Source organism: Capra hircus, chromosome 7 (assembly GCF_001704415.2).
Source record: "Capra hircus breed San Clemente chromosome 7, ASM170441v1, whole genome shotgun sequence".
Taxonomy (NCBI): Eukaryota; Metazoa; Chordata; class Mammalia; order Artiodactyla; family Bovidae; genus Capra; species Capra hircus.
Genome location: NC_030814.1, coordinates 102,440,314 through 102,556,453, shown reverse-complemented (window position 1 = coordinate 102,556,453; position 116,140 = coordinate 102,440,314). Strand labels below are relative to the sequence as shown.

Here is a 116,140-nt window from a genome sequence, read left to right as displayed (position 1 = left end):
TTCTATGAAATTCAAGTTTCAGTGTCTGTAAAATTAAGGCTTACTGGAACGCTGGAACGCCCACTCGTTTACTGGGCACCTCTGGCTATTTTTGCGCTTTGACAGCGGAGTAAATAGCTTCTACAGATGCTAAGATCTACACAGCCTGATATATTTACTGAAATAGGGTTCTGGACCCCTGCTTTCTAGGGTTGATGTAACAACTGGGGGTATGGACACACAGCACCCCAATACAAGGCCCTGCATTGAAGTGTTGCCAAAATGCTTTTTTAAAGATGTTTATTAATTTATTTGGCTGCACTAAGTCTTGATTGCAGCATGCGGGATCTTAGTTGTGGCATGCAAACTCTTAGCTGTGGCATGTGGGATCTAACTCCCTGACCAGGGTTTGAACTCATGCCCACTGTGTTGCGAATGCAGAGTGTTAGCCATTGAAACACCAGGGAAGTCCCTGCTAGATTGCTCTTGACTTAGTCCTGATCCTCCTCTCCTCACTTCTCTAGTCCTGTTCCCATCGCTTCCCCACTGGACCAGTTTGGGAGCCTCTTAACCAGTTTTTCCAGTCACAGTGCTATCAGGAACTGAGATCATTCCACAACTGCTTCCAAATCTCCAAGGTCTTCCTATTTCTTATGAGTTAAATCTAAGCACCTGTATGCAGCATTGAAGGCAATAAATTGTGAACCTAAATTGTGAACCTTTTCTTGCAGATTTTTCCGCCCAAGTAAGCTGCCTTTTATCTGTGCAGAAACTCCTGTCAATGCCTGCTTAGCCTGGCTGCTCCCTGACCCCATGCATCAGCCGGAAGCCCTATTAATCTCTTCATTACAAAAAGCACCCTATATATCCTGCAAAATACAACCCAAATATCCTCTCTCAAGAAACTACCCAACTTCTCCTCTGCCATCCCACAGTCTCTTGTACATCATCTTCATTTGGTATCTCTATTTGTGAAGAGGTGCAGGAAAGCTGAGAATATATTGGCAACGGGTGCATCATTTGCCAGGGGTCAGGAGTAAAATTGGGACTTGCCTGGCGGCTCAGACAGTAAAGCGTCTGCCTACAAAGGAGACCCGGGTTCGATCCCAGGGTGAGGAAGATCCCCTGGAGGAGGGCATGGCCACCCACTCCAGTATTCTTGCCTGGAGAATCCCATGGGCAGAGCAGACTGGCAGGCTATAGTCCATAGGGTCACAAAGAGTCGGACACGACCATAGGGACTTCCAGCAGCAGGAGCAGAATGGTGAGCAAAACTAACAAGGCTTGTACCCCCACAGAGTCATCAGTCTTTCAAGAAGGATAAAAATCAATCACATACAGAGACGTAAAGTTTCAACTGTGACAGATACTTCAAAGGGAAGTTACAAGTGTAACAGTTACTCTGTTCCAGTTACTCTACCATCTCCAGATTTAGAGGTTTACAATGATAAGAACATTCATTTTGTTCTCCAACCTCCAGGCTTGGAAGGCTGGCCCCTCTGTGTCAGCTGGGTGTTTGAAGGCTGAGGCTGGAATCCTCTGAAGCTTTGCTCACTCACATGTCTCTCAGCTGCTTCTGGCTGTAGGTTGAGGCCAGTGGCTATTGCCAGGATGACCCACATGTGGCTGCCTCATGTAGCCTGAGCTTCCTCACAGTATGGCAGCTAGGTTCCAAGCCCAATCACACAGAGAGGAACAACTGAGCCGGGTGGAAGCCTTGTAGCCTTTTCTGATCTACCTTTGCAAGTCACACAGAATCAAAAGTCCCTCCCAAATTCAAGTGGAGAGCCAACAGACTCCCCCAGGTTCTGAGATAGCATGCGTGATGCTTCTGTGCTCAGTCGTGTCCGACTCTTTGCGACCCCACGGGCTGTAGCCCGCCAGGCTCCTCCGTCCGTGGACGTCTCCAGGCAAGAATACCAGAGTGTGTTGTCATTTCCTTCTCTAGAGGATCCTTCCGACTCAGGAAGCGAACCCGGATCTCCTGCATTGGCAGGGAGATTCTTTACCACTGAGCCACCTGGGAACCCCCAGGAATAGAACGAAGAGATAGGAATTATTGCCATGACCATTTTTTGGAAAATATCGTCTGCCACCAGACAGACTTAACCCAGTCAGGGGATGAGAAAGGCCTCCCAGAGGTAGTGATATTCTAGCTGTGTTGTAGGTGTTCACTGTGAAAATCAGAAGAAATGGCTATGCAAAGGCCCTGTGGTGGGAATGAGTGTGGCATATTTAAAGAACTTAAAGAAACCAGTGTTCTTGGATTTCAGAGGAATGGGAGGGAGAGAGAAAGAGAGAGAGCAGGATACGAGTAGGGGGAACAGAGAAGGCAGGCCACTCTTTCTTATGAAATGAGTTAAGGCTTTTGGACTTGACATTTGGTGCTGGTAGAAATTGCGTATGGGTTCTATGCAAGGAACTGTTTCAGAAGCTTGGAAGTTGGAAGCAAATACTCTGACTGTTCTGCAGGGAAGTGATTGGAGGGGAGCCAGGGAGGGAGCAGGGAGGCTGTTTCATCGTTTAGACAGGCAAAGGATGATGGTGGTTTTGACCAGGGTAGGAGAAGGGGAGGTGGAGAGAAGGTGGTGAAAGGGAGTGATATTTAGAAGGTAAAGCAGAGAGGACGAGGCACAGGATGGACGTGGGGGTGAGGAGAAAGGAAGTGTGAGGACTCATAGCTCCTAGCCCACAAAGGTATTCTGCTCAGTTTCATTACATTTCTGCCTGAACAGAAGCTAAGGCCGACTGAACCGCATTCTGAGGCTACCAGTCCTAGCCACAGTAGCACCTCCCGGGGGCAGTCCCTCCCCTGAGAATCAATGGCACACTTGGGCTTCTCATAAGCCCCAGAGACCTTCTACATTGCTCCCCCTCCCACAAGGATCACTTTAAGTTTTCTATTCTTTCAGTAGGTCTCGTAGGGTCAGAGGAAGCCCTCACTCAACTGGAGAACACGCAACCACAAGTCAGTGCCACCTTGGGCATGTGTGTGGGTTCTGAAGGATGCATGAATATATGCATGTGTGTGTGTGTTTGTGTGTGTGTTCAATATGTAGGCAACAGGACATGTACATCTTTTCATTCTTATTTTTATAAAGCATACAAGGTTGCTAAGCTAATTTTTTTCTTTACTATTCTCATCTACACAGATTAAGTTGAAAACCTTATAGATAAACAACAAGGGCCTACTGTATAGCCCCTACTGTATTTCCCTACAGGGAAATATATTCAATACATTATACAAACCTATAATGGAAAAGAATCTGAAGAAGAATATTATATATATATATATATATACACACACACGTATATATATATATATACGAATCAATTTGCTGTATTCACCTAAAACTAGCACAACATTTTAAATTGACTGTACATCACTATAAAAAGTTAAAATGATTTCATATGAAAATAAAAAGTAGTTTTTAAAAAATTAGAAAAAATGGAAAACCTCAGAGATGACAGTTTGGATAGACAGCTTAGATAAATTCGGGACACAAATTTCCTTATCATTTGTCTAATTTAATGACATTAAAGTAAGGTTCTTAGGTAGGTCTTTTGTTGGACAGTATTTTGGCAAAATTAAGAAGATCAAAAATCCGGTGTATTTTGAGCTAGCTAAGTCTTCCCAGGTGGCAAACATTAGGATCAAACTCGCTGAAGTTGGGAATCACAGTTTGTAGCAGAGTTTTGCAAGCTGCCAGAGGTCCTCATGTCCTGGTGTGCACGCCCTTCCTTGTTTTCCTTCCTGGAGTATTTGCGGTCCTGGGAACATCATGGATGTCACACCTACAGCATGCCTATGTCTACACAGGAAGGTGAAGGGAATTCTCAGGAGTATTTAAGATTCCAAATGAAGTTGATTTTGACTTCATCAGAAAGAAGATTGTATAGGTAGACCTGACCTAATCAAGGGTACCCTTTATTTTTTAATAAAAAATTTTTTTTAAGATTTTTAAAAAATATTTGGGCCATTTTAAAAGTCTTGATTGAATTTTTTACAATATTGCTTCTATTGTTTTATGATGTGATTTTTTTTTTTTTTTTTGGGTTACAAGGCACGTAGGATCTTAGTTTCCTGAACCCAGGGATCACCCCCTTGCAATGGAAAGAGAAATCTTTTTCTTGTTGTTTTTAGTTTATCTATTTATTTTAATTGGAGGATAATTACTTTACAATATTGTGATGGTTTTTGCCATACGTTAGTAAGCATCAGCCATAGGCATATATGTGTCCCCTCCGTCTTGAAGCCCCCTCCCACCTCCCTCCCCACCCCTTCTCTCCAGGTTATCACAGAGCGCCGCCTTTGGGTGCCCTGTGTTGTGCGTGAAACTCACACTGCTTATCTGTTTTACATATGGTAATGTGTATGTTTCAGTGCTATTCTCTCAAATCATCTCACCCTCTTCTTCTCCCACTGAGTCCAAAAGTCTGTTCTTTACATCTGAGTCTTGGAAGGAGAAGTCTTAACCGCTGAACCACCAGGGAAGTCCCAGGGACACTCTTTAGAAGAGTCTGGAAGTCAGTCTTGAAGCAGCAGAGATGTGTTATGCTGTTGGCCTTGAAGGAGGAACCAGCCACGTCATGATCTGCCTATGGAAAGAGGCGGCCTCTGGGAGCAAGAGCCACAGGCCTACAGCTGCAAGGAGCTCAGCTCGAAAGGAGCATGGATCAGGGCTCCGAGCCTGTCCGTGAGATCCCAGCCCCAGTGACGACTTGTAGGACCCTGCACAGAGAACCCAGCCACATTATGCCTAGATTCCTGACCCATAGACACTGTGAGAGAATAAAAGGCTGTTCTTTTCAGCAGCTAAGTTTGTGGTGATTTGTTACTCAGCGATAGCTCACTTCTGACACGCTAGTAAAGTAATGCTCAAAATTCTCCAAGCCAGGCTTCAGCAATACGTGAACCGTGAACTTCCTGATGTTCAAGCTGGTTTTAGAAAAGGCAGAGGAACCAGAGATCAAATTGCCAACATCTGCTGGATCATGGAAAAAGCAAGAGAGTTCCAGAAAAACATCTATTTCTGCTTTATTGACTATGACAAAGCCTTTGACTGTGTGGATCACAATAAACTGTGGAAAATTCTGAAAGAGATGGGAATACCAGACCACCTGACCTGCCTCTTGAGAAACCTATATGCGTCAGGAAGCAACAGTTAGAACTGGACATGGAACAACAGACTGTTTCCAAATAGGGAAAGGTATACGTCAAGGCTGTATATTGTCACCCTGCTTATTTAACTTCTCTGCAGAGTACATCATGAGAAACGCTGGGCTGGAAGAAGCACAAGCTGGAATCAAGATTGCCAGGAGAAATATCAATAACCTCAGATATGCAGATGACACCACCCTTATGGGAGAAAGTGAAGAGGAACCAAAAAGCCTCTTGATGAAAGTGAAAGAGGAGAGTGAAAAAGTTGGCTTAAAGCTCAACATTCAGAAAACAAAGATCATGGCATCTGGTCCCATCACTTCATGGAAAATAGATGGGGAAACAGTGGAAACAGTGTCAGACTTTATTTTTGGGGGCTCCAAAATCACTGCAGATGGTGATTGCAGCCATGAAATTAAAAGACGCTTACTCCTTGGAAGAAAAGTTACGACCAACCTAGATAGCATATTGAAAAGCAGAGACACTACTTTGCCAACAAAGGTCCATCTAGTCAAGGCTATGGTTTTTCCAGTGGTCATGTATAGATGTGAGAGTTGGACTGTGAAGAAAGCTGAGTGCTAAAGAACTGATGCTTTTGAACTATGGTGTTGGAGAAGACTCCTGAAAGTCCCTTGGACTGCAAGGAGATCCAACCAGTGCATCTTAAAGGCCATCAGCCCTGAATATTCTTTGGAAGGACTGATGCTGAAGCTGAAACTCCAGTACTTTGGCCACCTGAAGTGAAGAACTGACTCACTGGAAAAGACCCTGATGCTGGGAGGGATTGAGGGCAGGAGGAGAAGGGGGCGACAGAGGATGAGATGGCTGGATGGCATCACTGACTCGATGGACGCGAGTCTGAATGAACTCCGGGAGTTGGTGATAGACAAGGAGGCCTGGCGTGCTGCAATTCTTGGGGTTGCAAAGAGTCGGACATGACTGAGCGACTGAACTGAACTGAACTGAACTGATAGCTCACCAATACCCTATGAAGTAGTCTTCTCGAAACCGTTTACCGCGTGATGATGAGGTGTCAATGTAGGTTCTTCAAGTGTGACAAACGGACTGCTTTGGTGGGGATGTTGATAATGGAGGAAATGACACGTGTGGATGGAGGGGGGATATGAGAAATCGCTGTGCCTTCCACTCAATTTTGCTGTGAACCTAAACGTCCGTTTAGGAAAATGTCTGCTCTAAATCTAATCAAGTCATTTAAGGCCAGGGTTGGCGGACTGTAAATATTTTATATATATATATATTTGAAATGTGTTTGTTTGGCTGTGCCAGGTCTTGGTTGCAGCATGTGGGATCTTTGAGCTTTGTTGCAGCATGCAATCTGTTTAGTTGCTGTATGTGGGATCTAGTTCCTTGACCAGGGATCAAACCCAGGGCCTCTGCATTGGGAACATGGAGCCTTAGCCACTGATTCACCATGGAAGTCCCAATATTTTATACTTTAAACAAATAACTATATAATAAAAGTATTATAAATGTTATATACAATATAAATATGTATGTTTATTGTATGTCTGTATAATACACACAGTATTAAAGTATGCAGTATAAGTAAGTACAAAGAGCCAGATTGTAAGGATTTTTCACTCTGGGTTCATACATCCTCTGTCACTGTAGCATGAAAACAGCCATAGATAATATGCAAATAAACAGGCATGGCTGTGTTTCAATAAAACTTTATTTACAAAAACAAACGTAGACTGTGGCTTGCTGACTCCTGCTCTAGAATATGAGACTAGAGACAAAGCAGACGGAGGCAGTGCAACGGGTGAACAAATCTTGATTGCATCCTAGTTTGAAGAAACAGCTAATTAGGAATGCTTTAGGACTAATTAGAAAACTTAGGAATGGCTATTGTACATCATGAGAAACGCTGGGCTGGAAGAAGCACAAGCTGGAATCAAGATTGCCGGGAGAAATATCAATAACCTCAGATATGCAGATGACACCACCCTTATGGCAGAAAGTGAAGAGGAGCTAAAAAGTCTCTTGATGAAAGTGAAAGAGGAGCGTGAAAAAGTTGGCTTAAAGCTCAACATTCAGAAAACAAAGATCATGGCGTCTGGTCCCATCACTTCATGGGAAATAGATGGGGAAACAGTGGAAACAGTGTCAGACTTTATTTTGGGGGCTCCAAAATCACTGCAGATGGTGACTGCAGCCATGAAATTAAAAGACGCTTACTCCTTGAAAGAAAGTTATGACCAACCTAGACAGCATATCGGAGAAGGCAGTGGCACCCCACTCCAGTACTCTTGCCTGGAAAATCCCATGGATGGAGGAGCCTGGTAGGCTGCAGTCCAAGGAGTCGCTAAGAGTTGGACATGACTGGGCGACTTCACTTTCACTTTTCACTTTCATGCATTGGAGAAGGAAATGGCAACCCACTCCAGTGTTCTTGCCTGGAGAATCCCAGGGACGGGGGAGCCTGGTGGGCTGCCGTCTATGGGGTCGCACAGAGTCGGGCACGACTGAAGTGACTTAGCAGCAGATAGCATATTGAAAAGCAGAGACATTACATTGCCAACAAAGGTCCATCTAGTCAAGGCTATGGTTTTTCCAGTGGTCATGTATGGATGTGAGAGTTGGACTGTGAAGAAGGCTGAGCGCCGAAGAATTGATGCTTTTGAACTGTGGTGTTGGAGAAGACTCTTAAAGTCCCTTGGACTGCAAGGAGATCCAACCAGTGCATTCTGAAGGAGATCAGCCCTGGGATTTCTTTGGAAGGAATGATGCTAAAGCTGAAACCCCAGTACTTTGGCCACCTCATGCGAAGAGTTGACTCATTGGAAAAGACTCTGATGCTGGGAGGGATTGGGGGCAGGAGGAGAAGGGGCAGACAGAGGATGAGATGGCTGGATGGCATCACGGACTCGATGGACGTGAGTCTGAGTGAACTGTGGGAGTTGGTGATGGACAGGGAGGCCTGGCATGCTGTGATTCATGGGGTCGCAAAGAGTCGGACACGACTGAGTGACTGAAATGAACTGAACTGAACTGATTGTTAGTTTGGGCAGGTGTGTGCAGTTATGTAGGAGAATGACCTTCTTCCTTAAAGATGCCTCTTTACATAAGCACTGAAGCGTCTTGACATCACCAGCAGCAGAATTAGGGTGAGCAGTCTGTGCAAATACAGGATCAGAATCCAGTTTTATTGAAAATGTTGGCATTTTGTTCAATATGTATTTTCATTCATTTTTATTGAAACGTTGTGGTAACCCAACGTCTGTTTTGATGGTTGACTATTTTCGGTGCCTCTTTAACTTTGTGTCTGGGTGCTCCCTCCACTCTTCTCACCCTGGCCCCAGTGTCACTTTGAATTGGTTTAGCAGGAGATTCACAGCAGTAGGGCAATCGGGGAATCTCATAAATACATGTTCATTGTCCTCAATATTGCAACTTTGCTGCGGGTTTGAATGTTTTCATAGAGTTTAGCAAGAAAAAAAAAAAAAAAAAAAAAAAAACTCTAGATTTTAAAGTTAAAAATTTTAAATTAACTAAACCCTGCCAGGGACTTCCCTGGAAGTCCAGTGGCTAAGATTTGGCACTCCCAATGAAGAGGGCCCAGGTTCAATCCATGGTCAGGGAATTAGATCCCACATGCTGCAACTAAGAGTTCTCATGCCGTAACGAAAGATCCTGCATGTCGCAAGTAAGACCTGGCATAGCCCAATAAATAAATATTTTAAAAATAAATTTAAAAAATACCGCCCCTCAAACTTATAGATACAGAAAGCAGATTGGGGACTGCCAAAGGAAGGAGTTAGGGTTCGGTGAAATGGGTGAAGTTGGTCAAAAGGTATGGCTCTAGGGGGCAGGAATTGGGGGATTAAGAGCTGTTTCAGTTCAGTTCAGTTCAGTTCAGTTGCTCGTTGCGACCCCATGAATCGCAGCTCACCAGGCCTTCCTGTCCATCACCAACTCCCGGAGTTCACTCAGACTCACGTCCATCGAGTCGGTGATTCAATCCAGCCATTGCATCCTCAGTCATCCCCTTCTCCTCCTGCCCCCAATCCCTCCCAGCATCAGAGTCTTTTCCAATGAGTCAACTCTTCGCATGAGGAGGCCAAAGTACTGGTGTTTCAGCTTCAGCATCATTCCTTCCAAAGACATCCCAGGGCTGATCTCCTTCAGAATGCACTGGTTGGATCTCCTTGCAGTCCAAGGGACTCTCAGGAGTCTTCTCCAACACCACAGTTCAAAAGCATCAATTCATCTGTGCTCAGCTTTCTTCACAGTCCAACTCTCACATCCATACATGACCACAGGAAAAACCATAGCCTTGACTAGACGGACTGTTGTTGGCAAAGTAATGTCTCTGCTTTTGAATATGCTATGTAGGTTGGTCATAACTTTTCTTCCAAGGAGTAAGCATCTTTTAATTTCATGGCTACAGTCACCATCTGCAGTGATTTTGGACCCCCCCCCCCAAATAAAGTCTGACACTGTTTCCACTGTTTCCCCATCTATTTCCCATGAAGTGATGGGACCAGATGCCATGATCTTTGTTTTCTGAATGTTGAGCTTTAAGCCAACTTTTTCACTCTCCTCTTTCACTTTCATCAAGAGGCTTTTTAGTCCCTCTTCACTTTCTACCATAAGGGTGGTGTCATCTGCGTATCTGAGGTTATTGATATTTCTCCTGGCAATCTTGATTCTAGCTTGTGCTTCTTCCAGTCCAGCATTTCTCATGATGTACTCTGCATAGAAGTTAAATAAGCAGGGTGACAATATACAGCCTTGACGTACTCCTTTTCCTATTTGGAACCAGTCTGTTGTTCCATGTCCAGTTCTAACTGTTGCTTCCTGACCTGCATATAGGTTTCTCAAGAGGCAGGTCAGGTGGTCTGGTACTCCCATCTCTTTCAGAATTTTCCACAGTTTATTGTGATCCACACAGTCATGTGGTCCACTGGAGAAGGGAATGGCAAACCACTTCAGTATTCTTGCCTTGAGAACCCCATGAACAGTATGAAAAGGCAAAATGATAGGATACTGAAAGAGGAACTCCCCAGGTCAGTAGGTGCCCAATACGCTACTGGAGATCAGTGGAGAAATAACTCCAGAAAGAATGAAGGGATGGAGCCAAAGCAAAAACAATACCCAGTTGTGGATGTGACTGGTAATAGAAGCAAGGTCTGATGCTGTAAAGAGCAATATTGCATATGTTAGGTCCATGAAACAAGGCAAGTTGGAAGTGGTCAAACGAGATGGCAAGAGTGAACGTCGACATTCTAGGAATCAGCGAACTAAAATGGACTGGAATGGGTGAATTTAACTCAGATGACCATTATATCTATTACTGCAGGCAGGAATCCCTTAGAAGAAATGGAGTAGCCATCATGGTCAACAAAAGAGTCAGAAATGCAGTACTTGGATGCAATCTCAAAACTGACAGAATGATTTCTGTTTGTTTCCATGGCAAACCATTCAATATCACAGTAATCCAAGTCTATGCCCCAACCAGTAACGCTGAAGAAGCTGAAATTGAACGGTTCTATGAAGACCTACAAGACCTTTTAGAACTAACACCCAAAAAAGATGTCCTTTTCATTATAGGGGACTGGAATGCAAAAGTAGGAAGTCAAGAAACACCTGGAGTAACAGGCAAATTTGGCCTTGGAATCCGGAATGAAGCAGGGCAAAGGCTAATAAAGTTTTGCCAAGAGAACACACTGGTCATAGCAAACACCCTCTTCCAACAACACAAGAGAAGACTCTACGCATGGACATCACCAGATGGTCAACACCAAAATCAGATTGATTATATTCTTTGCAGCCAAAGATGGAGAAGCTCTATACAGTCAGCAAAAACAAGACTGGGAGCTGACTGTGGCTCTGATCATGAGCTCCTTATTGCCAAATTCAGACTTAAATTGAAGAAAGTAGGGGAAACCACTAAACCATTCAGTTATGACCTAAATCAAATCCCTTATGATTATACAATGGAAGTGAGAGAGATTTAAGGGACTAGATCTGATAGATAGAGTGCCTGATGAACTATGGACTGAGGTTCATAACATTGTACAGGAGACAGGGATCAAGACCATCCCCATGGAAAAGAAATGCAAAAAAGCAAAATGGCTGTCTGGGGAGGCCTTACATATAGCTGTGAAAAGAAGAGAAGCAAAAAGCAAAGGAGGAAAGGAAAGATATAAGCATCTGAATGCAGAGTTCCAAAGAGCTGTTTAGGTGACCAGATATCCTGATTTGCCAGTGACTGAAGAGTTGTCATAACGTGGAGCTTTCGCTTTTAAGTGGCATCAGTTCAGTTCAGTTGCTCAGTCATGTCTGACTCTTTGTGACCCCATGGACTGCAGCATGCCTGGCCTCCCAGCCAGCCCATGGCCAGCTCCTGGAGTTTACTCAAACTCATGTCCATTGAGTCGGTGATCCCATCCAGCCATCTCATCCTCTGTCATCCCGTTCTCCTCTTGCTTTCAATCTTTCCCAGCATCAGGGTCTTTTCCAAGGAGTCAGTTCTTCGCATCAGGTGGCCAAAGTATTAGAGTTTCAGCTTCAACATCAGTCCCTCGATTGAACACCCAGCACTGATCTCCTTTAGGATGGACTGGTTGGATCTCCTTGCAGTCCAAGGGACCCTCAAGAGTCTTCTCCAACACCACAGTTCAAAAGTATCAATTCTTCGGCACTCAGCTTTCTTTATAGTTCAACTCTCACATCCACACATGACTACTGGAAAGTCTGTGTACCAAGTCACCCTGATCACCCTACTTCTGATTATTACCTTATAGCCTCTGTTCTATTTGATTGCTTGCTGTGATAATGCATTATTATTTGTGTAACCATCTAATAAGGAAGCTGACTTCTCACCAAAAATAACTTATGATAAATAAGTCCTGGAAGTGTCATGTACAATCTGGTGACTATAGTTAATAATACTGTCTTATATATTTGCTGGAATCAGAATTGCCAAGAGAAATATCAATAACTTCAGATATGCAGATGACACCACACTTATGGCAGAAAGCAAAGAAGAACAAAAAAGCCTCTTGATGAAAGTGAAAGTGGAGAGTGAAAAAGTTGGCTTAAAGCTCAACATTCAGAAAACAAAGATCATGGCATCCGGTCCCATCACTTCATGGGAAATAGATGGGGAAACAGTGGAAACAGTGTCAGACTTTATTTTTGGGGGCTCCAAAATCACTGCAGATGGTGACTGCAGCCATGAAATTAAAACGTTTGCTCCTTGGAAGAAAAGTTATGACCACCCTAGACAGCATAGTAAAAAGCAGAGACATTACTTTGCCAACAAAGGTCTGTCTAGTCAAAGCTATGGTTTTTCCAGTGGTCATGTATGGATGTGAGAGTTGAACTATAAAGAAAGCTGAGTGCCGAAGAATTGATGCTTTTGAACTGTGATGTTGGAGAAGACTCTTGAGAGTCCCTTGGACAGCAAGGAGATCCAACCAGTCCATCCTCAAGAAAATCAATCTGAATTTCACTGGAAGGACTGAGGCTGAAGCTGAAACTCCAATACTTTGGCCACCTGATGTGAAGAACTGACTCATTTGAAAAGACCCTGATGATGGGAAAGATTGAAGGCAGGAGGAGAAGGGGATGACAGAGAATGAGATGGTTGGATGGCATCACCAACTCAACAGACATGAGTGTGAGTAAACTCCCATAGTTGGTGTTGGACAGGGAATCCTGGCATGCTGCAGTCCACGGGGTTGCAGAGAGTTGGACACAACCGAGCGACTGGACTGAACTGAACTGAATTGTATATTTGAAAGTTGCTAGGACAATAAGTCTTAAAAGTTCTTACCAAGAAAAGAATGAAAATAATGTCATTTGCAGCAACGTAGATGAACCTAGAGATTATCATACTAAGTGAAGTAAGCCAGACAGAAAAAAGACAAATATATGATATTGCTTACATGGGAACCCTAAAAAAAAGATACCAATGAACTTATATACAAAACAGAAATTCGCCTACAGTTTGGCATTAACATATACATGCTACTGTTAATATATATAAAATAGATAACCAAGAAGGACCCACTGTATAGCGCAGGGAACTAAACTCAATATTTTATAATATTCTGAAAGGGAAACAAATCTGAAAAAGAATACACGCACACACATATATATAGTGGGTTGGCCAAAAGGTTCATTCGGATTTTCCCATAACATCCCAAATGAACCTTTTGGCCAACCCACTATATATAACTGAGTCACTTTGCTGTACACCTGAAATAAAGACACTGTTGTAAATCAACTGTGTGTGTGTGTGTGTGTCACTCAGTCGTGTCTGACTCTCTGCAGTTCCATGGACTGTAGCCCACCAGGTTCCTCTGTCCTTGGCATTTTCCCAGGCAAGAATACTGGAATGGGTTGCCATTTCCTCCCCTGGGGATCTTCCCGACCCAGAGATCACACCTCCTGCGTCTCCTGCCTTGACGGGTGGATTCTTTACCACTGATCCACCTGGGAAGCCCAGTGTTGAATATTAACTACACTTCTTGTGATCATTTCATAATGTATACAAATATCAAATCATTATATTGTACACCTGAAACTAATACAATGTTATATGTCACGTTTCATTTTAAAAAGGACTCTCTAGAATTTAATATAAATTAATCCCTGCTATAGCTAGAGGAGCTGTATATTCCAATTGTCCTGGGATAGCCAGCTTGTTGTAGTTGTCCTGGAGTAATTGTTTGGATCACTCCCTTTCACTGTCGAAAAGCGTTTCAGTTTGGATAGCATGTTAATACAGAACTGTTGGCACAATGACCATGCTCTCACCCTGGCTCCACCACAGCTGGGGAACCTCAAGCAAGTCACTCCGCTACAAAGCACTGTGCTTGTCAAACATTCATAGCAACCGAACACGTTCTTAAATGAAGACTCTCTACAGAAATACCACGGTAAGCAACAATTCAAAGTACCATTTTATTAGTAAAAACAAAATTCTTTCCTATAGTCGAGTTAGTGTTTACATATGAAGCAACTGATTCTCACTGAGGCTGCTGAGATGGACACTCATATTTTAAACCGGAAGTTGTAGCTAAATCTTATTCATGCATTGGGTAAACCCCTGATTCACAGAGACATGGTGCAAAGAGTAGCTTTTATTTTTTTCAAGGGCTCCCCTCCCCTCTAAGTTAAATGGAGATGGCAGGAGAATCCTATGTTAGTTATTTCCAACACCTTAAAAACTGCTACCCAAAGTATATTTTTAAATTACGGTTATAAAACATTTTTAAATGGAATTTGATGCTAAGTAACATTTGCAGAACTGTCAAAGCCCTCCTTGGAACACTAGTTTTAAAAATGGCTGAATGAGACCATTGGGCAAGTCACATCCAGCTCAAAGGCCTCTATTTCTAAGGCTGTTTTTTTCTGTCTGGAATTCAGTTGGAGGTGGCGGGGGAGGAGAGGATGGAATAGCACCTTGAAGGTTTGGACTCTGCTATCCTTACAGCAAAAGCCCCAGAAGCAAGTGGGGGCTTTTAGAAGGCTGCAGGCAAAAGAGGAAAAGCCATTTAAGTGGAGCAGAAACTCAGACTTTTCAACTTGCACAAGGCAGAGATGGTCCAAAAGCATGGTAGGAAGATGTTGGCAGCTTTATCCATCTGCTTCCAAGAGTCTCCAGTTTTTAAGATAAAAAGCGTCTCTGGCCTCTTAGTTTGAGAGCCAAGGAGCATAGCTGGAAGAATGATAAGAAGTTTACTGTTTTAATGCCAAATTGGGTCACAATGAACTAGAGACATGAGCCAAGTGTGCCTATAAGTGCAAATTTGAACCAACTGCCAACTTGGTTAAAATGAGGACATTTCTCATAAAAATCCAGATTTCTGGCTTTACTTGTGACAACAGGAAGCTCTGGCACCAGTGGGCTGCTCTCCCCAGGGCCATTCTGGGGTAGAGTCAAGCTTCTCGTGTCTCGTGCCCAGACAGAGCAAAGCCCTCCATGTTGGCATTGTCGCCATCGTAATCTGCTGGTCACCCCAGTGCACAGCAACCATCTTGATTACTTGTTGGTCCCTGTGGGCATTTGAATGTGCCATCCATGGAACTGATGGTTGTGCTTCTGGGCCTAAAATTCGAGTGAGGTGTTCCCAACAAAAATTGGAACAGGAAGGCTCTGGATTCTAATTTCTCAGAGTTCTCTCGCACCTCAGGCTCATGATCTTGAGCAAATCACAGCTAACTCTGCACGGCTGTTTCCTTATCTGTAAAATGGAAGCAGAAACTCCTGCCCTCTCTGAAGTATGGGCTGTGATAAGGATCAGACCGTAGCACCTGGTGCTTTATAAACTGTAAGGTTCTGTGGTCCTTTGTGGTTTGTGGTTTAGTTGGTCTCACATCCATCCATCCATCCCCAGCTTGACTAGCACCCCAGTTACCCTGGGGAGTAGCCTCTCCCATTCTCAGTCTGCAGAGTTGGGTGGTGTTGACCCAAACCTCAGTCTGGATGGACGTGGGGTCAGGACCACCAAGCAGAGTGCTGCATTTTCCTCAAAGATATCTTTGTGTCCTGGGATGGGTGTATGAACTAACTGGGGCTAACAGATTTAGAACCAGGACTTTGGATCAAACTGTTGGAAAGAGACCTTCTTTTCTGCTGAACTTGGCTGTCATGATGCTAATCTGGGGATAGACCTGAGAATACAGCTGAGGAGAGAAAAAAATGGAAAGATGGTAGGAAACAAGGTCTGAGTCACATAATTGGAGGCTTCGAGTCCAGATATTTATCAACACATACTTCCCTTTTGCTTCAGTTGGACTGAATGGGACTAACTCACTTGGCGCCATAGGGGGATCTTACACCAGCAGGCAGACTTGTGAGCGTTTGTTTGATTTGGATTCATTTCCCTGGGCACTCTCTGACCTCAAGTCCTGGGGTGCTCCTGCAGCAGCTGCCAGCTCTTCTCTCTGCCTGGATTTGACCATCCACACTGCTTTCTTGAAGTTCTTGAGAGGGTCCTGTTGTGAGAGTCTTGACGAAGGGCACTGGAAACGCTCGCGGATGAGATAGCCGTGTCTGGAGGGGGCAATGAAGCCATTGGAGGTTGGGATGATTCTGTTCACCACGGCATGGACAGACTGGACAGCCAACAGTGCCCCTGTAGGGGGAAGTGGGGGGATGGGCACAAGTGATAAAAGTGCAGCCACAGAGATCCAGCCTCACACATTTGAGAGTTAGCTGCAGGGGGTTAAATTTCCTCTATCCCCCTTACTCGCTTAGGCATGAGAGCAAAATTCTCAGCCCCTCTTGCTTCGTCCACAATATGGGAATGGTAACTGAGCCACCTGCTGAGGGGAATTCTGAAGATTTGAAGATGGTATGCATGCCAAGTGCTAAGTGTCAGTTTCATCCCAGGGTGAACTCAGTCAATATTATAATTGAAGAAGAAGTGGGAAGAGGGGTTGCGAACCTGTGCAGGATGGGCTTTTAAGGCCACAGTCCACAGACCTTAGCTTCTGAGCCATCTGTGACATTGCGCCAGGCATCTTTATTGCACTGTATTAGAATACAATGTATTCAGTTGCAGTGTATTAGAGTATAACTATTCAATTATACTGATTCAATCACAGTGTTTTCAGTTATAATGTATTTGATTACAATACCTTCAACTCTATCTGCTATTCATTCAACCACCTACTTGCTTTATGACCCTGAGAAAATTCCTTAATCAACTCTGAACTTCCGCTGCTTCATTTGTCAAATGGGGATAGCAATAACTCCTACCCCTCCCTGCCAGTGTCATAAGGGCTGCTCTCTCTATAGGAGAATCTGACAAAGGTACCCATGGGGAGCAGGTAGACCAGCTTCAAACCACAGCCCAACCCATCTCTCAGAGCCTCACATTTTATAAAAGGCAGGTGTGTACTGAGATAATGAAATGACTTGGTGACAGTAACCAGTACACAAGAAATGTTAACTTCTGTTAATATGTCCTTGCTGCTGCTGCTGCTAAGTCATTTCAGTCGTGTCTGACTCTATGTGACCCCATAAACGGCAGCCCACCAGGCTCCCCCGTCCCTGGGATTCTCCAGGCAAGAACATTGGAGTGGGTTGCCATTTCCTTCTCCAACGCATGAAGGTGAAAGGAGAAAGTGAAGTTGCTCAGTCGTGTCTGACTCTTAGTGACCCCATGGACTGCAGCCTACCAGGCTCCTCTGTCCATGGGATTTTCCAGGCAAGAGTACTGGAGTGAGTTGCCATTGCCTTCTCTGTAATACATCCTTAGTATGATGTTTAACAGAATGAGAAATGTGGAGTTTTCAAAGTGGTTGATGTTAAACAAGGTTCCCCAAACATTTACAGGGCCTCAGGAAAGAGAATGAATGAAGGTCAACATCCTATAAGATACAGTATGAAAGCACTGTAAATCCAGCTAATAAACTATTGTATTAAGTGAAATATATTCTATCCTTCTACATTGGTTGATATACCTTCAGAACACCTGGAAGGTCAGGTTTGGGTTGAGGATTCTCAGGCTCTTCAGTTCCATGTCCGAATATAACCGTGTGGGAGACCTCAGCTGTCTGTGATTTTCCCCTTCTCTGCCCACATCCAACTCCATCCTACATCCCTAGAGGGCCTCAGATACATACATGTGAATCCCCACCCAGTTCACACATCCAGACTCCATGCACACCGTTCCACAGTCACTCTCACAGCCTGAGGGTGTGCACGCTCAAGGCATAGCCCACTTTCAGAAGGATAGACCTGGGAAAGAGGCCCACAGAGGCCCTAAAGAGGGCTTCCGGGGCAGGTGGGGAGGGTGTTCTGGAGTTCCAGGTTTTCAGAGCATGGGTTCTAGAAAAAGAGGTATAGCTCCAGTTGGGCCTGTTCCCTGAGGCTGCAGATACCTGCCCCCCAAGCAGATGGACCAAATGAAGGGAGGTCAGAGCAGAGCCCTCTAATGGCAAGGATCCAGAACAGGGTCTTTTGTCTCCAGATCTAAGCTCAGTCCTACCCTCAAAGCAAAATGACTCACCATCCAGCACACTCCAGACAATTATGGAGCGATCTTTCAAGCCTGCGTAGACATACTTGTCATCCTTGGAGAAGCAAGCACATTGGACTCCTACACAGTAAGAATTCTGTAGAAAAAGGCAATGTGATCTTGGTTTCAGACTGAAAGACACCTAGGAATCCAGCCCCAAGGAACTTGTATAGGAAACCAGACTTGTAAACACCTCTTGGGTGATGCATATATGCTAAGCCGCTTCAGTCATCTCCAACTGTTTGCGACCCTATGGACTGTAGCCCACCAGTAGCTCCTCTGTCCATGAGATTCTCCAGGCAAGAATCCTGGAGTGGGTTGCCATGCCCTCCTCCAGGGGATCTTCCTGAACCAGTGACTGAATCTGGACCTCTTATGTCTCCTGAATTGGCAGCCAGGTTCTTTAGCACTAGCACCACCTGGGAAGCTCCTTCTTGCGAGATGGATTAAGTTAAAACCTGGAGAGATGCTACGCATTGATATTCCTTGGCCCAAAACACATCTTCAAAGAGATTGGTTTGAGAGGATTAGTGACATTTTGCATTGGAGAACAGGAATTTTAGGATTTAATTTCTTAAATGATCTTGGCTATACAAGTATTAGCTCCAATTGTATTTAATTAAAAACTATATGCTAAATTAAATTGGGAATCCTAGAACAGAAAAAAGGAACTCACTGAAAAACATATGATCCTGGACTTCCATGGTGACACAGTAGGTGGGAATCCACCTGCCAATGCAGGGGACGAAGGTTCAATCCCTGGTCCAGGAAGATTCCACATGCCGTGGAGCCCCTAAACCTGTGCGCCACAACTACTGAGCCTGCGTGCTGCAAGTACTGAGCCTGCGTGCTGCAAGTACTGAGCCTGCATGCTGCAACTACTGAGCCTGCGTGCTGCAAGTACTGAGCCTGCATGCTGTAAGTACTGAGCCTGCGTGCTGCAAGTACGGAGCCTGCGTGCTGCAACTACTGAGCCTGCATGCTGCAAGTACTGAGCCTGAGTGCTGCAAGTACTGAGCCTGCATGCTGCAAGTACTGAGCCTGCATGCTGCAACTACTGAGCCTGCGTGCTGCAAGTACTGAGCCTGCATGCTGTAAGTACTGAGCCTGCGTGCTGCAAGTACGGAGCCTGCGTGCTGCAACTACTGAGCCTGCATGCTGCAAGTACTGAGCCTGAGTGCTGCAAGTACTGAGCCTGCATGCTGCAACTACTGAGCCTGCCTGCTGCAACTACTGAGCCTGTGTGCTGCAAGTACTGAGCCTGCATGCTGCAAGTACTGAGCCTGCATGCTGCAACTACTGAGCCTGTGTGCTGCAAGTACTGAGCCTGCATGCTGCAAGTACTGAGCCTGCATGCTGCAACTACTGAGCCTGCGTGCTGCAACTACTGAGCCTGCATGCTGCAACTACTGAGCCTGCATGCTGCAAGTACTGAAGCCTGTGTGTTTAGAGCCTGTGCTCTGCAACAAGAGAAGCCACAGCAATGAGAGGCCTGGGCATCTAAACGGAGAGTAGCGCCATACATTGCAACTAGAGAAAGCCCACGCAAAGCAATGAAGACCCAGTGCAGCCAAAAATAAATTAGAAATTTAAAAAGATACAAATTAAAAATAAAACCCAACAACATATGATCCCAATAAAGTTGATAGCTAATAATATTGTCCCCATGTTACTTTCTTAGTTTTGACAAACATACTTTAGTTATGTAAGTTGTTAACATCAGGGAAAGCTGGGTGAGGAGCAGGTAAATGGGAACCTTCAAACTATCTTCACAACTTAATCTGTAAATCTAAAATTATTCCAAAATTAAGTTTATTTTTTTTTAAAGAAAAAGCTAGGTGTATTTAACTGCTGTGGTGATATTTCCCGACTCAACAACGCAAAGGATTACTCATATCTTAGCCTTATAGGGACTTCATAAAAATAAGTCAGGGGGATGAAGGCATTTTGAGATAAAACCGCATATATTCTGTTCTCTTAGTTTCAAGATTGTCTCCCTTAGTTTATTAACAATGCTTATATCTTGCCACCTCAGGTACTATCATTGTTCCCCATCTGAGAAAACTGGAATAATAGCACAACCTTACAAGACTGTTGTGAGGATTAAATTATAGAATGGTATTTTAATATGTATATTTGGACTGCAAGCAGATCAAACCAGTCAATCCTAAAGGAAATCAACCCTGAATATTTATTAGAAGGACTGACACCGAAGCTGAAGCTCCAATACTTTGGCCGCCTGATGTGAAGACCCGACTCATGGAAAAGACCCTGATGGTGGGAAAGATTGAAGCCAAAGCAGAAGGAGATGGCAGAGGATGAGATGGTTAGACAGCATCACCAACTCAATGAACATGAATTTGAGCATACTCTGGGAAACAGTGAAGGACAGAGGAGCCTGGCAGGCTGCAGTCCGTGGGGTCATAAAGAGTCGGCAGTAGTGACTGAACAATTTTGCATAATATATATGAATATGTAAACATATAACTCAACCATATGGATGTAAAATTTATAATAACTTTTTAGAGATGGATGTAAGAACTCTTAAACACTTTGTATGTAAAGGACTCACCAGTTTCCCTCCTCAGAGCCTTTGCAGTTGCTGTTCCTTCTGCCTAAAATGCTATTCCACCAGGCTTACCTGACTTTCTTAATAGTAGCCCTTGCACGCTCTACCTGTTTCTCTCGCCCTATTTTCCTTCAAAGGTCTTGTTGCACTCCAAACATCACGTGTGTGCTGCTTTGTTTTTATTTCACAAACATTTCATAGTCAGGAGCTCTCCTAAGGACAGGTACCACCTCAGTGAACAAAACACATAAACATCCTGCCCTCACAGAGCTCACAGTGTCTCCCCGACTAGAACGTGGCTCCAAGAGGCGGGACGCTGTCTGCTATGGTCACAGTGCCTTCCTCGGCACTAGAAAGAGCCCTGGTGTGGGTCATACAATCAAAGCCTTTGGGTGAAAGAAAGGCCAGACAGGATCAGGGTGAGAAGAGTGAGGCAGGACTGTGCCAGCACAGGATTTGACCCTGTCTTTATTTTTACTTTTTGACTGTGCTGTGTAACACGTGGGATCTTAGGTCCCTGACCAGTATCGAACCCGGGCCCCCTGCATTGGAAGCTCGGAGTCTTAACCAGTGGACTGCCCGCAAAGTTCCAATCCTGTTTTTATTTTAAATGTTGCTATTTGGGGCTGCACTGGTGGCTCACTGGTAAAGAGCCTGCCAATGCAGGAGACACAGCTTTGATCCCTGGTCCAGGAAGATCCCACACGCCGTGGAGCAACTCAGCCTTTGCACCACAACTATTGAGCCCATGCTCTGGAGCCCAGGCGCCACAGCAACAGAAGCCTGCCGGCCCTGGAGCCCATGCTTTGCAACAAGAGAAGCCACCACGATGAGAAGCCTGAGCACCTCAGCTAGAGAGGAGCCCATACTCGCTGCAACCGAGAGAAGCCGGTGCAGCCACGAAGACCCAGCACAGCCAAAAATAAACACACAGATAAAATATTTGAAAATAAATGAATGCTGATATTTTATTTTGTGTGTATTTTTTGCATTAATTTTGATTTTTTAAACATTGAACTAAACCATTATTTCTCTGGATGGCCAAGATTTTTGGCATCCCCTGAAACTCTCCTCTGGAGGTGAGGACCTCTCTCACTTAGCTCATCCTAGTTCCGAGCCTGGTCGGCCGGACACAGTGTACTACCCTTAATAAATGATGCCCATCATCCATTTTCTAATGCCAGGATATGCACATGGTGTGGCAGGCTACCCACCGTGTAGCTCATCTTGAATTTCCACTTGCACGCCTGCAGGTCCCAGAGACACAGTAGGGCTTCCTCGGCCCCGCTGACTGCCAGCTGCTCCTTGTGGCTGACCTCCACACAGGTGACTCGGCTCCCATGGGCCTCCAGAGGGAACACCTTGGAATTCACACACTCGTAAAGGAAGAGGTCGCCGTTGAGCATGCCATAGATGACACGATAGTCAGCCAGAACGGCCACACTGGCTATGGTGTCAGGCAGCTGGGTATAGAAGGTGTATATTGGCCCATCAATGACTGGACAGGGGTCCCCCGGGCTGATGTCCAGCACCAGGACGGTGCTGTCATAGGCAATGGCCAGGTGCCCCTCATCCTTACTGAGAGCCATGCAGTTGACGGCTTTCCGGGCTTCTGGAGGAGGGATACACATCACGTCTTGTCTGGAATTCAGGGGGAACACCAGGACAACCCCCGAAACGAGGCCAGTGAAAAGGAGATTGGCCTGCTCAGCGACCTCCAGACATCTGACCTCGTTGGAGGTGTCCAGAGCATCTTGCTCCTCACCTGTCATAGAGAGAAGGCCGCATCAAGAATGGATCACAGGGATACTGGTTCCCATCTTTTAAGGGTTAAAAAAAATGCTTTTGTTACCCTTCAACTTGGCTATAGCCAGCCTCCCTGCTTTTGTTCCTGCCCACCAATCATCCAAGCTTTAAAATACGACAATCACAACATCTCTCTGCCCTGCCTCAGACCCTCTGAAGATTTCTCAGAACCAATATACTTGCCTTTCTCTGGTCTTCAGAACCTCTCATCCCAAATGTTTCCTTTTGCCACCCTCTGTAAAGGGTAGGAGAGTAAATATATTTGCCCTGTATGCTCTCTGCTGTCACCACTTAACTCTGCTGGCACAGCCCTAAAGCGTCCTCAAACAACATGGAAACAAATGTGTGTCTGGATGTGGCCCTTGGCCTGTGGTTTACTGACTCCTATCTCCTTGCCCACCACCCTGCTCCGTTTCTTCACATCCTACTCTCCCCCATGACTAGGAGGCAAGCACCTCAAATTTTGCAACTTCATCTGTCTTGCTCACTGTTAACTCCCAGAGTTTGGCCCCAAGACTAGCACTAAACCAATGTCTGTGGAATCCAGACACGAACTTGAGAGTGAATTTCTTTTCTCATGTTATGATAGCCAGGCAGGAGATTGAAGGCAGAAGGAGAAAAGGATGACAGAGGATGAGATGGTTGGATGGCATCACCGATTCAATGGACATGACTTGGTGACTGAACAACAACAGGAATTTCTATACTTCCGTCCACCCAGTGGGGATCGAGCAGATATTACTGCTGACGTGCCTAGATCCCCTTTACCAGTCAGTTCACCCACATCCAAGACCTCATGGCTGTTGAGTGAAGGAAGCACCTCATTTAGAAATGCCTAGGGGCTGGGCCCACCACCTAGGATGGCCAGGGACTGCCTGATACGGGAGTGAAAAGGCTGGTCCCTTTGCTTCAAGATGGGACAACTGTGAAGTGCAATTCGTGTTCCTGGGCTCCTTGAGGAGTCAGGCTGAGACCAGCCCCATGTTCAGCGCTGCCGCCACCCAGCGTGCTTCCTCACTCTCTCCTCCTGGGAGCCCTCCTCCGTACACTGCTGTGCAAATATCCCCATCGGGAACCCTGCCTCCAGGGAAGCCTCAACTAAAACAGGAATTGACAATCAAATAACCAATGACCATACACTAGAAATTTATGAAATCGAGTCCTGTTTCCTACCAGCCACTTTTACCCTAACTGGAGTGGGTTGTCACACACCGAATGTTTGGGTCCTACCCCTAAATATGTGTTGAAGTCCTAACCCCCTAATGTGATGGTGTTGCTGCTGCTGTTGCTAAATCGCTTCAGTCGTGTCCGACTCTGTGTGACCCCATGGATGGCAGTCCACCAGGCTCCCCCATCCCTGGGATTCTCTAGGCAAGAACACTGGAGTGGGTTGCCATTTCCTTCAATGCATGAAAGTGAAAAGTGAAAGTGAAGTCGTTCAGTCGTGTCCGACTAGTAGCGACCCCATGGACTGCAGCCTACCAGGCTCCTCCATCCATGGGATTTTCCAGGCAAGAGCACTGGAGTGGAGTGCCATTGCCTTCTCCAGTGACGATGTTAGGAGGTGGGAACTTTGGAAGGCGATTAGATCATGAGGGTGGAGTCCCCATGAATGGAATTAGTGGCCTTATAGGAAGAGACTCTCGAGCTTGCTTCTTTCTCTGCTCTCTGCCACTGGAGGACACATTGAGAAGGTGGCCATCTGCAAACCAGGAAGTGGGCTCTCGACAGACATTGATCTGCCAGGGCCTGATCTCAGACTTTCTAGCCTCCAGATGCATGAGAAATAAGTGTCTGTTCTTTAATCTCCTCTTCCTGTCTATGGTGTTTATGGCAACCCAAACAGACCAAGACAGGGGCTTCAGTTCTCACCCACACAAAAGGCTGTGCTTAAGTCTTACAAACCTTCTGCCAAGGCCCAAATGCTGACTTTGTTTTTGTCCCCAGTTTTAGGGAAGTAGACGTAGCTGCCGTTGTGGGAGACTGCCGTGAGGCCAGTGCGATCCAGGAATGGGTTAGAGGCCCTCGGCTTCTGAGCGCAGGTGAGATCCCAGACTTTAAAAGATGAGGACTGATGGGAAGCAGATGCCACCAAGGCCCCGCCCCGGGCCAGCAGGCTCACCGGGGCCCCGACACCATCCAGGACATCCAGCAGAGTCCCCTGCGCTGACAGACTCCACACCTGAGGATGGAAGCAGAGCGGCAGAACTGACTTCTTCCTCATGCTGCTCTAGTTCAGGAGTAGTCTTAAGCTCACTTGTCTGCCTAAGATAAACTTTCAGGCGGGAGTTCAAGGGCCCTCACATTTCCTCACCCCATCAAGCCTCCCTACATCTCATCAATCAGCTACCATGGCAGTTCTCAAAGTGTGTTCTTGGGAACTCCTGAAAGTTAGCCTCCAGGTGGTTCTGCAAAAGGGGAGATTCGGGGAGTTCTACAAAAACACAACTATTTTTGCTGTTATTTAAGAGGCCATTTGTCTTTTTGCACATTCTTCCTCTCATGAATGAGCAGTAGTCTTCAAGAAACTATGGAATATGTTATCAGAACAAATGGGAGAAGGTAGAATCAAATATGAGAATCTGATTGTCTTCTATGAAGCCAGACAAGAAAGAGATTTGCCAAAATATGAAATAATAACACTTTCCATGATTTTTTTGGTATGTGTTTCAGAAAATAATAACTGTTTTCACAAAATTATGTTATTATATTCATATGTCATGTTGAATTAATGGAGAAGTATTTTTAGATTTAGGCATTTAAAAATTTAACATGGCAAGTATCAGTAGATATTAAAGGCAATACAGGATCTGAAAAATGACTCTTGTAGAAAAACGGGTGAAATAGGATCGAGGTCTGTAGATGAGTATTGTCCCGATGTTAATATCTTGGTTTTGATAATGAGATCAATGTGATATAAGATGTTAACCCTGAGGATAGCTGGATGAAGGGTTGATATGTATAGTTTATGTTTTATGGAAGAGTTGTGAAGAGACCCAGAGAGTACTCATATATGTGTCTGTGTGTATAATCATATATATATATATGTACATATACATGTGTGTGTATATATATATGTCCAATCCTGCTCCTCTGAAAGTTATACACACACACACACACACACACACACACACACACACATATATATGGGGCTTCCCTGGTGGCTCAGGTGGTAAAGAATCTGCCTGAAATGTGGGAGATCCGGGTTCAACCCCTAGGTCAGGAAGATCCCCTGGAGTGGAATGGCAACCCACTGCAGTATCCTTGCCTGGAGAATCCTGTGGACAGAGCAGCCTGGTGGGCTACAGTCCACGGGGTCACAATGAGTTGGACGACTGAGTGACTAACACACACACACATATATATGAGATATATCTGGGCTCTCTTCACAATTCTTCTGTAAAACCTGAAACTATTTCAAAATAGATCATTTGTTAAAAACGTATGAATCATGTTGATATAATCCACATACATGAAAGCTCCTTGAAGGTTCTCAATGACCTTTAAAAATCTAAAGAGGGCCTAAGACCAGAATGTTACTGCTACTGTATCACATGCTCTTCTTCCCAGCTTGGAGAACGTTGAGCTTAATAGGATTTTTTCCCCATCTCCCCAACCCTGCTCCTCCGAAAGTCAAACTCTTTTCAGTATTTTAGGTTTAGCGGGAGTGCTCTCTCTTTTGTTGAATGCTTTAATAGTTCCCCCTAGATCTGTCTCTGAGTCCCAGAAGACCACCCCTGCCATGTCATCCAGTAACCTGCTCTGTTTTGCCTGCACTAGTTTTTGTGGCTTTCTGTATTTTGAAGCCAAATAATCCCGAAAGAACTGTACTTTGGGACTTCCCTCGTAGGCTGGTGGCTAAGACTCCTTGCTCTCAATGCAGGGACCTGGAGATCCCACGTGCCACAGCTAAGAATTTGCATGTCACAACTACAAGATTCCACATACTGCAACTAACACCCAAAACAGGCAAATAAATAAATATTTTTGTTTAGAAAAAGAATCATACTTTCTCTTCCAGAGGTGGAGGTAAGGATGATGGGCCATGCATCTCCCCCTCACCTGAATGAGTGCATCCCGGGACCCGGTGACAATCAGATTGTTTTCAGGACCAAAAGTGGCTGTCTCTACCACATCTTCATGTTCAAGGTCAGTGGCCATGAATCGATGAAATCCCTGTGCATCTGCCAAAAATATCCTCACGGACCTTCCAAAACCTGAAACAGCAGAGACCAAGATTATACCTTTCACCCCTTGAGGAGTTTGAGAGCAATTGAATTCAATCAATAAAGATGTTTTTTTGAGCACCTACTATATGCAGGTGGAAAGAACAAAGTGGTGAACAAGATAGACTAGACCTCCGTCCTCGTGGAGCCTACAGTGGGGGAAGGGCGAGCACACCAGTGATCAATAACCTCATAGAAAACAGCAAAGTTATTTATTATCACAAGGCTATGAGTTTTCAGAGAGCTGATTCTGCCTGTTTGGGTTGCTCGTGGTCTCCCAGAAGAAAGCTGGACACATGGTAAATACGTTTTGAAGATGGAAGGAGGGGTGGGAGGGCAGGAGGGAGGAAGGAAAATAAAATGATTACAGCTTGTGTTAAGGGCAATGAAGTCAGGGGCTGGATGCCATGAGAAAAACAGGACTCAGAGACACACATAGCAGAGAAGGCAACGTGACGATGGAGGCTGAGGCTGGAGAGATGTGGCCATAAGCCAAGGAATCCTGGCAGAAGCTGAGAGAGGCAAAAAACAAACAAGTGACGAAAAACCAACAGCATCAAAAAAGGATACTTCTAGGAAGACTTTGGAGGGCGCCGGTCCCACCAATGCCTTGATTTTGGACTTCCTGACACTAGAACCATGAATAAAGATACTCTTACTGTTTTAAGCCGCCATGCTTGTGCGGTAATTTGTTGTAGGACATTTGCATTGCTCTTAGAGAGATGAAGAGGTGGCGAGCACTGGAAGGCTGGGAATAGCATGAGACGCCCGGAAGGAAGGAAAGGCCTGCTGTGTTTGAGAGAAGCATGGAAGCCGCTGTGGCTGGAGCAGAAGGAAGAGGAGGTGAAGGAGAGGAAGGAGGGGCAGATTAGCGAAACAGCAACAGGAACCTCCTTAGTGGTCCAGTGGTTAAGAACCTGCCTTTGAGTACTACTGATGAACCAGCGATGGAGGTGCAGACATAGAGAACAGATTTACCGACACGAGGTTGCGGAGGTCGGGGGTGGGAGAGAGGAGCCGGTAGGATGAATGGAGAGACGAGCAGGGACACACACATATACGCTGTCGTATGTAAAATAAATAGCCAGTGGGATAGCTGTGTGACTTGGGGAACTCAAACTGAGGCTCTGTGACAATCTGGAGGGGTAGGCCCCCGTTAAAATCATGCTGATTTCATGTTGGGTTTGGGGGTCTATTGCATTAAATAAGATGTATAGAACAATCTTTTGGACTCTGTGGGAGAGGGAGAGGGTGGGATGATTTGGGAGAATGGCATTGAAACATATATAATATCATATAAGAAATGAATTGCCAGTCTAGGTTCGATGCAGGATACAGGATGCTTGGGGCTGGTGCACTGAGATGACCCAGAGAGATGGTATGGGGAGGGAGGAGGGAGGGAAGTTCAGGATGGGGAACACATGTACACCCGTGGTGGATTCATGTTGATGTATAGCAAAACCGATACAATATTGTAAAGTAAAATAATAAAAAAAGACATATTGATAACACGAATGCCACTTATTTCTCTTTACCTCTTTAAAAGGGGTCACGAGAACATACACAATACGAATGTGGTTCACATTTGTAGTTTTCATTCCTGGACAGCGCTGGTCTAAAGTGTCTTGGCCCCTGGAAGTGGCTTTGTAAAAATCAGACTGAAGGATTTCCCTGGTAGTCCAGTGGCTAAGACTCCACACTCCCTTGGCAGGGGCCTGGGTTCTATGCCTGGTCAGGGAACTAGATCCCACAGGCTGCAACTAACAGTCCACAGGCTGCAACTACCGATCCCACATGTGACAATGATCGGAGGTGCCGCCTGGCACAGCTAAGACCCAGGGCAGCCAAATAAATACATTTATTAATTTTAGAAAATTGGACTGGGACTTCCCTGATTGTCCAGAGGTTGGGAATCCACCTTGCAGTGCAGGGGACAAGGGTTCAATCCCTGGTTGGGAAACTAAGATCCCACAGGACGCAGAGCAACTAAGCCCATTGGCCACAAGTAGAGAGTCCATGACAGTTATAAAAGATCTCACATGATGGAAGGAGGATCCCACATGCCGCACCTAAGACCTGATACAGCCAAATAAAAAAATAATAAACATGAATATTAAAAAAAACTTAGACTGATCTAAGGTGGCTCAGACGGTAAAGAATCTGCCTGCAATATGGGACACCCAGGTTCAATCCGGGTTGGTAAGAGCCCCTGAAGAAGGGAAGGGCTACCCACTCCAGTATTCTTGCTGGAGAATTCCATGGACAAAGGAGCCTGGCGGGCTACAGTTCCTGGGTTGCAAAGAGTCAGAAAGACTGAGTGGATACACTTTCACTTTCAAGGACAGTGAAAGTGATCTGTATGATGCTACAATGATGGATATACGTCACTACCCATTTGTGCAAACCCACAGAATATACGACACCAAGAGTGAACCACAGTGTGAGCCGTGGGCTTTGAATGAGGACGCTGCGTCAGTGCGGCTTCATCAGACTTGTCGTAGTTGCCTCAAACGCGCTGCTCTAGTGGGTGATGTTGAAAATGGGGGAGGCTAATGGGAGCAAGCAGGTACCTGGAACTCCCTGTGCTTTTTGCCCAGTTTGGCTGTGAACCTAAAACTACTCTAAAAATTTTTTTCTTTAAAAATAAAATCAGGATATGGAGCACCTGTTTGTCACCTCTACCAGGAAGCCTTCCCTGATTGCTTCAGACTAAGTCATATGTTCCTATAACCCTTATTTCTTATCTGAACGTGGCACCAACCAGTGTTTTTTGTGGCTATCTAATCACTCATCTCTCCTGATATGAGGGGTTGTGTGGGCTGAGTGTACTCTATTCTCTCAGCCCATGCCTCTCTATCCCTGTAACTCTCAGACAGGAGTAACCCCGCTCATTTCAGAGATAATGGAACAGAAGTCCAGAAAGTTTCAGAGATTTACCCAGAACAGGGGTTGACAAACTACAGCCCATGGGCAAAAATTGGCTGGTCATCTATTTTTATATGTGAGCTAGTAGTTTTTAAGTTTTTTCCATCCTAGGATTCAGTTCAGTTCAGTTCAGTCACTCGGTCGTGTCCGACTCTTTGCGACCCCATGAATCGCAGCACGCCAGGCCTCCCTGTCCATCACCATCTCCCCGAGTTCACTCAGACTCACGTCCATCAAGTCCGTGATGCCATCCAGCCATCTCATCCTCTTTCATCCCCTTCTCCTCCTGCCACCAACCCCTTCCAGCATTAGAGTCTTTTCCAATGAGTCAACTCTTTGCATGAGGTGGCCAAAGTACTGGAGTTTCAGCTTTAGCATCATTCCTTCCAAAGAAATCCCAGGGCTGATCTCCTTTAGAATGGACTGGTTGGATCTCCTTGCAGTCCAAAGGACTCTCAAGAGTCTTCTCCAACACCACAGTTCAAAAGCATCAATTCTTCAGCGCTCAGCCTTCTTCACAGTCCAACTCTCACATCCATACATTACCACTGGAAAAACCATAGCCTTGACTAGATGGACCTTAGTCGGCAAAGTAATGTCTGCTTTTGAATATACTATCTAGGTTGGTCATAACTTTTCTTCCAAGTTAACACATGACAATGGTATAAAATTCAAATTTCAGCATTCATGAAAGTACTTTTTTAAACTTTCTGGCCACACTGCATAGCATATGGGATCTTAATTCCCTGACCAGAGATTGAACCCCTGCCCCCTACATTAGAAGTGTGGAGTCTTAACCTCTGGACCTCCAGGGAAGCCTCTCAGCATCCATGCAAATTTTATTGGCACACAGCCATACTCACTTGAAATATCATCCTTGGTGCCTTTCACACTACAGGGACAGGGTTGGATCGTTATGACAGAGACCAGCAATGATGTTTACTATGAGGCCCTGTGCAGAAAGAGTTTGCCAGCCCACTTCCCCGTTTCCCCAGGCCCCTCTCCACTTCCAACCAAATCCAGAGTTGCTGCCTCACGACTCCAAATGAGAGCTAAACGCTACCTGCAGCGAGAAGAGACTCATCTTCAGATACCACCAGGAATCCCACAGCTTCCGGAAGCTTTTCCATCAGGCTGTCTCCTTCGGAGGAAACCTGTGCAGAATCAAGGACGCCCATCAAGCATTTCCACCAGGTTAAGGGTTTAAGGTCAAGGGCTTGCGTGTGATGCAAGCAAGGCTCTGCCACTCACTAGCTTTGTGATCCTAAGTAAATTCCTTCAGCCCCTGGCTGCCTCAGTTTCCTCATCTGTTAAGTGGGCGATGATCCCAGGACTGCCTCATGGAGCTATCATGGGGTTAGAAGTGCATGGAATGGAGCCTTCTGTCTCATAATCAACCCTTCCAAAGTGGTAGCTATTATCATTACTGTTGATGTTATTGTTGTAACCAACTCAGAGACCTGGCGACTATCACAGCACTCTAGATTTCTGCCCCAAGAAGAGCTCAGAGATCATCAATAAGATTGAAAGACAGATTGCAGCTGGAAGAGGGCAGTACCGTTCTCCCCATTCCCGAGTTGCAGAGATGAACTGATTTTGTTCAGCTCTTAGAGGAAGGTTTGGGTTTATTTTTGGTTGTTTTTGCTTTTGTTTTTGTCTGAAGCAGGGGCAGGAGGAAGTTAATTTTTGCAATGGTTGTCGATGAAATACAATTTTTACTTTAAGGCAGGACAAGAAAAAACTAAACATAAAATTCTCTCTGTGTGTTAGTTTGGGCCTTCTCCCTCCCTAAGGGGCAGTGTGCATCTGCCTAACACAGTAGCCAGCTCTCCTCAAAGATGGGAGTGCCTGCACAACCATAAAGATCAAGTTTTCTTTCTTCTTTTTCTTTTTATAATTTATGCTTTAATTTTGAGGGAAATGGAGATAGTAGGACGAGTAATTCTTTTCTATAGATATTTCACTGTGAAAGAGAGTCTTTTTAAGGTTCTCATTGGTTATCTATCTTATACATAATTGGAGAAGGCAATGGCACCCCACTCCAGTACTCTTGTCTGGAAAATCCCATGGATGGAGGAGCCTGGTAACCTGCAGTCCATGGGGTCGCTAAGAGTCGGACACGACTGAGCGACTTCACTTTCATGCATTGGAGAAGGAAATGGCAACCCACTCCAGTGTTCTTGCCTGGAGAGTCCCAGGGACGGTGGAGCCTGATCGGCCGCCGTCTGTGGGGTCGCACAGAGTTGGACACGACTGAAGCGACTTAGTCCCAGAAGCAGCAACACAAAGTGCAAAAAAGTGAATCAGCTATACGTGTACATACAGGGCTTCCCTGTGGCTCAGCAGTAAAGAATCTGCGTACAATGAAGGAGCCGCAGGAGACACAGGTTCAATCCCTGGGCTGGGAAGGCTCCCTGGAGGAGGGCATGGCAACCCACTCCAGTACTCTTCAAAGGAGAATCCCATGGACAGAGGAACCTGGAGGGCTACCGTTCAAAGTGTTGCACAGAGTCGCACACGACCAAAGCGACTTAGCACACATGTACACCTATATCCCCTCTTTTTCAGATGTCCTTCCCCTCTCGGTCACCACGGAACACGGAGCAGAGTTCCCTGCGTGATACAGTGGGTTCCTGCCGGTTATCTATTTCACACATGTGAGTGTGCTCGGTCATGTCCAACTCGGTAACCCTATGGGCTGCGGCCCGCCAGGCTCCTCTGTCCCTGGGATTTCCCAGGCAAGAGTACTGGAGTGGGGTGCCATTTCCTTCCCTAGGGGATCTTCCCAACCCAGGGATCAAACCCCTATCTCCTGCGTCCCCTACACTGGCAGACGGGTTCTTTCCTGCCAGCATCACCTGCGAAGCCCCTCTAAAAGGAGAGTGGAACCTAAATAACATTTAACCTTACAAAGAAGAGGCTTCCTTCGAGCCTCTAGTGGAGGGCTCTGAATCAATTTAAGCTGTACTTCCAGGGGGCCTGGACTTGACTGCATCTTTAGTTTAAGTTGATTTTCCCACTGTCTTCAAATGTGCTAAAAAAAGAATCAGGACTTTCTCCGTAGCGGGACTAGGATCTGAACACTAGTGAGATTCTAGAGACCCCTAGTTCTTACAGCCCAGTCACCATCCTCCTAAATAGCAGAACTGATCTCTCTTCAGCCTGACCACCAGCTTTTTTGGGGTGCTGGGGATGGTCGTCCAGTCACACCAACAGTGTTCTGCCCCGATATGCATGTTTCTAGGAATCTAGTTTGAGTTCTGCCAGAAAAAGACACTGAGAAGAGTATTTGAGTGCAACTAGTTTATCTGGGGGTCGATCCCGGGAAACACTGGTAGAGAGTGGAGAATTGAGACAAGGAGGGAAAGGCAGCCAGTCAGTGTGGCTTGACAGGCAGTTACCAATGCAGGGAAATGTATGTGAGTCTTGCTGGGGATGCCTTGAGAGGAGAGCAGGCATCAGCAGGCCCCCACTGAAGGGTCAAGAGCTGGGTGGGGTTCTACCCACCACCTCTATTTCAGACTGGGTAGAGGCTGCTCCCAGGAGCATCAGTGCAGAGACCAAGTGTGCGGGTGTCGGGAGAGAAGGGCAGGAAAAAAAAAAAAGACTGAACTAGGTGCAGGGTCACAGATGTGCCTAACATCAAGCTTTTTGACTGCTGAGGCATCCATTTCCAAAGACAGCCATCTTGAATAAACAAGTTGGCAGCTGCTAGCAAAACCACCAGATAAGGAACCAAGCTGCCCACCCCTGAAGGTTCCTCTTTCAGAAAACTCTGGTAACCTAGATAGCTGACCACTTGGGGGATCCTGCCTTCCCCTTCCTACATCCTAGCTCCTCCCCGTATGTTTTAAATTTTCAAGTGAAGACTGGGTCCACAAAAGGCTTGGCACCTCACCCTCAAATCTGTGTGGCCCTCAGCCATGCTATCTACCTTCTTCAAAGTTCTCTGATGGTTTTTAGCTGAAGTGCATCCCAGGATCATTAAAAAAAAAAAAAAAAAGAGCCACAGGAGCTGACCCAGTCATAAATAGGGGCTCCGTGGGAGAAATGTGTTAGAGCTCTCTATGAGTGATAGGTGCCCAGGCAAGCTCCATAGGCATTCCTAACCGAGGGCGTTATCATCAGTAGCCTGGGGACCTGGAATGGGGCATCAAAGATGAGTTCAGTTCAGTTCAGTCTCTCAGTCGTGTCCGACTCTTTGGGACCCCATGAATCGCAGCACGCCAGGCCTCCCTGTCCATCACCAACTCCCGGAGTTCACTCAGACTCACGTCCATCGAGTCCGTGATGCCATCCAGCCATCTCATCCTTGGTCGTCCCCTTCTCCTCCTGCCCTCAATCCCTCCCAGCATCCGAGTCTTTTCCAACGAGTCAACTCTTCGCATGAGGTGGCCAAAGTACTGGAGTTTCAGCTTTAGCATCATTCCTTCCAAAGAACTCCCAGGGCTGATCTCCTTCAGAGTGGACTGGTTGGATCTCCTTGCAGCCCAAGGGACTCTCAAGAGTCACAGGGAGAAATCTGAACTCGACTAGCATTGTTTTCAGTTTACTCCACTGTTACCCTAGTGCTCCCACCCTGCCCCAGCCGACTGGAAGCCTGAGGAGGTGCCCATCTGTTCATCCCTTTTAGTGCCCTGGATGTAGTTTCCCTGTTTGCCCCCATTTTACAGATGAGGAGACTGAAGCTCAGCGAAGGGCTGAGTAGCCCAAGAATACAACTAGGTAAAGGTAGAACTGGGGTCTTCTTTTCTGTTTTTGTTTTTCGGTTTGTCTTTGTTTGTTTGCTTATTGAAGCATAGTTGATTCTCAACATTGTGTTAGCTTCTGGTGTGTGACAAAGTGACTCAGCATATATATTCTTTTCCATTATGGTGTATTACAGGTTGTTGAATCTAGTTCCCTATGCTAGGCAGCAGGACCTTGTTGTTTATCTATTTCGTACATAGCAGCTTGTATCTGTTAATTTCAGACTCTTAATTTATCCCTACTGCCCCCCATCCTCTTTCCCCTTTGCTGACCAAAAGTTTGTTATCTGTCTGTGAGTTTGGTTCTGTTTTTTAAATAAGTTCATTTGTATCGTATTTTAGATTCCACGCATCAGTTCAGTCCAGTTCAGTCGCTCAGCCGTGTCCGACTCTTTGCGACCTCATGAATCGCAGCACGCCAGGCCTCCCTGTCCATCACCAACTCCCGGAGTTCACTCAGACTCACGTCCGTAAGTATATCATATGGTATTTGTCTTTCTCTGTCTGGCTCACTTCACTCAGTGAGATACTCTCTGGGTCCAGCCATGTTGCTGCAAATGGCATTATTCCGTTCTTTTTTTTTTTGGCTGAATAATGTTTCCTTATGTATATGTACCATCTTGTTTACCCATTCATCTGTCTGAAGGATATTTAGGTTGCTTTCATGTCTTGACTCTTGTAAATAGTACTGCAACGAATATTGGGGTTCATGTATCTTTTTGAATTGGAGTTTTCTCTGGATTTATAGTGGCTGCACCGATTTACATTCAGGACTGGGATTTTCAAACTCAGTGGGTCTGACACTAGAGTTCATGTTCCTTGCTAGGCTGGAGGATATTAATGAAAACAATCAGTGATTGAAGGAGTAATGGGAAGCAACCAAGAGACCTGATGAAAGGACTGGGATTATCTTCCATGATCATATTTGGTGCCTTGATTGCTCAGGGAGGCTATGAGGCATGAGGTCCAGAAATCTGGAGTTTGGGGGTGATTCTTTTTTAAACCTTTAATTTTGCATTGGAGTATAGCCAATATCAGAGAAGGCAATGGCACCCCACTCCAGTACTCTTGCCTGGAAAATCCCACGGATGGAGGAGCCTGGTAGGCTGCAGTCCATGAGGTCACTAAGAGTCGGACACGACTGAGCGACTTCATTTTGGCATTTCACTTTCATGCATTGGAGAAGAAAATGATGCTGAAGTTGAAGCTTCAGTATTTTGGTCACCTGATACAAACAGCTGACCCTTTGGAAAAGTCCCTGATGCTGGGAAAGACTGAGGGCAGAAGGAGAAGGCACCAGAGGCTGAGATGGCTGTACGGCATCACCAGCACAATGGACATGAACTTGTGCAAACTTCGGGAGATGGTAAGGGACAGGGAGGCCAGGTGTGGTGCAGTCAGTGCCGTAGCAAAGTCAGATACAACTGGCCGACTGAACAACAACAACAATGTAGCCAATTAACAATGTTGTGATAGTTTCAGGGGACAGCAAAGGGACTCAGCCATACTGTATATATGTATCCATTCTCCCCCAACTCCCCGCCCATCCAGCCTGCTGTACAACATTGAGCGGAATTCCCTGTGCTATAAAGTAGGTCCTTGCTGGTTATGGGATGATTCTTTAGTGGCCATATTTCTCCCTTCCTGAAACTCTCACCTCCTCAGTAGGACACGCAAAACCCTCTGTGATCTATTGCCACTCCACTTCTCTTTCCTCCATAGCATCCAGCGTGTTCCTACCGCCTCACCATGCAATCCCCTATTCCTTCCATCTTTGCTTATGCATCTTAGTAATCCTTTCTCCTTCTGAGGCTGTCTCCCTGGAGAGGAACCTTCCAAGAGTGCCTCTATCAGAAGCATTTGTTCCTTCACCCAAGCAAGAACATGCTATTTCTGCCTCTACTGAAAACAGACTCTGCTCCTCTTAGTATGACTATGAGTCATTGGAGAGCCTGGCTCCCTCCCTAGACTGAATTCTTCCCTAGACTGACGATGTGGTTAGACTCTAATGCACGGCCTGGTGCCCTTGTTCCTCCACCTGCAGCTCCGATATAATGCAACCCTGGTGCCCCATCCATGTCCCCTCAATGTACCCCTCTATTCCTGAAGGGTGCGCACTGCACACCTGCAACTCGGCGCTGGGAGGTTGTTTTTTCTGACCTCACTCCTTCATACACTTGGCCCCTGTGCTAATGCTCCTGGGAGCAGCCCTCACCTAACCATTGATGGAGCTGGTAGATAGAAACCCAAGTCCTATCCCCTCATCAGGGACAGTTCTGATACGTGTTCTATTCTTTCTCCCAGAGCATCCGCAGAAAGACGGGGCATCATCAGTCGCACAGTGGCCAGCCCCCAGGAGACACCAAGGGATGTTTCCTGGACTGTGCTGAATTGCAGCCCCCTGGAATGAAGAAGCCAAGTGTCATTCATTAAAAGGTCAAAGGTGATGGAATAATGCCATCCGCAGCACATGGATGGACCTGCGTGACATTCTTTCTCTGTGGAATCTAAAAAGAAGTGATACAAATGAACTTATTTACAAAACAGAAACAGAATCAGATTTGGAAAAGGAATTTATGATTGGCAGGAGGATATAAGGACATGACAGTTAGGGAATTGGGGACTGATGTGTACATACTGCTATATTTAAATGGATAACCAACAGGGACCTACTGTATAGCCCAGGGAACTCTGCTCAATGTTATGTGGCAGCCTGGATGGAAGGGGATGGAGGAGAATGGACACACATATATGTATGACAGAGTCCCTTTGCTGTCCACCTGAAACTTTCACAACATTGTTAATCAGGTGTACTCTTAATATGACATAAAAGGTTAAAAAAAAAAAAAGATCAAAGGTGAGATGGTTTCTCCCAACTTCTAGGACATCTAAGCACTTCGCAGCTGAATAAATTTTGACTCAGTCAACATTAGTTGCTTACCAAAGAGATGGAGCCTGTGCTGGACCCAGTAACCATCATTCTTTGTTTCTGGACTGAGACCGCGCAGGCAAGTGTATCTTCTTTGATGCTGGACAAACGTTGCCGCCTGTGCAGTGTTCCCGTGGCTGAGCTCCACAGACTGATCACGCCGCCCCGGGACACAGTCAGCAGGGTGGCCTGGGAAGCCAGCACTGCCGTGCATACCCAGGGGTCAGAGGCATCCCCCAGGATATGGAAAATCAGCTCTGCAGTTTCCAGATTCCAAGCACTGACCTAACAGAATGATAAAAAGACAGACCCATGTCAGAGGGAGACCTAGGCTGCAAGCTTGCCAGAGTCAAATGCAAGACCTGTTTTTTTTTTCTTTTTGGTCATTGCAATTAATTTTAATGGTTCCGTTCCATTTATTTGTTTTTGTTCAGTCACTCAGACATGTCCAACTCTTTGCAACCCCATGGACTGCAGCACGCCGGGCTTCCCTGTCCTTCACAATCTCCCGGAGTTTGCTCAAACTCATGTTCATTGAATTGGTGATGCCATCCATTTATAGTTACTACAAAATATTAACTATATTAAAACCTGCTCTTTTTTAGAGTTTATACATTTAATTGTCAACACTCCATCAGTTTAAAGAAAAAGGAGGGAAGGACTTCCCTGGGGGTTCAGTGGATAAGAACCCACCTGCCAATGCAGGGCACATGGGTTCTCTCCCACTAAGCCCATGAGCCACAACTTCTGAGCCCATATGTTGAAATAACTAAAGCCTGTGCGCCTAGATCCCGTGCTCTGCAACAAGAGAAGCCGCTGCAACGAGAAGCCCGGGCGCCGCAACAGAGCAGCCCCTGCTCATCACAGCTAGAGGAAGCAGCCCAGCGAGGAAGAGCCAGTGTAACCGAAAGAGGTAAATCCGTGTAAACAGAAGTAATGGCGAATTTTTTAAAAATTTAATTAAGAAGAAAAAAGGAGTGGGGAAGTGGAAGGGATCCTGAAATGGATTCTGGAACGGCAAAAGAACGTTTGTGGAAAAACTGATGGAAGCCAAATGAAGTACGGAGTTGAATTGATGGTAATTGTCCATATTAATGTTTACTTTTGATAAATGTACACTTGTTATGTGAGATGTGGGCACTGGAGAAAGCTGGAACAAGGCCATACAGGAACCCTCTCTACTATCTCTGGAGTTTTTCCACAAATCTAAAACTGCTGGGAATTCCCTGGTGGCCCAGAAGTTAAGAATCCACCTTTCAATGCAGAGGACACAGGTTTGATCCCTGGTCAGGGAACCAAGATCCCACATGGCATGGGGCAACAAAGCCCAGGTGTCTCAACTAGAGAGCCCGCACACTCTTGAACCCGGGCACCACAGCTAAAGAGAAGCCCGCAAGCCACAGCAAAAGATCCCACAAGCTGCAAACAAGACCCGACACAACCAAAAATAAACGAATATATAAATTTTAGGGAAAAAAGGGTATTACTTCTCAAATACATGTTTTTAAAAACAAATAAATAAAATTGCTCTAAAATGCAGCTTTAAAAAAATAGAAAAACAGCCATGCCATATGCATATATGTTCATTCCAAGTAATTACTGATGAATAATCAGAGAAGTTTCATCCTCAACCTTACCCCCAAAAGTATCTTTTCATCAAAAGTAATCATTTAAATAATTCTATTAATTCTACTTGTGGGATTTATACTAAAGGACTAGGAAATGATACACAGAAAGACATACACATATGTATATATGTATAAGGAAAGTTACCTCAGCTATTTGAACATGCAAAGAACTGGAAGCAACCTGTATGTCCAGTATTAAGGGATTAGTTAAATAAACTGCAGCAGAGCCACGCAGTGGAATCTTATGAAATCACTAAACATGCTGATTTTGAAGAATTTTTAAGGTTGTGGGCAAAGATCATTTTATAAAACTGTAGATATGGTTTTATTCCCCCTTTTGTTTCATACACACATATATACACACATGCACACCACAAAAAGCAAAATTATGATAATTTTATGATGATTTTTGATAATTTTTATGATAAGGTTTGCAGTTATTTATCATCTATTATTTCTTTACTGTATTTTCCCAACTTTTGCTGATAACGTAGCTGATTTCTATAATCAGTTTTGAAAACAACCCACACCTCTGTAATAGTTAAGCCTACACTGTCCAATAAAAATACAATGAAGGCACACATGATGTTACATTTTTTATAAGCCACATTTAAAAAGGTAAAAAGAAACAAGAGGTATAAATTTTAATGATATACTTCCAATATATTCAAATGTTGTCATTTCAACATATAATCAATACAAAATTATTATTGAAATATCTTACATTATATTCTATGATACTGAGTCTTTGAAATCCAATGTGTGTTTTATGCTTACTGTGCCTATAGGCTCAGACGCTCAGTCACATCTGACTCTGCAACCCCATGGACTGTAGCCCACCAGGCTTCTCTGTCCATGGGGTTCTCTCAGCAAGAACACTGGAATGGGGCGTCATTTCCTCCCCCAGGGTATCTTCCTGACATAGGGATTAAACCTCCATCTCCTATCCTTCTCGCGTTGGCAGGGGGATTCTTTACCCCTAACGCCACCTGGGGAGCCCTTTGTATACAGTTCAGTTCAGTCGCTCAGTCATATCCGACTCTTTGTGACCCCATAGACTGCAGCATTCCAGGCCTCCCTGTCCATCGCCAGCTCCCAGAGTTTACTCAAACTCATGTCCATTGAGTCGATGATGCCAACCAACCATCTCATCTCTGTTGTCCCCTTCTCCTGCCTTCAATCTTTCCCAGCATCAGGTTCTTTTCCAAGGAGTCAGTTCTTCGCATCAGGTGGCCAAAGTATTGGAGTTTCAGCTTCAGCATCAGTCCTTCCAATGAATATTCAGGACTGATTTCCTTGAGGATGGACTGGTTGGATCTCCTTGCCATCCAAGACTCTCAAGAGTCTTCTCCAACACCACAGTTCAAAAGCATCAATTCTTCGGTGCTCAGCTTTCTTTATAGTCCAACTCTCACATCCATACATGACTACTGGAAAAACCATAGCTTTGACTAGACGGACTTTTGTTGGCAAAGTAATGTCTCTGCTTTTTAATATGCTATCTAGGTTGGTCATAATATTTTTTCCAAGGAGCAAGCATCTCATGGCTGCAATCACTATCTGCAGTGATTTTGGAGCCCCCCAAAATAAAGTCTGACACTGTTTCCCCTGTTTCCCCATCTATTTGCCATAAAGTGATCGGACCAGATGCCATGATCTTAGTTTTCTGAAAGTTGAGTTTTAAGCCAACATTTTCGCTCTCCTCTTTCACTTTCATCAAGAGGCTTTTTAGTTTTTCTTCGCTTTCTGCCATAAAGATAGTGTCATCTGCATATCTGAGGTTATTGGTATTTCTTCTGGCAATCTTCATTCCAGCTTGTGCTTCATCCAGCCCAGAGTTTCTCATGATGTACTCTGCATAGAAGTTAAAGAAGCAGGGTGACAATATATAGCCTTGACATACTCCTTTCCTAGTTTGGAACCAGTCTGCTGTTCCATGTCCTGTTCTAACTGTTGCTTCCTGACCTGCATACAGATTTCTCAGGAGGCAGGCGGGGTGGTCTGGTATTCCCATCTCTTTCAGAATTTTCCACAGTTTGTTGTGATCCACACAGTCAAAGGCTTTGGTGTAGTTAATAAAGCAGAAATAGACGTTTTCCTGGAATTGTCTTGCTTTTTTGATGATCCAATGGATGTTGGCAATTTGATCTCTGGGTCCTCTGCCTTTTCTAAAACCAGCTTGAACATCTGGAAGTTCATGGTTCATGTACTGTTGAAGCCTGGCTTGGAGAATTGAGCATCACTTTACTAGCATGTGAGATGAGTGCAATTGCGCAATAGTTTGAGCATTCTTTGGCATTGCCTTTCTTTGGGATTGAAATGAAAACTGACCTTTTCCAGTCCTGTGGCCACTGCTGAGTTTTCCAAATTTGCTGGCATATTGAGTGCAGCACTTTCACAGCATCATCTTTCAGGATTTGAAATAGCTCAACTGGAACTCCATCACCTCCACTAGCTTTGTTCGTAGTGATGCTTCCTAAGGCCCACTTGACTTCACACTCTAGGATGTCTGGCTCAAGGTTGGTGATTACACCATCGTGATTATCTGGGTCGTGAAGATCCCTTTTGTACAGTTCTTCTGTGAATTCTTGCCACCTCTTCTTAATATCTTCTGCTTCTGTTAGGTCCATACCATTTCTGTCCTTTATTGTGTCCACCTTTGCATGAAATGTTCCCTTGGTATCTCTAATCTAGACTCTAATGTTCCCTTGATATCTCTAATTTGGACTCTAAGTGGACTACCGCAGGGGCAGAGGCTTTGGGGGCAGCAGACCTGGGTATGGCAAAGCCCTCCTGGAGGAGGTCCCATTAACCCCACCACAGAGCCACCAGAACTCACACAGGACTGGGAAATGAATGCTTGGAGGGCACAAACAGAACCTTGTGCACCAGGACGGAGGAGAAAGGAGCAATGACCCCACAAGAGACTGACCCAGACTTGCCTGTGAGTGTCCAGGAGTCTCTGGCGGAGACGTGGGTCATCGGTGCCCTGCTGCAGGGCTGGGGGCACTGAGTGTAGCGTGCAGGCATGGGACCTTTTGAAGGAGGTCACCATTATCTTCATTATCTCCACCATAGTTTGGCCCCAGGTAAATAACAGGGAGGGAACACAGTCCCCCATCAACATAAAATTGGATTAAAGACTTACTGAGCATGGCCCTGCCCATCCGAACAAGACCCAGTTTCCCCCTCTATCAGTCTCTCCCATCAGGAAGCTTCCAAAGGCTCTTACCCTTCTCCATCAGAGGGCAGACAGACCGAAAACCACAATCACAGGAAACTAACCAATCTGATCACACGGACCACAGCCTTATCTAACTCAATGAAACTATGAGCCATGCCATGTAGGACCACCCAAGACGAACGGGTCATGGTGGAGAGTTCTGACAAAATGTGGTCCACTGGAGAAGGGAATGGCAAACCACTTCAGTATTCTTGCCTTGAGAACCCCATGAATAGTATGAAAAGGCAAAAAGATAGGACACTGAAAAATGAACTCCCCAGGTCAGTAGGTGGGTGCCCAGTATGCTTCTGGAGAAGAGTGGAGAAATAGCTCCAGAAAGAATGAAGAGACAGACTCAAAGCAAAAACAACACACTGTTGTGGATGTGACTGGTGATGGAAGTAAAGTCCGATGCTGTAAAGAGCAATATTGCATAGGAACCTGGAATGTTAGGTCCATGAATCAAGGCAAATTGGAAGTGGTCAAACAGGAGATGGCAAGAGTGAACATCAACATTTTAGGAATCAGCGAACTAAAATGGACTAGAATGGGTGAATTTAACTCAGATGACCATTACATCTACTACTGTGGGCAAGAATCCCTTAGAAGAAATGGAGTAGCCATCATAGTCAACAGAAGAGTCTGAAATGCAGTACTTGGATGCAGTCTCAAAACTGACAGAATGATCCCTGTTCGTTTCCAAGGCAAGCCATTCAGTATCACAGTAATCCAAGTCTATGCCCCGACCAGTAACAATGAAGAAGTTGAAGTTGAACGGTTCTTTGAAGACCTCCAAGACCTTCTAGAACTAACACCCAAGAAAGATGTCCTTTTCACTATAGGGGACTGGAATGCAAAAGTAGGAAGTCAAGAAATACCTGGAGTAGCAGGCATATTTGGCCTTGGAATACAGAATGAAGCAGGGCAAAGGCTAACAGAGGTTTGCCAAGAGAATGCACTCATCACAGCAAACACCCTCTTCCAACAACACAAGAGAAGACTCTACACATGGACATCACCAGATGGTCAATACTGAAATCAGACTGATTATATTCTTTGCAGCCAAAGATGGAGAAGCTCTATACAGTCAGCAAAAACAAGACTGGGAGCTGACTGTGGCATAGACCACAAACTCTGTATTGCCAAATTCAGACTTAAATTGAAGAAAGTAGGGAAAACCACTAGACCATTCAGGTATGACCTAAATCAAATCCCTTATGATTATACAGTAGAAGTGACAAATAGGTTCAAGGGATTAGATCTGATAGACAGAGTGCCTGAAGAGCAGGATGGAGGTTCATGACACTGTACAAGAGGCAGGGATCAAGACCATCCCCAGGGAAAAGAAATGCAAAAAGGCAAAATGGTTGTCTGAGGAGGCCTTTGTGTACGGCACATCTCAATTTGGAATAGCCACGTTTCAAGTGCTCGATAGCAACATATAGCTGGTGGTCACCATATTGGACAGCAGGGCTTATAAGCTACCAATATTACTTACATGTTAACAAGGACCAATTACTTTTATTACTTCATTGTAGAACAATCAATAGCTATTAATTATTTGGTGCTTATGATGTATCAGACTTTATTTTGGGGGGCTCCAAAATCACTGCAGATGGTGATTGCAACCATGAAATTAAAAGACACTTACTACTTGGAAGGAAAGTTAGGACCAACCTAGACAGCATATTAAAAAGCAGAGACATCACTTTGCCAACAAAGGTCCATCTATCAAGGCTATAGTTTTTCCAGTGGTCATGTATGGATGTGAGAGTTGGACTGTGAAGAAAGCTGATTGCCAAAGAATTGATGCTTTTGAACTGTGGTGTTGGAGAAGACTCTTGAGAGTCCCCTGGACTGCAAGGAGATCCAACCAGTCCATCCTAAAGGAGACCAGTCCTGGGTGTTCACTGGAAGGACTGATGCTGAGGCTGAAACTCCAATACTTTGGCTACCTGATGGGAAGAGTTGACTCATTTGAAAATACCCTGATGCTGGGAGGGATTGGGGGCAGGAGGAGAAGGGGACGACTGAGGATGAGATGGCTGGATGGCATCACCGACTTGATGCACATGAGTTTGGGTGAACTCCGGGAGCTGGTGATGGACAGGGAGGCCTGGCGTGCTACGATTCATGGGGTCGTGAAGAGTCAGACATGACTGAGCAACTGAACTGAACTGAACTGATGTACCAACAAACTGTGGGAAATTCTTAAAGAAATAAGAATACCAGACCACCTGATCTGCCTCCTGAGAAATCTGTATGCAGATTAAGAAGCAATAGTTAGAACTGAACATAAATAACATAACATATCAAAGTTTGCAGGATGTAAGTAAAGCAGTACTCAGAGGGAAATTTATAGCACTAAAATGACTGTATTAAATACTATGAAAGGTCTCAAATCTTAAGGTCAGAAAGAACTATCAAGGTTATCTAATCTCGGCACCCCGTCAAGCGGTTGTGTAGTTTTGTCTCATTTCAGGGAACACCTCCTTATAAACACAATATGCTATCTTTGAATGCTCTGGTCTCAGCCTTCCTTTGCAAACAGGGCAGGTATTTGTTACCTTTGAGCCTGAAGCTGAATACACAACCTTCTTTGCTTCATCCACATGAAGGCTCCTGGTCTGAGATTCAGTGGGATCTTTTGAACCTCCATCCCAAATGGTGAATTTCTCCTGGCCAGAGAGTAAGTCCCACAAGCGCAAGGTGTGGTCTTTCGAGGCAGAGACGGCAAGTGTCCCTTGGGCAAACACTTCCACACACCTCACCTCTCCTGCAACAGACCAGGGTGGAGGAGAGTACATTAGCTGGGAACATTTCGCCCTTCCAACTACCAAAACATCTATGGGCTTGGAAATCCCTGGTTTACCAAAGAAGAGATGTATAGATTAGAACACGTCTGAATCACCAATAATGGAATGTGGGGACTTCTCTGGTGGTCCAGAGGTTACGGGTCTGCCTGCTAATGCAGGGGACACAGGTTCGATCCCTGGTCCAGGAGGATTCCACATGTCGTGGAGCAGCTAAGCCTGTGAGTCGCAACTACTGAGGCCTCACTCTAGAGCCCGTGAGCTGCAACTACTGAGTCCTGGCACCACAAGTACTGAAGCCTGCGTGCCTTCAGGCCCATGCTCTGCCCTGAGTAGCCCCCGCTCACCACAACAGGAGGAAAAGCCTGCACAGTGATGAAGACCCAGCACAGCCAAAAATAAACACATACATAAATGAACACATCAAAAACCATAATGGAATGTGGCAAAGCTAAACTGAATGAAACCACTGGCTGGGATTAAATCATTTGCCCAAACGTTGAATCTCTAATAAATACATCATTGAAATGTATAAAAGTTCATCATCTAGGGGGTATTTAAAGTTAATAAACTAACCAAAAAACTGAAGTGAGTTTATAGAAAATTTCATACTCGTGGAGAGATATTTGTCTAAGAAAAACATGAAATCTGGAAGACATAAAGGGGAAAAATTGACCGACTGGATTGCATAAAAGTGTAAAATTTCAGGAGGATAAACTTGAAAGATATCACATACTGGGAGAAAATATTTGCAGTCTATAACAGATAAGTGAAGAGCCTCCCTAATAAACAAATAGTTCTTACAAATAAGCAAGAAAAGTGTCACAAACTGGACAAAGAACATAAACAAGAAATTTACAGAAACAGTACAAGTGGACAATGAGCATGTGAAAGTGATGCTCAACCTTACTAGTAAATCACAAAAATCCATCATGAAATATCAATACTATTATTATCCATTGTATTGGCAAAAATGTGATGGATTGCTTGCTGGAGTGCTGGCAGAGATACAAGAAATCAGTTATTCTTATACCCCACTAGTGAGAGTATAAGTTGATAAAAACTTGCAAAGATGTAACTTGGTGACATTTTTTTAAAGTTAAAATGTGCAACCTCTTGGTTTTGATAATATACTATAGTTGTATAAGGCATTGCTAGTCTGGGAAGGTGTATAAAAGTACATGGGAACTCTTTGTGCTATTTCAAAAATTTTTCTGAGTCTATAGATTTTTTTTTTTAGTATAAGAAGCTAAGAAAAAGATAGAAAACGTGAAAAATGTGCATACGATTTGACTAAGAAATCCCACTTCTAGAAACGGTGTCTCACAAAAGTAATAGCATAAGTGTGTGAAGATGGATAAGGACTTTAATTGCAATATTGTCTAAGTAAAACAAGCAAACAAACAAACAAAAAAACTGGGGACTTTCCTGGTGGCCCAGTGGCTAAGACTCCAATCTCCCAAAACCAGGGGCTCGGGTTCAATCAATCCCTGGTCAGAGAATTAGACTTCACATGCTAAAAACCCCACCCAGTGCAGTCAAATAAATAAATGTATATTTTTAATGTTCAAAATGGATGGAGGGGGTACCCTGAGGGCACAGAAGCCATTCTGATCTTTATTAAAGAAAACACCCAAAGGGAAAAACACGTGCAGTCATACACTGAAGTCAACTGGGTTCTGGGGTCTCTCAGGTGTGGGGGGATTTAAAGGGTTGACCCAGCCCCAAAACTTCAGCGCCCTGGTTAAACTGTGTCCAAAAGAGAACCTCGTTGTCAAGGTTTTTTTCTTATTTAATCTTTCCTCTTTAACAGCAGCCTGAAAGAAGACAATTCTCTTTTTCCACTGGAAATATAAAACTGAAAAGCCCACCCTGGAACTCCCCTGGCGGTGCGTGGCTAAGACTCCACGCTCCCAGTGCAGGGAGGCAGGATCCCATCCTTTGTCCAGGAACCAGATCCCACATGCTGCAATGAAGATCAAAGATCTTGTGTGCCTCAGCTGAGACCCGACACAGCAAAATAAATAAATTAAAAAATAAATATTTAAAAAACTAAAAACAACCTAAGAAAAGGGAGCTGGTTAAATAAGACGGTGTGTGTCAATTGCTCAGTCATGTCCGACTTTTTGGGACCCCATGGACTGTAGCCCACCAGGCTCCTCAGTCCATAGAATCCTCCAGGCAAGAGTACTGGGGTGGAGAGTCATTCCTTCCTTCAGGAGATTTTCCGCACCCAGGGATCAAAGCCAAGTCTCCTGCACTGCAGGCAGATTCTTTACCATCTGAGCCACCAGGGAGGCCCAAATAATATGGTACACCCATGTAAAGAATATTATGCAGGAATTAAAAATAATTAGAAGGAAGGAGGTGAATATATATATTCCCCTGGAGAAGGAAATGGCAACCCACAACAGTATTCTTGCTGGGAAAATCCCATGGGCAGAGGAGCCTGGCGGCCTATAGTCTATGGGGTTGTAAAGAGTTGGACATGGCTGAAGTGACTGAGCGCTTGCGCGCGCGCGCGCACACACACACACACACACACACACACACACACACATGCACTGACCTGACCATAATAGTCATTATTACTACAATAGCCAATATTTACTGAGTGCTTTCTGTGTGCCAAGCATAGCTGTTAACATGCACTAAACTCATTTAATCTCATAACAACTCTTTGAGATATTATTATTATCCCATTGGGCTTCCTTGTGACTCAGGTGGTAAAGAATCCACCTGCAATGCGAGAGACCCTGGTTCGATTCCTAGGTCAGGAAGAATCCACTGAAGAAGGGAATGGCTACCCACTCCAGTATTCTGGCCTGGAGAATTCCATGGACTGTATAGTCCATGGGGTCAAAAAGAGTTGGGCACGACTGAGTGACTTTCACTTCACATTGTATAGATGAGGAAACTGAGTTATAGCCCGGGATGGTAACTTATGCAAAGCCACATGGCTACTAAGTAACTGAGCCAGGATCTCAGCCAGGAGCCCAGACTCTCAATCTCTACAAAACATTGATACAATCTATTGGGCTTCCTTGGTGGCTCAGATGGTAAAGAATCTGCCTGCAATGCAGGAGACCTGCGTTCAATCCTTGGGCCAGGAAGATCCCCCTGGAGAAGGGAATGGCAACCCACTCCAATATTCTTGCCTGGAGAATTCCATCAACAGAGAAGCCTAGTGGGCTACAGTCCATGGGGTTGCAAAGAGTCAGACATGACTGAGCGACTGACACACATACATTGTGACAGAAGCAGGCTGCAGCCCAGTGTGTAAAACAGCATGATGTGATTTTTCACAAGAGCTCAAGAGACAGATCTATGCCTGCATAGTGAAGAGAAGTCGCTCAGTCGTGTCCGACTCTTTGCAACCACAGACCGTAGCTTACCAGGCTCCTCCATCCATGGGATTTTCCAGGCAAGAGGACTGGAGTGGGTTGCCATTTCCTCCTCCAGGGGATCTTCCTGACCCAGGGATCGCCCAGATCTCCCACACTGTAGGCAGACGCTTTACCCTCTGAGCCACCAGGGAAGTCCTTACCTCTGCATAAGCCTAGAGGAAAAATTGCTAACAGCGTATAACAGAGTGTGTGCACTGGTCAGTTCTGGGGGAGCATTGACGGATCGAGGGAGAGAAAAGGAAGGGAATTTTGTTTTAGAATTCACATGTCCCCAGTATTTGGAGTGATTTTTATTTCTTGAGATTGGGATATTTTTCAACCAGAATTTTTATAAATAATAACACTTTATAATACTTCCCACAATAGGCCATTATATCACTGTTAAAATGAATTAGTGGACCTCCTTTGTTGTCTAGTGGTTAAGAATCCACCTGCCAATGCAGAAAACATGAGTTCAGTCCCTGGTCGAGGAAGATTCCACGTGTCTCAGAGCAACTGAGTCTACACGCCACAGCTACTGAAGCCCTCGCCTCCTAGAACTTGTGCCCTGCAGCAGGAGACGCCGCCGCAGTGAAGGGCTTGCATATCGCAGTGTAGATTAGCCCCTGCGCGCTACAGCTAGAGAAAGCCAATGAGCAGCAACAAAGACCCAGCACAGCCAGAAATAAAACTAATAAAAACAAACTAGAGATATATACATGATATGGAAAGAGGCAAAAAAAAAAAAAAACCAGGTTGCACAAGTTTATATGTCTATATATAATCATATATATCACACAGATATAATAACCAAGAAGGGAGATAAGAGTAGCGTGTTGTGAAATATTTAGAAAATGATGAGTTTTGAGTATTTATTACCTTGTTTCAGTAGAATTGATTAATTGTGTGTTTCTATGATGTCATGTTTAAGAATGGCTGTTTGAACATAGGGAAGAGACTAGTGACCGTCAAAGAAGAGAAGGAGTAGGGAAGGGATGGACTTGGAGCTCGGGATTAGCAGATGCCAACTATTTACAAACAGAGTGGACAAACGACAAGGTCCTACTGTAGAGCACAGAAAACGATTCTCAATTTCCTGGGATAAACCACAATGGAAAAGAATATAAAAAAGAACACATATCTGTGCATAACTGAGTCACTCAGCTGGACAGCAGAAATGAACACAACTTTGTAAATCAACTAAATTTTCAATAAAAATATTTTTTTAAGAAAAAGAATGACCACCTCACCAAATTCTTGAAAATTTCAAAGTTGACTTTCAGAAGCCAGTGCAAAAGACCTCTAGCACCGTACCATGTGATGGGAAAATTTTACTTTTCTTATTACGTGCTTCCCTGGTGGCTCAGACGGTAAAGCATCTGCTTACAATGCGGGAGACCCGGGTTCGATCCCTGGGTCGGGAAGATCCTCTGGAGAAGGAAGTGGCAACCTACTCCAGTACTCTTGCCTGGAAAATCCCATGGATGGAGGAGCCTGGTAGGCTACAGTCTATGGGGTCGCAAAGAGTTGGACACGACTGAGCGACTTCACTTTCACTTTCAGAGTGGGTTCAGGGCTTTCCTGGTGGCTGAGATGGGGTAAAGCATCTGCCTGCAATGCAGGAGACCCAGGTTCGATCCCTGGGTTGGGAAGATAACCTGGAGAAGAGAATGGAAACCCACTCCAGTATTCTTGCCTGGAGAATTCCATACCGTACAGGGGTCGCAAAAAGCTGGACATGACTGAACAACTAACACACACACATACACGCAGTGTTTTCGGTTTTTTCAGTAAATTGATTACTGAGTTTTTCTGATTATAGATGATAAGAATTTGAAGACTTTAAAAAATGAATTAAGGTCACCATGAGTCAGATACTGTACAGAGATTGAATCATCCTCTGGGAAAATAGCCATCCGGATGAAAATAATAAAATAAAGAGACTCATTTGTCAATACTCAATCAGTACCTACTCCACTGCAACCCCTTAGACAAAAAGTATAAAATTAAAGTATCTAATGCTGGGAACTTTGGGGTTAGGGAGTGTTTTAATCTGTTGCAGCCTGTTTGGAAAGCAATATGATGCCACTTCTCAAAACCTATAGGAATGGTCATACCTTCCAAGTCAAGAGTGCCACTCTCTGGAAATATTCAACAGAATGAAAAAAATACTGACCAAGAGTTAAAATAGATTCATCCCAGTATTATCCAAATAGCAGATAACTAGAAATAGCCTAAATAGCCACAAAGTGTTTAAATAATGTTAAAAATTTAATAAATTCTGAAACATGCATGATCTATTAAGATAAATGAAATTTTTTAGTGAATCTAAACATATAAAGATGAAGACATAATGAATCAGAGTAGCATTATTCACAACAGCCCCAAATTGGGAACAGTATAAATGTCCTTCAAGTGATGAATGGTTGAAAACCCATTGCTTGCATACAAGGGAATACGATTCAGCAATGGAAATGAACAAACTATCTATACTTGTAATACAAATGAACTGCAAACTTACTATGTGGACTGAAAGAAAACTGATGCAAAAGATCGCATAGTATACAATTTCATTTATAAGAAATGTCCAGAAAGCACAAACCTATAGCCTCAGAAAGCACATTAGTGTTTGCCACGGGGCTGCAGTGCCCACTCACACCGTGTGTGTCAGTTGCTCAGTCGTGCCCGACTCTTTGCAACCCCATGGACTGTAGCCCCATCAGGCCCCTCTGTCCATGGGATTCTACTGGAGTGGGGAGCCATTCCCTTTTCCAGGGAATCTTCCTGACCTGGGGATCAAACCCAGGTCTCCTGCATTGCAGGCAGATTTTTTACCGTTTGAGGCACCAGGGAAGTGCCCACTCACAGAGGTGCACTAAATAAGCAGCTATTGTTTGAAGCTACTGTGTTTGGGGTAATTTTGATTTTGCATTTTCCTTTTTTGTATTCTTTTCCGTTATGGTTTATCACAGGACATTGGATAGAGTTCCTATGCTACAGAATAGAATCTTGCTGTTTATCCCTTCTATACACACACGTTTGCATCTCCTCACCCCAAATTCCCATCCATCCCTTCCCAATCCTCCACCCTTGGCAACCACAAGTCTGTTCTTTTGCTGAGTCTGTTTCTGTTTTGTAGATAAGTTCATTTGCATCATATTTTAGATTCTGCATATGAGTGATACAATATGGAATTTGTCTTTTTCTGACTTACTTAGTGTGATCATCTCTAGGTCCATCTGTGTGGCTGAAAATGGCATTATTTCATTCTTTTTGTGGCTAATATTCATATATATTATATATCTTACATCTTTATCTATCAATCCATTGATGGTTGCTTCTAAGTCTTGGCTATTTTAAATACTGTTGCTATGGACATCTTGCAGGTATCTTTTCAAATTATAGTACAAACATATGCCCAGGTATAGGATTGCTGGATCATATGGCAACAATCTTTAGTCTTTTGAGGAACCTCCTTACTGTTCTCCATAGTGGCTGTTCTGATTTGCATTCTTGTTTGGGGTGTTTTGTTACACGGCTGTAGCTAGCTGATGCAGGAACAAAGATCACAGTTTTGACACAGAGAAGTGAGTTGGTGGTAAATGGACCCTGGCAACTGACTGATCAATGTAGGACTCTAAGAGGAGCCTGATCGTCAGCCCCATTTTCCAAGCCTCACCTGTGTGTCCAGGTAGGATGTGGACCACCTGCTGTTCCTCCATGTCCCACACAGCCACCATGCCCTCCTGTGTGCCAACCAGCAGCAGCTTCTCTTCCAGGCTCCATGCCATGACAGTGATGCCTGCAGCCACACAGAAATGAGAGCTCATGGGTCTGAGTTCTCAGCCATGAAACACTCCCCCCACTTCGCAGATAAGGAAGTTGAGGCCCAGAGTCAGTTCCTGGTCCAAGGTGACACATCTGGAGGTAGCAGAGCTGGGATTTCAAAGCCAGCCATGTCAAGAGGCCAGATGCAGACTCTGAGCTGCTCTGAGGCGGGAGGATGGACCAAACCACTGTTCAGTCAAAAGTGTCTCTAGTTCAGCGCCTCCTGCCCAGGGGCGATTCTGCCCCACACACCCAGGGCACACTGGGCGATGTCTGGAGAAATTTCTGGTTGTTACAACTGGGCTGTCCATGTGCTCAGTCACTCAGTTGTGTCCGACTCTGTCCCCATGGACTGTGGCCCACCAGGCTCCTCTGTCCATGGGATTCTCCAGGCAAGAATACTGGAGTGGGTTGCCATGCCCTTTCCCAGGGGAATCTTCCCCACCCACGGGTCAAACCCGCGTCTCTCGTGTCTCCTGTATGGGCAGGCGGGTTCTTTACTGCTGAGCCACCGGGAAAGCCAAGGCGGTGGGGGAGGTGTTAAAGTCAGACCCAGTCCAGGTCTGAGGATCCAGGATTGTGTCTGCACCTCACTGGGACAGGATATGAGGAGGTGGGATTTTCCTTTTCTTTCCTTCCTTTCTTTGTTTTTTAAATTTGTGATCACTCACGAACTGTATCACCTTGGAAATGTGAACTCAAACTTTTCATCTTAAAAACGAAGAAACTGGGAATTCCTTGGGGGCCCAGTGGTTAGGACTCCACACTTTCATTGCCGAGGATTCGGGTTCAATCCCTAGTTCGGAAACGGAGATCCTCCAAGCCACATGGTACGTCCATAAATAAATAAAAGTGAAGAAACTGAAGCCCGGAGTGGGTAGGAAGTTTCTCAACCTCAACGTGTCATGTGTGTGTGTGTGTATGTGTTAAATTGCTTCAGTTGTGTCCGACTCTTTGCGACCCTGTGGACTATAGCCCACCAGGCTTCTCTGTCCATGGGATTCTCCAGGCAAGAATACTGGAGTGGATTGCCATGCCCTCCTCCAGGGGATCTTCCCGGCCCAGGGACCGAACCCACGTTTCTTATGTCCCTGCACTGGCAGGCAGAGTCTTTACCACTAGCGCCACCTGGCAACAGGACCAGAGCGCACGCAACTGGCACAGTGGGTCTGAAACACAAAACATTTTCCTACCGAGATGAGAAAAACCAAAAAAACTTCTGAGTTGTGACTGCCTTTCCCTATGCTTTGACAGACCTCACCAATCAATCCCCACACTCTGATCTGCCCCGCCCCCTACAGGAGCCATTCTACTGATATCATGCTTCTTTTAGTAATAAAATCCACAGCCTGCAGGTTTCGCTGAGTATTTAGTTACCCAGACTAAGACCTTATTTCCCAGGCTCCCTTATAGTCAAGATGGCCATGTTCTCACCAGTGAAACAGGAGCAAAAGTGGTAAGTTCTGCTTCAGGCTGTGTCCTTGAAGGGAAGGGGACTGCCATCTACTTCTTCCCTCTCCCCCCTGGCTGGAATGCTACTGTGATGGCAGGGGCTGGAGCAGCCATTTTAGGCCATTAAATGGAAACCTCACATTGAAAATGGCAGAGCAGCAAGTTTGGAAAGGTCTGAGCCCCTGACAACCTGGAGACACCATATTACCTTCATTTATGCATGGACCGTCGCGTCTGAGAGAAAGGAAGCTCTTTTTTATTTTAGCCATTGCTATGTTGGCTTTTGCTACAGCGTCAGAATCAGTATCATAATAAATGTACATTCTTTCCTGTTAGACTCAGTCTTACAATCCTTCTCAACACAGTAGCTGTCCCTAAATCATTTTTTTTCCATGCATTGTATCAAGTGTCTCTTAGAATTTCTATTTTTGAAGCTCTGTGCCTTGAGAATGTAGCTTTCCCTACAAGACTCTGTGGCATAGAAAAGGCACAAGTTATAATGTCTGGTATTTGAACAACAAGCTACTTGTATTAGTAGCCTCGTGATTAATGTGAGACTGCGGGTGGGCAGATAAAGGGATGGATGAGCGGTGGTGGGCTGGTGGGTAAGTGGACGGATAGACGGCTGGCTGGGTGAGTGGGTTAGAGAACGGATGGGTGGTAGAAGGGCAGATGAATTTGACAGATGGGCGGGTGAGCTGATGAATGGCTGAGTGTCTGGATGGGAGGAGGGGTATTTGAGCAAATAGAAGGTGGCAATCTGGGGAAAATGGAAGGTAAGTGGTGTGGATAGAATGGTGACGGGAAGGATGACTCCTGGAAATATGGATAACCGATGGCGGGTGGGTGGGTGGGTGTGTGGGTGGGTGGATGGTGGGAAAGGAAGAAGAAAGAAGGGAAGGAAGGATGGAAGGACATACAGATGGACGGATGAGAGGGAGGAAGGGCGGGTGGAGGGATGGAGGGATGGAAAGACAGATGGATAGCTGACTGGTTGGAAGGGAGGGAGGGAGGGAGGGAGGGGGTTTGGACAGATGAAAAGACAGACAGATGGACGGATGAGAGGGATGCTGGGTGGATGGATGGAAAGGTGGGTGACGGAGGGACAGGACGGAATCCGCTCATCCTCTGACATTCTGGTGTCCCGTGGAGAACATAAAAGTCCCACCAGCCTCTCCGGGGCCAGTCAGGAGCCAGTCTCTAGTTTCCAAACTTGCTCGCTTGAGGCTGTAAAATCACAGACGCTGTGGTAAGATGGGCACCGACCTCTGAGTGACGAGACCCCAGAGGCAGTCAGCATCCGCTTGCTCTGGGCTCAGTAGCAGTATTTACACTAGCCGTCTACAGTCCCTGGGCGACAGATGGAGTCAAGTCAGCATGAGACAGCAGGCCAGGCCCAGCTGGCACCCTTGGGGCTTCCCAACTGGCAGAGGGGAGCCCCAGAGAGCAGCCTGAAATACCTGCATCCACTGCCCCCAGACGGACAGGGACTGCGCTGGGGAGACCCACCTTTGTGACAGCCGGTGAGGGTTGCCCGCAGGGGCCCTCCAGGCGGCGGGAGGAATCCTCCGAGGGGCACCAGCACAGGCTGTGGGCACATCCGGAGCCAGCTCTGTGCCTGTTGGCACAGCTGTCCCACCAGCCCGGGATGTGAAGTGGTGAAGAAATGGAGTCTGGCCAGGAGTTCTGTGCACAGGATGCTTCTCTCTGCAACAGAGGGGACACTTGTTGAGGGGAGGGGCACTGCTGCCCCAGCTGGAGCCCTCCCCGCTTCTGCCTCCTTTTCTGTTCTCTCCACCCACTCGCCCCTACTTTAAGTGCCCCAGGAGGATCCCCACCTCACACCCTAGACCTTGGGTTTCCTGAGAACAAAGACAATGCCTGTCTTGCTCATGGCTGTGTTCTGAATCCCAAGTGTGTTAGTCACTCAGTCGTGTCCTACTCTTTGTGACCCCATGGACTGTAGCCCACCAGGCTCCTCTGTCCTTGGAATTCTCCAAGCAAGAACCCTGGAGTGGGTAGTCATTCCCTTCCCCAGGGGATCTTCCTGACCCAGGGATTGAACCCCGGTCTCCTACATTGCAGGCAGATTCTTTACCGTCTGAGCCAACAGGGAAACCCAGGCACCCAACCAATGTGTAGGATCATTTCACCAGCAGTTCGTAGTTACCGAGTGGGTTAGTGTCCTGTGGCTGCTGTAAACAAGAAAACTTTGGGGGGCTTCAAACAACAGAACCTTCTTCTGTCACAGTTCTGGGGGCCAGAAGTCTGAAATCAAGGTGTGGCCAAGGCTGTGCTCCCTCCAGAGGTTTTGGGGGAGCATCCTTCCCCGCCTCTTTCAGATTCTGGGGGCTCCAGGCATCTTTGGCTTGTGGCCACGTCACTTCAACTTCCTTGTTTTATTATTTAAAACATTTATTTCTTTATTTTGGCTGCACTGGGTCTTGGTTGCTGTGGGCTTTCTCTAGTTGCAGCAAACAGGGGCGACTCTTCGCTGCGGTGCACAGGCTTCTCATCGTGGTGGTTCTCTTGTCGCAGAGCACAGTCTCCGGGTGCCAGGGCTACAGAAGTTGCGGTTCGTGGGATTAGCTGCTCTGTGGCACGTGGGATCTTCCCGGACCAGGGACTGAAAGCATGTGCCCTGCGTTGGCAGGAGGATTCTTATCCACTGTACTACCAGGGAAGTCCTCAATTTCTCTTTTTTTATTTTTAATTTTTTATGCAATTTAAAAAGGTTACATTCTGTTTACACTTATTACAAGATATTAGCTATATTACCCATGTTGTACAATACATCTTTGTAGACTATCTTACTCCCCCACGCCTATTTTGCCCCGTCCATTCCCTCAAGGCCTTCCCTAGTGGCTCAGCTGGTAAAGAATCCACGAGCAATGCAGGAGATCTGTGTTTGATCCCTGGGTTGGGAGGATCCCCTAGAGAAGGAAGCAGCTTCTGGAGAACACCACTCCAGTATTCTGGCCCGGAGAATCCCATGAACTGTATAGCCAATGGGGTCGCAAAGAGTCAGACACGGCTGAGTGACTTTCACGTCACAATTCCCTCGCCCGCTGCTAACCACCAGCTTATTCTTGTGAGTATGCTCCTTTTTTATTATATTCACTAGTTGGTTCTATTTGTTAGATTCTATGTATGCGATATACAGTATTTGTCTTTCTCTGTCTGGTTTATTTCATTTAGCACAGTCCCGTATAAGTCCATCCATGTTGCTGCAAATGGCAAATTTTCATTCTTTTTTATGACTGAGTACTAGTCCATTGAATACATGTAGCAAATATTCTTTATTCATTCATCTGTCCACGGACATCTTAGGTTTCCTTCATATCTGGGCAATTGCTAATAATGCTGCTATGATCATGGGGGCTCACGTATCTTTCAGTGTTTTCGTTTTGTTTTGTTTACCCTGGAATGGAATTACTGGCTCATAAAGAATAGCAAGGAGAGATAAGAAAGCCTTCCTCAGCGATCAATGCAAAGAAATAGAGGAAAGCAACATAATGGGAAAGACTAGAGATCTCTTCAAGAAAATTAGAGATACCAAGGGAACATTTCATGCAAAGATGGGCTCGATAAAAGACAGAAATGGTATGGACCTATCAGAAGCAGAAGATACTAAGAAGAGGTGGCAAGAATTCACAGAAGAACTGTACAAAAAAGATCTTCACGACCCAGATAATCACGATGGTGTGATCACTCACCTAGAGCCAGCCATCTAAGTGGGCCTTAGAAAGCATCGCTACGAACAAAGCTAGTGGAGGTGATGGAATTCCAGTTGACCTATTTCAAATCCTGAAAGATGATGCTGTGAAAGTGCTGCACTCAATATGCCAGCAAATTTGGAAAACTCAGCAGTGGCCACAGGACTGGAAAAGGTCAGTTTTCATTCCAATTCCAAAAAAAAAGGCAATACCAAAGAATGCTCAAACTACTGCACAATTGCACTCATCTCACATGCTAGTAAAGTAATGCTCAAAATTCTCCAAGCCAGGCTTCAGCAATATGTGAACCGTGAACTTCCAGATGTTCAAGCTGGTTTTAGAAAAGGCAGAGGAACCAGAGATCAAATTGCCAACATCCGCTGGATCGTCGAAAAAGCAAGAGAGTTCCAGAAAAATATCTACTTCTGCTTTATTGACTATGCCAAAGCCTTTGACTCTGTGAATCACAATAAACTGTGGAAAATTCTGAAACAGACGGGATTACCAGACCACCTGACCTGTCTCTTGAGAAACCTGTATGCAGGTCAGGAAGCAACAGTTAGAACTGGACATGGAACAACAGACTGGTTCCAAATAGGAAAAGGAGTACATCAAGGCTGTATATTGTCACCCTGCTTATTTAACTTCTATGCAGAGTACATCACGAGAAACGCGGGGCTGGAAGAAGCACAAGCTGGAATCAAGATTGCCGGGAGAAATATCAATCACCTCAGATATGCAGATGACACCACCCTTATGGCAGAAAGTGAAGAAGAACTAAAAAGCCTCTTGATGAAAGTGAAAGAGGAGTGAAAAAGTTGGCTTAAAGCTCAACATTCAGAAAACGAAGATCATGGCATCCGGTCCCATCATTTCATGGGAAATAGATGAGGAAACAGTGAAAACAGTATCAGACTTTATTTTGGGGGGCTCCAAAGTCACTGAAGATGGTGATTGCAGCCATGAAATTAAGATGCTTACTCCTTGGAAGGAAAGTTATAACCAACTTAGATAGCATATTCAAAAGCAGAGACCTTACTTTGCCAACAAAGGTCTGTCTAGTCAAGGCTATGGTTTTTCCTATGGTCATGTATGGATGTGAGAGTTGGACTGTGAAGAAAGCTGAGCGCCGAAGAATTGATGCTTTTGAACTGTGGTGTTGGAGAAGACTCTTGAGAGTCCCTTGGACTGCAAGGAGATCCAACTAGTCCATCCTAAAGGAGATCAGTTCTGGGTGTTCTTTGGAAAGACTGATACTAAAGCTCCGATACTTTGGCCACCTCATGCAAAGAGCTGACTCATTTGAAAAGACCCTGATGTTGGGAAAGATTGAGGGCGAGAGGAGAAGGGGGCAACAGAGGATGAGATAGCTGGATGGCATCACCGACTCAATGGACATGGGTTTGGGTGGACTCTGGGAGTTGGTGATGGACAGGGAGGCCTGGCGTGCTGCAGTTCATGGGGTCGCAAAGAGTCGGACACGACTGAGCAACTGAACTGGACTGAACTAGTGGTCTAGTGGTTAAGAATCTTCAATGAACAGGACAGAACATAGGTTCCATCTCTGGTTGGGGGACTCAGATCTCACATGCCTCAAAGCAACTCAGCCCTTGTACCACAACTACTGAACTCTCGTGCTCTAGAGCCCATAGACCACAACTAGAGAGCCTGTGTGCGGCAGCTACTGAGACTGCACGCCAGTTAGAGAGCCTGTGTACAGCAACTGAGACCTGATGCAGCTAAATAAATAAATATATATTTTAAAAGTAACTACATCTTGGGGAGGGGGCAGTTTAGATGTATCATCACTATCAGCCCAAGTGTATAATGCGGAAAACTGAGGCATGGTGAGGTTCAGAAGCAGCAACCCACTTGTGCATTCTTGCCTGGAGAATTCCCAAGGACAGAGGAGCCTGGCGGCCTACAGCCCATGGGGTTGCGAAAGAGCTGGACATGACTGAGCAACTTAGCACACACGCACGAGGTTCGGCAGCTTACACCAGGTCACACGAACTGCGGGGCCTGGGGCATGGTGGCCATGCCCTGTGCCCGGGTTTGCTGGTGGGTGAAATGGGGTGAGGCCAGGGGCAGGTGCAAGTGTCCCACTCACCATGGGTGTAGCAGTTAAAGTGGTGCTAACAAACTTAACTGTCAAGAGAAACACTATTTTAATGCAATATTTTTTTAAGAAAATCAAAAGCATGCCCCCAGGTCCATGATGAACAAAATATCAGTCTTTCAAATTAAAACAAACAGGAATGGCACCATGCCAAGTCATCCTGGAGCCGGAGGCACCGGGGGAAATCCATAATAGGACTGGTTTCTAGGAGCTTGCTGGAAAGCACTGAAATGTCCTGAGAGTGCACGGTTGCTCAGCTGCACCATCTGGTGGCAGCATGTCTCTCTACACCTTCTCCTTGTGCTGGGCAGCCACAGGTGGTCAGTCAAGGAGCGCTGCAAAGAACATACTGTGATTTGGGCTTTGAAATCTTTTCCTAAACTGGCCCAAGGGTATTTTCCTGGAAAATCACTCCCTTTGAGGTATAAAACATCTGGTGAGCATAAATGCAAGAAGAAGGCAAAAGCGTCATCCACTTGGGTGGGGTCCTAGACACCACCTTAGCGCTATTCAACATTTTGCAGATGGCGAAAGCAGAGGCTCGGGGCAGAAGTGGCCCCTCCAAGGCCTTTCAGGTCAACAACATCAGTGCTGTCACCTGACAGTAAAAGGATCCTCAGAAGGCACCATGGGGACAGGCTCTGCATGAATTGACTTGCAAACTGTTCCCAGAAGCCCTAGAGGGGAGGGTTCACCAACACCCCTCATTTTGCAGATGGGGAAACTGAAGGCTGCAAGGCAAGGGAAGGGGTGAGAGTAAGGGAGGGGACGAGGTAGTAAGGGACGTGACGGTCACACTGCCAGTAAACGCCAGAACCCAGATTTAAATCAACGTGGCGGGACCAAGATCCATGTACATGGACTGATCTATGTGATAGGGGTGGACATTTGGCAGGGAGCAGGGACAGACAGACTCTTACCTGGAGAATCCCAAGGACAGAGGAGCCTGGCAGGCTACAGCCTATAGGGGTGCAAAGAGTCAGACATGACTGAAGCAACTTAGCATAGCATAGAGGCAGATAGAGGATGCAAAAGAAACTCAGAGAAAATAATAACTAAAGAGTTAAGATATGTGGAAGTAGCATGTAGCAATGGATATGCAGGGTGTGAGGGGCCAGGGGTGTCCAGCCTCAGTAGGCTTCTCAGACAAGCAACAGTTGTCAGGTATGAATGAAGCAAGGAAGGAATATGGGAATTAAGCATCCTTATAAAGTCACTTGTAAAAACCCTCAGATCAAAACCAACTGGGATGGTGGTCCAGTGGTTAGGACTTGGCGCTTTCAGTGCAAGGGCCAAGGTATCCATGGTTGGGGAACCAAGATCCCATAAACTATGCGGTGTGGCCAGACGAAAACAAACAAAAAATCCAGTTGGGAAATGCATGATCAAAACCATCATGGGGACTTCCCTGGTGGTCCAGGGGTTAAGAATCCTGCTTGCAATGCACAGGACAGGACTCAGGTTCGATCCCTGGTTGTGGACATAAGATCCCACGTGCCGTGTGGCAGCTAAGCCCGTGTGCCACAACTACCGAGCCCGTGCAATGCACCTAGAGAGAAGCCCTCGAGCTACAGCAGAGATCCTGAATGCCACAGCTAAGACCGAACGCAGCAGGGGAAAGGAAAAAACACATCCCGGCCACTTCACACTCAATAGGATGGCTATTTTTTTTTTAATCAGAAACTAACAAGTGTTGTAGAGGATATAGGGAAACTAGCACCTTTATGTGCTGTTGGTAGGAAGGTAAAATGGCACAGCCAGTATGGGAAAAGATCTGGCAGTTCCTCAGAAATTAAACACAAAATTACCAAATGACTGAGCAATTCCACATCCAGGTATATATCCAAAAGAACAGAAAGCAGGGTTTCATGAAGATATTTGTATCCCCATCGTCGCAGCAGTGACAGAGGATGAGATGGTTGGATGACATCACTGACTCGATGGACATGAGTCTGAGCAAACTCCAGGAGATGGTGATGGACAGGGAAGCCTGGCGTGCTACAGTCCATGGGATCGCAAAGTTGGACCAGACTGAGTGACTGAACTGAACTGAACACAATGGAACACCAGAGACGCAGGTTGGATCCCTAGGTCAGGAAGATCCCCTGGAGGAGGGCATGGCAATCCACTCCAGCATTCTTGCCTGGAGAATCCCATGGACAGAGGAGGCTGGCAGGCTACAGTCCATAGGGCCACAAAGAGTGAGACACAGCCGAAGTGACTTAGCACACACGCGCACACAATGGAACATTACTCAGCCTTAAGAAGGAAGGATATTCTGACATGGATGAACTGAGGACTTTATGTTAATGAAATAAGTCAGTCACAAAAAGGAAAATTATCGCATGAGTCCACTTACATGGGGTCCCTAGAATGGTCAAATTCCTAGAGAGGGAAAGTAGAAGGGTGCGTGCCAGGGGCTTAGGGAGGGGGAAAAAGGAGCGAGTGTTTCATGAGGACGGAGGTTCAGTTTGAGAGGACGCACAAGTTACGAAGACGAATGGGGTTGATGGTCGTGCAACGGTGTGTGAATGGACTTAATGCTGCTGACCTGGACAATTAAAATGGTTCATTTTATGTTATGGGCATTTTGCCACACTTTAAAAAAAATACAAACAAACAAAATTCCATCCTGGACAGAGTATCACCTGAGGACACAAGGGATCCTTCAAACTCCAGGCCACAGCAGGGGCCAAACCCTGCTCAATGCCTGTCCCTGAGAGCTAGGAATGGCTTTTGTAAAACCATTGATGTCTTTAAACTGATACGTGTTATTAGTGGGACGACAGAAAATGCCAACTTTGAACCCCAGCTGAGCCCTGAATGTTCTCTGCCTGATCAAGACTTCCCCTACTTTCTCATGAGTAACTTACAAAAAGCTGTGCTCAGTTACTATCATTCTATGAGTTTCACACATTAAAAAAAAAAAATCAATGGGAACGTTTTCTCCCCTGTTATATTAAGTGTCATGGGCTTCCCAGGTGGCGCTAGTGGTAAAGAACCTGCAGGTTCGATCCCTGGGTCCGGAAGATCCCCTGGAGTAGGAAACGGCTACCCACTCCAGTATCCTTGCCTGGGAAATCCCATAGACAGAGGAGCCTGGTGGGTTACGGTCTATGGGGTTGCAAAGAGTCAGATACGACTGAACACTATCTGTCTATACTAAGCATCAACATACTTTCCTTGATTTTGCCTAAAATATTTCCTATGTGGCCCTTTCTAGAACAAGATGCTGGAGGAATTCCCTGGCAGCCCAGTGGTTAGGACTCTGTGATCTCACCGCTGAGGGCCTGGGTTTGATCCCTGGTCTAGGAACTAAGATCCCACAGGCTGCCTGGCAAGGCCAAAACAATAAAAATAAACTTAAAAAAATTTTTAAATAAAATAAATTGCTGGGCTGAGGTGAGAAGAAGGGCTCTGCCTTGGTAGTTTTTACTCCTAAACTCTCCGAGATTCAATTCAAAGTTCTAGAAGCTGGAGCTAGGAGAAACCCCTCAGCTGTAACAGGAAAGGTGTGTGAGTGCTCAGTGAGGAGACTGGGCTTCTAGAGGTCAGTGCAGAGTGGACCACACCTCCCCCATCCCGCCGTCTCCGCACCACTCACCCATGCCTCGGAGCTCCACTGCTGGGCGGCACAGCTGGAGAGCTTCCCGGACCAGGCTGACCTCAGGACAGTCCATGTGCGGGGCACACAGGTCAAAGTCTTCCAGCAGACCCTCGATGCCCCCAGAGAGGCCCCGGCAGCAAATCCAGGTCATGCTGCCTGTGGGCAGAAGGGGGTGCTATGGGGAGCCTGCAGCTTCTTCCAGCGCACCCTGGGAGGTGGGGTCTCACCTCCTCGTTTCTCTGAGGTTCTCACTCTCAGCCTCACTGACATTTGGGGCTGGGTCGTATTCTGTGGCGGGGCCATCAGGTCGGGAGTGGAGAACAGTGTCCCTGGTCTCCACCCACTAGATGCCAGTGACACCTCCCGAGTGACGACAGTTGGAAGCATGCATATTGTCAAGTGCCCCTCGGGAAGCAGAGTCGTCCCTGGTTGAGAATGATAGGAATGAAGACATGGATGGATGGATGGGGAGAGAGAGAGATGGGTAGATAAACAGAAAGATGGATGGAAGGATAGATGATGGACAGAGAGATAGACAGCCATAGACGGTAGATGGTCGGGTAGATCCCCTGGAGTAGGAAATGGCAACCTGCTCCAGTATTCCTGCCTGGAAAATTCCATGAACAGAGGAGCCTGTTGGGCTATAATCCATGGTGCTGCAAAGAGTCAGACACACCTGAGCACTGAGCACACACACACACACACACACACACACACGCACACACAAATAGTACATTGATAGGCAAATAGATAGATGGATGGATAGATAGAAATAAAGATGATAGAGATATAAATGGTAGACAGATAGAAATTTAGGTAGGTTGGTAGGTAGATAGATAGTTATGATAGATACTGGATAGATAAATATAAAGATGATAGATACAGATGGTGGAAGGAGATACATGTTAGATGAGATTTCATATTTTTATATATAGAAAGACATGATAGATATGGCAGATTATAGATAGATGCAGACAGATAGGCGGGGAAGGCAATGGCAACCCTCTCCAGCATTCTTGCCTGGAAAATCCCAGGGACGGGGGAGCGCGGTGGGTTGCCGTCTATGGGGTCGCACAGAGTCAGACACGACTGAGCAACTTAGCAGCAGCAGCAGCAGATAGATAGGTGATAGATACTAGATAGACAGCCGTATATGGTAGATAAATAGAGATGGTAGGTGATGGATTGACAGATAGGTAGACAGGGTTTCTCTCATTCTAAGGCAGTTTCTCATCCTCTGTGCTATCAACTAGCCCTAGATGCCAGCTGCAACCAAAATATCTCCAGACATCACCTTGGTGTGTGTGTATCTCGGGGCAGTGATGGTGCAGAACCGCCCCTGGTGAGAACTAGCGCCTTAAAAGGAGCCAGAGATTCTAACCTTCACCCTCACCTTGTCAGGCTCCGGAAAGTGGGAGCACCAGAGGGTCAGGGACCCACGCAAGCCCCTCCGAGACCTTACCCAGCACCTCCTGCTTCAGCTCCTCTATACGGCCCGCGTGGACCAAGTGGTAGGGTAACTCCTTCAGCTTCCTCAGGTTTGCAACCGTGTCGGAGAACCACAGGGGCTGAGGGGCCACCTGCAGGGGAGGAGAGAGCTGGCAGCCAGGCCACTGAGACACAGTCTCATTCATTCACCCCACAAACATGGGCCAGGCCGGGTATCAGGTGACGCTGGAGGGACAGTGACAGGATATCAGATGGGGACACCCACACATACCCACACACAGGCTGGGCTGGGACAGGAGGGGTCTGGGGCTCCAGGAATCCAAGGGGCATTGAAACTGCGTCTCACAGGGTAAGTAGGAGCCTGTCTGGCGAAATGCATTGGAAATGATGGCGTTTCAGAGCAAGGGAGCATCATGTGCAAAGGCCCAGTCGGGGGAGAGAGCAGCATCAGAGTTTGGGAAGGCTGAATTATAAGACAGAGTGAAGGATCGTGGTTGGGCTGAGACTAGGGAGGTTGTTGATAGTAGATCACAAAAGCACTGAACATCAGGCTGGCGAGACTGGACTGGAGACAGAGGGCCAGTCATGGGAGGTATTAGAGGGGAGACATGATCAGACCGGATGGTCAGAGGCATTGCTGGGGAAGACGACTGGAGCGGGAGGTCCTGAGGCTATGAGACCAGGCAGGGGGCAAGCCACATCCTAAAGCAATGAGGCTGAGCCTGCAGGAGTTCTGGGCATACAGGAGAGCATCTGTGAGAAACCAGAGAGGAGAAAGAATCAGGCCGGGCCCTGCCTCTGGCCTGCCTGTCCAGGAGGGAAAATGCAAAAGAAAAGTCCAACTATAATAAAAGACTTGAAAGTGTATTCCCTAGTCACTGTGCTATGCTTAGGGAAAATGTTAACAGCAGGGGAATCTGAGAGTGTCCACGGGAACTCTTACATGCGTGGCAACTAGTCTGTGAATCTAAAATGACTTTGAAACTGAAAGCTTCTTTTAAAAAGTCTGAGTTCTGGACTTTCCTGGTGATCCAAGGGTTAAGAATCTGCCTGCCCATTCAGGGAACACCGGTTCAATCCCTGGTCCGGGAAGATCCCACGCGCAGAGGAGCAGCTGAGCTCAAGCGCTGCACCTCCCGAAGCCCGTGCGCCTAGAGCCCGTGCGCCTAGAGCCCGTGCGCCTAGAGCCCGTGCCGCACAACTAGAGAAAGACCACTAGCAGCAACGAAGGCTCAGCGCAGATGAGAAAGAAAGAAATACCCAGTCTGAGCTCTGCCTCGGAGTGAGGGGAGTGAGGGGCACATGGAGTAAAGAGCAAATAGTCAAGGGAATTCCCTGGCAGTCCAGTGGTTGGCACTCTGCGCTCCCACTGCAGGGGACACGGGTGTGATCCTTGGTTTGGGAACTAGATCCCACAAGCTGCGTTGGCATGGCAAAAAGAAGAAGAAGAAGTAAGCAAAAGAAAGGAAATTATGGAAGTCTTACTGAAGGAAGAGGCATTTGAGCTGGGCCTCGAGGTATTTGAAAGGCAAAAAAAGAAAAAAAAGAGGTGGCAGCTTGTAAGCTAAGGACCCAAGTCTTAGAGCTCCTGAGTACAAAAGAAAGACTGGGAGGAAATACGTGAACAGTGACTGGAAGCCTGGGAGCAGCTCTTTAGAGCGGGGACTTCTGGGTCTAGCTTTTATTTTACTGTTTGATCCTGTGTTCTCCAACAATTACGCACTACTCTCCTAGGTGGGAAATGAAATAAGTGTTATTTTTAAAATGAGTAACACTTTGGGAGGACCAATGACTGAAAATTGAATTGTATGAGGGGATTCACAAGGAAAACATCAACCCCCCGCCCACTCTCATACATCCACACACACACACACACACAAAACAAGGAGGAAACTGGTGTGTTTCAGGATGAATCAGAGCATGAGGAATTAAATTCTGGGATGCCGCAAGGCATGACTTTGGAGACAAGCTTTTAAATGCTGTGATTTTGTTCTCTCATCTGGAAAGTGAGTGGAGCATAAATTCCTCATCTGCTGCTCCCCACCCTTCAGATAATGTTTGGGGACTTTCTGTCCTTTGTGGGAAAAGGATAGGAGGCAGAGTGTGTCTGGGGTGGAAATAAGGAATGGTAGCGGGCACGTGGCCCCGGCTTTGCAGCACAGAAGTGCAGAGGCTGAGAGTGGGGAGCAGGGGCCCCTGGACACCTCACCTTGCGGTCCAGGTTCAGGGGTTTTCCCACGAGTGGCAGGGTGATGAGTTTCTTGATGCCCTGGCTCCAGGCCCCTGAGAAGAAGTCGGCCAAGACTCCGTGACTCTTGGCTTTCTCAGGCCCAGACAGGTAGAGCTCTCGGACCACCTCGGCCAGCTGTCTGCAGAGAGGAGACGTGGGCTGATGGGCCTGGGTGGGCTCAGAGGTGGTGACTGGCCACCACTTCCAGGAAGTGGTTCCCAAGCATCAGTCCATCCGAAACTCCTTCTAGATGCTTGCTGGCTCAGCTGACCGCCTGAGCTACTTGTCACCTACCATGTATCTCTAAATCAGCCCATCTTACTTTTTCTTTAAGTAATTTTACTTTAAAAAGGAATATTTGATAACAAGACCTACTGCATAGCACAGGGAATTGTTTCTTATAATAATCCATAATGGAAAAGAATCTGAAAAAGAATATATGTGAAATATACTGATATATATAATATATTAATATATAAGTATAAATAATATATAATAATATATAAGATAATTTTTATATAAGTACTAATTTATACATATAAAACACATATATAATATATGATAATATGTATATATCTGAATCACTTTGCTGTATTCTTGAAACTAACACAAAACTGTGAATTAACTATGGTGACGGTTTAGTTGCTAAGTCATGTCTGACTCTCGGGAACCCCTGGCCTATAACCCTCCAGACTCTGTCCATGGGATTTTTCCAATTTAAAATTGGAAAATTTGGGTTCCTCAATAATTAAACATAAAGCAAGTTACTGTATGATCCAGAAATTTCACTCCAGAGTATATACCCCCCAAAGAATGGAAAAGCAGGCGTTCAAATAAAAACCTGGGCGTGCCTATTCACAGCAGCTCTAGTCACAATCACCAAAAGGGGGAAACAACCACGTGTCCGTCAACGAATGAGGGAATGAACAAAACGTGACCCATGCCTGCAGGGGAATGTCATTCAGTCGTAACAAGGAATGAAGCACTAACACATGCTATAACATGGACAGACCATGGAAATGTCACGCTGAGATAAGCCAGGCGCAATAGGCCACACTGCGTGCGACTACATCCATACGAAATGTCCACAACAGGCACATCCACAGAGACGGAAAGCAGGCGCGTGGCTGCCAGGGGCTGGGGTGGCTGCCAGGGGCTGGGGGAGCAGGGCCTGGGGAGTGGCTGCTGACGGGGGTGGGGTACCTTTTAGGGCAGTGGGAGTGTTCTGGAAGTAGACAGAGGTGATAGTTGTACGGCACGTGAAGATGCTAAATGCGCCCAACTGTTTGCTTTCAAATGACGGATCTCACGTGAATTTCTCCTCAGTTTAAAGAAGCAGTTCACTGCGGGAGCTCCCTGGTAGTCCAACGGTTAGGGCTCTGCAATTTCACTGCCGAGGGCTCGAATTCAACTCCTGGTCAGGGAGCTGGCAGCCCACAAGACGTGTGCTGTGCAGTCAGAATAGCCGCTCTCCAAAAGTCTGCAAGCAATCAATGCTGGAGAGGGTGTGGAGAAAAGGGAGCCCTCCTACACTGTTGGCGGGAATGCAAACCAGTACAGCCACTATGGAGAACAATGTGGAGATTCCTTAAAAAACTGGAACTACAACTGCCTATGACCCAGCAATCCCACTGCTGGGCATACACACTGAGGAAATCAGAATTGAAAGAGACACATGTACCCCAGTGTTCATCGCAGCACTGTTTATAATAGCCAGGACATGGAAGCAACCTAGATGTCCATCAGCAGATGAATGGATAAGAAAGCTGTGGTACATATACACAATGGAGTATTACTCAGCCATAAAAAAGAATACATCTGATGAGGAGGATGAAACTGCAGCCGATTATACAGAGTGAAGTAAGCCAGAAAGAAAAACACCAATACAGTACACTAACACATATATATGGAATTTAGAAAGATGGCAATGATGACCCTGTATGCAAGACAGCAAAAGAGACACAGATGTTTAGAAAGGACTTTTGGACTCTGAGGGAGAGGGAGAGGGTGGGGTGATTTGGGAGAATGGCATTGAAACATGTATACTATCATGTAACAAATGAATCGCCAGTCTAGGTTCGATACAGGATACAGGATGCTTGGGGCTGGTGAACGGGGATGATCCAGAGAGATGATATGGGGTGGGAGGTGGGAGGGGGGTTCAGGATGGGGAACTCATGTACACCCGTGGTGGATTCATGTCAATGTATGGCAAAACCAATACAGTATTGTAAAGCAAAATAAAGTAAAAAAAAAAAAGATGTGTGCTGTGACTAATAATGATAACAAACAAGTTAGCTGTGTTAGAGCTCACGGTGGGGATACCCTTGCATGCTGTGCTAAGTAGACTTTATTTCCTGGGAACGGGGAGTGAAGAAGGATCTGAAACAAAGAGGAACCCGATCAGGGAGTCCTTGGTCTTGGAGTCCCACCCAGACAGTGTCACCAACCCGCTCGACTCACCTGTGGGCAATGGCCAGAAGGGTGAAGCCATCCACCGGCCGCCTGGCCAAGCAGTTACCCAGGTCTCGACGAAGCCTCACCCACAGCAGGGGCGGGAAGCGCAGAAGCTCTTTGCTGGGTGGGGTCCAGTCTTGGTACACGCTCTGCAGGACCTCGTCATCCAAGGACAGGACATCCTTTAGCTCCGCCTCTGACAGCCCATGCCTGTGGAAAGGAGGGATGGACGTGGGAGCACACCTGTGTCTCCTGCATTTGGAGAAGGCAGAAGCTGAGGGAGGGACAGACGTGACCAGCTTTATGGCACCCTGCCCATCACTGAAGGGTTCACCATGGAGATCAGCGTTTGGGCAGTGCCCACGGTTAGCTGGTACTCATGCCTGGTTCTAGCTGTACCCATCAAGTAAGACATTTCCTGATCTTTCCTTCCTTCTCACACCTACAGCACCCTGAACCATCCCTCCCCCAATCTCAGATGAGTCAAGTAGCACAGGAAGAGAAAGAACTTAGGAAAATAATGCATAAACCACCCCCATGTGTTTTTGCCTGAAAAAGGAAGTGGCTTTAAACACGATAAGCATCGGACTGGAATGGACTTCATAATACCTGCAAGCATTTGCCTGGAGAAACTAAGAGACTTGTCCACAAATTTCCTCTGGCTTGGAGAACAAGCAGAGTTCATTTCAAAGCAGATGAGAGAGGGAGGCTGGCTTCTGCTTACAAGGAATACAAACACCTTGTGTGTGTGTGTGTGTGTGTTCAATTCCCTGATATTGATTAGTCTTGGCAAAACTCTGTTAGTCTTTGCCCTGCTTCATTCCACGTTCCAAGCCCAAATTTGCCTGTTACTCCAGGTGTTTCTTGACTTCCTACTTTTGCATTCTAGTCCCCTATAATGAAAAGGACATCTTTTTTGGGTGTTAGTTCTAAAAGGTCTTGTAGGTCTTCATAAAAGCATTCAACTTCAGCTTCTTCAGCGTTACTGGTTGGGGCATAGACTTGGATAACTGTGATACTGAATGGTTTGCCTTGGAGACGAACACAGATCATTCTGTTGTTTTTGAGATTGCATCCAAGTGCTGCATTTTGGACTCTTTTGTTGACCATGATGGCTACTCCATTTAAAATGCACTGGTCATAGCAAACACCCTCTTCCAACAGCACAAGAGAAGACTCTACACATGGACATCACCAGATGGTCAACACCGAAATCAGATTGATTATATTCTTTGCAGCCAAAGATGGAGAAGCTCTATACAATCAACAAAAACAAGACCAGGAGCTGACTGTGGCTCAGATCATGAACTCCTTATTACTAAATTCAGACTCAAATTGAAGAAAGTAGGGAAAACCACTAGACCATTCAGATATGACCTAAATCAAATCCCTTATGATCATACAGTGGAAGTGAGAAATAGATTTAAGGGCCTAGATCTGATAGATAGAGTGCCTGATGAACTATGGAATGAGGTTCGTGACATTGTACAGGAGACAGGGATCAAGACCATCCCCATGGAAAAGAAATGCAAAAAAGCAAAATGGCTGTCTGGGGAGGCCTTACAAATAGCTATGAAAAGAAGAGAGGCGAAAAGCAAAGGAGAAAGGAAAGATATAAGCATCTGAATGCAGAGTTCCAAAGAATAGCAAGAAGAGATAAGAAAGCCTTCTTCAGCGATCAATGCAAAGAAATAGAGGAAAACAACAGAATGGGAAAGACTAGAGATCTCTTCAAGAAAATTAGAGATACCAAGGGAACATTTCATGCAAAGATGGGCTCGATAAAGGACAGAAATGGTCTGGACCTAACAGAAGCAGGAGATATTAAGAAGAGGTGGCAAGAATACACGGAAGAACTGTACAAAAAAGATCTTCACAACCCAGATAATCATGATGATGTGATCACTAATCTAGAGCCAGACATCTTGGAATGTGAAGTCAAGTGGGCCTTAGAAAGCATCACTACGAACAAAGCTAGTGGAGGTGATGGAATTCCAGTCGAGCTGTTTCAAATCTGAAAGATGATGCTGTGAAAGTGCTGCACTCAATATGCCAGCAAATTTGGAAAACTCAGCAGTGGCCACAGGACTGGAAAAGGTCAGTTTTCATTCCAATTCCAAAGAAAGGCAATGCAAAAGAATGCTCAAACTACCGCACAATTGCACTCATCTCACACGCTAGTAAAGTAACGCTCAAAATTCTCCAAGCCAGGCTTCAGCAATACGTGAACCGGGAACTTCCTGATGTCCAAGCTGGTTTTAGAAAAGGCAGAAGAACCAGAGATCAAATTGCCAACATCTGCTGGATCATCGAAAAAGCAAGAGAGTTCCAGAAAAACATCTATTTCTGCTTTATTGACTATGCCAAAGACTTTGACTATGTGGATCACAATAAACTGTGGAAAATTCTGAAAGAGATGGGAATACCAGACCACCTGGGCTGCCTCTTGAGAAACCTACATGCAGGTCAGGAAGCAACAGTTAGAAGTGGACATGGAACAACAGACTGGTTCCAAATAGGAAAAGGAGTACGTCAAGGCTGTATATTGTCACCCTGCTTATTTAACTTCTATGCAGAGTACATCATGAGAAACGCTGGACTGGAAGAAGCACAAGCTGGAATCAAGATTGCCAGGAGAAATATCAATAACCTCAGATATGCAGATAACACCACCCTTATGGCAGAAAGTGAAGAGGAACTAAAAAGCCTCTTGATGAAAGTGAAAGAGGAGAGTGAAAAAGATGGCTTAAAGCTCAACATTCAGAAAACGAAGATCATGGCATCTGGTCCCATCACTTCATGGAAAATAGATGAGGAAACAGTGGAAGCAGTGTCAGACTTTATTTTTGGGGGGCTCCAAAATCACTGCAGATGGTGACTGCAGCCATGAAATTAAAAGACGCTTACTCCTTGGAGGAAAAGTTACGACCAACCTAGATAGTATATTCAAAAGTAGAGACGTTACTTTGCCAACTAAGGTCCGTCTAGTCAAGTCCATGGTTTTTCCTGTGGTCATGTATGGATGTGAGAGTTGGACTGTGAAGAAGGCTGAGCACCGAAGAATTGATGCTTTTGAACTGTGGTGTTGGAGAAGACTCTTGAGAGTCCCTTGGACTACAAGGAGATCCAACCATTCCATTCTGAAGGAGATCAACCCTGGGATTTCTTTGGAAGGAATGATGCTCAAGCTGAAGCTTCAGTACTTTGGCTACCTCATGCGAAGAGCTGACTCATTGGAAGAGACTCTGATGCTGGGAGGGATTGGGGGCAGGAGGAGAAGGGGACGACCGAGGATGAGATGGCTGGATGGCATCATGGACTCGATGGACGTGAGTCTGAGTGAACTCCGGGAGATGGTGATGGACAGGGAGGCCTGGCATGCTGTGATTCATGGGGTCGCAAAGAGTCGGACACGACTGAGCGACTGAACTGAACTGAACTGAGTGATTAGTCTTCATTTTGCTGGAAACACTTCCCACATTCTTTTCACATACAGAATGCCTGCTTACTTGGAATTTTCTGTTGTCTGACGAGGTAGGTGTTATCAGTATTCTCTGAGATCTCCTCCACAAGATCATCTCATCTTTAACAGTCACAGCTGAGTCACTGGCAGTGTTCACCAGTTTCCCCATTGGAGTAGCCAGGCCGTCTCCCTAATCTGCTTTTCTCCTCTTGACAGGTCTTTCCAAACCAATATTCCTGGGAGCCACAACATGAGGGTTTACATGGGGTGGTCCAGTGTTTCCTCAAACATTTCCTCTTTCAGAATAGAATCTTCTGGGATTTCCCTGGCAGTCCAGTAGTTAAGACTCTGCTTCCAATGCAGGGGGCACAGCTTTGATCCCTGGTCCGGGAACTACGATGCCACATACCTTGAAAGTGAAAGGGAAGGTCGCTCAGTCATGTCTGACTCTTTGCGACCCCATGGACTATACATACAGTCCATGGAATTCTCCAGGCCAGAATACTGGAGTGGGTAGCCTTCCCCTTCTCCAGGGGATCTTCCTGACCCAGGGATCGAACCCAGGTCTCCCGCATTGCAGGCGATTCTTTACCAGCTGAGCCACAAGGGAAGCCCAAGAGTACTGCAGTGGGTAGCCTATCCCTTCTACAGCGGATCTTCCCGACCCAGGAATTGAACTGGGATCTCCCGTATTGCAGGCAGATTCTTTACTAACTGAGCTATGAGGGAAGCCACATACCTCAAGGTGCAGCCATAAGGAAAAAAAAAAAAAGAATAAAATCTTCTTTCTCAATCTTCAGTATACTCTCGAAACAAACCAGGCTTAGAGTCTCTCTTTGCGGTTTCAGGCACAATGAATGGCTTGTCCACCAGATTAAAAAAATGGGACATCCTAAGAGGCTTTCAACCTGGATATCCAAGGGAGCACAGCCCCACACTTCTCTGGCATCACACCCCTGCACGGGGCCCTCTGGGTAGGGACCAGGCCAGTCCATTCATTCTCAGAGAAGCAGAGGGCTGCATCCTGGAAGGCCGCTGACATCAGTAAAGTGTGGGCACTTTTGCTTAACCCCTGTTCATGGAGTGTCATCTCTGTGCTGCCCCCTGGAGGACAGAGCTAGAGGCCCACGAAGCTGATCTAGCGCAGAGAGCCACATAGAAAATAATGGGGAAAAATAGAAACAGTAACACCAGTTGCTAGGAAGAAGGTAAGCCACCTCACAGGAAGGAGAGAGACAAGGTAAGTGGCAGGGGAGAGATGGTTCTCGGAGCATGTGAGTCCCTCTGATAAGGTGCCCTCAAGAGCTGGAATTGTGCAGGAGGGGGCCTTCTTCCGTTTGTCAGATGGGGAAACTGAGGTTTGTGTATTCATGGTCCTGGATGGCCAGGGGGAGAGGAATTCAGTTCCATCCCTGCTCTTGAAGATGTTGTGTCTCATCGAGTCTAGAGCCATGATGTCCAGTATAGTCGTCACCAGCCACACACAGTCATTGAAAGTTAAAAATTAATGAAGTTTAAAATCTCGTTTCTGGGATGGATAAGCTGGCTTTCAAGTGTTTATTTGCCACACGTGGCTCGTGGTTACCACTGCAGACAATGAGATATAGAGTGTTGCCCTCATTGCCAATATTCTATTGGATGGTGCTAGAGCTGTGCACTGGGGGATGTGCCTAAGGTCACAGCCGAACCACTAGGTTAAGAGCCCTTCTCCATGTCCCCAAAGACATCCCCGTGACAATGTGGACCCAGGCAGCGCTAGTGGTGAAGAACCCTCCTGGCGATGCAGCGGCTCCCCATCATGAGACCTGCCTTTCCTGCACTGCAGACAAGCTCTGTGTGGGAGGTCACACCACTCTGCATGTGGTGCTGGCTGAGGGACCTTGGCCAGTGATGTCTATTTGCAAGTATAATCTCATTATTTCTTTCAGCAGCCATATACAACGGACACTCAGCAACCCACTCTGTCCTGAGGTGTTTGAAAAGGCCAGAACGCATGCCTAACAGAGTTTCTCAGCCTCCCACTGTGATGCTAAGGATCAGATCCTCTAGGATGCTAGGAGAACTCCTAGCCTCCAACCACTAGGTGTCAGCAGCATGCTAGACAGATGAGAGGTGATGTGCTGAGCCCATGGACTGTAGCCCACCAGGCTCCTCCGTCCATGGCATTCTCCAGCCAAGCATACTGGAGTGGGTTGCCATTCCCTTCTCCAGGGGATCTTCCCAACCCAGGGATCGAACACGCATCTCTTACACCTGCTGCATCGCCAGGAGGGCTCTTTACCACGAGCACCGCCTGGGAAGCCCCGGCAGATGATGGACAGATCCGTGTTGTTGTAGCTGTTCAGTCACTAAGTCACCTCTTTGCAACTCTTTGCAGGCCTGTGGACTGCAGCATGCCAGGCCTCCCCGTCCCTAACCATCTCCCGAAGTTCACCCAAGTCCATGTCCATTGCATCGGTGATGCTACATAGACAGATACATAGACAGACAGAAGGAAAGAGAGATAACCTAGACAAATGCGTGGAGACGGAAAGCAGATTCATGGCCGCCAGGGACTGGGAGAGGAGGATGAGGAGTGACTGCCGACGGGGACAGGGTCTCCCTTGCAGGGCAAGGAACCATTCCTCCTGGTTATCGGTAGCACAGCACTGTGGATGTACTGAGTGCTGCCAAACTGGGACACTTCAAAAGGGGGAACTTTGTGGTATGCATGATACTGGGTTGATAAGTGTTCCTCAAAATTCATGCCCATGGGGACCCTGTGAATAGGACCTTATTTGACACCAGTCTTTGGGGATGTGGTCAAGATGAGGTCCCACTGAGACAGGCTGGGACCTGGGACCTGGGGCCCTTTGCTGCGGTGCTTGCACCTGGACAAACGTCTCCTCAAACAACAGAATAAAAACAAACGATAAAGAACTGAAAATAGCTTCATGCATGCACCACTGGGGAAAGTATGGATAAGACAGAAAAAGCAAAAACTCAACTGCTGCTTCGGAAGAGCTGGGAGCAAAAGCAGGGTGTTTCACATGCCCCCTGCCTACCACACCACCAGAGGGGTGGACAAACCACCTAAGCTACCCCTCCAGCCCGACAGCTGACCTTCATCCAAATAAGGAACCAGCTCACTGGGAGCAAGCAAGCAAGCAAAGGAGATCGTTGTTTGTTCTCCCTCCCTGCTGCTGCAGCAATTCACGCATGCTAAATTGCTTCAGTCGTGTCCGATTCTTTGCAACCCCGTGGACTATAAGCCACCAGGCTCTTCTGTCCATGGGATTTCCCAGGCAAGAATATTGGAGTGGATTGTCATGCCCTCCTCCAGGGGGTCTTCCTGACCCAGGGATCGAACCCATGTCTCTTGCCTCTCCTGCATTGGCAGGCAAGTTCTTTACCACCAGCGCCACCTGGAAAGCCTGAGCTCACAGCAGAAGTACCAGTAAAGCCTTGCCTGGATTTCTTGTCTGGCCTCTGATCAATTTCTATCGATTGCGAAGGCCAAGAACCCCAGTCAGTAACAATACTGGACAGGAGTAGACCCTAAGCCAATGAGTGATGTCCTTTCAAGAAAAGAGGGAAATTCAGACAGAGAGACACACAGGAAGGAGGCCGCAAGATGACAGAGGTGGAGACTGGAGTGATGCTTCTACAACCCCAGGCACGCTGAGCATGGCCAGCAGCACCGGAAATAAAGGAGAATGCCCAGAACAGAGTCTCCTCCAGAGCCTCCAGGAGTGTGGCTCTGCTGACCCCTCGATTTCAGACTCTGGCCCTCAGAACTGTGAGAGAATAGACTTCCATTGTTCTAAGGCACCCAGGTTGTTATGGCAGCCCTTGGAGAAGAATGCACACGTACAGTTCAAAACAGAGTGAACCCAGCAGAGACTCACCGGGAAGACACAATGTAGCCCAGCACGCGGGCCACCAGGAGCCGCCCGTGTGTCTGCTCCAGGCGGGCACACAGCTGTTGCATCGCCTCCTTAGCAGTGGAGGCCAGCGGGGCTGGCACAGTGAAGGAGGCCCACTTCCGGGCCTCCTCGAAAGCCAGCCTCAGCCGCCCTGGGTGTCCACACTCTGGGAGGCTGGCCCAGAGCATGTCCCTCTGCACCTGACTCAGTGTCCTCCTCGAGGCGGCCAGCAGGAGCTGGATCATCTCTTGCCCTTGGTTTCCAGAGAGCGGTTTCACCTCCCAGTAAGCCCCTTGGTCCGTGAGCACCTGCCGCATGGTGTCTAAAACCCCCCGCTGTCCAGAGCAGGCAGAGACGATGAGGTGGACCCTCGGAGGACATTTGGGAAGCAGCCAGGGGATCCTCCTAGCACAGTGGACAGAGTCCACCTCATCCACCGAATCCAGCAGGATCACGAGGGACTCAAAGTTTCGGCTGGAGACGGTGTGGAGGAGGATGTGGAAAAACTGGACCAGCCTGGTGTGGGCCTCTAGGACCTGGGCAGGGGGCAGGGGCAGCCCATAGGCCAGGCACGCCTGGAAGCAGATGCTCTGGAGCAGGCCTCGGGCCTCAGAGCTCATCTGAGATGTCCCCAGAAGCCGCAGAATGGTCACTGTCTTGCGGCCGAGCAGCCCCGACATCTGCTCAGCCAGCTTGCACATCAGAGCCGTCTTTCCGATGCCTGGGGGTCCAAAAAGCACCAGGGGTGGGTGGGGGCAGCCATCACTCTGTCGCAGTTGCTGCCCCAGCTGGGTCAGGAGCTCCTGGCGTCCACAGAAGGTCCGGTTGACCTCGGCACTGAGTCCCAGGTGGTGGCGGATCTCCTGGTAGAGCCACGCCAACTCCTGCCTGCCCGCCTCCAGCTCCCGGAGGCACTCAAGAACCTGATGGTTGGCCCTGGCCACAAACTGCTCCCCCAGCTCCTTCAGGTATCGGGCATGAGCCTTGTTTTTGGGGTTCACCAGGTCTCGGCTCCACGCTAGGTGGTGGGCCTTGAGAACTCCAGGCTGCCGGTCAGCGATGCGCCCCTTGAGGCTGCTGAGAAGGTTCTGGGCATCCGTGTCCAGGCAACCATCTGCAAGACGGTCCACCATTTTGAGGGCACAGTCTTCCAGGATGTGTTTATTGAGGCCTTGGATATCTCTCAGGAAGACTGTTGCCCCGTGATCCCCAACCGTTGAGCTCAGCAGGGCCCGTTCTATTTCCCACTCGATGACTGCAAAAGTAGAAGAGGGTAGAAGCATTATGTCATCAGCTGGCTCAAATGGGGACACTTGGGAGACATATTCCAGGAACGAGAACACTGGAATTCAGGCTTAATGTGGGCCAGAGTCATTTGGCATAACTATGAGCAACATGCAAAGGAAGGGGCTCCAGTGTGTTCCAGCAAAACTTTATTCATAAAAGCAAATGGTGGGCCAGGTTTGGCTTGAGGCCACAATGTGCCAGAATCACTTGGGGGCTCACAAAAACCTACACAGCTGGACCCCGGCTCCAGAAGTTCTGATTCTGCATGTCGGGGTAGGGACTATGGTTTGAATTTCCAACAAGCTCCCAGGTGATGCTGAGGCTGGGGTTCAGAGGCCACACGAAGAGTGGCATTGATTTAGGCGCTACTCGAGAAGAGCGGACTCACTGGAAAAGACTCTGATGCTGGGAAAAACTGAAGGCAAAAATGGGGCAGCACAGGATGAGATGGTTAGATAGCATCACCAGCTCCAGGGACATGAATTTGAGCAAACTCTGTGAGATAGTGAGGGACAGAGGAGGCTGACATGCTGCAGCCCATAGGACTGCAAATAGTCGGACATGACTTAGCAACTGAACAACAACAACAGCAAAATCAAAGATACCTTGGTGTAGGCAACACACAGGTTGTTGTGAAGCAGTGTGTGTGTGAAGCAGTCTCATCATAAAACAATGCCATCAGACTTAGAATAGTTAAATATGGAGTTTATATAGCTCTTAGGTGTGGCCCCAAAAGAACTGAAAACAAGAGCTCAAACACTTGTATGCAGGAATTGTTCATTTCAAAGAGGTTAATTTCATGCCTTGTGAAAGCAGCCGTAGATAACTTACAAACTAATGTGCTTGAGTGTGTTCCAATAAAACTTTATTTATAAAAACAAGCAGTGGGCTGGGTTTAGCCCTTGGGCCACGGTTTGCTGACTCCTGTCCCAGAGAATGCAGCAGCTGCCCTGAGGACCCGTATCTTCTAGAGCCAAGAGCCCACACTGACTTCTCCTTGGAGGCCTCTGTTTTGAAATAGCAGTCAGGTTCGAGTTATTTTTGAAACTGCCCTGGGCTCATCAGAGGCTCCCAGATCTCTGCAGCTGAGTGAGTCACGCCCTTGGAGACAGGACTCAGTCACAGAGCCAAAGACAACAGCCACTCAAAAGTCCTCCTTGGTCTGACCCCACAACCCCCTTAGCCTCATGAATGGAGAGCAGAGACGAAGGCAACTCACAGTCCTTAAATGGGATGCTTCTTGGACACATTTTGGCATGAACCAGTCCAAGACTGTCTGCCAGTAACAGGCTGTGTGACCTTGGGAAAAATCACTGCACCTCTCTGAGTCTCTGTTTCCTACCTTTAACATGAGTACTAATCCCAAAATTGAAAGGGCTGCTATGAGGATTTTCTATGAAATAATTGTTGTGAAAAGCTGAGCATATTATGCTGAGGGAACAAAAGGTTACGGTCTACGATTTTATCTTCTGTGACATGGTCGAAATAAAATAAATGAGATGGAGTTGGGTTAGGGCCTGCCAAGGCTGGGGTTTGTGGGGAGGGGTGAGTGTAGCTCTAAATGGCAGTGGGAGGGAGCCTGTGGTCAGGGAACAGTCCTTGTGTATCAACCATGGTGGTTACTTGAAGCTATACAGGTGATAAAATTGCCGAGAAAGAAAAGGCTCATGCACGCACATGCACAAACGGTTTCTGTTACTCTCTCTGTATTCTAACAATGTCCACTTCCTGGTTATAATATTGCACCCTAATTATGCATGATGTTACCTTTGGGGAAATCTGGGTGAAGGATACATAAAACCTCTTCCTCTTTTTTTTTTCCAATTTCCTGTGAAACTCTATTTCAAGATTAAAAAAAAATTTTTTTAAGAAAGTTTAGCAAGGTGCCTGAAAAATAGTATGGTCTAAAGATACCGTCTATGACTTGCTTCTGACTCCACACCCATTTGTGCTTTTTGCTGATGTCTAGGAATTTCTATTTGTTCTTTCAGATGGGACTTACTAATGGGTGAGGTTTGACATAAGTGCTTAGTGATCTTATGGTTGAATAAGATCACGGCCGAGGCAGGACCTTTCAGATCTCCATAACGACCCCCCTAGGTACGACTTCTGAGTAGTTCCATTTTACAGATGAAGAAACAGAGGCTCCAAGCCTGCCAGAGGTCATGCCTGGAAAGGGGCAGGGCTGAGATGCTAATCTGGGCCCATCCCAAAGTGCAGACCCCCGATGCTGAGTATGACCCCAGGGTCAGATATCTCTCTGAGAACAACTGGCACACTTGGCCTCGTGTCGTAGAGCAAGCTATAGTGACAGAGTATGTGCTCGACAAACAGTGGACTCCACATTGTTCCACACACAGACGGTGTGTCCAAAACTGGCCTGTCCTTACTAGTCTCAGCCAGTCAAGGTCAGCCCCGCCTGCGATGCCAGGTGGGCCTCAGGTACTCCTGAGACGATGGGGTGGCGAGGGAATTTCAGCTCCGTGGTCTTCCTCCCCCACACCTATGCTGCTGCTGCTGCTGCTGCTGCTGCTAAGTCGCTTCAGTCGTGTCCGACTCTGTGCAACCCCATAGACGGCAGCCCACCAGGCTCCTCTGTCTGTCCGTGGGATTCGCCAGGCCCCCCACACCTATAATCGCAGCAAATCATGAGAAAGCACCAGCCAAGCCCAGACTGAGGGACATTCTATTAAAGACCTGGCCAGTACTCCTCAAAACAGTCCTGAAAAACTGTTTCAGACCAGAGGAGCCTAAGGAGACAAAGGATGAAACGCAGTGTGGAATCCTGAGACAGAAAGGCGTTGATGGGAGAACTGCAGAAATCCAGATGAAGTCTGGAGTCTAGTTACTAGCCTTGTACAGATAGTAAATATCGATGTTCATTTCTGAGTTCCGGTAAATGTACCTCGATCATACAAAACGTTACTCTTACATGAGTAAGAGGAATCTACACTATCTTTGTAGCTTTATAACACTGTAACTTTTTTGTTAATCTAAACTTATCCTCAAATAAGATTTTTAAAAATGGATTATGCCCTTACTAAAATTACTATATATACAATAAATAGCAGTCAATATATTGTAATAAAATACTATTAGTATAAATTGCTACATTCAATACCTTTAAATAAATCAATTTTTGTAATATGTTGATCAAATGAATTTATATATTTTATAGTGTGGGTAATATAAATCCATATATTCAATATTTTATAACATAAATTTATATATTTAATAGTATGGATAACATGAATTCATATAGTTAATAGTTTGGATAATATAAATTCATATATTTAATCGTGTGAGGGCTTCTGTGGTGACTTGGTGGTAAAGAATCTGTCTGCTACTGTAGGTGATATGGGTTCGATCCCTGATCCGGGCAGATCCCAGATGCCACAGAGCAACTAAGCTGGCACCCCACACCTATTGCGTCTGTGCTCTAGAGCCCAGGAAACGCGACACACTGCAATTACTGAGGCTCTCGCGCCCTAGAGCCTCTGCTTTGCAACAAGAGAAGCCACCGCAATGAGAAGCTGGCGCACCACGTCTGAAGAGTGGCCCCCACGCTCTGCAACTAGGGAAAGCCTCGCAGCGAGGAAGAAGGCTCCGCACAGCCAAAAGAATAAATAAAATTGTACAAAAGATAAGGTGGGTGATGTAAACTGTCATACTGCTGCTGCTGCTGCTAAGTCACTTCAGTCGCGTCCGACTCTGTCTGTTACTAATCCATAAATAATAAGAACCTTTTTCTTACTGAAAGAACCTATTTCTTTCCTGAGTCAGCAAAGGATGGGGCAATGGCTTGATCTCACTGCCTTTTTAGAAATACCTTTCTGCTAGCCCGGTGTGGAGGACGGAAGGGGCAGAGGATGAGGTGAGAGGTGAGAGGTAAGGGAGCAGGAGGGAACCAGGTGATGAACTCAGCACAGCGGGGAAACTCTACTCCCCTCCTTGGGCAAAAGATACTTCTTCCTTCGCTTTAGTTTTCAGAGGCAGGTACGTTGATGAAGGACAATTTTCTCAGTAGCAGCCGGCTCTTAGCTAGCCTGGGGTGACACACTCTTCCAGTTTTCCCAGAACTGTCCTGGGTTTGGCCCTAAAAACCCTGAATCCTGAAAGGATCTCGGTCCCAGGTGTATGGGGATGGTGGTCATCCTAGGACAAGTCCCCCAAAGCCAGGAGCCTGCCTGATAGAAAGAAAGGAGCCCAAAGAGAAGAATCCTAAGAGGCTGAAATTAACCAGGACGTGACTACACTCTCTTGGATGAGAAAAATAATCTTCCTCAGAACTGGGCCTCCGGGAGCCAGGTTGGTTTGGCATTTATAGAAATGCAGGCAGTGGTGTTTGGATAAAGCGTGATGTGTATTTTGAACCCCTGGGCATTTCCCGGGGACCCTGAGGGGAGTCTTGGCAGCCTCACCTGACCGGTAGTAGCGGTGCCACTGCTCCTGGCTGATGAGCCCCAGTCTGTGGGCCTCCTGGGCTCCGGAGCGCAGTGCAGAGATCAGGGTGGCCTCCTCAGGCCCAGAGGCCGCCCCAGTGCCCAGGGCCTGCAGCAGGTAGGCGGGGGGCACCGCGTTCTCGTCCCTCCAGAAGCTTCGTGCCACCAGCTCCAGGTCGCGGGGCCTGGCGGTCAGCTGAGCCTTCAGCGCCTCCCACTCCTTTTCCTCGATCCGCGTGGGGACTGGGCAGGGACCGTACTGGTCACCCACGAGGGCCTGGAGGAGAGAGAAGTGGAGAGGGGTGGTATTGGGTTCAAGTCTTGGTTTAGGCATTTAGCTCAGTGACCCTGGGTGAGGCATGCCTAGCCCTTAAAATTAGCCTGGTGGTTGTTCCACAGAGATAATTAGATTAATGTAAGCATATCAGTTAGGGGTCCCCAGAGAAAGGGAACTAGTAATGGTTTTCTTGACATGAGAGAAACCATTTTGGCCTAAGCCATTTTGTGATTGAAGCCTGGCCTCAATGCTAGTCCTTGAACACATCTAAGTAGTTAATTATCTTAAAGGAAGTGAGACGATGCAGGAATAAAGGAAAAGCAGTCAAGAAACAGGTCAATAGTCCAGTTGTTAGGGGGAACCACTGACTAAAGCCACCCACCCTAGCCAGGCCCAATAGCGACCACCTGCATGAGTTATCTTAAACAGGGGGTCCTGGTAAGGGACGTAGAATCCCTTGAGGAGGGAAATGTCAAAAGGCGGTTCAACGGTAAAGAACCTGCCTGCAATACCAGAGAGATGCGGTTCCATCCCTGGTTGCGGAAGATCCCCTGGAGAAGGGAAAGGCTACCCACTCCAGTATTCTTGCCTGGAGAATCCCATGGACACAGGAGCCTGGAGGGCTACAGTCCATGGGGTCACAAAAACATCAGACATGACTTAGCAACTAAGCAACACAGAAAGAGACTCTAGTTCAGATATCCCACCAATCCCCCAGGATCCTTCTCGCTGGGATCCACCTTGGCTGATGCTGTGCGTGCACCTCCAGGAAAGACCCGGAGTCAGAGTAATTGGCCAGAGACAACCCAGCAACCAAGCCAATTACCGTAATACTGGGCACTGGGAGCCAAGTGGCAGAGCAGTTCTCCTGGGTTCCCTTATCCTACTGCTCTCTGCCTGGGCATACTTTCCCAATAAAGTCTCTTGCTTTGTCAACATGCATGTCTCCTCAGACAATTCATTTCTGAGTGTTGGACAGGAGCGTGCTCTTGGGTCCTGGAAAGTGTTCCCCTTCTTGTAACACAGAGATAAAGCAGACTCCTAGTTAATCTTGAAAGGATATGCATGTAATACATCTTTGAGTTCTGCAGGAACTAAGACTCCTGCCCAGGTGGAATATAGGATGATGGTGTAAACCCTCCTGACTTCAATCAACCAAAGCTTGGACGCTGTGGACCTTTGTCCCATTCTAGGCTGAATTCACCTCTGCTCAAATCACTTCATGAATATGCATGCCCCCTTGGTTTAAAATTTTCTCAGTTTTGCTGTTCAGGGAGACACTGCTTTGGAAAAAGTCTCTGGTGGTTTCCTGACTTGTTGCAAGTAATAAGTCCTTCCAGGCTTCCCTGGTGGCTCAGTGGTATTAAAAAAAAAAAAAAAAAATCCGCCTGGCAATGCAGGAGACATGGGTTTGATCCCTGGTTTGAGAAGATTCCCACATGCCTCCGGGCAACTAAGCCTGCGCATTGCAGCTACCAAGCCCATGTGTTGCAACTACTGAAACCCTCGTGCCCTGGAGACCCTGCTCTGCGATAAGAGAAGCCACTGCAATGAGAAGCCAGTGAGTACCTTCTCAGAGAGTACCCCTGCTCGCTGCAACTAGAGAAAGCCCGCGTGCAGCAACAAAGACCCAGAGCAACCAAAACTAAACTAATTAAAAATTTAAAAAAAAGAGCTAATCTGGAAAGGGAGACGGTGAGATCCCCATGCAGAATATCTTCCCCGAATATATATATTGAGCCAAACCCATGACAGCTGCTCAGCAGACAGCAGTGACCGAATCAGTGTTGGGCCCTGCCTTCCTGGACCTTGGAGTCTTAACAGGAGAAACAGGCTTCAGTCTGAGAATTGCACCAGTGTCAGTATTTCAGCTGTCATCGTCCTAAGAGGAAAAGGCAAATTAGGTCACAGGAGGGCTGTGGAGTCAGAGAAATTCCCCGGAGGGAGAGAGGATCAAGCTACAGAATAAGACACGAGAAGGGACGCCCCTGGCAGAGGGCCTGCAGGGAAACAGTACATCCAAAAGCCCTGGGCCGTACTGTGCGGGAAAGATAGGGTCCACAGGACCAACAGGGAAGGGCCAGTAGAGGGGGATGAGGCCATCCCCTGGGACGATCTTGCAGGGCTTGCGGAGACCCTGAGATTTTGGTCTTATTGCAAGAGTGTAGGAGGCCCTCTTTCCACCTTCAGCATGCTTGAAGAGTGCAAACTGGAACTCAAGAAAATTAGGCTGGAGAAGGCCTAGGACCGTGGACCCAAAGTCTTGAGTTTCTTCATTATGTAAAAGGGAAGCAATCAACCCTCCCTTCTTCACTGGGACATACCAGAATATTCCAGGGGGTGTGTACCTGGGAAATCTGAATGACTTGAGTCCATGATGATGGTGCAATGGAGCAGGACCCTAGGGGACAGACCCCTCCCCCATATCCTCACCTTTAGCTCCTCCCTGAAATACATAGAAAACAGTATCTGACACACATCTCCTGAGTTGTCTTGCAAAAAAAGGAAGTGTGAGTCGCTCAGTTGTGTCCAACTCTTTGCAACCCTTTGGACTGTAGCTCCTCCGTCCATGGGATTCTCCAGGCAAGAATACTGGAGTGGGTTGCCATTCCCTTCTCCAGGGAATCTTCCCAACTCAGAGACTAAACCCAAGTCTCCTGCATTGCAGGTGGATTCTTAACTGTGTAAGCCTCCAGGAAAGCCCAATGTGAAAACCCTCACCAAATGGAAGAAATTCACTTCGTGATGATCATGAACACATAGCTCCCAGACCTGTGGCACCTAAGGACTGGTAATGTTAACCCCTGTGATACCACCCTGTTACCTCACCATCAACCAGTCAGAGAACTGTGTGAGTTGATCCCATACCCGGCAACTCTACTCCCTCACCTGGCCTTTAAAAATGCTTTCCTGAAAGTCGTCTGGGAGCTCAGGGGTTTTGAGCCCTAGCTGCCCTGGACTCCTTGCTTGGCACCTGCAGTCAGCGCTGTGCTTTCCTTCAGGACAACTCGATGTTGGTAGATCGGTTTTACTCTGCATGGGCGTGTAGATCCAAGTTTGGTTTGGTAACAACAAGGTGTTGAAGAGGATTCCACTCTCAACTGCCTTTCTTGAAGGCAGAGCCGTGGGCAAGCAAGAGGAGTTGGAAAAGATGTAGCCAGCCAAGCACAAACCAGAGCTCTCAGGAAGGAGAAGAAGATACAGGATGCTCCTGTCCGCGGGACCAGAGCAACAGGAACGGGAGGAGCTTGAAAGAAGCTCAGGTTAACACCACCAGGGGCAGCTCTCTGGAGATGCTGGAGCTGCAGGTGGCCCGAGAGACCCAGAGCTTCTAGAAGGAAGTGCCGTGGGGAGCCGTCCCCTGCCGCACTGCCTAATGACTTATTTACCAGAGAGATGCCTCTCCAAGGGCCTCCACTGCGTCTCTGAGTTTTGTGGAAAGCCCCCTAAACCAGAGCCACTGAAGGAGAATGAAGCTGCGACTCTCAAGAGTTAGAAGGGAGACACCTGTTTCAGGAGGAACACAGGAAGTGGCTAAAGTCAGCTTGCGGCCCAAGGAACCCTTCTGGAAGGATTTGCAAGGTCCCTGGGCCTTTCAGGCCTGGGGGAAGCTCCGAGATCACCCTCCCTCCCGTCCACCATCCCTCATGCCACCTGGAAGCTGCGTTGCGCTTTTGGCTGCCTGCAATTTCAGTTGCAAAATGGAAGTCCTCCTGGAGTTCCTTTTCTCCCCATCTCCCTTTTTTCTTTATGAAACTTTTTTCTTTTCTTTTTTTCTTTGAAACTCAACAAAATGATCAATCATCAGTCTCAATCATCAGCAAAAGCAGAAAACTGGGGGGAAAATTCGCAAAGGAGATACATAAGTCAGAGGATTTTGTTGTTGTTGCTTAATAACACAGTTGTGTCCGATTCTTTGTGATCCCATGGACTGTAGTCCTCCAGGCTTCTCTGTCCATGGGACTTCCCAGGCAAGCATACTGGAGTGGGTTGCCATTTCCTTCTCCAGGGGATCTTCCAAACTTATGGACTAAACCCACATCTCTTGCATTGGCAAGCAGATTCTTTACCACTGAGTCACAAGGGAAGCAACTCAGAGGGTAGAGTCTTTAAAATATTAGACTGTATCTTAAAGCAATAATAATTAAAATAGGGAGCCATACTCAATACTTTGCAACAACTTTTAAGGGAAAAGAATCTGAAAACGTTTATACATATATATGCATTTGTACTCAGTTGCTTCAGTCGTGTCTGACTCTTTTCGACCCTTTAAAGTACACCTGCCAAGCTCCTCTGTCCATGGGATTTTTCAGGCAAGAATACTGGAAAAAATTGCCACTTCTTCAAGGCTCCAGGGAATCTTTCACACCCAGGGATCAAGCCAATGCCTCCTGTGTCTCCTGCATTGCAGATGAACTCTTTACCTGGGGAGCCATTACGGATGCATGTACCTGAGTCACTTAGCTATGCAGCTGAAACCAACAGAACTTGAAAATCAGCTACTGCCGGGAGCCAGCGTGAGGAAGCCCACCCGTGACAAGGTCATGCGGCAGAGGTCTGACGGGCAAGGCGAGTCAAATCTCAGGGCTTCCCCCTGGTATTTCCTGAGCATGTACCCCCAAAAAACAAAGTCTGCCGGCCTTTAAACTCTGCTTTTCCACTCTTCTGACACACTCTGGAAAAAGTCAACCCAGGGCTTTAGTCTTCTGCATTTGAAAGGGTGTTTCAACCCAAAAACCCCTCTGATGGCTTTCTAGCCTGCCTGCAGGACTCGTGTGATTGTTTGAGGCCTCCCTGACCTCGGGAGGCACAGGAAGCTTAAAACATCCTAGGAATGTAGGGGCTTCCGAGGAGTCAAAATCATTAGAATAGGACTGATTAAAGGTTTCATTTGTTGAGCCAATACTTGCTGCCAAATTTTCAAATCTTTTATTTGTAGAGATAGTTGGTATATAGAGAAACAGGTAGTAGCCCTGGTATTAGCAACACTAGATCTTTGAGTTAAGTACCTTCTTTGTTATAACCCACTGCACCTTTGTTCTACAGGAATGTAACTTTATTTAGTACTTTGAGGGTGATGCAGAGTAAAGAAAAAACACTTCTAGGGAAAAGGAGTTTTCTGGTTGATAGACAGTTATCCAGGAAGAGAGCTATAAAAATGTTAACAGGCTTCTTGGCCAGAAGATAATGTAAACCACCTGAGATCTTTTGTATACCGGAGGGTATGCAAAAAGAAATCCTGGTCTCAATGAGGGTCAGGACTGCTGCCCCTGCATAACTCTACATATTCCATTATTTCTTTGTGTACAACTTGGGGTATATAAGCTGATTTTGAAAAATAAAGTTTTTGGAGTCTTGCACCGATGTTGGGCTTCCCTATGTTATTCTTTTCTCCCTTTTTTCGGCTGAATTCACATCTGGAGCGGGGAGGCTCACCACGTCTACTTACTTGCCCTGGCTGCTAAGATCCATGCGAAAGGGAGCCTAAGGCGGGGTACCCTTCGATATTCAAGTGGGCGCCGGTGGCCTAACGTAGATGGTGCAAACCTCTTGTCTCGAGGTTTTATTGGTTTTCCCTGTAAACCAAGTTATTCAGCCTCTTTTTCTCCGCCTAAATTTCCTACTCCACCATTTCTTCCTAATCTAACCTCATATCTCTAAATAAATAAGTTTTTCCTTGCCAACACCGTCCCTACTTCAAATCACCCTGGATCCACCGGGGCTGGACCCCGGCAAGCTATAAAATAAAAATAATAAAGAATTCAATAAAAAAATAAAGACATGAAATCCAGTGATTCAAACTTCCAGTTATAAGATAAGTAAGTCCTAGGGATGTAATGTACAGCATGGTGACCGCAGTTAACACTGCTGTAGGGTATATTTGAAAGTTGCTAAGAAAGTAAACCCTAGACATTCTCATCACAAGGGAAACCATTTACCTTTTTCGTATCTATATAAGCAGCTGGGTGTCAACTAATATTATTTCACAATACGTGTAAATCAAGTCATTATGTTGTATACTTTAAGCCCATACAGTGCTGGATGTCAGTTACAGCTCAACAAAGCAGGAAAGAAAGAAAAATTGATGTCAGCCTACAAAGAAAAGTATAGGAGGAAAGCATGAAAACACAGTGGTAACTGTACAGATAAAACTTAATACATAGCAAAGCTTTTCACATCTGCCACCCAGATCTTAGTTTTTTTTGTTTTTTTTTTTTTTTTAAGGAGACGTAATCTCTAAAGGAGATCAGTCCTGGGTGTTCTTTGGAAGGACTGATGCTAAAGCTGAAACTCCAGTACTTTGGCCACCTCATGCGAAGAGCTGACTCATTGGAAAAGACTCTGATGCTGGGAGGGATTGGGGGCAGGAGGAGAAGGGGACGACAGAGGATGAGATGGCTGGATGGCATCACCGACTCGATGGACATGAGTTTGGGTGAACTCTGGGAGTTGGTGATGGACAGGGAGGCCCGGCGTGCTGCGATTCATGAGGTCGCAAAGAGTCAGACACGACTGAGCGACTGAACTGAGCTGAACTGATCTCTAAAGCAGCACTAGAACTTTCAGCAGCCCTGGAACTGTTCATACCCATGCTGTCCAACACGGTGGCCCCTTGACACATGCGGCCACTGAGCCACTGGAATGCGGCTGGTGCAACCGAGGAGCTGAAGTTTTAATTCTACCCGATATTAATCAATTTAAATCACCACATGTGGTTTGTGGCTGCTACGCTGGGCAGTGGGCTTCCCAGGTGACATTAGTGGTAAAGAATCTGCCTGCCAAGGCAGGAGACGTAAAAGACATGGGTTCAATCCCTAGGTCAGGAAGATCCCCTGGAGAGGGCAGGCACAGCAACCCACTCCAGGATTCTTGCCTGGAGAGTCCCATGGACAGAGGAGCCTGGTGGGCTACAGTCCATAGGGTTGCAAAGAGTCGAACACGACTAAAGCGGCTTAGCACGCCATGCACGCACACTGGGCAGGGCAATTTTAAGTCCAAATGGGCTTCATGTATTTGTCTTTATTTCCCTAGAAAACAGCTTTTATAAACCTTTTACTTGCTATATTCTTACCTCCAGAAGTTTTTTGGGGGAGCTGCTCAAAGCTTCTTTTTGATTAAGATGTATTGGGCAAAGATACTTTCTTGACTTTTTCTCTCTTTACCTTCTGGGACAGGTTTAGGCAAACTTTCTATCAAAGGCCAAATAACCAATATTTTCAGGGTTGATGGACAGATGGTTTCTGTGGCAACTACTCAGCTCTGCCATTGAAACCGGAAGCAGCCTAGAGTGGTATGTAAATGAATGACTGTGGCTGTGTGCCAATAAAGGTTTGTTTACAAAAACAAGTAGAAGGCCGGACTTGCCCCATGAGCTGTGGTTTGCTGACCCCTGCTCTAGGATTTATGAGCCAAAATTCTCTAGTTCTTGGTATATTTGAAACTTGGTAATGTAACAAATCAAAATTTTAGAATATCATATGCTGATTATAACTTAAACCATTAATTGTGAGCTGGAGATTGTTCTGGGATCAGAGAGAGTTTAGCTGGGGAGGAGAGAAGACCCTGGTTGGTCTTGCCTAGGATCAGAAGAAGTTATCGCCTGAGGCTGGCTCAAAAAAGGGACACAGATTTCTCCCAATAACACAGGGCACATGGGAGAAAAAAGTTTGCATACCCTGTAGATTTTCACCTTCTCTATGGTTTTCTAGGATCTCAAACCTCCCCAAACAAAGCTGATGATGTGGGAAAGCTCGGAGCAAATCCTAAGATCCCTTTGGGCTTCAGCACTCTGCTCTGCCACTCACCTGCTGCTTCCACTTGACTGCTACTGTCTGGATTCTGGCTAGCTCTCCAGAAAAATGGGTGCTGTGATCAATTAGCAATGTCTGCCATGGGCAGGCTATGAAGGTTGAGCATGATAGCAGACATGCCACCCACTTCCCTCCATTGACAGGTTTGGTCTAGAAACAGGGCCATATCCTGGTGCTAGAATGAAAAGTAAGAGTTACTCTGTCCCTCCCAAGAGACTCACAACAAAGGCTGGCCCTATGGATGTTTTCCGACACCGGTCCAGCTCCTCCAAGCAGAGTTCTGTAGACATGGGGTTAGTGGCCTCAGTGTTCCGAATACCCCACCTCAGGTCAACCACCTGGAAATGACAAGCATGGATTTGTCAGGAAGGCGGCAGGATGGGTGATGTTTTCCAGTTCCTTTTGATAAAGGCATAAAGTTTCTTTCAGTCATTTTTTAATTTTTGGCTGCCCTACGCAGCATGCCAGATCTTAGTTCCTGGACCAGAGATCCAACCCTGGCCCCCTGCCCTGGGGGCTCGGAGTCTTAGCCACTGGACCACCAGAGAAGGCCCTCTTTCAGTAATTTGACAACCTTACCTCAAAGAGGGCTGTCTGCATTAAAAGAACTTGAATGATACCCATAATCCCAGTGTAACCATGAGAAAAATATCAGACAGACCCAAATTGGAGGTATGCCACAGGACTCCCAGGCAATCTTCCCCACAACTGTGCTGCTCATGAGTATGAAGGAGAAGACCAAGGAGCTGTCCCAGCCACAGGCGACTGGGGAGCTGGGACAACTACATATAACAGCGTTCCTTGGCCTTCTGAATGTAACCGAGTTCTCCAGCCAGAAAGGAGACACAGATGGCGATAGTCAAAAAGTCTGGAGGTTGCTTAAAGGCAATGTACTAATGTCCATTTCTTAGTCATAGCAAACATGCTCTGATAATAGAAGATGTTCACAACAGGGGAAAAAGTGGGTGGGTGGGACATACGGAGACTCTGTCCTATAGGCAATTTTCCTGCAAATCTGAACTCCAAACTCAAACATTTACTTTAAAATATTTTAAAACACTTTTAAAGAACTTGGGCATTTTCAAACTGTTCCTTTTTAAACAAGGACATGTCCACCCTTGTTTGCAGAGCTTTCTTTGCAAAGGAGGGTTTTTGCTTGACCAGAATCAGACATAGCAAAGTGTCCTGGGCAACTGCATGCTTCCGGTCCATTTGGGCCTACTGGTCAGAGGTGGGGCTGAGTAGAATGGTTTAATTCAAGCAGTGAAGCTGACCAGGCAGAAAGCTGGGATGAGGAGAGAGTGGGTGGGACTCAGAACAGGCCAAGTCTCCCTCAATTTTTTAATCTTCTCCCAGAGAGGACATAAAATTCCTAATAAACTACAGCATGGGATAAAAGGACTATAGTACCAGATGTGGCTGGAGGAGGAAAGGGAAAAGGAAAAAGGCTCAGCCACTGGGCCCGCACAAGAAACTCCACCTCTCCAGGCCACTGTCTCCCAGCCTGCGTCTTGGTGGTGTTTATTGCCTTAGTCGCACATTAAAGGGACGTGCATGGGGCGTTCCATCGGTGCTCAGCACCTTTGTCCTCATGGTCTGCCACTGAATCATGAATCATGATCAGTGAGGGCAGAGGCGAATTCCCTCCACAGCGTTGCCTCTTTCTTAGTAATGTAGAGGGACCTTCCTGGTGGTCCAGTGGCTAGACTCTCTGGATGACTGTTATAAATGGCAAAGAGATAGCATCAACTGAGGCTGAGACTCCAAAGATGGTTTATCAGTTTCTGCTTAGAAACATGCAGGCATCTACATCCCCACCCTGGGACTGGTGCCCTCTATCTAGGGCCCATGGTGACGGCCCAGCTGGTGCACGTCTCACATGCATGCCCACCCAAATATCCCACAGCCCTCTAGACACCCTCTAAAGCTGTTCCAGTGTAGGGTGGGCTGGAGGACAGGACAAAGCAACAACGAAAGTGACATGCAAGGCTTCCCTGGTGGCTCAGGAGTAAGGAGATACAGGTTTGACCCCTGACCCAGGAAGACCCCACATGCCACAGAGCAAGTCACCCCTTGTACCAGAACTACTGAGCCAGTGCTCGAGAGCCTGGGAGCCACAGCTGCTGAAGCTCACATGTCCTAAAGCCCATGCCCCACAGCAAGGGAAGCCACCGCAATGAGAAGCCTGCGTCATCCATCACACCAGCAGCCCCCACCGTCATTTGTTAAAGTACTTTTTCTTATTGATTCACTTATTTGGCTGTGCTAGGTCTAGGGGTGGCATGGGAGCTCTTAGCTGCAGCATGTGGGGTCTAACTCCCTGACCAGGGATCGAACCTGGGTCCCCTGCATTGAGAGCAACGAAGAGTAGCCCCTGCTCTCTGCAACTAGAGAAAGCCCACGTACAGCAATGAAGACCCAGCACAGCCAAAAAGAAAAAGACAGTACATCTTATTATTTTTTTTAAAGTGACATGCCCAAGGAGCAGAGTTGCAAGGCATTCACTCTTAGTACTTTGCCACACCACCTGGGTAGACTGCAGTGCCCATGGCCACGAGCTCTCCACCTGCCTTCTTTAGAGGACTTTCCTCTGTAATTCTGGGGTGGAGCCCCCCTGAGCAGGGAGCCCGTATGACTGCCCGGGTTGCTGAGACAGTGAGCGGGGGCGGGTGGGCCGTTACCTCGAACATCAGGCCGTGCTTCTGGCAGAAGGTCTGCACTTCAGGGTAGGCGGTGCTCTGCAGGGCTTCCCTCTCTGCATCCATATCTGCAAAGAACGGCATGGAGGCTAGGAACCGGAAAAACTCAGAACTCGTCCCTGCCTCGCAGCTCTGCTTTTAACCTCAGGTGCTCCTACGGAGGAAAGCTATGACAAACCTAGTGTGTCTGCTCAGCCACTTTGGTTGTGTCTGACTCTGTGTGACCCTGTGGACCGTAGCCTAGCCTTCCAGGCTCCTCTGTCCATGGTGATTCTCCAGGCAAGAATACTGGAGTGGGTTGCCATTCCCTTCTTCAGGGGATCTTCCCAACGCAGGGATGGAACCTGTGTCTCTTACATATCCTGCGTTGGCAGCTGGGTTCTTTACCACTGGCGCCAACAAACCTAGACAGTGTATTAAAAAGCAAAGACACCAGTTTGCCAACAAAGGTCTGTATAATCAAGGCTATATTCTTTCCAGTAATCATGAACAGATGTGAGAGCTGGACCATAAAGAAGGCTGAGCACCGAAGAATTGATGCTTTTGAATTGTGCTGGAGAAGACTTTTGAGAGTCCCTTGGACTGCAAGGAGATCCAACAAGTCAATCCTAAAGGGAATCAACACTGAATACTCATTGGAAGAACTGATGCTGAAGCTGCAGCTCCAATACTTTGGCCACCTAAGGTGAAGAGCTGACTCACTGGAAAAGACCCTGATGCTGGGAAAGATCAAGAAGGACAAAAGGGCGACAGAGGATGAGATGGTTGGATGGATCCATCACCGACTCAATGGACGTGAACTTGGGCCAAGTTCATGTCCAAGGGACAGGGAGGCCTGGCATGCTGCAGTCTGTGGGATTGCAAAGAGTCAGACACGATTGGGTGACTGAACAGAACAACTCTTACGGAAGCTAGGACCCTTCATGAAGAATCAAAAGCTGCAAAAAATAGGAGGCATGCCAGAAAGACCAGCTATGCCTGGGACTTTCCTAGTGTTAGTGCTAAAAATCCCACATCCCAGGAAACCGCTCAGACCCAGCTAACCAGTATGGTTGTTCACCTTTGGTTAGGGTTGCCAGATAAAATACAGGACACCCAATTGATTTGCATTTCAGATAAGTAATGGGAAACCTGATAGCATAAGCACAGCCCACTCCCTGAACTCCAGAATGTGCATTTCTGATAAGCCCTGTTCCATGTGTAACACAAATCACTTGTTAGCATAAGTATGTCCCTCTCTGCACACTGGCGGTGGTGGTTTACTCACTCAGTCGTGTCTGACTCTTTGTGACCCCATGGACTGCCAGGCTCTTCTGTCCATGGGATTTCCCAGGCAAGAATACTGGACTGGATCACTATTTCCTTCTCCAAGGGATTTTTCTGACCCAGGGATCGAATCCACGTCTCCTACATTGCAGGCAGTCATCCTTGCATGCAGATTCTTTACTGCTGAGCCACCAGGGAAGCCGCTTGGCACACTATCTTATTGTAAAAGATCATTGGTTGTTTATTTCAAATGCAGATTGAGCTGGGTGTCCTGGTTTTGTTGGTTACGGTGGTGGTTTGGTTTCTTATTTTTGATAAATCTGGCAACCCTGCCTAGGGTAAATCTGGATTCTAAGATTATTTTCTACCACTTGCCTTCATTGTATGGCCTTGCGCCAAGCATCATGCTATCCTTGGTTTCCTCTCTGTAAAAATGGGGTGATGCCTCTACTCTGCAGGGCTACAAGCTCCCCAAAGTCAAAAACCTCTGCTCTGTCTAAGTCATTGCTAATTTCTCAGCACTCAACACAGGCACTCAATAAATGTTGATGCAACCATTGAGGCTGCACTTACTGTAATGTAAGCATTCAAGAATTATTTGCTTTCTCCACGTAGCCGGGGGAAGGTCACTTGAGTGTCCATGAAAGGACTCCCAAAGCCGCTAGTACAAAGAAGCTGCCTGGGTCCTTGCATAGGCCCTGACCTGATGCCAATCTCGGACCTGTCTCCCACTCCCTTCTTGTGCCTGTCCTGTGAATTCCACAATATATTTATATTTGTCCATAAAATGTCCACTGTGAAGTTACTTTATGTCCAAACACTAAAAAGGATCCCTGGTGGTCCAGTGGTTAAGACACAGGTTCAATCCCTGGTCAGGGAACTAAGATCCTGTTTGCATGCGTGCGAAGTTGCTTTAGCCATGTCCGACTCTTTGCGACCCCATGGACTGTAGCGAGCCAGGCTCCTCTGTCTATGGGATTCTCCAGGCAAGAATACTGATGTGGGTTGCCATTTCCTCCTTGAAGGGATCTTCCTGACCCAGGGATCGAATCCGAATCTCTTGTGTTTCCTGCAGTGGCAGGCAGATTCTTTACCACCTGGGAAGCCCCAAGATCCCGCAAGACAAAAATGCCAAAAAAAAAGCATCACGGACGCAATGCATATGGAGAGAATGCAGCTTGCTGGAGCCAGCCCCTGCTGTCCTGGGAGAGCTGGCTGCCAAATCATCAGGAATTTTGTTAAAACAGCCGCTGTGAAAAATTAGCTTCTCGGGTGACTCAGTGGTAAAGAACACATGTGCTAACGCAGGAGACTCAGGTTCAATCCCTGGGTCGGGAAGATCCCTTGGAGAAGGAAATGGCAACCCACTCCAGTATTCTTGCCTGGAAAATCCCATGGACGGAGGAGCCTGACAGGCTACAGTCCATGGGATCACAAAAGAGTCAGACATGACTTAACTAAACAACAATGACATGAAAAATTAAACTATCTGAACTTAGGATGAAACACATTATAGTAAAAGCGGAGATTGCAAATACTCAGACCTCGTCACTTCTGAATTATTTTACTTCCCTTGACCATGGATTCTGCTCTTGAGTTTGTTTACAGCTATTGATTTTGCATTAGGGAAATATTTGAGGATGGTGAGCTACCCAACATATCTGACTCGGTGTTTATGAGGTCACCCCAGGATAGCTTGAAATTGACCATGGTGGGAGAATTTACACCACGGAAATTGGCAGACAGTATAAATCAGGGGATTTTGTTTTGATTTTTGGAGAACAGGTTATTAAACACTTGCCAGCACACACTGTGAACTCTTTGCCTTCATGGAGCTTATAACCTGATTGGAGGAGTCATGCATTAGATAAACAGATCAGCTGAATAACCACAGCTTATGGGGCTTGGGGCTTCGTAGGTTCCTGGACCTATTGGAGCTCAGTGTGACTATAACATGTGGGTGAGGTGAGAGTTATACCAGATAAAGTTGAGGAGTAAACCGGATCCTGTCATACAGAGCTTTGTAGCTGTGGGAAGACTCGGGCACTTTTTAAGTCTAGCTTAGAACATTTATCATTAATATTAGTTGAGGTATCATTTGCTACTCACAACAACTCTCTCAAGTCAGGCTCTGAGGCTGGCTGATGGAGGAGGGAGCAAAGGGTCAGGGAGGCTCTCCCTCACCAGTTCCTATGTGTGTGGGTCACTGGCCGGGCTGTGTTCACATCCAGGTCTCCTAGAAGATGCTGTGAGCCATGCCCACTGGCCCTGGCACCCCCCGAGCTCCCAGTCCGGCCCTGTCCCTTACCTGAGACTGTAGAGCTGATGAAGATGGCCACGCTTCTGGATGCAGGCGCTGGGAGGGGGCCTGCCTGACCCTGGAGAAGTCGCCGGCGGGTGCCTGGGCTTAGGGGGCTGCAGTTCATGCTGCCCACTCACCTGGACAATCTTTCCCCAGGAAAAGGCCAGGGCCTCAGCCTCACACCAGTGGCCAGATGGCCTTCCTAGGAGGCCAGCTGGGCAGGGCCATCTGCAGTGGGGTACCTCTCTCACCCTCTTAGGTTTCTTGACCACCTGCAGCCTCTGTCACCTCCAGAGCCCCTGGGGAGATGAACCAGTGGCTCTTCACGCCTCCACTTGGTCTACGAAACCTAATGGGGGGAGATGTTGGACAGTGGCCTCCCAGCCAACATTCCCTGGATGTTGACTCCGCCAGGCACCCGAGCCTTTTCCCCCTCAACCAATAGCTCCTCGCCCTGGGAGCTCACCAGTAGCCACAGTAACTGTGGTTTCCTGGCGCTCAGCTTTGGAGCCCAGGGACCAACCAGCCTCCCAAACACCTGGGTCCCCTGGGGCTCCATGGAAATTGAGCCCTGGCCCAGGCGTGCAGGGGGAGGCTGTGCGATACTGGGAGTGGTGCCAAACCCTGGCAGGGCAGGCAAGAACAGCAAACTCGGGGGAACCCTGATCCCATCCTGCGCTCACCGTGCTCTCCAGTGGAGTACGGGCACGAGGTGTACTATTTAAGCCGGCAGTTCTCAACTGGGGGCCGTTTTGCACCCCGCCAGGGGACACTTGCAATGTCTGGAGACATTTTTGGTTGTCACGACTGGGGGAGGAGAAGCTCTTGGCATCTAGAAAGTAGGGCCCAAGGATGCTGCCCAACACCCCGCAAGGCACAGGACAGGGCCTCCACAGAGAACTATCTGTCCCCAAATGTCAGCAGCGCTGAGAAACTGGGGCACCAACTTTAAACCAACTCTAGCTGAATCTCCTTGCGTGCAGGAGGTGTGGAACCTGAGGCCTGCTCTCCTTGAGAAGAAGGGAGATTAGCAAGTCTCCGGAGGGGCGGTTAAGGACCTACCCACCTGGAACTGACTGAGGGATTTCTCTCACAGCCTGGTGGTTAAGACTCCACGCTTCTAATCCAAGGGGAGCAAGTTTGATCCCTGATTAACATCCCATATGCCGGTCAAGGTCAAAAAAACAAAAAGGAAGCAACCGAGATGTGCTGTTTGAAATAATCAAATACACCATTTGGAACAACGTGGATGGAGCTTGAGGGCATTACACTGGGTGAAACAAGTCAGAGAAAGAAAACTGCTCCAAGACCTCACTTCTATGTGAAATCCAAAAAGAGCCCAACTCGGGGGCTTCACTGGTGGTCCAGTGGTTAATAGTCTGCCTTCCAAGGCAGGAGATGCAGGTTCGATCCCTGGTTAGGGAACTAAGACCCACATGCTGCTGGGAAACTAAGCCCACGTGTCGCAGCTACTGAACCTGCACGCCCTGGAGCCTGTGCTGCCCAACAGGGAAGCCCACGCGTTGCAAAAAAGACCCAGCGCAAACAACCGCACAAAAGAAGCCCAACTCAGAGCAGAGAGGAGAGTGGTGGGTGCCAGGACTGCAAGGTGGGGAGATGGGTAGAGGCTGGCCAAGGGGTACAAGCTTCCAGTTATGAGTCAGTTCACGGATCTAATGTGCAGTGTGACGATTACAGTTAACAGTACTGTGCAATGTTGCGTTATACACCTGGAAGTTCCTAAGAGAGTTAGATGTCCTCACCACAAAAATGAAATGGTAATTATGTGACACGTGTTAGCTAATGCTACCGTGGGTAGCCATCCTGTAATAAATAAGTGCATCATTTGGACATGATACACCCTAAACTTACGCAATGTTATATGTCGATTGTATCTCAATAAAGCCTGGGGAAAAATTTTTTTTTTAAAATGAGCAGGACCCCTCAGTGTTGACAAACCACAGACTGGAGGAATGGATCCCTTGGTGTCCATGGGTTTGCTTGGAATGCTGACTCCTCCATTGCCTTGCTGGGGGACTTAAGCCAACAGCCTCTTTCCCGGGACATCAGCTGCCATCTTGTGGTAAATGGAAGTGAGAACCACTCCCGGGTGGGCTAGGGTGAGAAGAGGAGGCTCTCATCTCAGGAACAACACGTAAGGAAGAAAGCACAATATGCCTGACAACCAAAATAAATGCCCAAAGTTCCATGAGGAACCAAATGTGAACAAGGCCTTTGGGAGAGAGGTATGTAAGTGCCCGCCTTAGCTCAGCTCGTTGCTCTGCGATGACCTAGAGGGGTGGGAAGGAGAAGCGGGAGAGAGGCTCAGGTGGGGAGGGTTTATATACATACGTATGACTGATTCACTTCATTGTACAGCAGAAACTAACACAGCATTGTAAAGCAATGATACTCCAATCAAAAAAATAAAGAAAAAGGGACTTCCTTCGGGATCCAGTGGTTAAGGCGCCATGCTCCTAAGGCAGGGGGCTCGGGATTGACCCCTCGTTGGGCAATGAAGATCCCACATCCCACATGTGTGGTCAAAAAAATAAAGAATAAAAATATGATATGCTTTTCCACTTGTTCATATATATATTTTTTAAAGGCCCCACTTTACGTACAGGCACTCAAGAAATAGTTTTACCTAACAGCCTGAACTTTTGCTCATCTTTTTCTTCTCTGCTCCAACTTCCCTTCCCTGCTTTGTCTATCCAGAAAGGCCTTGCTGTTCAGGGGTCTCCAGGACCACCCTAGGTTTGGAGGATTCCGTAGGAGGACTCACAGAATTCACAAATGCTGTTTCACTCACCCTGACAGTTTATTACAGCAAAAAGTTAAAGTGTTAGTTGCTCAGTCATGTCCAGCTCTTTGCGACCCCATGGACTATTACCCTGCCAGGCTCCTCTGTCCATAGAATTCTCCAGGCAAGAATACTGGAGTGGGTTGCCATTCCCTTCTGCAGGGCATCTTTCGGACCCAGGGACTCTGAGCCCACATCTACTGCCTCTCCTGCACTGACAAAGAGATTCTTTACCACTGAGCCACCTGGGAAGCCAGTTTCAGTTCAGTTCAGTCACTCAGTCATGCCCAGTTCTCTGTGACCCCATGGACTGCAGCACACCAGGCTTCTCTGTCCACCGCCAACTCCCGGAGCTTGCTCAAACTTAAGTCCCTTGAGTCGGTGATGCCATCCAACCGTCTCAGTCTCTGTTGTCCCCTTCTCCTCCGGTCTAATGCTGGCCAAAATATCTCAGCCTTTGCATAAGCCATGCTTGAATCCCCATGCTGCACCTTTTCAAGTTACGCACATTCCACCTTAAATGCCACTTCCTGAGAGGCTCTCTCTGACCATGCCATTGCTCCTTGACCTCTCAAAGTGCTCCCCGCACCATCACCCTATTTTAATTCTCTGCGCAGTACTCACCACCAGCTGATGTTTCTTCTTCATTTACTGTTTGTCCCTCCTATGAGAACGTGACGTCCGCGTCTGCCAAGGTCAGCGTGCCTGGCACATAGTAGGTGCTGAGTCCATCCATCTTTCTCAACTCCTGTTGGTCACCTAAGGAGACAGCTAAGCAAGCCTGGATTCCCCAGGAAGGACAGAGGTTTTCCTTGGGGGCTCCAGCCTTCCCCCAGCTCCTACTGGTGGTGAAAGGGCCAATTTAGAATCTTCTGGGGAAGTAGGCTGGAGAAGAAAGTTTCCTGGGCTTGGCATTGTCTGAAAGGATGCCCCCAGCAACCCTAGTAACTTTTGTCTTAGGCACTTCACAGGTCTTTCTCTGCCAATTCCCCCAGCAACTAGGATAATGAAAGAAATTGTTTGGCTCTCCAGCCCTGGCTAGGCTGGGCACATAGCCAGACTTGGCGGTTAACTGTTGTGTGCTGGCTAATGGGCTCATCCTAGCAGATGCCCATTGTGGAGGGCAGTCCTCCCAACAACCTCGAGAGGCACACGTCATAATCCCATCCCACCAATGAGGAGTGTGTGTATTTGTCGCTCAGTCATGTCCGACTCTTTGTGACTCCGTTGACTATAGCCCGCCAGGCTCCTCTGTCCATGGGACTCTCCAGGCAAGAGTACTGGAGTGAGTTGCCATTCCCTTTCTCCAGGGGACCTTCCCAACCCAGGAATTAAGCCTGGGTATCCTGCATTGCAGGCAGATTCTTTATTGTCTAAACCACCAGGGAAGGCTGCCAATGAAGGAAATGAGGTCCAAAGAGATGTAACCCCTTGTTCAGGCCACTTGGCTTCCCTGGGCTTAAATTTTCTCAACCACTTTCCTGGTGGGTGAGAATGAAATGTACTTACAGAGACTGTGAGGCCAGCACCACGCCTGGTTTTTGCAAAGACCCCATGAAATGCTGGTTGTGATTCATTGCTATTTTTATTTATTTATTTATTTGGTTGTGCCAAGTCTTAGTTGCTGGCACAGGAAATCTTTGATCCTCAGGAGAAGGCGATGGCACCCCACTCCAGCACTCTTGCTTGGAAAATCCCATGGACGGAGGAGCCTGGTGGGCTGCAGTCCATGGGGTTGCTGGGAGTCGGACATGACTGAGTGACTTCATTTTCACTTTTCACTTTCATGCATTGGAGAAGGACATGGCAACCCACTCCGGTGTTCTTGCCTGGAGAATCCCGGGGACGGGGCAGCCTGGTGGGCTGCCGTCTATGGGGTCGCGCAGAGTCGGACATGACGGAAGCGACTCAGCAGCAGCAGCAGCAGCAGCAGCAGCATTGTGGTGTGCAGAATTTTCAGCTGTAGCTCCTGAACTGTTGGTTGCGGCACGTGGGATCTAGTTCCCTGACCAGGGATCGAATTCCGCCCCCTCTCCCCCACCCCCCGCCCTGTCCCATTAAGAGCAAGGACTCTTAGCCATTGGACCCCTGGAGAAATCCTGTTAATGACTGTTTTTGCTAGAGGAAAGACGAACTGAAACCACCCACCCTGTCCAGGCACTATAGTAACAATTTGTGTGAGTTACTCTGTGACAGGAGGTCCTAGTAAGGAACATGGAACTAACAAGCCATCACCAACTGGAAGAATTTGGGAAAGGCCAAAAGGAGATGCCCACATGTCCTACCAACCTCCTAGAACCCACCCTGCTGGAATCCATCTTGGCTGAGTGATGCATGTACCACCAGGAAGGACACTGAGTCAGAATGCTGGCCAGAGATAAGCCCCAAACTAATTCCATCATCGTAAGCTTGAAAGTGGGAGCCACGTGGCAGAGAAATCCTTCAGCTTTTCCTTACCCTCCTGCTCTCCTCCAGGGCGCCCCTTCCCAATAAATTCTCTTGTTTTGCCAGCACGTGTATCTCCTGGACAACTCATTCCCAAGTGTTAGACAAGAGCCCACTCTCAGGCCCTCGGAGGAGTTCCCCTTTCTGCAATATTTTTACTAGCGCCTCCTCCACCCAGCTAGTGGCACAGTCAGGAATCAAAGGCTCCAACTGTCGACGTTTCAGCAACAGTTAACGAACTCCAAGTCTCTGGAGCACAGTGTCTCAGCCTTGGCTCTGCTGACTTTGGAGCTGGATCATTCTTTGTTGGGGAGCCGTTCTGTACACTGCGGTGTATTAAACAGCATCCAGGCCTCCACACACTAGGTGCCGGTAGCGCCACCCTCTCAAAAATGTTTCCTACCTGGCCAAGTACACCCTGTGTGGTAGAGTCCGCACCTCCTGCTCCTGGTTGAGAACCATCCCTCCACTCTGTCACTATGCTCCTGTTTCGGGCGTGCTTGCTCAACCACTGTTGTGTCCGACTCTGCGACCCCGTGGAATGAAGCCCGCCAGGCTCCTCTGTCCATGGGATTCTCCAGGCAAGAATACTGGAGTGGGTAGCCATTCCCTTCTCCAGGGGACCTTCCCCACCCAGGGATCGAACCCACATGTCCTGCATCTTCTGCCCTGGCAGGCAGATTCTTTACCACTGTGCCGCCTGGGAAGCTCACGTTACCATAGCCATATTATTTTCTAAATTATTTTTTGTCTTTTATTCTTTAATATCTATTGGAGTATAGTTGATTTACAGTGTTGTGTTAGTTACTGATGCTGAATGTTCGTTACTGATGTTCGTTAATTGTTGCTGAATCAGTTATACATATATACGTAAAGCCACTCTTTTTAAGATTCTTTTTCCATACAGGTCATTACAGAGCACAAGTAGAGTTCCTTGTGCTATACAGTAGATTCTTACCAGCTACCTATTTTATGTATAGTAGTGTGCTGGGCTTCCCTGGTGGCTCAGTGAAAAAGAATCCATCTGCAATGCAGAAGACGTGGGTTCGATCCCTGGGTCAGGAAGACCCCCTGGAGAAGGAAATGGCAACCCACTCCAATATTCTTGCCTGGGAAATTCCATGAACAGAGGAGCCTAGTGTGCTCCAGAGTCAGACAAGAGTCAGAAAAGTGTCAGACAAGAGTCGGACACAGCTTAGCAAATAAACACCATCACCGTGTGTATATATCAATCTCCCATTTCACACACACCCACCCCATTTTCTACTCTGGCAACTGCAAGGTACCTGGTAACCCACGAACAGTATGAAAAGGCAAAAAGATAGGACACTGAAAGATGAACATCCCAGGTTGGTAGGTGCCCAATATGCTACTGGAGATCAGTGAAGAAGTAGCTCCAGAAAGAATGAAGAGGCTGAGCAAAAGCAGAAACAACTCCCAGCTGTGGATGTGACTGGTGATGGAAGTAAAGTCTTTTGCTGTAAAGAGCAATACTGCGTAGGAACCTGGAATGTAAGGTCCATGAATCAAGGCAAATTGGAAGTGGTCAAACAGGAGATGGCAAGAGTGAACATTGACATTTTAGGAATCAGTGAACTAAAATGGACTGGAATGGGTGAATTTAACTCAGATGACCATTATATCTACTACTGTGGGCAGGAATCCCTCAGAAGAAATGGAGTAGCCATCATGGGCAACAAAAGAGGCCGAAATGCAGTACTTGGATGCAATCTCAAAAATGACAGAATGATCTCTGTTTGTTTCCTAGGCAAACCATTCAATATCATGGTAATCCAAGTCTATGCCCCAACCAGTAACGCTGAAGAAGTTGAAGTTGAATGATTCTATGAAGACCTACAAGACCTTCTATAACTAACACCCGAGAAAGATGTCATTTTCATTATAAGGGACAGGAATGCAAAAGGAGGAAGTCAAGAGATACCTGGAGTTACAGGAAAATTTGGCCTTGGAGTACAAAACAAAGCAGGTCAAAGGCTAACAGTTTTGCCAAGAGAACTCACTATCACAGCAAACACCTTCTTTTAAGAACTCAAGAGAAGACTCTACACATGGACATCACCAGATGGTCAATACCAAAATCAGATTGATTATATTCTTTGCAGCCAAAGATGGAAAAGCTCTATACAGTCAGCAAAAACCAGACTGAGAGCTGACTGTGGCTCAGATCATGAACTCCTTATTGCCAAATTCAGACTTAAATTGAAGAAAGTAAGGAAAATCACTAGACCATTCAGATATGACCTAAATCAAATCCCTTACAACATACAGTGGAAGTGAAAAATAGATCTAAGGGACTAGATCTGATAGACAGAGTACCTGAAGAACTATGGACGGAGGTTTGTGACATTGTACAGGAGGCAGTGATCAAGAAAATCCCCAAAGAAAAAAAATACAAAAAAGCAAAATGGCTGTCTGAGAAGGCCTTACAAATAGCTGTGAAAAGAAGAGAAGCTAAAGGCAAAGGAGAAAAGGAAAGATTCACCCATTTGAATTCAGAGTTCCAAAGAATAGCCAAGGACAGATAAGAAAGCCTTCCTCAGAGATCAATGCAAAGAAATAAAGGAAAACAACAGAATGGGAAAGACTAGAGATCTCTTCATGAAAATTAGAGACACCAAGGGAATATTTCAAGCAAAGATGGGCTCAATAAAGGACAGAAATGGTATGGACCTAACAGAAGCAGAAGAAATTAAGAAGAGGTGGCAAGAATACACAGAAGAACTATACAAAAAAGATCCTCACCACCCAGATAATCACGATGGTGTGATCACTGATCTAGAGCCAGACATCCTGGAATGTGAAGTCAAATGAGCCTTAGGAAGCATCAGTATGAACAAAACTAGTGGAGGTGATGGAATTCCAGTTGAGCTATTTCAAATCCTGAAAGATGATGCTGTGAAAGTGCTGCACTCAACATGCCAGCAAATTTGGAAAACTCAGCAGTGGCCACCAGACTGGAAAAGGTCAGTTTTCATTCCAATCCCTAAGAAAGGCAATGCCAAAGAATGCTCAAGCTAACACACAATTGCACTCATCTCAATGCTAGTAAAGTAATGCTCAAATTTCTCCAAACCAGGCTTTAGTAGTACGTGAACCGTGAACTTCCAGATCTTCAAGCTGGATTTAGAGACAGAGGAACCAGAGATCAAATTGCCAACATCCGCTGGATCATGGAAAAAGCAAGAGAGTTCCAGAAAAACATCTGTTTCTGTTTTATTGACTACACCAAAGCCTTTGACTGTGTGGATCACAACAAACTGGAAAATTCTTAAATAGATGGGAATATCAGACCACCTGACCTGCCTTATGAGAAATCAGTATGCAGGTCATGAAGCAACAGTTAGAACTGGACATGGAACAACAGAATTTGTTGGTTCCAAATTGGGAAAGGGGTACATCAAGGCTGTTTATTGTCACCCTGCTTATTTAACTTATATGCAGAGTACATCATGAGAAATGCCGGGCTGGATGAAGCACAGGCTGGAATGAAGATTGCCAGGAGAAATACCAATAACCTCAGATATGAAGATGATACCACCCTGATGGCAGAAAGTGAAGAACTAAAGAGCCTCTCGATGAAAGTGAAAGAGGAGAGTGAAAATTTTGGCTTAAAGCTCAACATTCAGAAAACTAAGATCATGGCATCTGGTCCCATCACTTCATGGCAAATAGATGGGGAAACAATGAAAATAGTGACAGACTTTATTTTTTGGGCTCCAAAATCACTGCAGATGGTGAGTGCAGCCATGAAATTAAAAGACACTTGCTCCTTGGAAGAAAATCTATGACCAACCTAGACAGCGTTTTAAAAAGCAGAGACATTACTTTGCCAATAAAGGTCTGTCTAGTCAAGGCTATGGTTTTTCCAGTGGTCATGTACGGATGTGAGGGATGGACTATGAAGAAAGCTAGGCGCCACAAAGACAGAAATATAGATCAATGGAACAAAATAGAAAGCCCAGAGATAAATCCACACACATATGGACACCTTATCTTTGACAAAGGAGGCAAGAATATACAATGGAGTAAAGACAATCTCTTTAACAAGTGGTGCTGGGAAAACTGGTCAACCACTTGTAAAAGAATGAAACTAGATCACTTTCTAACATCGCACACAAAAATAAACTCAAAATGGATTAAAGATCTAAATGTAAGACCAGAAACTATAAAACTCCTAGAGGAGAATATACGCAAAACACTCTCCGACATAAATCACAGCAGGATCCTCTATGATCCACCTCCCAGAATTCTGGAAATAAAAGCAAAAATAAACAAATGGGATCTAATTAAAATTAAAAGCTTCTGCACAACAAAGGAAACTATAAGCAAGGTGAAAAGACAGCCTTCTGAATGGGAGAAAATAATAGCAAATGAAGCAACTGACAAACAACTAATCTCAAAAATATACAAGCAACTTATGCAGCTCAATTCCAGAAAAATAAACAACCCAATCAAAAAATGGGCCAAAGAACTAGACATTTCTCCAAAGAAGACATACGGATGGCTAACAAACACATGAAAAGATGCTCAACATCACTCACTATTAGAGAAATGCAAATCAAAACCACAATGAGGTACCACTTCACACCAGTCAGAATGGCTGCGATCTAAAAATCTGCAAGCAATAAATGCTGGAGAGGGTGTGGAGAAAAGGGAACCCTCCTACACTGTTGGTGGGAATGCAAACTAGTACAGCCACTTTGGAGAACAGTGTGGAGATTCCTTAAAAAATTGCAAATAGAACTACCTTATGACCCAGCAATCCCACTGCGGGGCATACACACCGAGGAAACCAGAATTGAAAGAGACACATGTACCCCAATGTTCATCGCAGCACTGTTTATAATAGCCAGGACATGGAAACAACCTAGATGTCCATCAGCAGATGAATGGATAAGAAAGCTGTGGTACATATACACAATGGAGTATTACTCAGCCATTAAAAAGAATTCATTTGAATCAGTTCTGATGAGATGGATGAAACTGGAACCGATTATACAGAGTGAAGTAAGCCAGAAAGAAAAACACCAATACAGTATACTAACATATATATATGGAATTTAGAAAGATGGCAATGATGACCCTGTATGTGAGACAGCAAAAGAGACACAGATGTGTATAATGGACTTTTGGACTCAGAGGGAGAGGGAGAGGGTGGGATGATTTGGGAGAATGGCATTCTAACGTGCATACTATCATGTAAGAATTGAATCGCCAGTCTATGTCCGATGCAGGATACAGCATGCTTGGGGCTGGTGCACAGGGATGACCCAGAGAGATGTTGTGGGGAGGGGGGTGGGAGGGGGGTTCATGTTTGGGAACGCATGTACACCCGTGGTGGATTCATGTCAATGTATGGCAAAACCAATACAGTATTGTAAAGTAAAATAAAGTAAAAATAAATAAATAATAAATAAATTAAAAAAAAAGAAAGCTAGGCGCCAAAGAATTAATGCTTTTGAGCTGTGGTATTGGAGAAGACTCATGAGAGTCCCTTGGACTGCAAGGAGATCCAACCAGTCCATTCTGAAGGACAATCAGTCCTGAACGTTCATTGGAGGGAAGGATGCTGAAGCTGAAACTCCAATACTTTGGCCACCCTATGCGAAGAACTGACTCCTTTAAAAAAAAAAAACCCTGATGCTGGGAAAGATTGAAAGCAGGAGGAGAAGGGGACGACAGAGGGTGAGATGGTTGGATGGCATCACTGACTCTATGGACATGAGTTTGAGTGCACTCCGGGAGCTGGTGATGGACGAGGAAGCTAGCGTGCTGCAGTCCATGAGGTTGCAGAGAGTTGGACACGACTGAGCGACTGAACTTGACTGAACCACAGGTTTGTTTTCTACATTTGTAATAGTCATATTAATGTATTTCAAGGGACTCCGAAGTTGCAGGTATTAATACACATACTGTCACCAATACTCCCAGTGACCTGAGGACTTGAGTTTGCTACCCTGCTTTTCTTAAACATTTTGCTTTTAGCTATGCTTGGTTTTCATTGTTGCATGAGGGCTTTCTCCAGTTTCGATAAGTGAGGGCTACTCTCTCGTTGTGGCGTGCAGGCTTCTCATTGTCGTGACTTCTCTTACTCTGGAGCCCCGGCTCTGGACTGTGGGCTCAGTAGCTGAGGCACACGGGCCCTAAGGCTCATGCTACCCTGGTTGCTTGATGAGGAAAATAAGCCAGAGAAGTTCAACAATTTGCCCAAGTTCTCTTGACAAGAGACTGATGGAACTGAGAGGCAACCCCCTCCTTTTCTGGCTATATTGAAACTGTGTATTCAAAAATTCTTGGCAAAGGTTTTAAAGCATGATCCGGTGTTCTTGCCTGGAGAGTCCCAGGGATGGGGGAGCCTGGTGGGCTGCCGTCTATGGGGTCGCATAGAGTCGGACACGACTGAAGCGACTTAGCCACAGCAGCAGCAGCAATAGTAATGTGGTTAGTCTCCCCTCCTTCTCGTTTGCTGCAAGTCTTTATCTTTTAGAGACTCAAAATAAAATATTTACAGAATGATAAGCTTTACAGAAGGACTTGCTTGGATTTGCCTTGAAATAATCCTAGGTGAGGTGGATGGCCTAGAGTTGGCTAGGGGGTGATGGTGGTCAGGGCAGGGCCTGGGAGCTCATTATATCACTCTGCCTACTTTTATGAGGTTTTCAAATTCTCTGCAGTAAAATTGTCAAATATTCTTCTATCTGCACTCTGAGGAAATAGTCGTTGTTATCACTGTGTACTGAGTCGGGACTGAGTCGTGGGCAGGGCATTTCCAAGGCTGCTCAGCCATCCCGCAAGCTTAACCTTATCATTTCCATCTCACAGAGGAGGAATCTGATCTGGGAAACGTCAATAAATTGAATCAAGCACTTAGCGTGGAAGGTGCTGGGCTGAGCTTGAGCAGAGCTGCAGCGCCCCCTGGAGGTCATGGCTGGGCCTGCCTCGTGAACTTGAACAGGGTGCGAGTGGGTTGAGAACGTACGAGAGATGGTGGCTGCCCCGGGTGCAGCATTTGGGGACGGGGACACCAAAAGAACACAGCAGTAAAGATAAATAATATTTTTTAGGTTGTTGTAAAAGGATAAAAATATTTCCATGCAATATTTTTTTAGGAAATCAAAAGCAGTGCAGAAAAACCCACATAAATTAAATATCATAATTTAAAATACAGAGAGGTGGGAATTCCCCCGCGGTCCAGCGGTTAAGACTCTGCTCTTTCACTGCGGTGAGTCCAAGTTAGATCCTGGTGGGGGAACTAAGATCCCACAAACGGGGCAATGTGACCCCGCCCCGCACCCCCCCCCCCGCAAAAAAAAAACACCAACAAATAGAAAACAGTGAGGTGGGTGAAATGAGTATACAAATGCAGAATCCTATTTTCATTAAGATTCTGATATTTTGCTCATCATGGATTTTTGTTTGCATTGATTTTGAGTTTTTAATTACTTAATAGCATTTATTTCCAAATCAAAATCACAGTGAGACACCACCTCAAAACCACTGGGACAGTTGTAATCAAAAAAGTAGAAAATGACAAGTGTGAGTGAGCACGTGGAGAACTTGGAGCTCTGCTAGATGGGAATGTAAAATGCTTGAGCTGCTGTGACAGTTCATTAAATAGTTAAACACAGAATTGCCATGTTGTTGCTGTTATTTAGGTCCTAAGTCCTGTCCGACTCTCTGCCACCCTATGGACTGTAGCCTACCAGGTTCGTCTGTCCATGGGATTTCCTAGGCAAGAATACTGGAGTGGGGTGCCATTTCCTCCTTCAGGGGACCGTCCTGATGCAGGGACTGAACTTTCGTCTCCAGAGTTGCGGGTGGTCTCTTGCAGGGAGCCACCAGAGAAGTCCCAGAGAAATGTCTGTCTAGATCTTCCACCCATTTTTGTTGTTGTTGTTGAATTGTTTGCTTTTTTTTTAGATTGAACTGTGTGAGCTATTTGGCATTAATCTCTTGTCAGTCATTTCACCTGCAGATTTCTTCTCCCATTCCCTAGTGAGAGTCAACCATTCTTAAACCAGCAGCATAATTTGCTACGAAAGTGACACTCACTCACATGCAGAAGGGACACGTCCCAGGCACATGAAACAGTTGTCACTCCCTGAGTGTTTGCCTAGTGGCAGACACTGACCTGGCACTCTTACAACCTATTCAATAATCAGGCGCCAGTTTTCATCTCCATTTTCAGCAGGAGAACGGGAGAAGAGGAAGGCGAAATAACTTGGCCAGGTGCACAGTGCGGTGGTTTTTAAATCTGACTGTAAATTCCTTGATGGTCATCCCCTCAAAAAGTAGACACTGATTCTCCTCCGCTTGAGTGTGGGTTGCACTTAATGACTAGCTTTTACTGAACAGAATAAAGCAGAGGTAACAGTATGTGCATGTGTAGAAGCTGGATTTAGAAAAGGCTGAGGAACCAGAGGTCAGATTTCCAACATCCACTGGATCATAGAAAAAGCAAGAGAGTTCCAGAAAAACATCTACTTCTGCTTCATTGACCATGCTAAAGCCTTTGACTGTGGATCACAACAAGCTGTGGGAAATTCTTAAAGAGATGGGAATACCAGACCACCTGACCTGCCTCCTGAGAAACGTGCATGTAGGTCAAGAAGCAACAGTTAAAACCGGACATGGAACAGCTGACTGGCTCCAAATTAGGAAAGGAGTACATCAAGGCTGTATAGTGTCACCCTGCTTATTTAAATTATATGCAGAGTACATCATGTGAAATACTGGGTTGTATGAAGCACAAGCTGGAATCAAGATTGCCGAGAGAAATATCAATAACCTGATAAGCAGATGACACCACTCTTATGGCAGAAAGTGAAGAGGAACCTAAGAGCCTCTTGATGAAGGTGAAAGAGGAGAGTGAGAAAGTTGGCTTAAAGCTCAACATTCAAAAAACAAAGATCATGGCATCCGGTCCCATCACTTCATGGCAGAGAGATGGGGAAACAGTGGAAACAGTGACAGACTTTATTTTGGGATCTCCCCGTCTTTCCTCCGCGCCGCCCCTGCCACTGTGGGCCCATCGTGGACCAAGCAGGGCTGTCAGCCGTCCTCGCCGCAGGCGGGGCGGGGCCGTCCGGCCCCAGGTGATCGCCTTCCTGCCCCTTTCTTCACCTCGTGGGTTTCCGCTGCCACTGCACGTCGCCCCCAAAAGATCCCGGCTCCTTGTGCTAGCTTTAACTTCCCTTGCGGCTCAGACAGTAGAGTGTGCCTGCAATGCGAGAGACCCAGGTTCGATCCCTGGGTGGGGAAGATCCCCTGGAGAAGGAAATGGCAACACACGCCAGTATTCTTGCCTGGAAAATCCCAAGGATGGAGGAGCCTGTTGGGTTAGAGTCCATGGGGTCATAAAGAGTTGGACACGACCGAGCGGCTTCACTTTCACAATCCCTGCAGAAGGTAACCTCAGCCATGAAATTAAAAGACACCTGCTCCTTGGAAGAAAAGCTGTGGCAAATCTAGACAGTGTATTAAAAAGCAGAGATATTACTTTGCTGACAAAGGTAAGTGTAGTCAAGACTGGTTTTTCCAGTAGTCGTGTATGGATGTAAGAGTTGGACCATAAAGAAAGCTGAGCGCAGAAGAACTGATCCTTCCGAACTGTGGTGTTGGAGAAGACTCTTATGAGTCCCTTGGACTGCAAGGAGATCCAACCAGTCAACCCTAGAGGAAATCAATTCCGAATATTCATTGGAAGGACTGAAGCTGAAGTGGAAGCTCCAATACTTTGGTCATCTGATGTGAAGAACTGATTCATTTGAAAAGACCCTGATGCTGGGAAATATTGAAGGTGGGAGGAGAAGGCAGTGAGAGGACAAGATCATTGGATGGCGTCACCAACTCAATGGACATGAGTTTGAGCAAGGCCTGGGAGATGGTGAAGGACAGGGAAGCCTAGCGTCCTGCAGTCCATGGATTCACAAAGAGGTGAACACGACTGAGCAACTGACACACACACACACACACACACACACATACTCCAGTAGCACTTAAGCCTTCCATGACTATAGCCCTGGCTGACATCTGGCTGCAGTCTCCTAAGAGACTCCAGGCCTAAACTACCGAGCTCAACTCCCACATTTCTGCTTCTAAAACTGTGGATAACTAGTACTGGTTGTTTTAAGCTGTTGTGTTTGGGGGGACGTTAGTTATACAGCAGTGAATAATCAACCAACTTGAAATGGACAGAGATGGGATTTGAACCCAGGTAGTCTGGTTCCACCCCCCAACTTAAGTCATAATATGGAAAGTTAGAAACAGTATAGACATCCATCTTAAGAAACCGCGTAAATAAAGTATAAGCCATTCACTTGAGAGGATTCCATGCAGCCATGAAAATGAATGAACTAGATCTTCGAGGCTTTCCCCTGAGAAGGTGTCCATGTTATATTATTACGCGATAAAAGCAAGGTGCCCAAGGGTGCATGCTGGATGAGTCCATTCTGGTCAAAATAGAAGCTTTTTCTCTACATATGTTCATGCGTCCATACTAAGTCACTTCAGTCACGTCTGACTCTTTGCGACCCCACGGACTGTAGCCCACCAGGCTCCTCTGTCCATGGGACTCTCCAGGCAAGAATACTGGAGTGGGCTGCCACGCCCTCCTCCAGGGGGCCTTCCCAACCCAGGGATTGAACCCACGTCTCTCAGGTCTCCTGCATGGGCAGGCAGATTCCTTACCGCTGGCGCCACCTGGGAAGCCTCACAGAAGTTCATATGCGCGTAATAAAAGGGCTGTTCGTTGTGGTTACCTCTGGGAAGGCGCGCTATGGATGAGAGGAAGGAGGTCTCGCTCTCCTTTGACTTCATATGCTTCTCTATACTTTGCATTAAAAAAAAAAACCCGCTTCCCAATGGGGAGATTCTTTACCATCTAAGCCACCAGGGGAGTCCTTTTTAAATAACAGGTTCTTTTTATTTTGCGTGATGTTACATTATGTCATTTCATTTATATTTTTGGCCACACCATGCTGCTTGTGGGATCTTAGTTCCCCAGTGCGGGACTGAATCCACACTCTCGGCAGCGGAAGTGCAGAGTCCTAACTACTGGACCACCAAGGAATTCCTTATAGTTTGCATTTTTCCTTTTTAACTGTTTTAGATTTCTTATTTTGGGCTCCCAGCAAAGTGATTCACTTATCCACATTGTACTTTTGTAATTTAAAAAAAATCTGAAAGATACACAAACAAAAGCCTTTGCTTTATAGGATTTTGAAAAATGTGCACCCCTTCAGGAAACAGTCTGGAATGTTTGGTGGAAAAAAAAAAAATGTGTGACTGCCCACTGACAAGTGCCCATGTATGCATTCAGACAGAACAGGCCTGTTATTCACTTATCTAGTTGCAATTTTGTTCCAGGGTCATGGTGTGGAGAAAAGGTCCTTTTAGGATTTTGTTCAGTGGGCATAAGGCTGTCATAACAAATTATTCAAGAATCAGGAACTTCCCTAGTGGTCCAGGGGTTGACTCCATACTTCCAATGCAAGGGGCTCAGGTTGAATCCCTAGTCAGGGAAGTAAGATTCCGTATGCTGCAGGATGTGGCCAAAAAAAAAAAAAAAAGAACAGTCAGATGTGCTAATGTCTAAGGGCAGGAAAAGATAGATATTTCAGTTCAAGCAGGGAGAGTGAATTTTCCCTTCCTCTATCTTTTTGCTCTACTTAAAGTGAAAGAGGAGAGTGAAAAAGTAGGCTTAAAACTCAACACTCCAGAAAACTAAGATCATGGCATCTGGTCCCATCACTTCATGGCAAATAGATGGGGAAGGAAATAGTCAGAGATTTTATTTTGGGGGGCTCCAAAATCACTGCAGATGGTGATTGCAGCCATGAAAGTTAAAGACACACACTCTTGGAAGAAAAGCTTTGACCAATCTAGATGGCATATTAAAAAGCAGAGACATTACTCTGCCAACAAAGGTCCATCTAGTCAAAGCTATGGTTTTTCCAACGGTCATATATGGATGTGAGAGTTGGACTATAAGGAAAACTAAGTGCTAAAGAACTGATGCTTTTGAACTGTGGTGTTGGAGAAGACTCTTGAGAGTCCCTTGGACAGCAAGGAGATCCAGCCAGTCCATCCTAAAGGAAATCAGTCCCGAATATTCATTGGAAGGACTGATCCTGAAGCTGAAGGTCCAATACTTTGGCCACCCGATGTGACGAACTGACTTGTTGGAAAAGACCCTGGTGCTGGGAAAGATTGAAGGTGGGAGGAGAAGGGGACGACAGAGGATGAGATGGCTGGATGGTATCACCGACTCGATGGACATGAGTTTGAGCAAGCTCTAGGAGTTGGTAGTGGACAGGGAAGCCTGGCATGTTGCAGCTCTTGGGGTTGCAAAAGCTTTGGACATGACTGAACGACTGCACCGACCTGAACAAGGCCTCAGCTGATCGGAAAGACGCAAGTGTGTTGGCGAAGGCCACCTGCTTTACTCAGTTCACCCGTCCAGACGCTCATCTCTTCTGAAAACACCTTCAAGGACACATCCCCTTTCTCCAGCCATCTTGGCCATCCCTCCAACCAGCTGAGGTGACACATGAAATTAAACTGTCTTGTGATAGTGTTTGGAGGTGACTAGGAGACTTTGGGAGGTGATTAGGTTTACATGATTGGGTCAAAAGTGTAGGCCCTTCATGATAAGATCAGTGTCCTTCTAAGAGAAAGACAGAGAAGAAAGGTCGTGTGAGAGCACAGCAAAAAGGCAACTGTCTGGAAGTCAGGAATTGGGCTATCACCAGACACCAGATCCGATCAGCACCTTGTTCTTGGGCTTCCTGCCTCTACAAACTCTGTCATATTTGTTGTCACAGTGCCAGCAGGCTGAGCCGTGGAGCTCACTGCTCCAGGTCGCATCAATGGTGGAGTCCCCTGGACAGAGCTTGGTGAACTGGGTTTCCTTGTAACAAAGTCCCACAGACAAGGTGGCTTAAAACAACAGAAATCTATTCCTTTTAAAAATATATGTATTTATTATTTATTCAATGATCTTGGTTGCACTGGGTCTCAGTCACAGCATGCAGGGTCATGCCCAGACCTTTAGTTGCGTGTGGGAGCTAGTTTCCTGACCAGGGATCAAACCCAGCCCCCTTGCATTGGGAGTGCACAGTCTTAGGCCACTGGGCCACCATGAAAGTTCTCAGAAACCTATTCTTTTTCCATTTCCAGATGCGGGAAGTCCTTCCTTGCCTCCTCCAGCTTCCAGGGCATTCCTTGGCTTGGAGCTGCATCGCCCACCCTCGGCCTCCATCATCACATGATGTTCCTCCTATGTGCCTGTGTCCAACTTTCCCTTCCCTTACAAGGACATCGTTCACCCTAATCCAGTTATGACCCCTTCTTAACCTGATTAACATCTGCAAAACCCATTTCCAAGTATGATCATAGTCACAGGTGACAAAGATTAGGACCTGAATCAAACAGCTTTATGAAGAGACACAATTCACCCACCAAACATGGATTTGGAGGACACACAAGGTGGTTGATTCAGTTAGTGCTATATATAAATATATATGACTTAGTGGGTAGAGAAGCTGCTTGCAGTGCAGGAGACATCGGAGACACGGGTTCAACCCCTGAGAGTCAGGAAGATACCTTGGAGGAGGAAATGGGCAACCCACTACAGTTTTCTTGCCTGGGAAATCCCATGGAGCCTGGTGGGCTACAGTCCAAAGGGTTGCAAAGCATGGGTCAAGGCTGAGTGACTAAGCACGCATGCATGACTTTGGGCAAGCCCTTCCTTCTCTGAGACTCAGCTGGCAGTATGGGGGTGATGACCAATACCTCCCTCCTGGCCCATCTGACTGGCCCCCACTTCTCCATCTCATTAATGGTCATTCACACTCACTCAGCTGTTCAGGCCCCAAACCCAGAGTCATTCTCAATTCCTCCCCTTTGTCCCCTGTTTGACCCTTCAGGAGCCTCCCCACCCAGTCCAGGCGCTATCATCACCTCTCCATTCATCTTCCTGTCTCCACCTTGATTCACTGAAGTCTGTTTTCCACGTCTCAGCCAGCTGGTGCATCTCTGGTTAAAAAACTATTCAGTCTCTTCCCCCGACATTTAGAATAAAATCTACTCTTCTTTAAAAAAGACCTTACCTGTCCGTTTGACACTCTACATATCAGTCACTCTATGTATCAATAGACTCGTG

The 116,140-nt window shown here is 46.5% G+C and overlaps 1 protein-coding gene across 1 annotated transcript; it reads right to left on the bottom strand.

Annotated features, from left to right (window-relative positions):
- On the bottom strand, window positions 14,053-100,357 carry NWD1 (NACHT and WD repeat domain containing 1). The gene is made up of 19 exons (XM_018051352.1): window positions 100,135-100,357; window positions 93,122-93,207; window positions 90,662-90,778; window positions 82,332-82,629; window positions 76,606-77,878; window positions 69,262-69,465; window positions 66,778-66,937; window positions 64,582-64,699; window positions 63,117-63,275; window positions 55,187-55,384; window positions 52,077-52,199; window positions 44,766-44,974; window positions 37,360-37,632; window positions 30,734-30,824; window positions 26,582-26,736; window positions 24,425-24,701; window positions 21,928-22,478; window positions 18,136-18,241; window positions 14,053-16,254 (listed from the first exon to the last, which is right to left on the bottom strand). Exons 2-19 carry the CDS (start codon window positions 93,203-93,205, stop codon window positions 15,953-15,955), a joined length of 4,698 nt encoding a protein of 1,565 aa, XP_017906841.1. The 5' UTR covers window positions 93,206-93,207; window positions 100,135-100,357; the 3' UTR covers window positions 14,053-15,952.

Bases quoted from the DNA above. Each gene is read 5' to 3' on its own strand.
- NWD1 (XM_018051352.1), bottom strand. From the start codon at position 93,205: ATGGATGCAGAGAGGGAAGCCCTGCAGAGCACCGCCTACCCTGAAGTG. The intron at 90,779-93,121 runs GTAACGGCCCAC...TGTCATTTCCAG, and splicing joins AGCACGGCCTGATGTTCGAG to GTGGTTGACCTGAGGTGGGG. The intron at 24,702-26,581 runs GTGAGGGGGAGA...TTCCATCCTCAG, and splicing joins CCCGGGATGCACTCATTCAG to GTGTGGAGTCTGTCAGCGCA.